Source organism: Amphiprion ocellaris, chromosome 15, assembly GCF_022539595.1.
Source record: "Amphiprion ocellaris isolate individual 3 ecotype Okinawa chromosome 15, ASM2253959v1, whole genome shotgun sequence".
NCBI lineage: Eukaryota > Metazoa > Chordata > Actinopteri > Pomacentridae > Amphiprion > Amphiprion ocellaris.
The window spans coordinates 29,256,046-29,397,476 of NC_072780.1; the positions used below are offsets into that span (position 1 = coordinate 29,256,046).

Here is a 141,431-nt window from a genome sequence, read left to right on the forward strand (position 1 = left end):
GATTTAAATGTGAATATGTGATCAAATTGTAACATCTTTCAGCTTTTTGGTTGCAAAATGTAGTCTGGAGTGTAGTGATTTCTGAGGAGACATACTGCTTTGTCTAAGCTCTGTTTTCCCACACAGTTCAGGAGAATGTGGACAGTTTGCATTAGTTTCTTCTGTATTTATATTGCATGCAAATTGTGCCAATGAGCCTTCTTCAAGTAACATTTCTTTGGTTTCAGGTTATATGGTTTTTTAAAATCAGAAAGTGGCGGGGACAAGTCACCAGCATCCCCAGTCTAAATCACACCTATCATTTTACACTTTAATGCATGGAATTTGAGTTCATTTACCTATATTTGCAGAATAAAATCATGTAGAAAAACAGATTCTTGAGTTTAAAGCTATTGTGTAGAAGCTGCAATTAAAAGATTTTTTTTTAAATTTCTTAGTATTATGTGTTGTTTTTTTTAATAATTTGAAGACTATTCTAAGTTGAAATCTCAGTTTTCTGCTATAGAGCAAACTGAGCAAACACAACCAGGATGAATTTTGTAAAGGGTGATTTTAATTATGTTTTAACATGATTCTTTGCTTCATCCTATTTATGAAGTGCATCCTACTTTTCATATCTTGATTAAAAAGGTAGGATACACCTGAGTTTCCTCGCTTTGAAGCCTCGTTGCTCCTCGAGGTGCATTTAAGAGTTTGGAAGATGCTTCATGATGGTGAAGGATGAGCATTTTCAGGAGGAGAGAAGGGATTCTAGGAAGCACAAGTTGGCTTAATGACAAGCATCCATAGATTTGTCTTAATCAAGAATATTTTAACTTCTGTTTAGTGAACTCACTGATCAGGCAGTAAGGAAGCTAAACTACAAGTCCTGATTTGCTTCTTCTTGTGTTTGCAGCAGACAGCTACACCCAAAAGATGGTGCCAACAAGCGGCCTCCTCCCATGTCTCCCTCCACGTCCTTGCACACCAATCTCGTCATCCCGGAGGTTCAAAGATGAAGGTGAGGAGGTGGGAGGAAGAGGAGGGGGAGGAGGAGGGGGAGGAGGGGATGCAGGATAAAAGCTGGGTGGAAATACGCCTGGCCGAGCACTTGTGTTCCCATTCCTCCCTCCACCCCTCCTCTCGTCCCCAAAAAGCATTCTTTTCCTTCTTGCAGCTCTCGTTCACCCTCTAATCCCTCCTCTACTCCACTGCATATGTTTCCTAATCCGGAGTGTGTGGGAGGCCCAACCCGAACCCCCTCGCGGCCCCTCCTGCAGCCACCTCCGCCCTCGCCTTTTCTCTTGGTGGCTGTAATGCTGTAACCTGCCTCCATTCCTCTTTCTTTTAGCCCTCGACTCGCGCTCTGTCTTCCTCTCTGCAGCTCTTATCGTCAGACAGCAGCGTGGGCCAGCCTGCCCTCCCAAACCAATCTTCTGATTCTGGAGCCTTTCCAACGTGTCTTGTCTTGTCTCGTGTTCATTTCTTGCATTTTCCTCTTCACTTTTTCTATGATTATGCAGTCTGTTCTGCAGTAAAACATGAAAACCTGCACAACATATGATTTTAACATGGACTTTAAACCAAAATACAATTATTCTAATTTGCTCTAATCTCAAAAGCCCAAAATGTTAAGGCAAGAAAATCATGCATACACAAATTTATAATAGAACTGTCACGTGTTTTCCCTTCACTTTTTGTAAGATTATGCATTTTGTATGGTTTAACAGGAAAAGTACCACAACATATGGACTCACTTAAGCCTTTCAGTTAAACAAAAATACAGTTAATCTAATTTGTACTAACCTCACCGCGCACCCAAAATGTTATGGTGAGAAAATCATAAATACACGATTTTATAGTGGAATTGTTTTGTCTTTTCCTGTCTCTTTTTATATGATTATGCAGTCTGTATGCTAAAAGATGAAAATTTGCACAATATATGGATTCATGTGGATTTAACATGGAAATCTAAAATCATTTAAATCTAATTTGCACTAATCTCAAAAGCCTAAAATGTTAAGGCAAGAAAATCATGAATACACACATTTATAGTAGAATTGTTATGCATTTTCCTTTCACTTTTTGCATGAAAATGCAGTCTGTTCACAGTGTGTATGACTGAACATGAAAAATTGCACAATACATGGATTTTCAGACTTAACTTGGAAATCTAAGCCTTTAAGTTGAACTAAACTCTGAATATAATCGGTCTAATTTGCACTATAAACTCAAAGCCCAAAATGTTAAGGCAAGAAAATCCCGAATACACAAGTTTATAATAGAATTGTTATCCATTTTCCCTTCACTTTTTGTATCATTATGCAGTCTGTTTCACATTCTGTATGGTTCAACATTAAAAAATTGCACAATACATGCATTTACATCCACTTAACTTGGAAGTCTAAGCCTTTAAATTGTATAATTATGCAGTCTGTATGGTTAAACAAGAAAAATTGCACAACATGTGGATTCATGTGGATTCCAAGCCTTTAAAATTGAACCAAAATCTGGATACAATTAATCTAATTTACACCAATCTCAAAAGCCCAAAATGTTAAGGCAATAAAATCATGAATGCACGAGTTTATAATAGAACTGTTATGCTCTTTTCATTCACGTTTTGTATGTTTATGCAGTCTGAATGGTTAAACATGAGAAATTGCACAACATATGGGTTCACATTTACATCTAAGCCTTTAAAGTGAACCAAAATCTGACTACAATTAGTCGAATTTGCGCTGTAAATGATATGGCAAGACAATCATTGATACACAAATTTGTACCAGAATTGTTTTGCATATAGCTTTCACTTAATGAATTAATTGATATTAAGCAAATTTTTTGCCTCACTAAACTAGTGTTCCGTCTCCTAAACACTTGACTATTTCCCACTAGTTTGTCTGCTACTCATTCATCCTTTTTCTTTCCTCCCACAAGCCGTCTTATTTTCTCTCAGGTGATTTCATTCTCTCTCTTCTCCCTCATTTCAGCTGCTGTTGTAACACACACACACACACACACACACACACACACACACACACACACACACACACACGCACACACACACACACACACGGACATGCACACACACGGACATGCACACACACACACACACGGACATACACACACACACACACACACACACACACACACACACACACACACACACACACACACACTGGCAGGCTTTTTGTCCTGATTCTTCTCTTGCTTTACCCCATTACTGAATAGTATTCCTGGAGCCTTTTGTGCAGCCTTGTATTGGCACATGCCAAGTCAAGTTATTTCAGAGCGGTTTCAATGGAATTACCCCCCAAAATAATCTCCTTTTGCTTCCCCCCCTTCCAAAAAAAAGGTAGTAAAGGACAGAAGAATAGAGGAGAAGAATGTAAAATGAACCAGCACCCTTGGCACAGAATAAGCCTGTAGTCCCACACTAGAGAAACAGGAGGATATGAAAAGAGTCTACATATTTTTTTTAAAAAGGAATCTGGATAGAAATTGTGGATAAAGGCAGGGATGTTGCACAGAGTAAGGCCACCTAAACACAGCTTATCCTGTCTTTTTATGTGCAGAATGGAGATTTCTCACCTTTTTCAAGCTGACAGACATGTTCAGGACTTGACTCTGGAGCTGGAGGTGTTAAATAGACAACACGAGGTGAAGTTTTCAGCTTTAAAAGATCATTTAATGAGCTGCTTGGTATGCAGGAAGTAAGGCTCAGGTACACAGGTGAGATGTACAATTCTTGTAACGGTGCCAAACACTGAAATTTCTGGTTCACCGACATTCATAGCCTTCAGTTGTGTGGAGGTCAGAGGTCACAGCAGCGGCGGCCACACAATACATGTAATAAAACTGAATGATGGCTGTTCGTTTCCAATTATCTTTAAATCAGCTGCGACTGCTGAATGAAACTCTTGTGCTCAAACGTGCTTGAGTCATGCCTTTATTCCAGTATTGTGTTTGAGAAACAAACAGATTTAAATAACCAGTTTTGTTTTTACCTTAGTTCAGCCACTTTTGTCTTTATTTACAATCCTCATGCTTCCAGTAAATTGGAATTGATTATGCATTCAACTACTGACACATATGAGGGCCTTCAGTTTTAGTAAACACTATTTAACTGAGGTAAAATATATTATCTGTGTTAGCACCACATACATACATTTGTGCTCTTAATCACTTTTAACATAAGCCAACTTTTGATTTGATTTATAGCTATTTTTTTCATTTGACCAATAAGTTTCTTCTGTCTGAAAATGTTGTGTTAGAGATGCTAGCAATAAATTTGATCTATTTTCATGTTTTTTAAAATGTTTACAATGAAAATATAATATGTCAAATTATTTATATCACTTCATATTGTTGCAGAGTTTTCAGAAATTGTAGTCTCTGTAATATTCCAAAGGATCCTGGTAACTTCTTCCATGTTCTAGAGCATTTTAACAGACTATAAATTGAGAACTAGCTGGTGCAGTAGCTCTCTAGTTAGTTGCAAATCATGACTAACACCAAAGAGCTTAGCGAGCTTGTTTATATGGCTTGGTGAACGGCTGTGATCTCCAAGTGTTCGAAGCGCAAAGCAGAATCAAAATATACAAGGATTTCCATGCTGTGAAGAATCTCAAAGAGCAGAGTTGGAAGCCGGAAGTGAAATCTACAATGGTAAGAATTGGCAGAAAAAAAGAAATTCAAGGATCAACACCAAGAGCATTCTGGTAGCAGCGTCTTATTCAGACACTGAACAAGGCTGGTCTTCATGGACGCAGACCAAAGAGGAATCCGCTTCTCCAAGACAGACACAAATAAAGCTTTGCTGGATGTAGAAGAAAGCTTTCGGTCATCAATTCTGTGGTCAGATGAGATGAAAATGGAGTTATTTGGACACAAAGAAAGTAGAAGCATTCAACCCCAAGAGCACCGTCCCCACGGTCAAACATGGTGGAGAGAGTGTGATGCTTTGTGAGTGTTTTTTAGGCGGCCTTTTGAAAGTAAACAGCATCATTTAAAAAACAAAGAGGACGACGTTAACGTTGAGGAGGAAAACATCAGGCAGTGTGCAGAAAAACCTGTCCTTGGGCTGCATTAGACCTTCCAACAAGACAATGATCTGCAACATACAAAGTGGTGGAGAAATTGTTAGAAGACAATATCAGCATCCCATCGAGTATCTATGGAGGAAACTGAAGACCAGAGCGATGGCAAGAAGGCCTTCAACCCTGGACGATGAAGAGGAGTGGAACTGAATCCCACTGGAGAAATACAAGAACTGGTTGACTGTGTGTGGAAAGCAAAGACCTTGCAGTGATTATTGAGAAAGCATTTTGATCATTTTGGACACAACAGTTTCAGTGAAGATGCCAGAAAGCATCGAAATAGTTCAAATGTGTCATCAACGGCTCCAACTCAACATCTTACCGTCTTTTGTCACTTGTTTATGGTATTTCCTGCCAGAAGATTACAAGAATTCCAATCACTATAAATCAACATGAATAGTTTTGGGTTTGGCTGCAGAAGTAATGCAGGTTTAAAAGGTCAATTTCGTGGTTTTTTGTGGGTGTTCTCTCATTTATAGACTGTTACGATGTCAGAAATATCAAGTTTATTTCATTTATGAAGCACTTTAAAGCAGGAAGCCTACAGTAGAAGTGCATATGAGTTGTTGTGGAAATAAAACATGATTAAAATAGAACACATCTTTAAGTACTGTAATAGCCTGGGAGTCAGCTACAAAATAAATGCAGGTTAAACACAATTAAAGGCTGCAGAATACAAGTAGGTCTTAAGGTGCTTCTTAAAAGCATCGACAGACTCGGCCTCTATAATGGCCTCTGGCTCTGTTCCAGAGACGAGAAGCTGCTACAGAAAAAAGCCATGTCATCTGCCTTTTTTTACCACAAAGAGGCCACAGCCTACAAGCCTTGCTGAGAGGATGTGAGGGGTCTGCTGGTGCTGTAAGGGGTGAGAAGTTCTGAGATATACGTGGGGTTAAAACCACAGAGAGATTTGTAGACAATTAGAAGGATTTAGGAGTTTATCCTAAGAGCCAGTGAATGAAAGCAGGAATAGGGGTGATGGGGTCTCGTTTCTTTGACATTGTAAATAAACCGGCAGCAGCGTTTTGACTTCGCTTTAAATGGGAGACGGTCGTCGGAGAGACGCCTAAGTAGAAGGAGTTCAACCTGGACGGTATTAGTGCCTGAATGATGCTTTCTGGATCAGGAGGTCAGAGGAAATACAACTTACAGCACAATTTACCTGCGTGTTAAAGACCTGCTCTGGTGAAAATCAAGTCTTTTGCCTTGCTAACCTGTTCATGCGTTCGGTGTGTTATTTATATGCTATTCAAAGCCGAGGATGAACATTTCCATCTTGAAACTGCAGTGAACCAACAAGTCTCAAAACCACAGTCTTAAAACTGAAGAACAAATCTAGTCAACTTGCAGGATAGGCTTTCTGAATACCTATTCTTCTTTAGAATTGGTCACATTGGTCATTAGGTTCAAACACATATGGCTAAATTACTCCAGAATTGGAACTTGTGTAGTAGATTTCTAGTGTTTGAGCAGAGTTGTACGTGAGCTGGTTAGCTCCAGCTGCAGTGAGTGGTGGAAAGGGGTTATGGATGAAGGCAAGGACTTCCTCGATTTGTACATTTTATGGAAAGCAATGGTGCAGAGATACATTTACACCATTTTAAGGCAGAAAACAATAATTTTAAGAAAAAAAACTTCTTAATATGTAACTTTTGATTCCCACAAATTACATTTTAGGGGTATTTTTGATTTTCATTGGTGCAGTCTTTACAAGTTTTTGATCACACGTCCCATGAGTTTATGTTATACATGGTCACAGTGGCAAAACTTAAGGCAAAGTAAAAATACTCCCTTTAGGTCAAAAGCTCTGAAGGCTTCATTTCCAGCTCTTTCCCCCATCAAAGTGATGTCAGATCTTAAGTGACAAACGCCGCTATAGTCTGTAGCATCTGTTGTAGTGTTTAATCAATGAGCTGTTGTCCATTCACATATTTCAGATGGGATTTGATCTCAATCATGTATTAAAAAGCAGAAAAATCTGATTACTATAGTTTGCTCCTTCATAGATTCTGGAGCCAGCGGAAGAAGGAAATTTCTGGAAGGTACCCAGTCAGAACAGAGACTCTTTTGAAATGTAAATCGTGCAAAGATATTGCAACAGAGCCTCAGAATAAAAATATGGACTGAGATATGTGCATCATATGTTCTCTGTAACAGTGTACAAATCAAAATATAAGAATAAATTGTGCTCACAGCATCTTGATGTTAAATATTTTTTATTTAAGCTAAAGTACAAATGACTGTTCGAAGTCTCATAAAATGTTTCTGGTAGCACTTGATTGGAACATTTCCAGGCAGCATATAAACACAAGGTGTTTACGGTATACTTGTCAGTGGTTGTAACTTCTCCCAGGAGGGCATATCTTATTATTTCAGGGGGATATTCATATTATTATATTATCTTTTATTTTCTAATTATACAGCAGTGTCCCTTTGAGTGCCCAGGTTAGTTACAGCAATGCATTAATAAGCTCTTACATTAGTCATTAGTCTATAAACTATGTGTCTGTTAAATGTTGATATACAACTTAGAAATGCTATATAAGAGAGTTAGAGATCATTTAAACTCATTTCAGATTGTTTTACCACTAGTGTGTGCATCTGTGTTAATATAATGTGTGTGTGAACATACTGGACATTTTCATGCTTTAATGGTGCACTAATGCATTTATGTGTGTGTTTGTGTGAGTATACATACTATCCAGATATCTAAAAGCCATACATCTGCATGCACAACTAAACATGTGCGCATCCCTCATTGCACATATGTGCAGGCGTGCAAACTCGTGCGAGCCGCCTTCAGGCATTCGCTTGTGAGTTTCTCTGTGTGTTCATCAATACATATATATATCTCCATGTGTGTGAGTGTGTGTCAGTGCCAAGTGTCATATCAATAGGTTAATAGCTGTGGTGTCAGATTCAGTAACTGTCTGATTAGTTGACAGTTCACTAATCCACATACCATCCTGAGTTATTGGGCCGGCCCATTGATTTCCAGCCTGCCAGCCAAGCCAGGAGGAACTCAGGGGTCGTAAGTGAGCCTGCTGTTATTGATTGGCCCCAGATCAACCCCACCACCACCACCACTACCACCTCCCCATAACGCACATACCAACCCCAGCTGCAGTACTGCAGCATGCAGCCTCGCCATGCCTTCAGTTAACTCCTCTCTGTTTCTATGGCTCATCTTTCCACCTACTCACCTTCTCTCAGGTTCTTAGTATGCCACCGGGTATATTTGTGTCATGTTGTCGTGTCATCTCCATCAATCCAGTTTTTTTAAGACTGATACATTTTTATTGACTGGCTTCACAAGTTGTAGGAGGCATCTGCTTTTTTCACGGCCCTCTGCCTCTTCTGCCCTGCCAATACTTTTATCTCCATCAGTACATTAAGGTGTATCAAAAACCTTCTTCCTCTGCAGGTTTGAAAGGTGGCTGTAAAGAATTTGTAAGTTTCTTTAAAGAGAAAGCGCCTGTGGTCTGTTGAGTTGAAATTCATGTTGATTCCTAATGTGGCATGTTTCGGAGCAACGTAAATGGTGTACGTTTACGTTGCTCCAAAACATGCCACATTAGGAATGTAAAACTGTATGTGCATTTGTTGTTGAAATAAAGTACTGGTTTAAATTAGTCCCACTTAATCTCACATATTTCTGCTTTGATGATGGCAGTTTAATGGATTTATGCCACTGCTGTTTCCTTAAAGTTGGATTACAGAGCTAATAATAGAACCGTAAGTCTGATGTAAGAAAATTACATTTTATGTTTGGGCAGAGCAAATATTTAAGCTTATTATTTAACTTAACTTTCCTTAAAATGAAGTTACAGCAGTGCAAACTGTTTTACTGCAAACTGTGGTCTAACAATTCAGTTTTTTCAGTGGGGAAAAAATTTAATCTTTCAGTTACTGGAAACCAGCATAGCTGATTATGTTTTGGGAGGTGCTGTTGCTGATTCGGAGTTAAAGACACTACAGACTTTCTACCGCAGTCTTGGAAGGCTTCACAGGGTGAATGTTTCATACCCAAAGATGTAATTTGGTCAGTCTGTGCATTTTGTCTAGGTAGCATATAAATGTCTCTTTGGTGTCTCCCAAAGGCTTAATGGTGTCAGAAGAGTGGTCGTACTAAAACCCTGTTCACACTGATGCTGTGATGGTGGTCAACCTCATGCCCAGGGTCTGTCTTAGTGGTTTGGTCTTTGTCTTGGCTCGTACATGACCCTCAGTTTACAGCTTTAATACTTGAATATATCTCTGTCAACTTTGCTCTGCCTTCGGGCAAGAATAAAATATGACAACAAAGAGCCTGCTCGGAGGCTTAGAGGTTTGGAGGTCTTGTGATCCTCAAGGTATCGGCTAAAGATCAGTAACTTGTGTTCTAATGACTTCAACTGCAGAAAAACTTTCCCTTTAGCTTATTTTACTCAACTTTACTCAACTTTAAGCTGTATTCAGCAGAAATTGCCACCACATACCTCATTCAGAACAGCAGAACTGGACCCATCCTGCTGTTAGGCCTTGATTGCAAACACGTATTGGTTGGTGTTGTGTTAATTGGGTCTTATCAGGCCTAGCAACATGACAAAACATGGCACTGCACCGTATGGGCCAACCATGAGCAAGGTTAGGTATAGGAGTGTAAAGTGTTATAAGAAAGGAAGTCTCATGACAAAATATTAAATCGGTACCTTGGTCTTTTCACAATAAAGGCTGTGAAATAGTTTTTTCCGCACATGGCTTGCAAGTGTCCCATCGTATGACCCACACAAGGTCAACAAACTCCACACAAGGACCAATGAGTCAAAGGACTTTGACCAAGGAGAATATGGTTCACGTCCTGTGGGATCTTGTTGCTTTATGGTGGTTTCACTCGCTGTTTAGTTTCCTTTTCAGTCACTCTTTGCTTTTGTTTGCACATAAAAAAATACTTGGTTACCTTTAGGTAGCAAATCTACTTGGGTAGGTTTACCAACAGGTCATGGTTGGGTTAAAATACACCTGTGCGAATATATTTTTGTTGGTGTTTACTTTCTTTTTCAGTCCATATTTCGGTATTTTTCTTTGCCTCTTGGGTTGTGTTTACAGTTCAAAAACACTTCATTGGGTTTAGTAAAAGATCATGGTTTGGGTTGAAATACACCACTGCAAACACTAAACACAAAGCTTCAGTTTCTACTCTGATACGTTGAGAAGTCTCATCCTTTGAGTAGCACCTAAAAATACTAAGATCTCACCATTTTACTCCCTTTATAGGGATAATAATACGCTTCACACAGTGAACAAACTTACAGTAGCTGCTTCCAGTCAGGTGGCGAGTGAAGACAGCTGCTTTGACAGATTGATACATAGTGATGAAAACTGGCTTTTTGGGGTGCAGAATGGGAGATGAAGCAGTACCAGCTAGCATGTCTGCTCTTTTGGATAGTGACTGGCCTTTTCTTTTTTTAGGTTATCCATTTTTAAAGGCATCAGGCTAGCGACGAATTGGGGGTAACCAGTTCGGGAAAACACCTACCAGGGACTTTCTCTAACAGATATTGTGATTTGCAGCATGTTTTTTTTAGAAAGTGAAGCTTCAATTCAGTATTTGCTACCATCAAAAACGTGACCATTACAGATAGAGGCAGACATTAAACCACTCGCACAATAATTTAAACTCTACGTCTGACACTCTGTCTAGCACATATTCTAAATTACGGTTTGCTAGCTGCATTGTTTTCGATTGCAAATTACAAATGATTAATTGTTCAGCCCCATCACCAGTCGGTCTTTTGGTTAGGTCCAAGCAGACAGACGTGTATAGGGAAGCACCAGAGTCAAAGGATTCATCAGATGGTATCGTCTTACTATGATGAGCTGCTTTTAGTCCATGATGCACATCACCTTCAGTATGAATTTTTGCAAAACGGTCGATCACTTTAGTCTTTTTGGATGTGAGTTCTTGTTCTGAATGTCTTAAAGTCTTATTTATGAGTGAGGGTAAAATCAAATTATGATGCATACTTTAATCATTATGGTATATGCACCAATCAGCCACAACATTATGACCACTGACAGGTGAAATGAATAACATCGATCATCTTGTTATAATGCAGTGCTCTGCTGGGAAACCTTAAGTCCTGACATTCATATGGATGTTTGACATAGACCACCCACCTAAACATTACAAGTCAAGCAAGCCCCCACGGCCCATGGCAACAGCAGTCCTTGATGCCAGTTGCCACCCTCAGCAGGACAATGCACCCCGACACACTGCAAAAACTGCTCAGGAGTGGCCCAGGGAACACGACAGAGCTAAGGCGTTCACCCGGAGTCCACACTCCCCAGATCCAAATCTTATTGAGCGCCTGTGGGATGTTCCAGGATAAACCTGATCTTGGAACGTCCCACCCTGCAACCCACAGACCCACAGAATTCACTGCCACCATCCTGGTGCCACAGGACATCCCCAGAGGTCCTGATTCCATGCCCCACTGGAACAGAGGAGTTTTAGCAGCATAAAGGAGACCAACACAATATTAGGCAGGAGGTCATAATGTTATGCCTGATTGGTGTATCTGGTCTTCAGATGCCACATGGTCCTCCTGGAAGACCTGTAAACAGCTGGGAGAAAAAACATCTAGGTTACTGTGTTTAGCTTACTGCCACCTTTGATTTTCTGTTGGAAACATATTTCTCATGTTTGTTTAATGGGTTTTTTCTTCCTCCTCGACAGATTATTAAAAGCTGGATGGCGTACTGGAAGATGAGGGTGATACAAGCCAACGGCCTGGTGTCACACCTGCAACTTTACAGGCAGTTTATGACGTAAGCACATTTAACTCTGTTTATCCGTACAAACATCACTGTTCAATATTCACAGTGTTATAGATGTGATGGAGCATTGCCTCATGAATACCATCCAAAGTGTGATTATCAGAAGACAGCATGAAACCATAGGTATGACACTTTAAACTCTGAGTCTGACGGTCTGCCTGGTGTGTCGCTCACATTACAACTCGCTCATTACATCAATTTAGATCATGATTTCAAATTGAAATTGATTAATGTTGGTTTGATTTGAGCAAACAGATATGAAAGTCAAAGGATCCACCAGATGATATTTTCTGAACACGAAGAACTGCTTTTTGTTCGTGATGTGCTTCTGCTGATTTTAAAAGATGTGACCTTTAGTATGAATTTCTGCAAAATGGAGATTCTTCCACATTGTTAGGAGTGAGTTCTTGTTTCAGATGTCTTACTCATGAATGCACATAAACTGAAGAAAGAGATGCAGACTCTTACCTGGTCTTTAGATGCCACACGATCCTCCTGGAAGACCTGTAAACAGCTGGAAGAGAAACATCTGTGTTTAACCTACTGCCACCATAGATTATCAGTCAGAAACAAACAGATGATTGTAATACATTTAAATCACTTATGTACACTCGGCTCACTCTGTTTGTCTTCTTTATTTCTCATGTTTGTTTAACAGGTTTTTTCTTCGTCTTCTACAGATTATTGGAAGCTGGAAGATGAGGCGATGCGAGCCAATGGACTGGTGTCAAACCTGCAACTTTACAGGCAGTTTACAAGGTAAACACGTTTAATTCTGTTGATCCGTCCAAACATCGCCGTTATCCTCCCGTCGACATTCTCAGCATCCCCTGCTTTACTCCAGCCCTTTTCTTTTTTCCTTCCTCCCTGCGCTCCCTCCATCCCTGCTCGGCCTCTGTGTAAGCATCGGGGCGGGGTGGGGCTGAGGGGTTGTTAAACATTTTTCTTCCTTCTTAATTGTTTTGACTTGTGCCATTGGCATCCCGATTAGGCCCCATTGATTTCCCACTGCTAAGTGCATTGATTTCTACATTTCTCATTGATCCCCACTTCTAAATCTACCCACACACACTCTCTCTGTGTCTGTCTCTCTTTCTCTCCACAAACATCACGCAGGCCGAGCATGAACACGCCTGAGTGTGTGTGTGTGTGTGTGTGTGAGAGAGAGAGGGAGGCTTGTAGAGAGTAACTATGGAGGAAAAAGACGTAGAGAAAAGAGATTTGAGAGTTTAGTCGATGGTGTTTATGTAGTACAAGAAAGGGGATTATAAGGGTTGTGTGAATAAAATGCACATCTCAGAGGAGACCCGTAGAGTGTGTGTGTTGGTGAGTCAATAGAGGTTAAAAAAATAATCTTTTATGAACATTCCTGTCAAATTTTTATATTAATTTTAACTGTGAAGCAGCATTTTATGAAAGAATTCAGTTGCAGATTTTGTGTTACATGCTATTTCAGCACCTGAATACTTTGTGCAGGACACCTTTCACTTCTTATTTTTTTTGCAGTTTTTTTTTTTTTTTTTTTTTAAAGCTACGTCTCGCTATCATTCTCGTACACGCGCAGACACACACTCTTCCCTCCTGATCGTATTCCATGGTGTCCAGGAGAGCTGGCTCTGATCCTCTCAGTGTTTAAGGCTCTCAGCTCCCCCTCCCCAACTTCTGCACATAGACACACACTGACACACACTCCAGGCTGCATGGGCTGGAAAGCTCCATCCATGTCATTGGCATTACCTCGAGTCTTGATGCTGCGTTTGTGCTAAGCTAAGCTGTTTGAGAGGAACCAGAGGCGTGTGTGTGTTTTGTGCATGTTAGGTTATGTTTGCATGTACGTGAATATCTTGCATGAGTATGATGGGCTCTGGTGTTTCTGTGCTTTGTTGGACGTTACAGTGTGTTTACATGCATGTGCTGCTAAGCGCTTCTATACATTTGTGTCCGTGTGAGCAGCAGCACACGAGTCGGTGTGTGTTTGTGTGTGGAATACAGGATTGTCTGTGAACCTGATAAAGAATGACAGCACAAAGTCGATATTGCAAACCCCCACGCCACCCCTCCCTCCGTCTCTTACTTCAGTGCTGTCCTGCATTTTACATCTTAAATCCATTACACCCAATCCAGGATGAAATGGGATGCAGAACATGTGTGAAATACGAGCACCGGCAAATTCACAGGAGGAAAAACATCTTCAAAGTCGGAATAAAATTATGCGTGAAATAAAAGAGAATATACTTGAAAAAAAATCCCCAGCCTATAGAGATAAGAACACAGAAACACATTCAGTGAGGAAAAAATGTGTATTCACAAACCGATTTTCACGCCGACTCTGATTTCCAGTGTGCTCCGGGTCGAGGCAGGCTCATGAGCTGTAAGCAAGAGCATTGATCTGCCTCAATGATCGTATCAAGGTGCTGTATTGACAGCATTGTGTTTTACTCTTTTCTGTTTGTCCTCTGCGGCCTAAGAGGAATAATGGATATGTAGGAGAGTTATTGGCAGGGCCCGAACTGGCCTATTGACAATCTGTCAGCATTGATTACTTAGTCAGTCCGCAAGAGGAAAGGGCGAGGGACATAGACAGAGAACTGGAGAGACAGAAAGAGAGCGAGATGCTGAAAATAGATAAAATGTCAGAAGCAAAAAATAACGTGTGCGCACCAAGAAGACGTGTGTGTTTATTAGGATCAGTGTCACATTAATGTGAGTGTGAATGTGTGTATGTGTACATTTGTAATAACACAAGTAACACAATCGTAATCATTCTCAGTGAATATTTTATAGTGTTTATTAAGCCCTGTGTAACAGCCTCGTAATCATTCGCTGCTTCCATTCGCTCTGTTGCCGCGCCGTGTGTCTGTGTGTGCGGTTGCAGCAGCAGCAGAGGGGTAGGTGGTGATATAATTGTAAGCTGGTATTGATTGGCCCCCCCTTGTTATTGATGAGGGAGAATTTAATTCAACCAACTCGTTTGTCAACATGACACTGCCATTTAACAATGAACTCTCTCTCTCTCACACACACACACACACACACACACACACACACACACACACACACACACACACACACACACACACACACACAGAGAGAGAGCAGACAGATAAAGAGCAACAAGATCTGTTCCTCCAATAGACTCCATGTAGTGCGGCGGACGCATTCGCTTACACAGATTTTTTTTTTTTTTTTTTTTTTTTTAACATTTCTTTGTTTATTTTGGCACAACTGATGCAGCATTTTTGGAAAACACTAAAATACTAATATGACATTAGAATCTGTACTGTATTTTTTGCTCATATTATCAGAAATATCAATTATTTGTAATAGTGTTCTGTAGTCGTACTGCACAGTAAATCATTTTAGTATGGACACTACAAGAAGTGCATTTTGAAAACTTGCATTTTTGTCATGTTCCCTGACTAATCTACTAGAGAAATCGGTCTAACTGAACAAAATTTACTAGATTGAAGGGTTTCTGGACACACTAGTTTCTATTTTTTAAATTTTACTAACAAGACACTGATTTTGTTGACCTGCAGACTCCAAATGTGTACGGATAAATGGACAAGGAACACGAGAGAAACGCTGAAAAGGAAGATTTGGTTGCAAAAAGAAACTTGCTTGAAAAAAAATTCTGATACACAAAGGATGGTGTTGAGCTAAAGATTTTCTGTGAGCAGGGTTTTGCAGATGTCTGACCGCAAAACCATGTATTAAGAGTGAAAAGTCTGGATGCCACCCAAAGCCAAAACACAGAGTTCAGATGCCCTTGTCTGTGTTACACCATATGAAAAAGGTTCTAAACAGCTTTTTAAAAACATATTTTTGTTGCACTCCTCAACAAAATCACCCCCATCTTTATGGAATGATTGATCCTTTCCAAATTGTCATATTTCAATGTTTATATCACAGACAAACCAAATATCACAATGTAATTTTTTCTTCCAGTATCTTACAGCCCTGTTCTGCACAAGCACACCGCTTCCCTGTCAGATGTGGATCTAGAAACAACAGGTTTTTGCTTTGAAAGGTAACAGGGAGAATCTATTTTAGGCTCCTTTTATACTGCTGTCTCTTTGTGAGTGTGTGTTTTCGTATGTGTGTAACTGATCAGAAGTCCACTATGGCCCATAAGCCTGCGATGTCAGACAAAGCAATCACCACAGCAGGTTGCAGAGTAGTTATAAAAGGATAGATATTACAGAAGGGAAAAAGAACATATTGCTATTGATGAGGCCCGCCGTGCGCCATATTCTTCACCTCTCCTTCAAATCCGCACACACACACCTCCCTCCCCTCCTGCGATGGACGCACAAAACACACTATATTCTACAAGAAATAATTGCTTTTGTCTGGAAGGAGTTTGGATCGGGGCTCCTCTGCGCTCGCCCTCATCTGGAGAGGGGGGCTCTTGAGGGACAACCGGTCGCTTCTTTATATGGCTGCTCCTCTCCCTCCTCCTCCTCCTCCTGCTGCCTTTCTTTCTGCTGCCTCTCTCACTCGATGGGCACGCGGATGTCATCTGTCAATGGGGAGTGGGCTTCTTCCTTTTTTTTTTTTTTTTTTTTTACTGGGGGCCCTCCTTTGTAATGTGACGTGTGTCTATGCATAGATTACATCAAAAAGCTGCAACGGAAATGCTCTGAATCAAAGGACACTTGCTTGAGATTAGGAACATCAGCATGACCTGTACAAATACACAAGTGGTTGCAGGACTACCAGAGAGGTTAAAGTAGGAGCCACAACCTCAGGAGTAGCATCAGTGTTAGTAAAGCAGCATTAGTAGCAGCTGATGGAGTAATAATACAAAATTATTTCAGGAAAGTGGCTGCAGTATGGGCTACTAGTTGTGGTCTTAGAGGCCACAGCAGCAACAGCAGCAGCAGCAGTCTTGGCAAAAAGCCCGAGGCCTCTCTAAATATGAGAGCCATAATTGATCGATAACTTATTAACAGCTGCAGTCTCACCTCGGAGTGTATACACAGAGAGAGAGGTGTGTGTGGTTTGGTCGATTTTCTTTTATTGACTGCGATATTTAGCGTATAGATTTTTCTATTTAAAAAATCCATGTTGGCGATAATCTGGAGTGTAAATGCGGAGCGCGGTGCGTCTGACAGCCGGCCGCTGGAAGACATGAGGAGGAAGAGGTGCTGACCGGGAGGCACCTCCAACATAGGCACACAACAAAACTGCAACTAAAACAAGGCCGCTTCATAGGAAAAGCACGTGATTTGGATTCAGCTCAACTGACATTTTACGCACATTTTACGCACACGAGCGCATAGCCTTCCCGAGCCCGACATAATTACTAATTTAACAGCCGTGGCTCTGCAGGCTTTGATTATCCACCTCTGTGGAAAAAAATACATTAGTTGAGTGCTGCAGGTGACCTTGCGTAGGCCAGACCCACGTAAATCTATATGAGAGGGAGGGAGAGAGAGGGGGAGAGATCCACCTGCTGAAATATACATCAAAGGTTCTCCCCTTTGAATTCATGTCCGCACATTGTGAAGAGGCGATCGATTTCTCGGAGGCCGGCGATGATGTGATTATTGGCTTCATTATAATGAAGTAATCAGAAGATCAATTGGCTGAATCTGCGCTCGTCTTGTACGGGATTAGAGTGGTCAAAGAAAAATGTGTGTATAAGGAAGGTGTGTGTGTGTGTGTGTGTGTGCGTGCGTGCGTGCGTGCGTGTGTGTGGTGAAATGTTAGTAAATCAACATGAAGAAAGCAAATGGATTTTTAAAAGAAAGATTGTAAACACATTTCTGTCCAACAATCTTTAATCTCAGCTCCACAGAATCAGATCCAGGAACAGCGAAGTATGCGCTGAGAGAGAAGCCCGAGAGGGGGGGTTGTGTGTTTGTGTATATGCATGTGTGTGCGTGTGTATTTGTGTGTTGGGGTTGAAGGGGGATCGAGGTAGAGAAGAGGGGAGGGAAGAGGGGGTAAGGACAGAAAGGGGGCTGGGTATCTCAGTCTGTCTCCCGGCCACAGCGCTCCGCCGTGCCAGAGTGCGTTCAGGCTGCGCGGTGTCGGACCGAAACCACCGGGGTTCCCAAAATAAACTGGAGGGACACTGATAGGCGCGCACACACACGTAGGATACCCACGGAGGCAGACCGGGAGAGAGAGAGACGGTACACCGGCGGATGGCGGAGCAGAGCCAAAGAATAGACTCCACAGCGTAAAAGAAAAAAGGGGGAACCGCTTCCCCTCCTCTCTTTCTCGCTTTGCGCTTCAGTTGAGGAAACCGGAGGACTGGTACTGATATGGATTCATTCATGTATTTTTCTATTGATTTTGCTTTAATTAGTGACCCCCGGTAGAGAAAGAGGGAGAGAGAGAAGCAGCGAGGGGAGGAGAGGGAGGAGCGAAAGTCAGACTGGGGTGCCTGCGTAGCCTTACTTTATTATTTCATTAATTCTATCTTTTACCAAATTATGCGTTTTATTATTGCGTCGCTTTGTGCGTTCTTCAGCAGACCAGCCAGCTACTAACCAAATCTTTAGGAGAACCAAAAAAAATACAACTCCAGTCTTACACACGGACAGTTTTCCCCTCGTTTTTCCTTCCCGAAGATTCACCGGTGGACAGTGTTTGTTTGAGACTTTTTTAATGACAGTGCAGGAGGAGAGATCCGTCTTTTATCAACCCAAACCAAAGCGAACCAGGCCGAAGAGGACACACGGAGCCAGAGGAGCCACTGTGATCTTTACGCACAGCCGTCTGGACACGATAAATTGAGTGCAATTGTGTCTGCGTTACGTCCAGAGCGGCGGAGAGAGAAGCACCGACTGCAACTACGTTCACATGGCCGCAGAGATCATAGATATCCTCGGATTGACAGTCACCCGCAGCCGGTATTAGCCTGAATGGAGAACCGCTGGTAGCTTTATTCATCCTCCAGAAGCTCAACAGTGTCCACTGCGCGCCCCGCACATCGCGGCGTGATCGTGTGTGTGTTCCGGACTCCGAGAAGTGAAGGGAATCGTAATGTCCGTCTGTCCACCGCAGCTTCACAAAATCCCAAAGTAGAGAGATGTGAATCAGTGCGGCTCGATTCACGCAAGAAATAAAAAGCCAAATACTTCGTCTCCCGTTTCTGTTTATTGCTCCAAACCATCCCGTCCTTCCACGCGGCTGCCCACAAACCTGGAAAGCAGACGAAGAAAGGCCAAAGAACGACGGCAGGACGACGGATAAGAGGAGAAGAAAGTGAGACTAAAATAAAAAACAACGACCCCCAGGTCGACAGAGGACCATGTTTGTCCCCCTGCCGGTCCCCTTCGTCTTTCAGAGAACAGCGTCCGACTTCAGCGCCTGGAGACTCAAGTCCTCGCTGGCTCCGCGGTCCAGCCCCGGTAAGACACCTCTCCACCGGTCCTCCTCTGCCACTGTGCACCTACACAAAGAATCACACAGATGCATTTGTTTTTATTTCTAACCCGAGAAATGTAGTTAAAAAAAAATCTTTTTTTTTTTTTAACTAAACTTGTGCATTCAAAGATAACAGAAATTAAATTGTTTCTTTTCAGTCTTTTTCATAATACATGTAACTCACAAGCGTTTTTCCCTCTATGAAAATTCCAACATATGCACCCATGTAGACTTAAAATATAAATTATTTTAAGTAATAATTTTGCCAATATGTCTAGATTCTTTTATTCCTATAAAATTCAACTTGTTTCCTGAATTAGCTGTGATTTTTATTACACATTTGCCACATTCTACTCTGTCTGAAATTCCACAAACGAATGTTTCTTGTGAAGGAAAATTCAAAATACAAATAGCCTAAAGGTATTTGTTTTTATTCTTCTGTCATTTTCACCTCTGCATCCCCTCCATAAAGAAAAAATAAATGTCTCCATATATTGCTCCAACTAGAACACTTACTTGCATATGAATCCAAAAATGCAAAACGCACCAAAATTGGATGCATGAACAGTCGGGTCATTAGCATCCATCACAGTCTCACAGAGGCACCACACTCGCTCCTCATCTTTTCCTCTTTCATTCATGACAATCCATCCATCTCATCCTCCATCCCATCTGTCTCCGCTCCGCTCCTCTCCTCTCCGTCAGCCTTCTCTCGGTCAGGTTTGAGGGGGAAATATTCATGGTCATCTATTGATCAGAACGTATTGATCCCTGACTGGGGCCACTGTGGGAAAACAGGCGTTCACTGTCAAGTTGGCTGAGGGAGAAAGTTTGGCGACAGTGGAGGGAAAAAGTGACATTTTTATTGAGATTCAAATTAAAATGCATGTAATAAAAAAAAAACAAATATATATTTTAGAGTTCTTTAGGAGACTCGATTGATCTGTTGATCAGTGGTTTTTCACTAAAATGAACTTATCACGCCTTTGTACTGTGCTTTAACGCATCACGATTTCTATAACATTGGTTTTGTGAAATGCAATGTGGTCTTAATGACATTTAATGGTAATTTTTTAATGTTTTGCTGCTACTACAATGTTCCTATTGTATTTCTGAAGGATATTTGCATATAATCTGCTTCATGCATGAAAAATTAAATGTGCTTTAAGCATTATACATAATGTTACAGTGCGCAAAAGTCAAGTTAAAGATTGCAGACGGTATTTTTTTGTCATAGCATTAGATTTTTTTTGTGTTTTGGAGAGTTTATAAACTTTGTTGTGCATTGTTTCAACAAAAACCAAAAGTGTGTGCGGTGTGCTGAAGTGTGTGTACACATGACAGTGTGTGAATCTCTGCCACCTCCATCCATCCAGGCGGAAATTTCAAAAGACAGATGAGGGTATACGTGTATGCTGATCCTCACCGAGCCATGCAGGGGTAATTCAGGCTATCACCTTAAGTAGGTGTCAGGAGGAGAAAAACGGTCGAGGTTTTAATGAGAGCTGCTTCTGGAGCCTTTGACAGGCGACATATAACCACCGGCCTCTGCTTTTTTTCCTTTTTTCTGAGGGGGTGGGGAGGTGGGGTCAATTTCTCTGTGGGTCCTTTAAGAAATTAAAGTAAAACATGATGGGGGAACGAGGAGAAGAGGTGGAAGCTGGGAGCACGGGAGCATTGAATGAGTGAATGAATAACAGAATGAGCGAGTGCATAAATGAATAACAAATGAATGTGAAGGTTAAAGTATCAGTTAGCGGATTAACATGTGAAAGAATCCAGCGGATGAAAGCAGGGAAGGAAACGGAGAGAATAAACAGTTGAGTGGTTGGAAAAAACTAATAAAACAGATTAACAGTGAAATACAGAAGCGGTCATTTAAAGTGACTACCTGAGCATGATTGACTGTGGGGTAAATTATGTAGGTGTAAATTTAACAGAGGAGTAAATTGGTTAAAAAAACAAAAGTGAATGAAAGTACGAGTGAGCCAGCAGTTTTGCAGTTTTCCAGCCTCTCTGGTGTATTTCCACATGTGAGGAGAATGAAAGGGTCAGAGTGCCTGAGCCGGCTGCGTTTTTATTTAAACATGTTGGTGTGATAAGCAGCCGATACACATGAGACACATAAACTGTGCAGGAGAGCAAAGGCCAACACTCCTTTCCCCTGTTACTTCTCCTCTTTTCTCCATCTTTTATCCTTAATCTCCGGAGAGAAAGAAACTCCGAATCCTCTGTTTCTCATTGTTTTTTTTTTCTCTTATTTCTCTGAAGTATTCACTTTACACGAAAGCCTTTTTCAGTAAAATGCAAACTCTTTCTCTCTGTGCCTCATTCCCTGTGGACCGGGAGGTTGTTGAATTGGATTTGCCTGGTGTGGTTCGGCCAGGCCCCATAAGCCACTTTAGCTAAGTCTGTTACCCACAATTCTGTGTGTCTCTGATCTGCGCTTTTGACCGAAGGTGTGCATGTGTGCATCTGTACGATTGCCTGCGCCTCCAAGAGCGTGTGTGTTTGTGTGCGCATATCTGGGTGTGTTAGTGCAACCAAAGATGGAGTGTCAAAAGTCTAAGATGAGGTGAGCGAGGTTCAGTGGAGATGGAGTCCTAAACAGCAGACGCTAGCAGACAGTGGCTCTACTGTGGATCTAAACCGAGGGCTTATGGGTTTTTTGTCAGCTCCACTCTTAAACACTACACTGTTGAGTCCACTGGCCTCGGCTCTGCTGGGCCTAACACACATCACAACGCTTTTTAAACACACTGGATTCAATTTCTTGTCACAGATTCAAGTTATTCTTTAACGTGCAGCGTGCCTCCAAACATTGACGTTCCTGCACAGCTCAACTGTAATCATGTTTGTGACATATCACAAACTACACTACCGTTCAAAATTTGGGGTCAGCCAGACAGCTTTCACGCTTTTATTCATGAGCTAGCATAATTGCACAAGGGCTTTCTAATCATCAATTAGCCTTTCAACACCATTAGCTAACACAATGTAGCATTAGAACACAGGAGTGATGGTTGCTGGAAATGTTCCTCTGTACCCCTATGGAGATATTCCATTAAAAATCAGTCATTTCCAGCTAGAAAAGTCATTTACCACATTAACAATATCTAGACTGGATTTATGATCAATATAATGTTATCATCATTGAAAAAAAACTGCTTTTCTTTCAAAAATATGGACATTTCTAAATGACCCCAAACTTTTGAACAGTGCATGTGTCCAACCAACGTATCTTCGCCATTTGTTCCCTTCAGCCAACCAATCACATATTAGATGGGGCAGGACTTGACACCTAGAAAATGGAGGAGAAGCTTCAAGCATGTTGCTGAAGGGTTGGATTTTACCCTAAACTGTGCATTTTCCCCCCTAAATCTAACCAAACATGGACAGAAAACATGACTGGAAATATTGAGTTACTGCATCCAGAAAACTGATCCAGCTGTTTATTTGTTTTAAATGATGGTTAGAATGGTTTGGTGAATTAAGACAGGGATGGATAGTCTTTGTCGACACACAAACGCTAACACGTCAGCACTCACAAGTTGTTTATTACTGGATTGGTGCACCATCTTGGCACTTTCATCTACTTTTAAAGGATCTTAAACAGAAGGAATCTAAAACAATACAATTAAAAAATCACGAGACAGTCATTGCTGCAAAACCAAATAAATAGCACCGGTTGGTTAGAAAGTCCATTTTATTAACCACTGGGTTTTCTGTCTTTGTTCTTGGTGCCGTGGATTGGAGGGAAAATGGCTTTGCAGGTCAAAGTTTGGGGTTAAACAGCTTCTGGGTGTGTTTAGTCGGATGCAGTGGTGATTTCAGGTGAAGTGAGGTGCTTAAAGTTGTGATTTTAACAAGCATAATAGCCCCATATAAGATGCAAACTCTGGTGTCCTGGATCTAACTTATTGTTCCTCCAACCTCCTAACATGACCTTTGTGGCTCCCGCAGACTGGAAGCCCTTTCACTCTCCATCACATTGCAGATCGGTGGTACAGGAGTGTAATTTTTGGCAGATGAGGTTGGCTAATTGTGTAAATACATTTTTCTTTGGATTCAGCTCCAGAATGTCACCTGGCAGCAAGTCAGTGAGCAGGGTCGCATTATTAACTGCTAGCAGTAAAAGGAAATCTATTAGTCTGAGTTTTACTGCTTTTATGTCCTCTGAGTAACGTCTAAAGGCTGTTTTAGAATCTCCCGCTATTAATGGATGTATTATTACTACCTATGGAAATAGAAAAAGGTCTGAATGTCGCCTTGATCCCAGCCGCTGTATGAATGCAAACATTACACCGAGTGGATCCTTCAACATGTGAAGTATGCAGTAAAACTCAAACGCTTTCACCCCTGTTTTTCTTCTTTGCTTGCTTTATTTGTGGTGTGCATTATAATCATAACTATCAATTCCAAAGCATTGATTTTGAGGACCTGGAATAATATGGCACATGTTTGTAAGAAATGTCTTTTGAATTTTTTATTTTTACTCTTCATTTATAGGATTTGTTAACAAGGTCTGACTGTGATTATATTTCTCACTCTTTTTGTCAGCTTTCTACCAGACTCACCCTGTTTTCAGGTGTTTTAAGCTCTATAGGAGTGTAGTTTTTAGCATAGAGGTCTGAGGGCAGGAACGAGGATAAACCCTGACATCGTTTTTATGTCATAAACCGGCAGAGGACAAACAAAGGAGAAGAGAAACCAAAAACACAACACCTCATTGACCTCGCTAACCATTTTTACACCCTGCAATCTGAACGTTCAGATTCACCGCTGAAGGCAGGAGACTGGCTCATTTCCAGCATCAGATCTTTGCCGTTCAGACTCAGAACGTTGTGTTTTGTGCAGCTCGGAGATCTGACCAGACAGCCTCTTCTTCTGTGGTTTTTCAGAGGGCAGGCAGGGCGGAGAGGGACCTGTAGCTGCTGCTACTCTGTCCCTGCTCTGCACCACAACAAAGGAAATCTAAATGCTCTTTTATTTTATGTACACTGCTGTAAAATCCTCCAGGGCCACTGTGGCCCATATAAAACTGAGAGCTGTCAAATTCACAGAGAGAAGGCACGTGTCTGGATTGAGAGGGATGGTTTATTTATGTTGGCTACTCTGAGAGGCCCCTTATTCCAGCTGTAGTTATTCAGCACAGTGTTCATTTCAGCCTCCGGTCCAGCCTGTTCAGCTGCTCCGTCTGCTTTTCTACATAGTTAGATGTAGTAAAACAAAGTGAGGAAAAATCCTAATGATCAAACAAGAGGAGCTGTCTGGAAAAAATATGCAATTAAAAATACAACAAAGAAAAACAAGCGAAACAAACAAAAAAGAAGAATCCTGTGATGGTTTTGAATTACTGCAGCAGACAAAACAGTACATCAGTACATGCAGAAACAATAAGGCAATGTGGCGGTAGTTTATTGTCTTGTTTAACAGCCGTGCAGAGAAAGTTTTATTTTGGAGTTCAAAGCACAGACCTCCTGCCCACACAAACGCATACACAATCACATATACACACACACAAAGTGCTCCATGCTGCTCAATAACTACCTCCTCTCACACCCAGGATCTTCACCTCGCGGAGCCCAGGAGGGGGTTGTGGTGTTTGGGCCACACCAACCTGAGCCTGAGCAAAGGCCTCCGTGCCTCCATTAATTGGCTTTCTGTGTGTGTCTGTGATTGTGTGGACAAGGAAGTACATGTGAGAGGAAGACCGAGATTTGGCTCGAGGTGGGAGCATCCTGTCTTGTGTGTCTGTGCATATGCAGGAGGTCCACAGGTGTGTGTTTTCAAATTTGACTCTGTGTGTGTGTGTGTGTGTGTGTGTGTGTGTGTGTGAGAAGGTATTTGGAGCTTCTGACACTGTGAGCGCAAATAGTTGTGTTTATTAAAATTAATGCAAGCTAGAAATTGTGTTATTTGTGCAAATACATGTGTGTGTGTGCGTGATGCCAGCAGCCCTGTGCGAGCGGCAGACAGGTAGACGATTCAATAATTGCACGTTGAGGTCAGTTATGGATCTTTCTGGTATGTGTGGTTTATCTGGAAACCACAAGAAGCTCATAGCTGCCCATTGTGTGAGTGGTTTTAACCTTCCACCACTATTGATTAGCCAGCATTGACTACTCTCCCGCCACCCCATTTGTGTGTGTAGACTGTTGATGTGTGTGCATGCGAATTTGTGGTTTGTGGGTGGATTGAGAGCGTGTGTGTGGTGACGTGAGTGTGCAGGAATGCCAGAGAGTGTGTGTGCGTGTGAGGACACCTGCTTCAGAGCGTGTGTGTGAGTATGGATCAGATTTTAAAAGGGGCAGCGTTGTTGGTGAGTCCCGGTGCTAACGTGATTGCGAATGACAAAGCGTCCAGGCGGGTTTGTTAGCTCCATAATGGGGAATCAATAGACACAACACAGATGTCAATACAACATGCTTTATTGCGTTAAGCCGCCTCACCCCCACCCTGGGCTCTGCACACACACACACACACACAATCACACACGCAAAATCCATCTGAGCTTGTATCTGCTGCATCGAAATACATGCAGATTTTGAAGTGTGTGCACATTTAATCACATCCAACAGGTTGTCAATTTATACTATTATCTGTTTGTGTGTAGTGTCTCATATGTTTGCTGTCTTTTCCTGAGTTCACTTCTCAGTAACATACCAGTCAGTGCTGCAATAAGCAACCCTTTCTCCTAAAGGTTATATTCTTACACGACTAAGCTTCATTCTGTTTGAAATATATGTATTTTCCTCCTGAAAGATGAAACTGTGGCAGCAAAAGCTTCCAGTTTAAAAGGAGGTACAGAGGGAGGATGGAGGCATAAGGAGACCAAGGTTCGAGTCCCGTGTGGGAACATTATTCTTAGACCGAAGTTTCATTTTTACTACATGTATACTTTCGGTTTGCACTTGCTGTTTGGTGAGATTCAGACACCAAAACTGTCTGGTTGGGTTTTTCAGTAAAAACCTGAGTTAAAATTTGAAGCTTCTCGTCCATTTTCTGGGTTATTACGGGGATGAGTCTCACCTCATCTAATGTGTGACTGGTTGGCTGAAAAGGAGCGACAATAAAGCAGTGAAATAAATCAATAGAAAAGATATGTTGATCAGAAACTTAACACAACAAAACATAATCCAACACCACCATCCCTCAAAACGTAATTAGGAATGCAGTTTAGTGGTTTAGAAGTATAGCTGAATATAATGATTAACATTTAGCTACTTATGTTAAGGAGATGTTTGTCATTTAGATCAGTTTGCTTGCTCTTATTTTTATAAACTTTTTGAGATAAAAGGAAGAATATTTGACAAGAAGAGTATATATGAGTGCAGCTGGAACATTTTATCAAATTCTAACCAATCTGTTTAACATTGGTCGTTAAATATTTGTTCATTTCTACAACAGAATGGACAAATACTAATCCACTTTATTGGAAATGATAATGGGCTGATGGAGAGTCCACAAATCACAAATCAGTAATGAGTCACTCATATTTGAGAGTTAATGAACTTGTCAGTACTGCTTCTGGAAAGTTCTACGACTCTTCCTGATGGGCTTGGTGAAGTTGGAGGACACTTTTTAGTTGGAACCATTTCTTAGATGACAAATGGTGGATGAGAGGAAATTACGATGCCTTGGTAGAACCCTAACTGATCTGCAGCATCCAGCTGTCAACAGCCTGTTCTCATCTTTCTCTTACCATCTGTGGCTTCATTATTATTTAAATAAATCTGCATTGTTTTACTGGTCAAGGGAGAGTCTGTGTACTGTTGACTATCTGTTCATTGTCCATTAAAACCACGTCTCTCTAGGTTGTTGGTGAACACAGTGATCAAGAATTTTTGACGAGTTGAGCAGCTCAAGTTAGAATTTTAAGTTTTTCTCTAAGTCAGAAGTCATTTATGGTTTTGTTCAGTGTATTTATTTCAAACCTAAAATGCATCACTTAACTAGGAGACACATCCTGAGGAAAAACTTCCTCTTGCTGAGCTGCTCTCTTATTGACAGCGCAGTCATTACTGTTTTCTTCACTGTGTTTCCCAGTTTTCACTTCACAGAGAATCTGTGTGATCAGTCCTTTGTCATCTTCTTTCTCCAATTTTCTCAAGTTTGTGCCCATTGGATTCTCCGTTTCTCTTTTTTCCCCTGCAACTTTATTGAAGTCCAAAAAAGATGATTGTGTTCCCTTTATTCCAAACAAACTCGAGGAATTGAACACAACACTTTTCATGTGCCAGCAGACAGTTCACATCACACATCATATCATGGTTAAAAGCAAATGTGGAGTTACCGTCTGTAAACAGGAGCAAAATTGTCACATATATATATATATATATATATATATATATATATATATATATATATATATATATATATATATATATATATATATATATATATATATCTGTATGGTCATATCATAAATGCATCATACAATGTGCATTACCTTCCCAACACACACAGACACACACACACACACAGCTTTTGTCTTTGTTACATATAGATGATAGAAGCCATTTCACACTGTGGACACTACCTGCTGTGCACATTGGAAATAAAAATCTCCCCACAACCAAATATGGTCGCCTGAACTCTGCTTCCCTTCTGCTGCTGTCCGTGTGTCTGTCCATCCAAGCAGCTCAAACTCATTGTTACCGTGGAAACATTCATAGGCCATTAGACACACATATAGGAAAGAAAGAATGCAGGTAAATGCCGTCCTCCTCCACACATAAACACACATGGATCCCGCGTTGGACAGTCATCTTAGTCTTGCGCTCTTGATGGTTGCCCTTAATGGTCCCAAAGACCATTAAGGGCTAAATTGGCTGTACTCAGGCTATATTTGACTGCCCTGTGTGTCCCACTCTCTTTGGGTATGTAATCGGCAATCATATGTAAGTGTGTGTGTGTCGGTGTGTGTGTTTGCAGCCATTTGCGGGTTCATATCTGTCATGTCTGTCCATGTAAACACGCGCACTTCTTAAGTACTTATGTCTTGTCTGTGTGTGAAATCGGTGCTTCCCTGATGGCTCGTCTCATGTGTGTGTTTATGTCGGCCAGTGTCCATTTTACACTCACAGCAAATAATGAATTGTGGGCACAGCAGGGGACGTTTTTGTGGTTTAACACCAATGTGCTCCCTTAATCGAATGTACTCAGTGTGTGCTGCCCCTTTGTCCGACAAGGTGTCTGTCGATGGGCTTTCTCCTCAGCGCGCATAAATGCCATAAAGAACCCCGTGCCTATTCATTCATCTCATAGCTCACATTCCTTCTCTCCACGCTCCTCTCCACCTCTGCTTTCACTCTCTCCATCACTCTAATTCCCTGCCTTGGCCCGCGGTGCAACCCGGCGTGTTCGGCCGGAAGAAGGGAAAGGCAGAGAGAAACGAGAACGCGAGGCCAAGAAAGGCATGAAGGCTGCTCAGCGCATTAGTGGCTGCTCTGAGGTCGGGTCTGCTGCTCACCTTCTAATTAAGCAGAATAATGAGGTTTCACGCTGTACAGGAATCAGAGGAGAGTGTGTGTTTGTGTTGGGTTGGGCGTTAGAGTGCTCCTTTTTGGTTTCTTTGCCCGTTTGATCAACTGAATAGTGCAGGGATTCCATACCGTGTATATCAATATATACACAATGCTGATCAAAAGTTTGGGGTCTCTTGGAAATGCCCTTATTTTTGAAAGAAAAGTAGTTTTTTTCAATGACGATAACATTACATTAATCAGAGCTGATTTTTAATGGAATATCTCCATAGGGGTACAGAGGAACATTTCCAGCAACCATCACTCCTGTGTTCTAATGCTACATTGTGTTAGCTAATGGTGTTGAAAGGCTAACTGATGATTAGAAAACTCTTGTGCAGTTATGTTAGCACATGAGTAAAAGTGTGAGTTTTCATGGAAAACACGAAATTGTCTGGATGACCCCAGACTACCGTAGTGTAGGTACATAAGAGAATACCCAACATTTAAAACACTTTAAGAATACTTTAAAAGGTTTAAAGTCAGATGTACATATAATTTAACTAAAGGATGAGTCAAGACATCAAAAAGTAAACAGTCCACACGACTATTGTTTGACAAAATATGTCACGAGACACACATAGGAATGCAAAAATCACAACAAAGCCAGTCTACACTGGCAATACATAAAATAATTCGACCCTCTGAACCTCAAAACTCGCCAGCAGGTTTGAAAGGCAAATTGCCCTTGAAAAATCACCAAATTTCCTTCTTTTTTATTGTCAAAAATTGATTTTCACCACTCTAGTAACCAAATTGAAGCTTAAAGTCAGGATATTTTCTCAAAATCACCTAATTCTACTTGTCTAATTTAAGTTGGCCAAAAAAAACAAATGGTTTTACTGGTGATATATTTCTAAAAAACTGAAAATGCAACGCTGCTTTGGCGCAGATTAAAAGTCACGACTGACTCAGATGCAGTTAATAGTCACGTGACAGTAACGTGACAGATTGGACACAAATTAAAAATGTAAGTAGCACAATATCTATATTGTGTTGAATCACATTTTTACTCGCCCATATTGGCAACACCTTTGGACAATTGGAAAAATGTTGTACACGATTTTTTTTTTTTTCCAATTTATGGCAATATAGTGGTGTCATCCTGCACAAAAGATATTTCTGAGGTCTCTCTCCTTCCAGCTCTTATTGTGCTGTTGCCATAGAGGTGCAGAACTTTATAATCCAGTGAAAAATGAGCCCAGAGTGACCAAAAAACAAACAGAGCTTTAGAGGGTTAAACAACAGATGCTGTGGGCACAGCAGAAGCTTTAGAATTTTGGTGAAATGGTGCAGCAATGACAAGTAAAGCTGTAAAATTGTAACTGCTAGCGGTGTTGAACATAAAGAAACTGGTGTATATATATATATATATATATATATATATATATATATATATATATATATATATATATATATATATATATATATATATATATATATATATATATATCATTGTTGTTGTTTCAGTCATACTTATTGCGTAAAGCAGCAGTGGACGAGTTGACATCCTCAATTCCCAAACTCCATTTACCCTTTCATATAGATGCACAAAAATCTTTGCTTTAAAAAAAAAATGTCATTGTCTGAGAGACCTGTATCACCATTTGCATGTGGTTGAGACGCCTAGATGTAGTATATGGATGAAGTGTATATTTTCTTTTATTTCCTGGTAAATTTTGTTTCTTGACCTCATATACCCCCAGGGTATAGGAAAGAACTCAGTCATTTTCAGTGATTGCTAAAAATATATATATGTTTTTTGTCTGCTGCTGGGAAGACAAACTTATGAATGGAAAATCTATTCTCGTAGACAGACGGACATAATCAGGGAATAAATCTGAGGCTTACATTGAAGCATATTGTCTTCAGTGCTAAATTTGTAATGTTTGGACCAGTATTAGTCCACTTTCATTCTTTGTAGGCAACCTGATGAAACCTGTCTGTATTTTAAATGTAGTAACAAGTTCAGTGAGTATTGATGAGTATATAGCAGCTCTACTGTAACGTGTGTGTGATCTGCTGCAGGTGTGTGTGCTCGTCTTGCAGCTAATGTCCATCACTGCCTGCTGCTGGAGTGTGTAATACAGAAGTGCTGGTCTTTTGTGCCAACCTGAAGGCAGTGATCTTGTTCCCCTGCTTGCATGAATAGAGAGAACAGGGCTTAGTGAAGGCTCCTGTCCTCCTTCACAGGTTTCTGACATAATGAAGCCAGTGTGTGATCTCACACAAAACCTTTCTGTGGAAGTGTGAGTAAGCTCGTCTTGATGCGCGCTTTCACCATCTCAAAGCTGCAGGGTTTCTTTTTTCTTTTTTTTCCCTCGCAGAGATTAAAATGACAGGGTCGTGGATAAGCAGAACAGTGTGTGCGTTTGCGAGTGTATTGCTGCTGTCTGTGTGTGCTCGAGTACACTTTCCTTGCTGAGTGTTTGCATGTTGATGCGTAATGTAATCTTTGCAGCGCCACGGGGACGGTTAATGCTCGCCAACATAGTTTGTATCAAGTAAACCGCGCACAAAGAGCCGACGCGTGTCCTTTGTGTGGCCCTTTTGCATGTCTGCAATTGTATGTGTGTGTGTTTCTCAGCAACATGAATCTTTGTGGCCAACAATCTTCCCGCCGCTGATACATTTAGCTAATAAAGCCGGATGACAAAAGTGGGGCTAGTTAGATTGGATTCCACCTCTTTTGTCTCCCCTCTCCCCCCGTCCGTCCTCTTGGCTGGTGGTCAGTGATGTTTTGGGGGAAAGAGGACAGATTTAGACCCCCCAATTTAATTTAGCAGACAGGAGTTATGGAAATGAACTTGAAGGGGGGAGAGAGAGAGAGAAGGGGGCGTGTGATGAGAGGGGAGGATGGATAGGAAGGAGGGGAAGGGGTCCCCACATTTACCTCAGGAACACCACGTCCTTCCTGTCCTTCCTCGCCCCCCACCCACTCCTCCTTCCCTTGAGCCTGTCTTATTGAGGGGCTAGCGGTTACTGTGAAGGGTTTTTAGTGAAAAACGTAATATCATGCAGGATGGGCTGGGTTGTGGGTGGGTGGGTGGGTGGGGTGGGGGGGGCTGTATGTATGCACAGAGACAGAAGTAAAGTGACAACAATAGAGGATGGAGAGTGAAAGGAATGGTTGGGGGTGGGAGGTGGACAGGCGCTGGGTCCGGCCCTTTTTAATAAATCTGAGTGCTCTGGTTAGTGCTTCAATCTCCTGTACTCAACTAACCCCCTGCCCACATTACACACAGACACACACACATGCACACACTGCCAAATACATACATGCACTTACTCTCTGTGACTCATTTTCACCCACATATGCTATCGCCAGACTACAAGCTCAAGGGCTTTTAGAAGGTGCTTTTTCCAGACTGTACAGCTGATGCTGCTCCTAATTGTACTATCAACCAGATGTGAGCACAGAAGTACGAAAAACAAAGGCGTTAGAGTTTTATATTTGGTGTTATAATATTAATTTCTTCTTTTTTCCATTTTCTGGAACTTTTGCTTTGTTGACAGTCTTTCTTCAATTGCCTCGCCTGTCAACATGGAAAGGTAAAAATTGGTGCCGTTGTGCAATTTCAGCCAGCATAAAAACAGGCTAAGAGCAACGCTGCTCCTCAAAAACACCTGGATGGGCTGTATATGCTGCATCTAACGCACGCAACGAATCCAGTTTTGATGCTTTTTGAGTGCCTGGTGAATTAAAGTTTTAAAAAAATCCACACTAAAAACGAGCTGTTGCCTATCTACCTTACATTTCTGGGTCCATTTTGCTGTTTGAAGGTGTAATTTTCTTATTCGTCATAGATAACTGGCCGAGTTCAGATGCTGCAATGTCACGTTAAGATGTCTCCAGCAGCTACAGTGCAGTGTAATAGCAGAAAATCTTTGCCCTGTCTGAAGCATCAACAGTAAACATCAGGTTTTGGTCTCAGCCACTCAGATGGAAGAGCCTCTTTATAGACCCTCCATTTTGTTCCAATGTTTAACATTTGTACAGAGCGAAACTGTAAAACCGCCGCATAGAGTCGCAATGATATGTAGTCAAAGACAAATTGAGTTTTTTAAAAAAAAAAAAAAAAAAAAAAATAGCCACAAGTCCTTGCTGTTGCCGTCTGTACTGACACACGTCTGGCAGCTCCAACCCAACAAGTTCAGGGCCATTCTCTGTTCAGTCTGCCGTCAAAAGGCACGCTGGAAAATGCACAAGAGAAATCACAAAGCTGAGCACCAGTCGGTTGAGGCAAAGTGGGAACATTACACCACTTCATCATCTAATAACTTCTGGAACCCTCAGCGCATTGATATCCAACAGTGTGAGATGATAAGATATTATTGTAAATCAAGTGCACTTAAAGGAGCTCACAATAGGCAAATCTAATTAGCTGAGGTAATCTATAAATGAAAACTTAACAAAGACAAATGGGCTGTTTGCTCAGGTGGGTTACCTAGCAACCAAAAGGTTTGTGGTTGACTGTGAGCTGCTGACATTATAATGATCCTTATAGCCTCTAAACTGCCTCTGAGAGAAAAACCGAAGTTACATTAGCAACCCTAAAAATTATGTTCCGATACAACAAAACTGTATACTCATTTACAGTTTGGAAGAAACATTTTTTGTCTCCAAAACTGGAGCAACAAAGTCAGCATCAAGAGGTACAAATTGAGGATGGTGGCATTATCCTTATCCTTGATTTTGTTTTCATTTGCTGTTTGTTTTTTTGTAGGTACCAAAACTAGGCGAGGTTTTGGAAAATATCACACTTTAGTTGACACTTTGTTTGACGTTTGGCACCAAAACCAATTGGTTAGGTTTAGGGATGCACAGTTTGGGTTAAAATACAACCCTTTTGCAACATGTTTGAATCTTCTCATCCTTTTTCAAGGTTACCACGGTGACCAAGATTTCCAATGCAGGTTTAGCTGCCCGGGAAGATTTTCAGGAACTGTTTAGTAGGGTTACATCCCTGTACAACTAAATTTACCTTTTGAAAGAAATGAAATTTCACACCAAAAGGTCAGACTGTGACATAGTTTGAAGGAGCCACAGAGTCCAGTTGGTCGGCACCTTTACGATGATAGCTACTTGTTAGACGCTTGGTTGGTTGAGGTAGATGTCTGATCTCCCTGAGCCTGGTTCTGCCAGAGGTTAATTCCTGTTTAAAGGGTTTTTTTTTTTTATTTCCACTGTTGCCAATGGTCTTACTCAAACAGAATCTTTGAATTTGTTGGATTACTCTCAATAGTAGATAGATTTAGGATTCATTTTCAATATGTGACCAACAGAAGTTTGCCTCTGAATATAATTGAGAATGCAGTTTATTTGAATGGGAAGATCATTTTTAAGAAACAGGGCGAACATGACACACTGTATTTCTAACAGTAAAATCTTTAGATGTGTGCAAAAGTTTGTAGTCAAAAACAACCTTTTGCTTTGATGGATAAAGGGCAGATTTTAAAGGCTAGGCTTTGTATTCAAAGCTGCAGTTTTTTTCCTTTTTTCTTTTTTTTTTACATTATTTAAAGCACCTCGACTGGACTGTGAAGTTGCAACATACTGTATCCCCCCTCAGACGCTCAGAGGCCAGACATACTCACTCGCAGTTTTGAACACATAATCGTCTTCACACTCTGTGGCTCCAATCTCTTCCACATACAGTACACACACATTTACTATATCAGATAAAAGATGAAAAACTCTTTTTTTCTTTCCCCTTTTTTTTCTCCTCCCCAGCTCACCTCCTTATCACCGGGGCCCCCTCCTCTCCTCTACTTTATCCTCTTTTATTATCCTCTCCTTTATTTCCTTCAGCAGAGGAGTGCTCAGTCCAGAAATGAAATTAATCTGTTGTACTACACCCCTCCCTCCTGCCTCCGTCCTCCCCTCCTTCTTCCTCCCTGCTTTCCCTCCTCCTTTCGCATCTCAATCTCATTCTCTCTTTGCTCTGTGGGGAGGATTGGACTCGTCACTTTAACCTCTTCATATTGGATATGAATCTGTTAGCCTGCCTGCCCCTCTCTCTAACACTTCCCACCTCAATCCACACAGTTCACACACACACACACACACAGCCAAGTGCATGTACACAAATACAAACACGCACACACAAAAAGGCGCTGTCACACTTATTTACGCACTTGCATGCACACACACTGTGTTGAACATAAGCATGCACAGACACTGTACTCACACACACTTCATTCCACACAGGTATCTAAACAAATCTTTCGACAAATCCCAATCCTGCCGCGCACACACGCACACACATGTTGACATCTCTGACAAACCGTCCTCCGGCGGGTTTCTCCCGGTGCTTCAATCAAAGCCATTGATATGAATCTGGGCTGTTTTCTCCATGCTGGCAGCCGCGGCAATATAGCAGCTGTACTTTTTAGCAGCTACACATCTTTCATCAGGGCCTGTGCCTGGAAAATAGCTGTTCACAGCCCCTCCCCTCCTTCACCGACGCACCCCTTTTATTCCAACCACTTCTACATAGAGACGTGCGATATTGCCGGATTTTAGCTTTGGCCTTGGCTGAACCATCCTGCCTTATTAGCGGGGATATGGAATGAATAAGAGAGGCTTCATACTTCATATGAAAAAGGAAGGCAGGGAGATGCGGGGAGGGGAGGGAGGCAGAAATGGGGGGTGAGGGAGCAAAATGTGGGGAGTGAGCAAGGTTCTCCTTAATGGTTCCCCCTAGGGGTTTTAGCAGCTACGAGAGCTGGTGCAGCCACATACAGTCATAGCAGTGAAATGGGACAGGTGAAGATCCTCTCCCTCCTCCTCCTCCTCTCTAAAGAGTGGTATGAATATGGTAAATCCGCTGTCCGCTTGGCGGCATGATTCTCTCCCAGAAAATGGCCCTGTGTCTGCGTCCCTCGGGGGTATAAGCTAAGGAGATTCTGCATTTAGGCCCAGCACTCACTCCCTTTCTGCTCTCTGGGGGTTTGAAAGGGCCCCGGCCTGCCCCAATCCTCCTATCTATCTCAGCGCCACGGCAACAGCAGCAGCAGCAGCAGCGATAGCAAACAACACAGCAGCTCGGCTTAAACATGGAGGCTGGAGCTGCACAGCCGTCGCTATCTGGATGCACGGCTTTTACACTCACACACATGCAGAGCCTCTATCCATGTCAGTGTCTCACTGACTGAGTGAGGTCCATTTAGCTAGTGTTCGCCTGAGGCAGTGAGGGATCACCGACGACCATCGTCATGTTCGGTTACACACACGGTAACACACACGGTAACACAAGGTTGTTTTGTGCTACCAGCTCTGCAGCTCCAGTCTTTTCGGGGTCAGAGAACATGGTTGGATGGCAGCTCACTCAGACAGTCTGTCAGTCATCCATTACTGGAAGAGACAAAGCATTCAGTTTATTTGCTCCTAGTTGGCCTTAGTAGTAGAGCTGAGAAATACTGACACAATCTAACACAAGAATATTTCTGACTCAGTATTTTATGGTCAAAAATGTGGCCAGCTTCCTTGCCTTTGACTGACATTTTAGTCTGTGATAAGATATAATAAGATAAGATAAAACTTTATTAAATCTGAAGGAAATTCTTGTGCCACATATTGCTCAGAAAAAACAAATGACATAACATAAGAAATGCAGGGCCTAAAGGCAGAAAGCAATAAGATATAAGCATGAGACATTACTGAAATAAGATAAGTGAACTAAAATTAGACTGGAATAGAACAGTAAAAAGTGATGCTGGCAATTATTATATCACATATCCTAATTTTGACTGTTCTACTTCTGTTGTTTCCTCATTGCATTCAATTATTTCTGATAGCAGTTCATCAATCCCCATTTGTGGAGGTTTCAGTAAAGCACAAATAAACTCTAATTGATTGAAAGCTTATCGGTCTGATTATCAGCTCTTTCACGTGATATTTAATCTAAGCTAGAATGTGAATAATGGGATCTGTGGGGGAAAAAAAGCATTACTAATGTGAGTTTTATGGCTAAACATTACATCAGTTCAGAAAATAATTGTAATGCAACCGTTAAGACCAGAGACAGACGACATTTGAGCCGTATAATAATTACAGTCCTAAAAGATGTAAGGTCATTACAGCATGTGTCTCCATTAAATTGATATACTGCCCCATTCTGCTCAGCAGGTGATTAAGTTTTTCATTCAGTATACAGCTTGTTTGGAAGTCTTAATCACCGCCTTGTAAAATTAAACATTTATTAGGGTCGGGGTGCTGAGTGATAGAAATTTGGTTTCTTGCCCAAGGACACATGACCTCTGGAGGGAATCAATCCTGTGACCTCTCAGTTTGAGGGACAGTTTCTCTAATCAGCCAACGCATTCTAGTAGGTGCTGCTGGGAAACGACAACAGAAACCTACTGAGACGAGTTTTTATTTGTTCATACACCACATCTGATGCTTGAATTTAGTCAATTAGATGCCTGATTTACAATATAGTCAACAAAATATAGAAACAAACAGAAGATGTAGGCATACAAATATGAAAATTAGATAAAAATAGGTGATAAAACATTAAAATTTAAGATTTGAAGACAAAGTGACGTAAGACACGATAAAATTAAGAACTTAAATTGGCCCGAGGATAGAAATTAGGCAGACCATGAGTGGTTTTGCGTGTTGTTCCTAGTTACAAGTGCACAGTAAGTAAAACAGGATTTCCCAAGTTCAGTGAAAACAGGCAGCACTTGGAAAGTAACCCAATGTTTGATAAAGGCCCACATTCAAAGACAGCAGAGAAGGAGGTTAAAAACCCAGTGAGGGCTTTATGAATCAATAAAACCCAGGCCTTACAGAGAGGGTCACCTAACTTTACAACATAAAGGTAATAAACCCTAGTTCAGAGCGACAGAGACTTATTAGTAAGGTCTAAACAAAGAAATGTTACAATCTGCAAGCAGAGCGTCAGTGTAGAGCAACATGTAAAAAAGCATTTACAGTACAAACATTTGAGTAACTTCTACATTTAAGCTCAGTATTATTGTCTGTATCAATCATTCTTTGAATTTGTCAACTGTTTAAACATTGTTTTTCATATTTTCCATAGAATAAAGCCTTAATTTAGGAGTACTTGACATTATTTTATGCTTATTCACTGTAAAATCCTAGCTTTGTGTTGCTATATTACTTCTGTTAAAGCTACTTATTGCGCTGATAAAACTGCACCACAAATTTAAACATTTGAAATGCATATTCAGGTCTTATAAACATGGGTAGTTTTGAAAACGCAGCTGCTTCTGTGTGTTTTGGTTTTTCGTCCAGTTTAAGGTCACTGAAAACACACCTTTTGGAAAACTTCTGCAAGGGTGAAGATTTTCAGAAACAATTTTTGCAGTGTTGACGTGCAAGCAAATGGAGACAAATGTATTTTCTCACCAAAAAGTAGGACTTGGTAGTGAAGACCTCGGGTTTGAAAGAGTCACAAAGTCCACGTTAGGAGTCAGGAGGGTGGCATAAATCAGCAACAGTGCAGGAACAATATTCTGAAGTTTTGTTTTCACTCACTCTCAGTCCTCACTGTCAGGTTAAGTACTAAAACTGCATGGTTAAGTTGAGGAAAATATCAATGTTTGGGTTAAAATACGACTTTTTCACAGCACGTTTGAAGCTTCTCCTTCGTTTTCTGCTTACCGAGGTGATGACATATGATCAGTTGGCTGGAAAAGACCCGTCAATAAAGCAATAAAATAAATGAGACATAAGGCATGTTGATTTGAAACATATCTGTGATACATCACAAACAGAATCCAGGAGGAAATCTTTTCTTCAGAACATACTAAGAATGCAGTTCAGTTGTATAGGAAAATAATTTGTATTTACTCTTAGTTGTATGCAGAAGTTTGTTGACATACAGTGTTGTCAAAATGATCCTTCTGAAGACTACTTTGGTGGTTTAGTTGCACAGGAACATGATTTTTTTTGGAGACAGCGTTGCCTTCTCTTGTTTCTCCCCATCAGTGACCCTGTGATTTGTGTTTTTAGACTTCAGTATTCAAACTGATTATTTCTGAAATGATTGTAAGACACACCGGATGCTTTTTGTTTTAAAACAGCAACATAATAGTGCGGATGTGGCCTTATTTATCTTGAGCTGTGCTTTATTTTGTGTAATTTATCCAGAAAGTGCCATTGTCTGTTTGAATGTCATCACAGAGTAAAAGGCCGTGGAGCTCGGTGCGCACAAATGTTGGATTTAGACATGATAAAATATTGATGCAAATGTCCTCGGTGTGTTCATTCATGTGAGTTGAGGCCCGAGTGTGTGTTTCCAGATGAAATTGGCTTAACAGCGTGTGTGTGTGTGTGAGTGTGTGTGTCCACCTGTGCGTCTGAATAAGTGCTTTTGTCCTTCAGCTGTGGCACATGTGAGGCTGACAGTGTTTGTATAGTGCATCTGCTTGTGTGTGTCCGTCCTGGTGTGTGTTCACCTCCCAGCCCCCCTGCTCTGCCTCCTGCACTCTGGCAGGGGTCTGAGCGCCCCGTGTCATCATCCCGAGCCCCCTCCTCATCTCCTTTGTCTGCTCGTCAGTTAGGGAGCGGTCCACGCGGGACCCCGGGATGCTGGGGGGTTGACCTTTACCCTTCACCCCGTAACCCCAACCCCTCCCGTCGCCGTTGCCCCCGACGATTCGTATGCAAGCGAACCCGTCACCCGCCTATTCTTCTCTTTCATCTGTCCACGCCTGGCCAGGCTGTTGTGTCAAGTCTCAAGTTCAAGTCCCGGGACTGACCGGGGCCGTCCAGGGCCAGGCCAGACCAGGACTGGGGAGGGGGGAACCAGTGTTTGGCTGCTCGTTTTTTATCGGGGGTCAGTGAGAGATGGTCTGCTGGTGTTCTGGGGATGGGCTGGGATCACAGGCTAGGGTCAGTCCTACTCTGACAAACACGTCTGCTGTTACTGAGGGTGTCATCTGTTATTATTCCTGTTAGTTTAAAAACTTACTTACTGGTTAGAGATTTTACTTTAAGGTGGTGTAGTTTCATTAAAAGTATTCCAGCATATCAGTGAGGCGAGTTGGTCTATCTTCATGCGCTTTACATAAAACATAAAAAGTATCAAGAGAGTGTAAAGATAAGATGAGATAAGCCTTTACTAATCCCAGTTTGCAGTGCAAAGGGAAAAGTGTAAACGTGTAGGGAAAATTAGTAGAACATAAACAGATGATATACGCAGATATGTGGATTTTTAGATATTTCACAAAGTATGAAAAATAACGTATTGGATGTATGAGTGGTTTTGCACAGAATCGTCCATGATTTTCAATACTCACATAAGAAATACTAATATTGCACAGATGCTTGTATATGTAGAATTTTTTTTTTTTTTTTAAGTGTGCAAAATATTAGTGATGCACAGTTGGAAAGTGTTATAGGAACATAAAGCAGTTTCAACACAAAACAGTTAAAAGAATAGATAATAAAAATAGATAACAGATAAAGATAGATAATAAAGATATTTTGATTCTTTTAATAGTTTAAATCCAAATCTTGGCACCTCAAGTCAAAGCTACAGCACACTAGCATAATGTAAATATGTATTTAACATATAGATTCATGGGCACACACAGGGCCTCATGCATAAACATAACACACACGCACACACGCACACACACACATATATGACTGCAACTCTTGCACAATACACACTGCTCTTTATCTCTTCACTCCTCACTATTTGTGCCTTTTCAACATTTAAGGAATGGTTTTTTTTGGGTGTTTTTGCACAGCTAAATGGAACCGTCACTTTGCATTTCACTAAAAAGGCTTCAATCTTGAGTTTTACAGTCACAGTACAAAATGATCCCTCCTTTACTTTACATCGCGCTCAGTTATTTGTGTGTTTTTACGTTAGGAGGAGGATGAGCTGTGGCACCAGTGCAACATTTCACCTTCATGGTCTCCACATGGTTGTGTTTTTGTCAGGAGGCTCCATTGTCCTCCGTGGAGGGGCCTGCTGTGGGGGTTTGTGCAGCGGGCTCGGGGTCAGGGTCAGAGTGGGTGTGGCCTGGGTCAGCTAGCCAGACGGACGCACAGACGGTGGACTTGACATTGAGTGGATGAGTGGATTAACCGGATTGGCTGTCTCCTTGTGTTTAAGTGTATTGTCGGTGAGGATGGCTGGAAAGTGATGCTTTTTACAGGCGAAGGTTTATGTCAGTTTATGTTGGGCAGACGATGTAGAATTTTTTGCAAGAATGCCTGATTTTTTTTTTCTTTCTGCACTAGATTCCTAAATGTTTTGTAAGTTTTAAGTTCCGACTAATTTGTTGTTTTTATTGGAAGGCAGACACATTTTCTAATAAATCCTCGAACAAATGAAGTGTGTGAGAGCACACAAAGATATACACACTGACACTGTCCTTCAATTTGTATGTGTAACGGTGAATGAATGCAATGATTGAACCATCTACTGAAAATAACTAAGCTTTCATTAAACAGAAAAATACATCCATTGTGCCCGTGCAGCTCTGTTAGCCTGCAGAGGACACTTGGAGATGAATAAACACCCACTCAGAGTAAGGTAATAAAAAAAAAAAAAGTTAGCTCTGTACATTGCACATTCCACACACATTATCCTCAGAAAACATACAAATATGTTGTTTTTTGGTTGTTTTTTGTTTGTTTCTTTTTTTTATTTTCATGGAAAAGCCTCAAGTGACATTCCTTGAGGAGATGCAGAGACTCACAACGTCCAAGGGTACGTTAAGTGGGAAAACAATTTTTTCAGGCATCTGACATTTAACCCGCTGCTTGTGTTTGTGGCATTCTTGCTGATAATGGGCTGGAGTTTGTTTTGAAAGCATCCCAATTGACAGTTGATTGAGCTGGCCTGAAGGTTATCCAGCAAATGGAGAATGACTTATGCCCTCTAAGAGCCAAAGCTAGCCAGCCGGTTGTTCTGAGATGTATGCAGCCAGCGCACAGAGTAGCCAATGGTTTTTATTTTCCAGATGAACCTGCACTGTATGCAGAGGATACCCAAGGACTGGAACTTTCCACAGACAAAAGAACGAGGCTAACTTGCCTCTGCCTGTGTTTCTCTGCATGATTTGTCTGTGTTTGCATAAAGCAGAACTGTTTAGCTGTTTTATTTGCATATTTAGCAGCAAAAGAAACTGTTAAAATAGTTGGTAGAAGCAGAAAACTTTGATAAAAAGCAGATTCACATTAAAGTCACCAATAGCTGACTTCTGTAACTTTAATTCCCAAAATGACAGCTAATTTGTACAGAAAAGGCTGTAAAATTGCACTAATGCCAACATAAGACTCTCCCCTGAGACAAGATGAAACTCAGATTCTATCACAACGTGTCTGAAACAGTTTGAATAGTTTAGACACTTTATTTGCTGGCAATTAACAGTTCTTGTGCTCCAATGACAATGTGTAAACATTTAGGCACATATGTGTGTTTTCTGACTGGCTATGACCCACTTGCAATCAGTGTGCTGTAATGATTTCAGTGAAAGAGAAATCTTGGGTATTTTTGCAGTTAACGTTCCTGTTTTACAAAGTGAAATAGTGCATTGTTTAATTTACATCTGTGTGTGCACATCTGAATGTAGCCCAGCACTAAAAATACATTTTCAGCAAGTGTAAAAAATTAACACATTCATCCAAAAGTTGTCATGATAGGTGAAACTGCCCAACTATTGACAAAAATAGAAAACCCTGATGGGTTTCAAAGAAAAATAAATTCATTCCATACATTTTTGTGTTGTTTAATTTTGAGTATGATCTGAGAATCCTTAGCTTAGCATCAAACTCTTATACATGTCTTAATTCTTACAAAATGACACCAGATCAAACAGATGCAGTTTGAATATATAAGAGATGTGGATGTCTTATTAGATGATATTATTTTGCATTTTTGGTAATAGTGTGCCTCTGTGGCGTTTATCTTTTTGTAACCTTCACTACATAGGTGTGCATGTATCTGATAGCTGGCATGATTACACTTTTGGATGGACATATGTAATCCATCTAGTCCGCAGGTGGTTTAAATTGATTTTGGACACGGGAGACACTGATAATTCACTCTCTGTATTTGGAAAAATTGCTCTGCTGTCGACAGAATTCCATGTAGCTGGTAATTTTAGCGTTTTTCCTTTTGCCTGCTCCAACCCAAAGCTGGTTATTTACGTACTAAGTGAGTTATCTGAACCATGAAAGTTATCACCTGGTATTACCATTTCAGACAAAAAAAAAAAACTCCCCACAGAATCTTTTCTCTGTTGCTGAAAATTGAGCTTTTTGCAAAAACAGAGTTTTTGCCTGCCATCGATGATACGCAGTCAGCGCTGACAGAAGCATGCAACCTGTCATTGATGGTAATTGCCGCTTTCTTCTTCTGCTGCCGAGTGTTGAAATCACTATGTTCCAACTTGTCACTTTTCTCCCTCCAGTACTGTGTTTTTATCTTCATATTGATAAAATTACATACGCTACATATATTATTTTTTGCGTAAATGAATAAAATACCTCCTAGTTGAAACACGATTCCATGATTCCAGGAGAAGGATGGGTTTTCTTTTCCTTCTATCTTCTTCACTTCACTCAGCATTAGCTAGCGTCAAATGTAGTGGTCACCAGTGGCCACTCTCCGGCTAAATAACCTTCTGAAAAACAGGAAAAATCCAATAGAGCTCTGCTGCAGCCGTAGTTGAGGCTAAGACGGTGTGAAAGGGTTTGGCGGTGTAGCAGTCGGAATTTGCGATCTAGAAACAAACACGCTTTTTCTTGGATGTGTTGACAAATCAAATTAACGATCACAAAATGTCTGTTAGGTGTTACTTTTAAAATGTTTTTGAAGGACATAAGACTGGTTTTATCCTCAAATATTGGCTTTTGCACACAGATTAGTTAACAAGGTTGGTGCTGTATAAGCTTGGATGCGGCAGATGACCCATAACACACACATATGCTCATATCACTGCATCCTCCACACCTGCCTTCCTGCTTTCTTCTCTCCCCTGTCCTTCCCCCAGGAAAAAGAAATGTAAAAAAAAAAATAAAAAATGAAGAGAGAATGGTGGTGGGTGGAAAGAGAGAGAGAATAGTGGTCAAGAGAAGAAAGAAAAAGTGAGAAAGAAAAGGAGGGGATGGACAGTCGGAGATGCATCAGAGAGAGGGAGAGATTTCTGTGAGAATAAAAGGAGAGGAGGTAAAGATGAGTACTAAGAGAGAGTGGGAGAGAAAAAAGGGGAGAGAGAGGGAGGCGGGTGACAGACAGACAGACAGTGAGGCATTAAAATTCATGGCCTTTTTTATTTTCCGTGCTGAAAATCAATACTGTCTACTATGGATGAGGTGAGATGTGGACAACAGTGGTTGCCGGCCAAAGCAGGCGGGAGGGAGGCAGGGAGTCGAGAGAGGAGGGGGGGAGTGTGTGTCGTCAATATTAGCAGTGACACAACCACTGCAGGCCAAGGTAGAGTCGGAGAGGAGAGAGGGGGACCGGGGGGGATGGGTGGTGGATATATATGTGTGTGTGTGTGTGGAGCGGGGGGGCAGGGTAAGGTTCATTAAGTCTGACCAGCAGAGCTTTCGGCCAACGTAGCAGCAGCAGCAGCAGCAGCAGGCCTTTTGTCCGAGGGTCTGGACACACACACACACACACACACAGATGGATGGACTGATGGATATTACCCTCTTTCCCATTGTAATTTACAACCCCCTCAGAAGCTCCATCATTTAGCCGATGCTGTGTTTGACTAATGTCTAGCAGATGTTCTAACGCTACACACCAACTATTGTCGCCGGGCCAGGGTCACTTCTCTTCTAATTCAGGAAATGGAGATACTTGCGCGCTGAGAAACTATAAATCTTCTGCCGTGAAAAGGCTCGTCCCTTCTAGGCTCAGCGGTTATTACATTAGTTTCATTTTTACGCTTTAACTGCATGCAGGGCCACCAAGCCTGCGCCGTGCACACCCACTCGGTGCACATTTGAACTTGGGCGCCGCACCGCACAGGCCATAGATTAATTATTTTGTCTAAATTATGTTTTCATCGTGTTTTGTTGCAGCTTCGATTATGTGTGCGGAGCTGCCGCTGTTGCAAAGATACCACAAACACGGTAAAGATGATCTTCAAGGGCAGTATGGTTTTTATACGCTGCTAACTCAAGTGTGCGTATCTTGTGTTTTTGTCTAGTTGGTATTCATGCTTTGGACTGGAAAATCAACAGAACCACAAACTCCCCTTCTTTCTCTTTAATATTGGTAAATTGATTGAGTATTTAAAGGAAAAATCAGGCGCTTTTTTAAATTTGTGTCTCATGGTCATGATTGTGACTGTTCTGATCATAGCACATGTAAAGGGCGACAAGCTAGTTTGTTTAGCCACAATGGAACAAGATTCTGGTATATTTAGTTAAAGTAGGGTATCCAAGGAGCTATTTTTTCTGTTTATTCTCAGTTGAACTCGGAGATAAGCAAAAGAATTTATGTAAAATGTAAGTTTATTTAAGGCAAACATTGTTTTTTACTGAGGTTATGTTTCCCAAATGTCGACAGAAAACCACAAACACCTTCATCTGTCTTCAATATTAGATGGCAATGACCACAGTAGGTGTCCGATAGCATATGTGAAGGCTAAGGACAACGACACATACTGTATTAGCAAAGCTAGTTGGGTTAGCAGCCGAACTGCACTTGTGTATTTAGTTGAAGTGGAGAATCCAGGGAAGTGCTGTAGTCTCAGCTGGACTCTGAGATAAGTGCAAGGATTTGTGTAAAATGTACGTTAATTTGGGGACATTGTCTACCGTGAGGTGGTGAGCGTGATGTTAGCATTAGCAACTGTCAAACTAAACAGTTTAAAAGAAATAATACCATATCCTTTTAATATATGATAATGCATTAGAGCTAAAGATACAGTGATGGAAAAAAGTTTTCAGACACCCCATACATTTGTGAAATATTGCATTAAGAATCATTCTGAGCTCTTCAAGTGCAATTTCTTTTAATACAGTCACAGCCATAATACTAAACAAATCCTTAAAAAAAAGCCATTAAAGACTTAAAATTGATTGGTTTAATAAAAATAAGAAATTTTCAGCATTGGGTCATTTTGGTAGAATTTAATTTTGTTAGTTTTTCCTGTAAACACTAAATAGGAAAAATATCATTTGTATTTGTTTGTGTCTGTCTAATGCAGCCACACCTTTTGAAACATAAAAAAAGATTTGCCCACAAATACTTAATGATAATATTTGAGATTGTGTAAAATTTTAAGGGTGTCCGAAAACTTTTTTCTACCACTGTAGTTAACTGTCGCCAGTTCACAAACCTGAGCCATCCATTCTCTTTTAGCTCCGTTTTTGGTCTCCACCACTTCCTGGTGGAAACGTGTGGATCTTTAGCTGCTAAATGCTTCACTGTGTTCCCCAGCTAGTTCGTAACTGTGTCTTTGATTGTTGGCACAGTGTGTTTTTACAGCTTTTTAGCCTAAAACAGTCGCTTTGGTCAGAAAACAACACTTTGAGAATGGCAAGAATCCATTCAAACAGTACAGTTTGGGGCCACAAACGTAAAGAATGTGCTTAAGCTGCCTTTAAAGAGCCCATATTATGCTCATTTACAACTTAATAATACTTTTACTTTCACTTTAAACGCTATATTTTAGCTCTTGTCTCTTTAAATCCTGAAAAGCCAAGTCTGCTCTGATTGGTCAGTGAACTTGAAGAAAGTGAGGTAACTGTGGTAACATGCTGCAACATCAGATCTATGAATATTTTTTTCTCTACAAAGTAAAGTATAAAATATCTTTATAATTGTCAGAAAAGTTGCTAACTAGATACAGTTACATGTTAAATATCAAACTAATGTAGAAAAATAAAACACCACAGATTCACAAAACTCGTAATGTCCAAACACAGAAAATGATAGAAATTAAAAAGCAGGAATTCACTGTTTGGCACAGTTTATGATGACAACATTAAACAGGAGGCCAAATAATTTACAGATACATGTTAATTACAAATGTAGCTCTAGAAGAAGAAGCCAACTAGCCGCTAGCTAGGCGTTATGCAAATGGTTGATATAGTAGAATAAAAGAAGAAAAGCCTGTAGCGGAACAAGGTGTTTCAGGCAGGTAAGGAGCCGAGTGTTCTCTGGGAGAGAATAACTCCCTTTGTAAGTTTGCAGACCTTTTACAAGCACAAAAAAGCTATAACACGTCAAAGAAAAGGGAAAAACTCCAAAAAAGCGCAAAATATGGGCTCTTTAAAGCTCTTCAAACATGGCAGATTCAGCTGAAAGCTCTCCTTAAGTTTGTCGCTCTCGTACTGCTTCATTTTAAAAATATCATTCAGTATCATTACAGCTACTTTAAGATTTCCCATATATTTCGCCACAATAATATAAAATCATGTATGAAAACTGAAATCAGCCCGAGTCTCTACTTAGCCTTATTTTAGTGCTGTTTTCAGCCCGGAAAATATGTGGTTATCCCGTCAGCACCCAGTCAGTGTTGGAAAGGTTTCAGGGAAATTCTGACACCGGCGCTGATCCCACAGTAGCTGTGCCTCTGTCAAGAATTTAGGTTTTTCTCATGAATAAGTTTCTGGATTTTTGAAACAGAATCCATCATCTGAAAAAGGGGCTGAGTGCAGAGAGTGAAGTGCCACTGTGAGTTGAAGTGATTTTAAAGGAACAGGTGTGTTCTTTTTGTTTATTGTCAGAGTCGATATTTTCATGTTGCAATAGCTTTTTTTTTCTCTCCTTCTGAGAAACACCAACACTTTCCCTTAGAGCAGAATTGATAGAACTAAAGTTAAAATCAATCCGTTAATGGGGGCGATTATAGTTAGTTTTCTTCTATTTGCTGCTTGTGTCATTTGCAGCCGTCAGCAAATTGTTGTCAGATAATCTTGATATTTAAAGTCAGTACACGAATATCTGATTTTCCTGCAGTGATTCGCTCATGTTCCAGTAATTTCTACCTGTCTGCGTATTTTAAACACAGAGCAAAAGTTTGTTTTCACTTCGGTGTTGATACGGCGAACAGTTTCTGACAGTGTAGCATCCAGGGTGTCAAGATAAAAAGTCTTCTTGCCTCCTATCAGGCAGAGTGACAGAAAGGCGCTCGCCAAAGAGTGAACATTTTGACATGGAATAGATGCTGATGGACAGGCCGTACCGGCAAAGAAACAAACTCGTAAATATCATCCCAAAATGAAAGTTGAGAAAAGTCATTTGTCACCGTTCCGTGCATCAATCTGCAAGATCAGAGAAGCAAAATCTGACTGTCAGTCTCCGGAGATGTTTTAACTGCGATGTTTTGCTGTCATTACAAGTTAGCTGTGAACCTGCTGCATGTTGTCACCCACCGAATGGCTGATGGTGCCATCCCACAGGCCGCTGTCTGATTCCCTGTATACTCACAGACAGTGTTTCTGGAGACCCAAGGCTAGTGGTTACTATGGGGATAAGGGGAGAGAGAGAGTGGTGAGGTAGACTGTGGTTTTGAGGTGTAAAGCGTCATAAATAATGGAGGCTGCACCTCACATTGAAATGCAAAGGCTGGAGCTCGGGCCTGAGCAGAGGTAATGCTGGCTTTTTGAAATTTATTTTTCATAAGCGTGATCCCCCAGCCCCCCAACACCCTTCCGCCCCCAAATCTCACACCCACTGCTCCATATAACCGTGCAGAAAACACACTTTAACATACGTTTGCATTCCAAATTTCATCGTGCGCCACAGTAGATTGTCTTTTATTGGATTCAGTCATTCATCAATCGCACGTCAGAAGCAATATCAAAGTGAAGCTAGTTACCGAGGCAGCCTCTTATCAGAAATATTTCATCCTTTTTCATCAGAGGAGTGAAAATGTGATGCAGTAATAACACATCTGCATATCGTTTGTGTGATGTTAAAAAGCTGCACTCCTTATTTACAGTTTAATTTTACTTTCTAATTTAGTTTTTTCGGAGTCGGAGTTAAGATCGCCGCACTTTTGGGGCGGTGTGAGAGCAAACAGACTGCTTGCACATTTATGTTTGCGTGTGTGCACACATGGAGGTGTGTACATGAGCGTGCATCCTGCTTTGTGGTGCATTATGTCCACAGTAACATGCCAACGTCAGCTGCAGAAAGAGAAGGTAGACGTTCAGCCAGAATGTGGATGAGACTCCTAACCATGTATGACTGACTGAGACCATTCATATGTAAGCTGTGTGTGTGTGTGTGTGTGTGTGTGTGTGTGTGTGTGTGTGTGTGTGTGTGTGTGTGTGTGTGTGTGTGTGTGTGTGTGTGTGTGTGTGTGTGTGTGTGTGTGTGTGTGTTTAGGTGTGTGTGTGTCTGAGGGGGGAGTGTGAAGCTAGAATGGGAGATATGGCCACCACAGTGGTTTTTCCGCACAATGACCAGAGTTTTTTCCACAGCAGCATGTTGTTATCAGTTCCAGTCGTGTTTTTAAAGGAGCACTGAGAGATGTAGACACGTGTTCATGTAAATGCAACATCTCAGATCAAACAGTACAGATTTTGTATCACTTAAAGCTTAATATTGTTTTCTAATCACCGTATATTGTGGATTTTTGTTGCATGTTTTGAGCCAGTAGTAACTACAGTATAGATAAGGTTGCTCCCCTGAAAGTCAACACTTTGAAGCCTCAGTCGAAGGCCTCTGATTCTACTCTTTGAATTGAAAATTCCATTATTTACATGACAACATGTGTCCCTATTCTTTTAAAACTCCTTCTGGTGGAAATCAAGTGTTGTTAACATGTCCTTATGCTGTTTTTACGTGGTAGAAGACATATCATGACAGAAGTAAGCAGTCATATTGTAGCACAGCAGAGCATTTCCACCTTAAAACTCAAAAAATCTCATCACAGATTCAGACTTCCAGCGTTTCATAAGTAACGATCCTAAAGAGCAGATCCTGTCAGCTTTCTGTGTCATTATTCTTCTTCAAAATCAGTTTCTGGTTCGAATATTTACGTGACTTACTCCAATATTAAAGCTTGCAGTGTAGATCAGTTTTATGGTGTTTGAGCAGAGTTGCAGGTGAGCTGGTGTGCTCGAGCTGTAGCAAGTTGGGTGGAGTGAGCAGGGACGGAGGCTCGGATTTAATATATTTTCACATTTTAGAGGAAGCAGCAATATAGTTACAGCTTAGCCATTTTAGGGCAGAAAATTATTATTTTCATGCAAACACTTGCACAGAGATGAGTTACTAGGGTTTAATCAGTGACCAGACAGGGTCTTTAATAGATTCTAAGTAAAAAATTGAAATAGGTTGACATATATGAGCTTCCATTTCCATTTCCATCAGTGGCGTTTAAGTTCAAGTTTTCATCCTGAATGTCTAAACACAATGTGCCGGAAAAATTGATGATTCCAACATTATTCCAACAAATCCATATGGTAATCCAACATTATGTGTCAACTCTTTACTACAGGCCAAAGGTAAGGAAGCATCTTCAAGTTTCAGGTTTAGACATTGATGTTACCAGGTAATTGCTGAATAAATGTTAACAAAAGGAATAAAAGTTGAGAACATTTGCAAGAGCCACACCTTCAGTGCAAAAGTAAAAAATAGAACAAATCACAGTTTTCTTATCTCTATAACTACCACAGAATCAGCTGAGTCAAGAAATAAGATGTAAATACCTGATAATTATAGTAGAAATGTATTATGATGAGTGACTCTTTATATAAAATCATGCTTTTTTGTTGCAAAGTACACCAATTAAACTATGATCTTTTTTTGTACAAACTTGATCTTGCTTCCAAACTTTAGGCCTGTGGTGTACATGTTGCCAAAAAGAATCAAAAATCCCATTATAGAGAACAGCTAAATCAGAATAACGTTCCTATACAACTAAACTGAAGTCTCATTTATATTTTAAAAGAAGCTTCCATTATTTTACACTCGTTTGTGACATTTCGTGAATATATTAAAAAAAAAGCATATCTCTGGTATTTATTTTGTTCCTTTGCAGTGGCTTCTTTTCAACCAATCGATCATATATTAGATGAGACGGCACTTGTCACCCTGGTAACACAGAAAATGGACAAGAGGCTTCAAACATGTTGTCAAAGGGTTGTTTTTTAACCCAATGTTCCTAAACCTAACAATGTAGTTTTGGTGCCTAAATCTGACCAAACAGTGTCTGAACTCTAAGAATGAAGTTCCTGCATGGGATGCAAACCCCAGTCTCCTGAGGGACGGTCACATTACTGACTTACGCCTCCATCCTCCACTCTTACCTCCTCAAGTGGACTTTGTGGCACTTTCAAACGGAAAGCCTTTCCTACAGTGTCACAAATGCAAAAATCAGAATGCGGTTTAGCCGTGTAGGAACGTAGGGGATGGATTCAGCTGACAAAATTCTGATTGAGGTGCAGCCTTAATTATAGGATTTTAAACTCACTTTGACATGCTGCATCCCTTTAGAAGTTGTCAAAATCAGTACAGGTGGCGTTTGCAGTATGAAGTGGGGGTTTTAAAAAAGCACCCCTGTCTGTCTAGTTGCTAGGATGCTGACCATGTACTTGCAGTGACCCTGGTTCTGGACTCCTTTGTTGTTTGTCCTCGTCTTTCCACTTCTCTGTCCTCACCTCACTACTCTACACCATTTATGAGGCAAAATGCCCAAAAAGTGTGCAATAATGCTCAAAGTAGCAATGTCTGAGATCTTAGATATTTCTTAGATTGATGGACGGATGCTGTCTATACGGAAAACAATGTAACGTATCAGTTTGGCATGAAAGAACTCTTTTTCTCTACACTCATAAACGCTCTTTTAACACCCTTCAACACCTGAAAGCCTGCAGGGCTTATCGAGTTAGAAAAATGACACTTTGTGGTTCGGGTCACTTAAAAGGCAGAAGGACGCAAATAGAAGAAGAGAAGTTCTTCAGTCCAATATTCTCACCAAGATCTGAGTGTCCCAGAGGACATAATGCTCCTTTAAACCCTAAAGAATTGATACAGCAACTGTGGGATTTTGAAATTAATCTAAATAAATGTGATGTTTTGTATCGCTGGAGTTTTTAGCTGCAACTTTCGCAACCTGAGAGCAAGAGGATTCTGATTCCCAGTTTAGATTATACATACATAATCAGACCAGACATAGAGTGAGTCAGTGCAACACTTGCAATGTGTTGCAACATGAGCCCATAAAAACTGTAATTTCAAATGTGCAAAACAAGATTTCTTGTTTTATGAAACCTCCTGTAGTGTTTTTCCACACATATTCCTTTAGAAAATAGCCGGCTCGGTGCATGAAAACTCAAACCAGGGTTGTGTTTTCCACCTGCCTCTGTCTTGTCTCTCCACACCATCTGTGTTAAGAAGCTTTCAGAGAGGTGTAGGACTGTTCTGTATAATCAACATAGCAATCAGCACCACTCTCGCCCTGACACACACACACACACACACGCACACACGCACACACGCACGCACGCACACACACACACACACACACACACACACACACACACACACACACACACACAGAGCTCGGAGGCTAGCTGGCGTCAGGCCAGAGCATCAATAAAGCCAGTGTGAGTTTGAGAGCCATTTAAGGGCCATTTCGCCCCAGACCTACAATCCTCCATACTACTCACTACAGCACCTTGGTGACCATCAAGCTGACCCTGTGGAAGGAGAGATAGAGGAAGACAGGGAATGAGTAGGGAGAGAGGCTGGACTGAAGAGAAAAGCAAATTGAGATGGAGGAATTGTGAATGAAAGTGAGAGAGTGAGAGAAAAGAGTGCAGAGAGGGAGAGTTGCTAAGAGAGAATTAGGAAATAATGGAGATGGAGTTAAGGACAGTGTTGGTGATGTAGGTGGAGAGACAAAAAAAGTTGGTTATGCTTTCAGACACCTGTCCAGGAAATTTTATGCAAATTTTCAAAAACTTCTTCCAGGGGAAATCAAGTTTTTTACCTCATATGGTGTTTTATATGTGTTAGAAGACACATTACGTGACCATTTCCATTACCAACACAAAATTAATTTCATATGTAGCAAACCTAAAAAACTAATCTTGTTAACTTCCAGGGTGGCGCTTTCTGCATCATTCTTCTTGTTCAGAATTGGTTTCTGGTTAATTTTTTGGGGTTGAATACTCCAGAATTGCAACTAGCATAGATCAGTTTTACAGTGTCTGAGCAGAGTTGTAGGTGAGCTGGTGTGCTCGAGCTGCAGCGAGTGAGGAGTTGTGGTTGGACAAAGACTTCATGGACCTGCATATTCTAGTGCAAGCAGCAGTGTAGGGTTACATCTAATGTACCACTTTAAGGCTGGAAGGGATTATTTTCTAACTTTGACACACAGAGATGACATTTTAGAAGACTGAGAGTCTGAAAAGTGAGTTAGGTCTACATATATGAGCTTCAATTTCTGTTGCCATTAGATATGTCTTAGCTTCCATTTCAATCCTGTGGAGAAAGAATACACTGAAATATTTTCAATTGATCTATAGTGTTAGGCCAGTTTCAGTTTTGCTCTTAGATTAATCAAAGTTATAAAGTTTTTACAAATATTAACTTGTTTTGCTGACACCTACTGACCCGTATCACAAAAAGACCAAAATAGAGCAAAGTGGCATGTCCCTTAACTTCCATCCGCTCAGCATCAACCATCTTTTGTATTTGCATCCTCAACACTTCCACATGACGCTGTGCTCATATTGGTGGCTAACTTCCACACTCCACTTTTGTTTTGTGTTAGTTTTAGTACATTTCATTTAAGTAAATCTCTTGCATGTACTCCCTTCACTTTTTTTGAGCCAGTTTGCGACAAATGGGGGCTCGTCCAGGATTGAGATGAGATTACAGTTGGCATATTTCTTAGACAACGTAACGGAGTAATATTTAGTGTCAACAATTAATGTGTAGCTTCTTGATAATGCGTTGTTAAAGATTTTACATCAAATTTCTACTCACTGGTCTCTATATGGACTGAGCAATCATCTGCTGCTGTATTTTGAATGTTTCAAAATACGTTGCTTAAATCGTGTAAACCAGTTTTAGACACCAACACTGCAGCGATAACAGTTTTTATCTTTTAAAAAAAGTGCATACACAGCAAAATAGTATCTTCTAAACTTTTCTGATGCTTGTAGGGGAACAGACTTGATGAACGATGTGTCTACACCATAAGAGTGCCTCCAAGATTTTAGTCTTTTTTAGTAAAAAGGGGATGAATGATAGATGGTTAATTGCTCTCTTTTTGTGTTAAAATGTCACTTTGATCCATGTGTTTTCCTCTTTTCCAAATTTAACAGCGTTAGTTTCCCCTGATGATGGTTTCCAGTCCCTGTCATCAAACCAAACACTTATATTTTTTCCCTCTTTGTCCTGCTCCTCTTCATCACTGCCCCCCCCCCCCCCGCCCCCATCCAAAGCTTGTCTTCTTCTACAGTTTGTCTTCCCTCCGTCTTAAATCCGACCATCTACAAGTACAGTTGTACTTATCGATCTCCTTACACTCTCTTCCTGGAGTAGATTACATGCTAAGTCATCAAATACCCACCCGTCATTTTCATTAACACTTTTACTATCTCTCTGTTAAATCCATCGATCTCGGCCCTCGCGCTTCGAGATTTCTTGCCAGTCATCTTTTCTCCGCCGCCTCTCCCTCTCACTCCTCCCTCATCTTGCTTTAATTCATTTTCTCTTTTTATCCGCTCATAACACTCTCTCTCCGCTCACTTTTTGATCCGTCGCGTCTCTCCTGAAGCCCTCGCCGTTTCGTCTGTCTTCAGCTATCCCTCTTTCCTCTGCCCTACATCCCTCTCTCCCTCCTTCCTTTTCCTCCCTCGCTATTGATCCAGCCATAGTTTTCTGTCTTCTCTGTGCTGGCTGGCTGGCTTTAATCAATATAGATAATTGTCTGCTTTCTCTTCATGCCAAACACGCTGTGTTTTTTCTCAATGAATCCAGGTCTTTCCCCTACGCTACCCGCCCGCCCCTCCTTCCTTCCCTCCACACGGGAATCCCTCCGTTAATGACAGGAGATAACCTGCTTTCCTTACCGATTTTTTTTCCCTCCCCCCCTCCTCCGATCCCTCTCTCCCCCCCTCCTCCGATCCCTCTCTCCCCCGTCGTCCCCCCTCTCGTTCCCTTGTTCATTGATTACCGTGAGATATCACCCCGTGTGCCCCTGTCAACAAATGTAAACACAGCGAGCCACGTGGCCGGCCTCTGTGTACAAACGCACGCCATTGTACAAATATTCAGATTTGCAAATGTACACTAAGTTGGACCAACACACGGAGCCACCAGAGGAATCCTGATACAACACTGCAGCCACACATGGCTCTGTAGTTTGTTCATATGTGGCTCATATGTGCAGGTCTGCAGAAAATTCACAAGTATTTACCAATTTTCTTTTATTTGAGCTGATAAAAACCTTCTTCCACTGCACTCTGTCTGTGGTTAGAACAATTTGCATTAATTTCTATAGCACACAGGAACATTATCTTTAAAAAAATAGAATAAAAAAAATCTTATGGTACTAAACCAGTGTTTACTGCAGCTCATTAGCAATGTCAAGACTTACCATTTTCCCTCACAACACTGGTCGGATCCTTCTAAAAATCTACAGCTCAGCGATACCTTTACAGCAACAGTTGGGTTTACACTTTGACATCCCACCCAGAAGTCGACAAATCAAATTACGTTAACAGTCACCGACTCTCGTAATTGTACATAATCCTATTAGATAGACTCTCAGCACCAGTGTTAATAAATACAGCTGATGAGTTACAAGTGTGAAAAGCGTTAGATGAAAGAAAATGCACATTATACTGCACCAAGCAAATATGACTGGGATACATCCATTTGAAGTTAATTCTGTATTTTAAATTTATTACAGAAAAAATGTATACAATTTACAAGAACGTTTGTTGACTTTTGGCTTGTTTTAAATCACTTAGATGTACAGGAACTAGACTTTACTACATTAAAAAATTTTAATATTGTTTGTATCCAATAGTGTCTGCAATTAGCTGCAATTAATTAAATACATTGCTTAACTGGATTCATTTCTATTAGTTAGGTTGATAGTAAATATTGTATAATGCTCAAATGCCAGTTTATTGGAAGCACCTAAAGCTGCTGCAGTGGTAATACAACAGACCTGCAATAACTGCTGGTTTATTAAGGTTATAGTGTTCAATTTTTCTTCAAGCATTGTCACACTTTTACTCACAGTGGGCTCATTTTTTTACTGCAATATAAACTCCTGCATTTCTACACAGACAGCAGAACTGAGGCGAGAAGAAAAGAAACCTAAAAAAAAATCTCGCGTACACTTTAACAGGGTTATAATGCTATAAATCATAAAAAAGTTTATTTATTTTACAAAAAAATGAACAAAACCGCAGTCAACATACACAACACTTTTCCACATGGCTCTACATAGCACACACAGATAGATACTTTACTATTTGCATTTTTAATTTGTTTTTAAATCTGCCTGCTTTGTGTAAACAGTGTGCAATTAAACCAAAAGTCCCTGATTTTTTGTCACAATTGTTGAGTGACTAATCTTTACTGTTGGAGGAATGCAAATTTTTTAGCTTTTAACAGAATCTGCATGGTACAAATGATTTTCTATTTTAAATTTTCTTAATGTGACATGTAGAATAAAGAGATTTTAGATGAAAAATCACAATTTAAAGTGTAGGTTTTGTTAATTTTCCCAATAGAACTGCACATCTAACAATTGTAGCTTTGAGGATTGGTGTAATTTGGACAATTTTTTATTCTTATTTTATTTTATTTTTTTAGATAGCATGCCTTTCAAACCCGCCAGCAGGTTTTGGGGTCAGCGGGTTAAAGAATAGGGTGGACGAAACTAATAGAAAATGCAATATCTTTGAGACAGAATCATAAACATAGCTAAGAATTAAATATGTCATACTTTAAATTCTGTAAAAATCTGAAAAAATATTCGAAAACTGGGGAAAAAAGAGACAATATGTCAATAAACGATACCAATTCAAACAGGATTAATAGCATCATACCTTGTTGACTCCATTTTGAACTGTAGAAAGATGAGCTTTAGATAGAATGCATAGAAGACAATACCCATGAATCTTTTTTCTTTCTTTCTATTTCCACTCAACTGTGCTTGCTTGGACATTAGTACACCAGACCTGCACAAGAAAGAAAACATCTGAAACGTACACAATGCAGCTGCTCCCTAACAGCATGCAGCCCTGGCATCCACACAATTAGACGCTATAGGGGGGTATGGCAAGGCCACGCTGTAATTACATAGCTCTATATGAAGCTGAGTGGGGTGGGTGGGGGGACGATGGAAGCAAAGGGTAGTGCGCTCTGTATACGGCGCTGCATTGTGACCTGAGCACTGAAAACCTTGCTCACAATCAATAGTGTTTCATCGGACTGAAAAGAGAGGTGAGAACATTTAGATGTATACTGTAAGAAATTGGTGGGTAGAGCTATGCAAGGTCACATTGTTAATAAAGTAGAAGTTATACACATGACACACACACAGTGGCACAAACACAAAGACGAGAGGATTTGCATCACATGTTCAGGCTTCAAAAAAGAAACAACAGTGCGGGATGTTGATAGAAAAATAGTGCACAGGACACAACCAAGGCTGTGACATGTGGTGGTGAGGTTCACGCAACAGTGTCGATGTCAAGGAGTGTTGAAAACTACACAACATGCTGGAAAATGATTTTAGTGAGTGTGTTGAATCCAAAGAATTAGGAAGTAATGGAGGTGGAGTTTAGGAAAGTGTTGCTGAGAGTGACTGAGAGACAAAATAAGGCAGTCAAGCAAATTTTATTCAAATTTTTAAAGATTTAAAATCAAGTTTTTACTATGTCCAAATAGTGTTTTTTATATGTTAGAAGTCACAGATTAAGTGAAATATGCACCTTAGCAGAGCATTACCACCTTGAAACACTAAATTAATTTCATATGTAACGCACCTAAAGAACCAAACTTGTTCATTTTTTTCAGAAAAGAAACCACAACAATGTGGGATGTTGATAGAAAATAATGCACAGGACACGACCAAAGCTGTGACATGTAGCAAGTGAGGTTGTCATCATTGTCAAGCGAAGGGTTGAAAACTACATGACATGCTGGAACATGATTTTAGCGAGTGTGTTAAATCAAGAAAATTGGGAAATAATGGAGGTAGAGTTTAGGAAAGTGTCGCTGATTGAGATGGAAAGACAAAAAGAACTAAGTCAAGCAAGTTTTATTCAAATTTTTAAAGATTTCTTCCAGTGGAAATCAAATGTTTTACCTTGTAAACATGTCCAAATGGTGTTTTTTATATGCTAGAAGACATAATGAATGAATTCAGCACCATGACTGAGCATTGCTACCTTGAACCTGCGGTGTACGGATGACAATAGAATTTCATATGAACCAAACTTCTCAACTGTTAAATTTTAAAAGTACTAGCAACAATAATATGGGATATTGAAAGAAAAATAATGCACATGACGCGACCAAGGCTGTGACATGTAGCAGGGAGGTTCACGCAACATCTGTGTCAAGGAGTGCTGAAAACTACACGATATGCTGGAAAATGATTTTAGCAAGTGTGTTAAATCAAGAAAACTGGGAAATAATTGAGGTGGAGTTTAGGAAAATGTTGCTGATTGAGATGGAAAGACAAAAAGAAGCAAGTCAAGCAAGTTTTATTCAAATTTCAAAATATTTTTTCTGGTGAAAATCAAGTTTTTACTTTGTTAACATGTCCAAATAGTGTTTTTATATGCTAGAAGGCACATATTTAGTGAAATAAGCAACATGACTGAGCATTATCACCTCAAAACACTAAATTAATGAACCAAACCTGTTCATTTTTTAAAAAACTAGCAACAACAATGTGGGATGTTGAAAGAAAATAATGCACAGGACACAACCAAAGCTGTGACATGTAGCAGTGAGGTTCATGCAACAATATTGATGTCAGGGAGTGTTGAAAACTAAACAACATGCTGGAAAAAGATTTTATCAAATGTGTTAAAATGAAGAAAATTGGGAAATAATTGAGGTGGAGTTAAGGAAAGTGTTGCTGATTGAGATGGAGAGACAAAAAGAAGCAAATCAAGCAAATATTTACAGATTTCTTCTAGTGGAAATCAAGTTTTTTTTACCCTGTAAACATATCCAAATAGTGTTTTTTATATGCTACAAGACACATATTAAGTGAATTAAGCACCACAGCTAAACATTACCACCTTGAAGCACTAAATTGATTAACCAAACCTGTTCATTTTTCAAAAAAGAAAGCACAACAATGCGGGATGTTGATAGAAAATAATGCACAAGACATGACCAAGGCTGTGACATGTAGCAGCGAGGTTGTCATCGGTGTCGAGGAGTGTTGGGAACTACACAACATGCCGGAACATGGTTTTAGCGAGTGTGTTAAATCAAAGTTTAGCATAGACGAGAGGAAGCGGAGGCCTCCTTATCGCATCTCGCCTTCCCGCTCTGCTCTGTAACTTTACTCACCACTGAGAGACCGACTCTAACTGCAGCATTTCGGCCATTTTCAGCTTGTTGTGTAGCGCCTGTTTGTGTGTGTGTGTGTGCTCGTACACGTGTGTGTCTGCGTGCCAAAGTGTGCTGGTGCAGAGAGAATGGACCCTTATCCAATTTGTACTGGTCAGTAGTGTGAAATGGTGGTAGGTCAGTCAGCCAGGCAGCATGTATGTATGTGTGTGTTTGTGTGTGTTTGCGTGTAGTAGTCGCACAAAACACCGTGGTGGTCCAGCATGTGCCAGCGTGCCTTCATCTGCAGTGTATAAAGACCAACACACAAGGCATGATTATGGTACAAATAATAAAATACATAGCGTAAGGCGTGATATTGTAGTGAAAAGTATAATGGCGTCATGCTGGTTTCCCTGTTGTGTGTTACAGTCTGAATGCACACACACATTCCACCCACGAAAAGACAGACTTTTCCATTAAATTGGTCGTTATTGTATAGTCGACCCCCTATGGATCTGATCCATACAATGACACACACACACACACACACACACACACACACACACACACACACACACACACACCTAGTCTCTCTATAGTTGTTACAATTATCTCTGCTCTGGAAGCCTCTAATTGTGTATATGTGTGTGTCCGAGCGTGTGTGTGTGTGTGTGTGTGTGTGTGTGTGTGTGTGTGTGTGTGTGTGTGTGTGTGTGCACGTGTAACTTCACTGATGTCATGCCTTTTTTTATTTATTTTTTTTATTTCTGTATTTTCATCGAAGCAGCTTTAAGGAATTTTAAACCGCATGCTTTATTAAGTTTTCATGCGGAGGGAAAAGAGAAAAAGAAAATACACATTTTTGCTAAAAATAAAATAGAAATGAAATACTTGTGGTGAAAAATTTACTTTATTTAAAAATCCCCCTGAATGAAGCAACCTTGATACGCCGCCAGGCTTGTGTCACTTTATTTATTTATTTTTTGTTTTTCTTTTTTTCTAAAGAAGTTTCGCTCAAATCAAATAAAAAAGTCACCTCACACGTGAAGTATCCTCAATAAGAAGAAGAGGGAAAAAAAGGCAAAGTGAAGCATTTCCAGAGAAACATCTTCAAAAAGCGGGCGTTAATGCCAAAGTAAATCAGCGCTGATCAAACGTCTGGTCAAACAGCGGGGCAGCAGGTGATTTGCAGTGTCTGTAAAAGGTTACGGAGTGCACGCACCAACTCATAGAGCAGCACATAAAAAACGCCTGATGACTCACAGTGGCTTAGCAGCGCCACGGCCATTGTCTACATCTGTAATTGTGTGTGTTTCTGTATTGGTGTGTGTCCGTGTGTCATTTGGTGAGTGAACATAAGTGGGTCTGGGGCGGTCTGTTGATGGAAGGAGTGTAAAAATAGAGAGATAACAGCCACTCTGCAGCCAAAGAGTTGAAGGAGGAGGAGGGGGTGAGAACATGGTGGCCTTGAGCACCCATTCTTCCCTCCAGCCGTCCATCCGTCCACCTTTCTGTCCCTCCACCTTCTTCTTCCTCCTCTCATGCCGATTCGTTCAGGCCACCTCGACAAAATGGAGTTTAAGTGGAAGGCAGCGATGGTGGCCGGGAGGTTACAGAATCAGGCGGCGAAATTAGGAAGCTCAATTTGTGAGAAAAAAGCCTCGACGAGAAACTCTCTGATTTGTTTTGTCTGATTTTTTTCACCGTAATCAATCTTGATCACCCTCGATCACTCTGAAGCCACCATTCGCTGTAAATTAAAAAGATTACAAACATCATTTTTACTTTTCGTGTAGCCTCGACACCGTCCTCCGACCTCCAGCCTCATCCGCCTCGTGTGTCATTTTAGCGCCATTAGATGACACATAGGGAAAAGTCTAAAATGTGTACGAAAGACACGTGAAATGTGCTTGAAGTACTGCATGGTTTTTTCAATTATTAGTTATTAAGAGGCTTATAGCTGACATCTGGAACTGACACACATTTGCTGTAAAACTGAAAATCTTGGTGTGAAAATTTAGTGACACAAACTCTAAGACAAAACTTAATTCGACTTGCCTTTGTTTATTTCATTTTACGTGTGTTTAGTTAAATAACTTTATATTTATCCTCCAGTGTTGATGTGTTTTTTATCTGTGAGGTGTAACCAATCAGGAGGGAGGATGAGCCAAAGTGGCACATTTTTTAATTAATTTATTTCATCAGGATTCTGCTAAAAACCATAATAATGCCAGAAAAATGCACAATATAAAATCCAGCAAGCCCTTGTTAATTCATCTAAATGTGCTCTTTATCCTCTTTCTATCTCTACGTTTTTATAAACCTATAATTCTCCAAAAAAAATTTTTTTTCCTAATGCACCTGGAAGTTGTGGCATTTCTAAACTTGCTTTTTGGTCAACTTTTATTCAAATTATATGTCATCACAAAACCAACTCCCATATAAGTAAATCTAAATAATCCTTTCAGTCAGGATTTTTTTTTTAATTCTGCAAAGTTGTTCTTTCATTATGTCCAAGTTGAGTTTATGGCATCTTACACCTGCGGCCAACATCACACACTTGAAAAATGTAGTTTCTCAAAATAATATCCGTTTGTTCGACCCTTGATGCTTAGAGGTGAAGACGCCGACCACGAGCTGCAGCGTCTGTGGTCTGAGTCGAGCTGGCAACCTTTGCTTTCCATCCGTCTCACTCATTCACTGTCATCTCTCTTTACCGGCTGTTAAAAGCATGAAACGTCCACAAAAAATATCTGGCCACATTTGGAGCAGATTTATGAATAAGGGCAGCTTTTATTCCAATTTTATTTAGTTATGAAGTGATTTTTTAAAATGGAACTGTACTCTGCGTCCTTTCATAAATACACAGAGGGAAAGTAAGCAATTTTTTAAATATTTGGAACAAAATAAACTCAGTATAATTAAAGTGATTCTCCTTTATATTTAACTGCAAGTTGCAAGTTGAGTGCAGCTATTAGAGCGTGAAAAACTAAAAAAAAAAAAAAAAAGGCGTAATCTGCCTTCTAGTCCATCCGCTGAAATACTAAGAAGTTGGGTGCAACAGTGAGAGGGCACAGGGGGGCAAATCACACTCCTCTTCTGCCCCTTTTCTTCCCTCCCTGGCTCCATCCCATCCCTCCGTCCCTAGGGGGTGAGTTTCAGAAACCTGCATCCCCATCCCATCTTATCCTTAAATTCGGAATCTGCCCGGAGCATCCTGATCCTCTGCCTGCTGGAACTGAGGACGGTCACGCTCCCAGATTAGGGATTTCTGATGCAACTCTGGTCAGGACAGCAGCTCAGCCCTGCAGCCTGGGATTGTGTGTGTGTTTTTTTTTTTTTTTTGCCTGTGTTGGTGTGTGTGTGTGTGTGTGTGTGTGTGTGTGTGTGTGTGTGTGTTGGTGTGTGTACTTTCTTCATGTGCTGCTACATGTGAGCGTGTTCATGCAGCTCCAGGCGAGTGTGTTTCACCGCTTGCTTGTGCATGTGTGTGGAAAGTCTTTTTGAGATCATGTTTTCACTCGCTCTCATTTACACTCTGCGAGGCTTTTTTTCTTCTTGTTCTGTTTTTTTTCTTTTTCTTTTTTTTTTTTTGGCTGTATTCGGGCGCGTTGATGCTGCGCAGGTAAATAAAAGCCACCGCGCCTCGTGTCTTGACCTCGCAAAACAAGAAAAGGGAGCCCCGCAATTTTAAAAGTGTAGAGGAAAAAGGAAGGAGAGGAGAGGGACGGGAGGAGTGTTTAGCTGGTGCGAGGTGAGGCGGGTGAGGCGAGGGGAGGCTTGGGGTGGGGGGTGCTGTGGGCAGGAATCGGAGGCCTCTGCGAAAGGGCCTCCAGTGTGTGCGGGTCTGGCTACCCCCTCTGCGGGGCCCCGATCGATACAAACTCAGAGCAATAAAGCTTTCCCCCTGTCATCTCCACAGAATACAAAGCAGAGCGGGGAAGGAGGGGAAGGAGGGGGGAGGAGGGGTGAGGAGGGATGGGGGAGGGAGGGAGGGGAGCTGTTCCGCTAGCCACACCAATTTCCTAACCCCCCACCACCATCACTACCACCACCACCACCGCCGCCGCTACCACCTCTCTTCTTCTTCTTCTTCTTCATTTCTCTCCCCAATTTTCAACCACAAACCACCTCACCCTCCACCTTCCCGAGCTTCTTCTTCTTCCTTTCTTCTTCCTCACCCTCTTCCATCCTCACCCACCGCCTGTATTTTATAATTAATGCTGTTTGAATAAATACGCTCAATAATTCATCGGTGTTATTTAAGGAGAGATTGATGGGTTGACTTGGAGAGAAAACAGTGCAAAAAGATCACATCTGGAGAGAAAAGAAAAAAATGTGAACAGAGACAGGAGGAAACGAATGCAGCAGTGTATGATGAGAGAGAGGGGTTTAAATAGAGGAGAGGGGGGTAGGTTGGTGCTGTTAACAGAGGATGGGGATGGGGTGATGGCCAGAGATGAATAAGGGGGGGAAGGGTAGCAGTGGAGGTATTACACTGAGCGAGAGATGGATGTGTCGATGGAGAGGAGCCGGTGGTGAAGGGGGGGGAGTGTAGGGAGGAGATGGAGGTAGGGGGGATATTTAACGGGACAGGAAAGGAGAGGACAGGAAGGGGGTAAAGAGGTCAAATAAGCGCTCTGTTTAATTGGGAGCCAATTTAAGTCGGGTCCAATCGATAAACCTGTAAACCCAGCCATCTAACGGCTCGCAGCACGCACCATAGATCAACCGGCTGCAGGAGGACGACGGCACGCTGCTTCCTACGCATTCATTCATTCATTCATTCATTTGGTTGCACTTGTGGAGTCTGATGTTGTGAAGAAAGAATTAAAGGTGTGTGTGAGAGAGAAACAGGGGTTTCTGTGGTTTTGTATATATGTTTATTGTTGGATTTTCAGCCTGAATCCAAACAGTGTGAACATAAATACCCCCGCGGTCACATGACAGCCTCATAACTCCAAATTGAAGGATAATATGATCTCGTATGGGCGGAGAAAAATTCTGCCATCCTCGGACTCTTATGAGATCCTTTCAGCCCCCCGTCGGATAAACGTGGTGGTCAAGCTGAAAAGGAGCCTGCAGGATTTTCACTCCAAATCAGCGCGGAAATATCTGTACAGCAAATAAGATTGAAACCCAGTTGATCCTTTTGGTCTTTGTGCGGATTTCTTTTCGTGTCTATTACAGTTTCTAATATTGTTTTATTCCTTTTTTTTCCAGAGTGCACATTTTGAGAGACAAATATGGTGCATTATGAAGAATTCTGAATTGTATTTATGTATTTTGAATCCAAACACTCGTCCAGCATAAGGCCACAACAAGCGATGTTACATCCGCGGTAGTTCAGACGTGAAGCCTTTCGTATTTCGGAGGTCTTTATCGAGGCCTTTATTCTTTCCTTTCTTTTTCTGTAGCCCCCCTTGTCTCATTTTTCGGTCATCTTTCCGTCCAGCCTGTCGGTTCATTTTGTCATTGACTCTGTTGCTCGCAATCTGCCCCCTCCCCGCTCATCCAATCACTCAGACACAAGCCATCAAGGCGAGGCTGTGTGTCTTTGTTAGTCCAATTGTCACTATCTTTTCCTTCCTGCTATTTCCTGTGAGGATGCTCTGTCACACTGCAGTTCACTCTGTTCCATACATGTCCCTTTTTATTTTATTTTTTCCCGAGTATCTTCTTTTTCTGCGCTTCAACTCCGTTCGTCCTGATTTTTCTTCCATCTAAAGTTTGTGCTCACTTGTTTTTGTCTTATTATTGCTCATTTATTTCCCCGCCAACATCCATTTTTGGTCTTTAATTCTCTTCAGCTATTTTTCTCACATTCCCACATTTTTTCCCCTGCCTGTTTTTCATGTTTCTTCTTTTATCATCTTCGTTTGTCTTCTCCTTTGTCATTCCTGCTGTCCCATCACCGTCGCTCGCTGTGTTCCCTGCATCATCCCAGCTGCCATTTTCTGTCCCTTGTTTCCTCCCTTTGAAACCATCTCTGTCATGTCTCTCAGCCTCCGCTATTATCCCCACAAATTCCCCCAAAATTTCCAGCGTCTGCTTGTTGTCTTCATCCCTCTCGCTCATTTGTTTCCACCCCCTCCTGCCACGTCTTCCTCCTTCATCCACTCACTTTTCTGCCTCCATCTTTACACCCCAACACAGGGATTCTTGAAAAGGAAGTAACACACAGTGGCCATATCCTCCTTCCCTTGTCCTCCCTTCCTTTATTTCTCTGTTTCCATCCCTCCATTCCTGCGTTGCGCTCCTTGGGGAGGGCAGTAATAATGGTGGAGAGAAGGAGAAAGGGAGGGCGGTGCGATTATTGTCTTGTCGGGAGTCAGAGGAATCGATCGGCGCAGAAATATGTGGTGCGAGAAAGAGGTACTGTATCGGATATAATAAACACTCTGGAGACGTATTCGGAAAGCGCTGGCCCTCGTGCGCGCTCACATGCATGCATACAGCTGCACACACACCCTTGTAATCACTCTGTCCAACACACACACACACACACACACACACACACACACACACACACACACATATATACAAGACACACATGTGTGCAGAACATCATACGGACGCGGTACGTTTCCAGTTGTGCATAAACTCGTAGAAACACCTACATGAATCACCAACAAACAGTCGTCTGTGCGAAACATTACTCATTTACTCTCTGGGAGCAGCTACAGCGCAGCTCCTCAGTATACTGTAGATGCATAACTGCATACTGAGGAGGTGTAAAGAGTCAATATTTATATTTAAAAAGGTCCTTAACTCCAGATGAGCGTCAGTAAAACCAGTGTGGGTGTCCTGAAATTGAATTTTCTGTGCTGCTTGTACAGATCTTGAACAAATTGGACCTTTTTAAAAAGGAAAAACACTATAACTAGTCAGTTTTGTTAGCATGAAACTCATTTTTAACCATCTTTGGAAACCGCAATATCCTCCTTCACTGTCTTTTAGCTTTGACAACTGTAAAACCGTATTGTACGTCATTTGGAATCAGTGCCAGATGTGATTTTATTCTGGTCTCACCCTTTTCTGGTCTGATATTAATGTGAGCATCACCTGAAAAAAGAAAAAAACAGAATAATGCTTTTATACATACAGTTAAAGTGTAAACAGCAGAGCAGACATTAGCATGCAGCACTTTGTTTGCCTCGGCTACAGGCAGGGAAACATGTTTATTCTTAATGATTAACACTCTCACAGGTACACACAAAACATGCGGACAGTGGACATGCTCGCACACACACCAGTGCATGCGTGTGGACACACACGCATGCACAGTGATCTTTCATTGCTGTTGCCTGGCAACGGGTCTGTGTGTCCTGTGCTAGCAGAGCGCTGTCCAGCGATGCCATGACCGCTGCTGCTGACCACTACTGAAGTAGAGGGGGAGGAAGGTAGAGGGGGGGAGACAGGGGGAGACAGGGGGAGGTGTGGAAGGGATGGAGAGATCACGCACCAAAAAAAAGGAAAAAATGAGGCAGAGATCACAACACAGAGACACATATTCGAGTTTTAATGATACAAACGTTACTCCAAGCGAGAAATAACCCGTTTTTTGCTGTACCTTAATGGGAAAAACACAGTTAATCTGTCAGAGCAACATGATAGTGAGGCAGCGATAAGGTCTGCTGAAAGACAGGGAGAGGCTCATATTAGGGAGCAGAAATGACCAAAAAACTGACACACCTGCAGAAATAGTGAAATTGAAATGGTGTGCAGAGAGGAGTGTGAAGATTATCAGTTTAATTCAGTCTGCAGCTTCTCCAGGACACAGTCTGGATGCATAATGATGGACATGTATGTAGCTTTTATATTTAAACAGTATTCCAGCTTTATCTTTGATTTGAGCCTTGGTGAAGATGACGACACACCTGAAATCACCCCAGTCTAAGAACTGTATTTCTTCTTTTTTCTTCTTTGCCAGATTATGTTGTAAAGATCTATTTTTTCACAAAACTCGTGACCAGTCAGAAGCTTATGTCTGTGTATGTTAAGCCCCTTTCAGACCGATTTCCATTCATCTGATGATAACTGAATTTGCCAGCTTCATGTCTGAATAAGCATCCTGATCACTGTTTTGTACAACTCTTACTAAATCTTACCTAAAGTAAGATTTGTATCACTTTCAATATGAATTCTTTGCCATATGCTGTCATATTTAATGGCTAGAGTGTAAAAGGGACGTACTTGGAGTTGTGTGAAGCGATTTGAGGAGGGATTATGTTTACCTTTCAGGACCAATATGGGTGTAAAAATGTCACAGGACTTTTCTCGTTCACTTTACAATTTCACATTTATTACAAACTAAAATCAAACTTTACTACCTTAAAGACAGAAACCGCAGATTAATGACACTGACCGGTACTGAATGTAATGGTTGTATTGAATACCTACAGCATAAAACTGCAGCAGGATTCATACACGCATCATGAAAATAGTTGTGTACATTTAGGCTTATGGAACAACAGCAGTGACTTTATTATTGCTTATAATTCTAAATTATCCCCGACATGGAAACATGATGGATCAGGACCTTACAGAAGGTCATATTGTGTACTTTTCCTCGCTTAAAGTGCCATTTAGGTTGTTTATCAGTGCATTATTATGCATGATATCACTTATATTAACATTAGAAATGACTTATTTCTGAAAGAATGAAGCAGTAACGTCACATATCTCATGTCTGAAAAGGGTTTAAGCTAGCTGACCGTTAAGATTTCCTCATTTTTTGGAATTGCAAGCAAGTTTGCCACGACCTAACTCACTCTCTGGCAAAAATAAGGTCCACTAAATGAGAATTAACTCTCCCGACATGTTCGATAAATGTTTGATGCTTAACAGAGGACAGAAGGTGACGTCAGTGGAGGGACGTGTTATAAGACAGAGGCAGAGACGGGAGATTAAATTTGACACGGTGAAGCAGGTGCGAATGAAGGAATTAAGAGAAGGAAAACAGGTAAAAGGGTTTAGATGGAAGGGGAAAGGTGAGAGAGAAGTTCAAGTGAGATGCTTCTCATAGAGCCGAGAGGGAAGAGGAGGAAGAGAGGGATCCGAATAAATCAGGATGGAGCGAGTGCAGGACAAAGAGAGGTGGGAGGTGAGGGACAAAGTGAAGGAGCAGGGATGCTAATAGGAAGTGTGAAGCTGGAGAGACGAGCACAGATCGCGGGATTTCAGGTCAGAATGTAGCATGCTAAAGCTAACCGCTTAGCTGTTTGCACCCCAACGTCATCAGCTCCTTTTGTGCTCCACGTTTTCACAGACAAATGTGCTCACCGGTGATCTAAAAATATAATTTGTATTGAGAGGTGACCAAGAAACCAGTGTGCACCCCAGTAATGTGCTTCTTTGCTGCATTAAACAAGGGCAGAGCTGGAATGAATCATTTTTCAGTGGAGGTGAAGGTGTTGGTAACCTGAAGCTGCTACTTCAGCACCTCAGCTGGATGAAAGATCTCCAGGACTCACCTTTGAAAGAAACCGAGAACAGCGGTCTTATTTTCAGATCGAGGATGTCCTGAATTCAAACTTTTATTATTAGAACAGGTTCAAGTATTCGAGGGTTAGATGGTGTTTTATTCTGAGCCAAATCCGCCAAGGAAAAATTGATTAGGGTTGTCTTTTCTGGAGTGTTTTGTGCACCGGTCCACCTCGTAAATATTCACGACCCTTGTTAATATCAACTACAGTTGTGCAAATAATAGAATATGCAGTGAAATATGCTCAGCAGAGTGACATTATTTGGAAGTATAATTCTGTTACAGTATTCAGCATGGCTAACACAGATCCCTAACTGTGCAGCTCCAGTTTACAATACATCTGCAGCACCTTCACTGCTGATAACAAAAGAGAATGTATTCTCATTAAATGCAAACAAGTGCATCCACATCCCTCCAGCTCTGTTTTCAGCTGTGTGATGGTCATTAAAATGACAAATGGTGCTTTTCTCAGATGTGTTGAATAAAGAGATACAGCAGGCTGAACTGCAACGACACTCACTTCCTGTGTTTGACAGGAGTTCAGTTTTAAAAGTTAATGTCAGCGCTTTTTGAATAAAAGACGGAATTATAAAAGCAGATGCATGACTTTTGAACCACTTTTCTAGCTCTGCAACCTTAAAAAATAATAAATGTGTCATTTTGAAGAAAATTAAGGATGATTGATTAAAGTGACTTTGCAAGCTGCTTGTTAAATTTAGATTTTTTTTAAATTTCAATTTTCAAAGCAATTTAAAGACATCGCCGAATAATGTAGGAAGCTGTTATTGTGTTATTTTGTATTGTTTTCTATCATTTTATGAGACAAATGTTGATTCAGTGAATACAGAAATCAGAGTTAGCAATAAATCAATGTTAGTTGTTAGTTATGGCTTTAAACTTCCTTTTCACAGCTATTTATTTTTTTATTCTCTTTAGTTGAACTTCCTTTTATTATATGTTGGCTATTAGTGAAAGCTGAGAGGGGCAGAGACAATAAAACATACCATAAATTCACCTTTTTAGCCTGCATTATATGTAGTTTGTTTGTATTCTTACTTGAAACTTTACTGTTATTTCTTACTCCTTAATTTACTGTTATTCCTATTGTTTTGTACTTTATTTTGACTTCAGTTTTACTCTTTTTCTCTCGTTATGTTCAGCACTTGGAGTTGCATTCAATGCGCAACCTAAGCTCCATAAATTAAGTTGGACTGACTGACTTTATTTCCCAAATATCATCTATTTATCTGATGTAGAGCTCATACCAAGAAAAGTTTTAAATCAGAGGAGAAAAAGCAGTATTTTACTTCTCTGGATATTGTATTTTTTTTACCAGCTTTTTATGAATCCTCCTGCATTTTTGAACAAATTAGTGTTGTGTACGTTTTATAGCAAATCAGAATTGTTTTCTCCAAAATAATGGCACATCTGAGAGCTTTTGTGCCTCATCAAAGACCTCAAAATAAACCAACTTTTGTCTGTGAGTCTCTTAGAAATTAAATAATTCTTCACTGTTTTCTGTTCCTGTAAAACCGTGTAAACATAATGTAGCACAAAAAAAATGATATGTGGAGCCTGGTAAAAGTTAAAAAAGAGCAGTGTGTAATGTTGACAAAGTGTGTGTGCGTGTGCAGAGATATGTCTTAAAAAGTTAAGTTAAATGCCAAGTTATTTCTGCAGCTTTTCCTTCACTGGTTCCTCCTTCTTGCGGCAGGCTTTTAGGTATTTCCTCATTAGCGCGGCTGCAGATTTGCCCGTCGTCGCCGTGTTTTTGTTTGCCGAGTGTGACGGAGAGGGACAGGTGGAGAAGGCAGCTTGTTTGTGTGCGGCTGCGAGGCGGCGAGGTGGCCGAGACCATGTGCCCGACCTTTGACATCCACACGCCAAACAGCGCCGGCGACCCCCTCCTCCCCTTCCCTCAAACGCACACACATAAACCCACGCGCCGTCTGTCACCGGCCCCTGACAGGCGTGACCGAGGCGGGGTGGGTGGGCAACAGGGAGGCCGAGGGGAGGGTGAGGGCGGTGAGTTTAGGACCCCTCCAGCCATCCTATCCCCCCTTTCTCCCCCACTCATTCCCCCCTTTTCTAATTCCCTGACAGTGACCCTGTTCCCCCCTCCAACGCTCGTGCAGGCAGCCTGGTCGTGTCAACCCCACAAGACAGATACATCATCTGCCCAGTGGCCTCTCCCTCGCTGCTATTAGCACTGATAGGATGAGTAAGAAGCCAAGGAGTGGATCCGCCTGCATGCAAGTGCAATTAGGTGGTGGTCACTGTGACTGTGTATACAAATTTCACCCTGAAATCAACTATTCTTGCAAGAAAAAGCGTATGTTTTCGGTGACATTCGGAACTCGGATTTGCTTGATTTGTTAGCATACGTGAGGCTGGATGGGATGGATGAGGGGTGGGGGTTAAAAGACTCCATGGCCAGAGGGGTTAGGGGCAGTTGAGGCGTTATGGGGATGGAGGAGGAGGAGGAGAGGGGAGGGGGATGATAAAATGATTTTATGGGGTCCCTCTCTTCATCTGCTGAGAGGATGAAGGAGGCTGGAATAATAACGGGTGTGTGTTTGAAGTGGAGTGGATTACATTAAACTGCATGTTTCACTGAGATGGATTCAGCATTTTAGTAAATTGTATTTTTAAATAGTGCATTTCCGGAGGGTTGTTTGTGCGAGTGGTTGCGTTTATAACACATGTAGTGACACTGGTGATAGTAGAAAGAATACTAAAGGGCAAAGTCGTTGCAGTTTTCAGAAAATTTGAACCTCAAACACTAAATTTCTTGCATAAATTTAGCTTTTTCTGCATCTGTTTATTGCAAAATGTTGCGTTTTTGTCTGCATTTCAAGGAAAACACACAAGTCAAGCACCAGGTAAAAATTTAAAATAAAATCAAATAGAATAGATCAACTTTTCTCATTTACCTGCTGCTGATTTAACACATAAATTCATCATTTACTGTTTTTTGTTTGCCTTTAAATGGACGAGTCTCACCTTTTCACATCATTTTATTGATTCGTAATCCCCTTTACTTTAGCAGCTCTGATGCATTTCAAAACTGTCTGCCCAATCAGAACAAATCACATATATCTGAGAAAAAAAGAGCCGCCTCTGTCTTACATCTACACCTATCGAACATGTAGTTGTAGTGATAACAGTAGCAGTAAAGGTGATGCTTTAATGGTATAAGTTGTAATATTAAAAAGCATTTAGTGTGGTAGACTACTTTGATATGGACCAAAGTTAATAATGGAATATTTTTCAATCATCAGCTTGAGTTTCTTTATGTTTTGTTGCAACAGCCTTTATTAAGACGACTGTTGTAAAGTTTCTGCATGATATATTTAAATTCCAGTCTTGGTTTTGAAGCTGTCCGCTGCTTAATTTACTAGTTTATCAGAGATAATATGAAGTGTACCTTTGAGAGCAGACTTATACACCTTTAAAACTATTTATTCTCACTTTTTAACTTACTCATATATAGAGAAGATGCTTTTTACATGCCTCATTACTGCTTCAGGTGCTTGATGCACTAGAACACATACATAGACGCAGTCCTGCAGAGGATGTCTAAGAGAGTGCTGCCACCATCTGGCTATAAAATGCAACTGCAGTATCTGCCGAGTGAACGTGCATTCAGATACAAACACTCCTGTAGTTTTCTATTTTTATATCAGATCAGGTAGATTTTCTTTCTTGCATTTGACTAAAAATGTTACCTTTAATGCATGACAAGCCTTTTGAAATGCAGCACCAATGAAATCCCAATGTGAGGCATAATCTCCTTAAACAGTATTGATTTTTGACAATTTGGTCAGTATTTATGCAATATTTCTGTCACTGAAATAGGAAATGTTGTATTAGGATGCATGTTTATAATGTTGAATATAATCTTTTATTTCTTATGGTTGTTGTCTTTCAATGATGGTACCAAATAAAGATGCCATTAGCTGCTTTACACTCCAAAAAAATCTACTTAAGTCCTGTTGAAATGTAATTTTCATGCAAAGCCACCATCTATATTGATATTAATGTGTGTTATTACAGAGATGAAAAAGGAATGAAGTCAAACCAATCTGAAAAAGAAGCATAAACACGTGTGTGATAAAACAGATGGCCCTCAAAATAATATTATAACATAATAATACAAGTGCTGTGTGTGTTTTTTGTCTTTCTTTGTTCCCTTTTCTATTTTTTATCTTCATTTTGGTTTTATTTTCCTCGGTGCAGCCTTACATCACTCCATCTCCATCGACCTCCTCTCGCTACACCTTGAACTTCTCAGTGACCCCGATGATGAGATTACTGCACATACAAACATGCAAACACTCACACTGGGCTTCCTCTTCTTTTGCTTTCCGAGAGTTCATTTGTTCGCTCCCCTACATGTTCCGCATTATATCGTGCACAACATGTGGACTTTGTGATTTACTGTGAGCGTGGCAGATGTGAGGGAGGCAGCAGGACGACGGCAGTATCTATAGCGTAGAGGAAGAACAGCAGGGCAGAGGGTGTTAGCTGTGGCTTTATGAGGTGTACTTTGATTATTTTCACAGTCGTGCTTCCTGTCAGACACATAAAACTTGTGCCAAAGACAAAATGTGTGCACTAAATCACACGGAGCTCAAATTTGAAGCTCCATCTGACTGCGTCATTATCGAGACTTGTCTTTCTGGTTGAGCTGGATGAGCCGATGGAAAGTGAGTTATAAAAGCAGGAGACGGGGATGGTGAAGGAGTGCTTCATCCAAGATGGTGGCAGGCGGCGGTGCTGAGTAATGTCTGGTGCTCAGGTAAGCAGTTCCTGTGGCGTCGTTCTTCCTGGACCAATTACTGCTGCAATCCCAGACGTGACCACAAACAGGAGGTGCAGCGAGGGTAGTTAGGATGATACCTGCCACCGAAAGTTGAGTCCTAATCCCACTTCCTCCTGCCGGGTCAATAAAGTTTACATTTAAAGAGCTAAATTAGGGTGTGATACCATCAGTTTTGCTGGTCGAGCATAAAGTTTTTTGCTTATCAGAGATTTAGTCTTGGTTTGTTTGCAGGTCGTGTTTACTGAAAAATGAAATTATTAGTGAGAGTAATTTTTTAAAGTCTCATATTATTTGTGCTGCATCTTCTAAAATTAGAAACTTTCAAACTGTTATATCCAAAATAGAACGTGGGGCTGCATCTCATCATCGTCCAGTAATCTCTCGATTGTTTTCTGGATGAAATATTTGGGCTTTAAAATATCAGAAAGTGGTTTAAAAAATGTCAGTCAGTGTTTCCAAAAGCCCAAGATAACAAATGTTTCATCCACAACCCCAGAGATACTCAGTTTACTGTCATAGAGGAGGAAAAGAAACCAGAAAAATGATTCCTCACCCCACTTGCTTCTCCTTTGTCAATACAGTTTACATTTAAAGAGCTAAATTAGGGTGTGATACCATCAAGCATAAAGTTTTTTGCTTATCAGAGATTTAGTCTTGGTTTGTTTGCAGATTGTGTTTACTGAAAAATGAAATTATTAGCAGGAGTTATTTTTTAAAATGTCATATTTGTGCTGCATCTTTTAAACGCTATCAAACTTTTAAAGTCTTTCATCACCAATATAAAAATGTTGCTGCAGCTAGTCATCGCCAAAGAATCTCTGTTATTTTCTCCATGATTAGGTATTTGGGCTAATAAATTGTGGAATGTTGTAAAAATAAAAAATGTCAATGTTTGTTAAAAAAAAAAAAAAAAAGTTTACAAATGTTTTTCCACAACCCACAGATATCCAGTTTACTGTCGTAAAGGAGAAAAGGAACCAGAAAAATTTATTCCTAACCACAGATGCTTCTCCTTTGTCTATAAAGTTTACATTTAAAGAGCTATAAAAGCATACAATTTTTTGCTTATCATAGATTTCATCTTGGCTGTTTGCAGGTGGTGTTTACTGAAAAATGAAATTATTAGCAAGAGTAATTTTTTAAAGTCCCATATTATTTCCACAAAAAACTGTGCTGCATTTCTTAAATGTTGCAAACTTTCAGACTGTTTCATCTCTCAAAAAACATGTGGCTGCAACTAATCATCGATTAATCAATATTTAAAATAGAATAGAATTTTATTGCCATGTGCACAGGTACATTACAGTGCATTGGAATTCTTTGTGCGTTTCTCAGTCAGCTTCATATATAAAGCAAAAAGTTAAAGAACAAAAGTAAAAGCAGCAGCAAAAAAACACTAATTATAAAAAGCACCTTGTCAAAAAAAAAAAAAATAAGAAAAATAAATACCCTGAATAGATATTGCACATATTATGTGATGTCTGCACTTTAAAATATCAGAAAATGTTAAAAAAAAAAATCAAAATGTCAGTGAGTGTTTCCAAAAGCCCAAGATTACAAATGCTTTATCTATGTGGGGCTGCAGCTAATCTCGATTTTCTCGATTAAATGTTTGGGTTTTAAAATATCAGAAATTGTAAAAAATAAAAATGTCAGTCTATGTTTGTAAATGCCCAAGGTTACAAATGTTTTGCCTGAACCTCAAAGATATTCAGTTTATTGTCATAGAGGAAGAAAAATTCACATTTAAAAAGCTGCAGTTAGAGAATTTAGACTTTTTTATGACTCAATTATTCGTTGCAGCTCTAATAGCAATATCATTTCATTTCCGCTTTTTCCTTTGCAAAAATACAGCAACTTCGTCATGTTCTGCAGATGTTTCTTGAAAACATGACCGCAGTTTGCTCCCCTTTCTTCTGACTTCAAATGCTTCCTCCCTGCATTGATTTAGGCTGAACTCTGACAATGACTTTGACCCGTAGAACAGAAAGACGCCCCAAAGTTCAGCCACTCTAACATGAAGGAGGGAGCCGACCTCTCGTTCAAGCTTTGATTGTTTTTTATCCTCATTTTGTGTGTCTGCATGCCGAAGGAAAACATGAAGTGCAGGAGGGAGGCCGGCTGGTGCTGAGTGAATGGATGGACGGGTGCAGACTTTAACACGAGTTCATACGCAACATCGCAGGTCTTATATGTGTGTTTACGGGTCTATCGATTTTCTTTTCACACAGAGTCTGACAAAATTTCAATTTCCAAATTGCGCTTCAAGTAGATTCTAGCTAGAAACATAAAATGCAGAACATATTTCAGTTGTAGTTTACTTTTTCCAACTGAATTCAATTTAGATTGTTAAGATAGTTGGATGTATTATAACAAAACTACAGTTAATGTCAACATTTCTAGTGCTTTCATTGTTTTGCAGTAAAATAACTGAGCATTTTAATTTTTGCAGAGAAATGGGATGTTAGTCTATTTGTCTCATCTCCATATAGTTTGTATGTGCACAGAGTCAAGTCATTGTTATTTATACAACACATTTAAACTGGAATGTTTTCTAACAGACAAACAAGATTACACATTCATTTTAAAGACTCTACTGTATTATTTATTATATAAATTACCTGACAGATTGAAGTATTATACTTAAGATGGTACAATATTATTTATTACGTGGAAAATCTACACCAATTTTGCATCAAACACTTAATTTTCTGCATTCTGGTGAATATTTATGCGCCAATTGGTGAATCTTCTGCATCAATTTAAGGTGGAAATGTCTTTTTTTATGTAAACAGAGTCGTATGCAGAGTTCAGGCACAATGAGCAAACATTATGCCTGTTTTTTTTTCAGTTACTTATTTTCTTCTTACATCTTTTTATTGAAAGAGAGGACAAACACACATTTTAAATATTGAGAAGGAGGTGTCTTCTACATCACCAAATCCCCTATTATTGTACCCGACTAATTAAAATATTAAGGTTGAGTCTGCACAATATTTCTTTTGAACATTTACACATTAATTGGGGAGATCTGAGTGTCCTCCCACTGGACATTTTGACCATCAAACTTTTCATTTTCCACATTTTGGTGGATCTTTATGCACCAATTTGTGACTCTGATGCATCAGTTTAAGGTGGAAATGCCTTTATGTAAAAGAGTACACAAAGTTCAGGCACAGTGAGTAAACACTATGCCTGCTTTTCCAAACAGAAATAATTTGCTTCTTTTATTTTCTTTTATTGGAGGTGATGACAAATGCAAGTGTTGTAAATGTTCAGCGAGATCATTCCCCTTCATTCATCTGGAATCTATGATTTATTCTACAAATTTACCTGATTAATCTGAATATTAAGGTTAAGACTATATGTTCTTCTTTACAACGTGCAAAATTAGACTAATTTTGCATCAAACTCTTATTTCCTTACAGTCTAGCAAATTTGTGAATCTTCCGATCAAATTAAGGTGGAAATATCTTTATTTATGGAAAGGAAAAGCATGCCGCTTTTTCAAAATTAAATTTGCATTAAATTACTGAATAATGAGCATCAAATGTTTGATTTTCCACATTTTGGTGGATTTTTACGCACCATTTTGTGAGTCTTCTGCATCAATTTAAGGTGGAAATGTCTTTATTTATGTAAAAGAATACACAAAGTTCAGGCATAATGTTTACGCATTGTGTCCGAACTTTGTGTATCCTTTTGCCAAATATAAATTTACCCGACTAATTGCCATATTAAGGTTAAGAGTGTATGATATTAATTATTACCGGTACATGCAAAACTAGACCAACTTTGCATCAAACACTTATTGTTTTACAGTCTGGCGAATCTGAGACTCTTCCAATCAAATTAAGGTGGAAATATCTTTATTTATGGAAAGGAAAAACATGCCACTATTTCAAAATAAAAGTAATTTTCCACATTTTCATGGATTTTAATGCACCAAGTTGTGACTCCTACATCAGTTTAAGGTGGAAATGTCTATTTATGTGAGAGAGTACACAAAGTTCAGTCACGCTGAGTAAACATTATGTCTGTTTTAATAATTGTCATTTTCCTATTTTGTTTTAATTTATTAGCGGTGAGGATAAATGCAACTGATATTGAGAATGTCTTCCAACCCCGTATACATTATCCTGACTAGCTTTTAATGTTAAGTTCAGGACCCGACATTATTATATAAAATGCAAACCCTCTGCACCTGGATAGTAGTTGCTGAGAAAGTTTTTCTTCTCCATGATTTACCTGTGTGTGTCTCACCTGTCTGATGTGTGTCTGTGTGTGTCTCCTGCAGAGATCAGGATGTCCAAAGCATCAGGGGAGGAGAAGCCTGGAGTTGACTATCCAGGGGACAGTTCAGGTACAAAACACACTGAAACGTTTCGTGAGACGAATCGCATTTTGTTCTAACATGTTTTTAGTTGTCATAAACGCGGTAAACAGTAGTTTGGCTTTCATCACACCTCTTTAATGTTTTCCAGGAAATCTTGCATCATTTGCAAACATTAAGTTATGCAACACACACACACACTCACGCACACACACTGTCTAATATCAGTCTTTATGTGTCTCTGTGTTTCAGACTCTGACAGAAACAGCCCCGATGACCAGGTTGGTAATTTTTTAAATTCATAATCCTGAGCATGTTTTGCAGTTAGTAGAATAAATAATCATTACTCTACACTTTATATATTCTGCTCGTCTCAGTTCATGATTACGCTGCGGTAAATATTTAAACTTTCATCACAGCATTTACATGTCTTTCAAATTATAACAATAGTTTTGAGTCTTACTGCATAATTAGAGTGTTTTAAATCTGAGCTTTCTAAAAAAGAAAAAATAACCCTGTACTCTTTTTTTTTTGCTTCTGTCACATTAGGGCTCATTTTTCACTACAATATAAAGTCCTGCATTTTAAAAGAAACAACACAACCGTGACTAGAAGTAGAGAGAACTAAACAGTGTCTTCTGTGCAGAATGACTACAGTTAAAATGTCTTCAGTCAATAAAAAGACCAAAACAAAAGTTGAATTTATATGATTATTTAAAAACACTGAAATCAATATGTGCAACATTTTTCCAACTGTTCATAAGTGTTTCCAGCACTGGAAAGAAAAATGGTGACTCCACACACTATAGACATTTAATACTTACATTATTTTCTAAATAATCTGTACATTAGCTATAGGAGGATGTTTCACCATGATGAATGTATCTTTCAACAACTTGCTGCTCTGTTTTACTGTTTATGAGCCGCGCTACATTTATTTTACTGATCAGCTGTGTTGTTTTTTCTTCCCAGTCTCTCTGCTCTGCTCTGTTGATTTTAATTTTGATTTGAAAGTTTATTTTGAACATTTCAACAAAAAAAGAAAACAACAGCAAAAGCCAATGAATAAGTTCCTCAAAAAGGAGTGGGAAGAAGTGGAAACTTGTCTAATCCCCCCCTCTTCTCCTTACGCAAATGATTGTAAATCTATTCTTCCTGCTTCTTCAAAATACTACCGTTTAGTTCAGCCCAATAGTCTCTGAATTGTTGTTGCATGACTGTTGCCAAGTCACTCATGGCTTCTCAGTTTTCCTGAGAATTTTAACTTTTTCTTTACAGGGTGTGGTTCGAACACTTTATTCATGGCGCTTGAACTAAAGAGACGTGTAGAATAACACGATTTGGGCGAAATATCACAATTTGAAGCCACTTTCTGTTGGATTTTCCAGACACAACCCAAATCCAGACATTAGTTTAACAACCTGTGAAAAGATGAAAATCCAGTCATTCACTGTTTTTACAGTTTCCTGGCTCTGATAAGTAAAACATGCATTTTGTAGCCACCGGCAGGTTTTGGATTTCAATGGAATAGCTGCAGATTCTTACGGATTTTACGTACATGTTTTATTTTTTATTTTGTTGTGCAAATCTGGAATTTTTTATTTTTTTTGATCATGTGTCAGATAGATAGATAGATAAATAAGCAAGATAGATAGATAGACAGATAGATAGATAGATAGACAGACAGACAGACAGACAGACAGACAGACAGACAGACAGACAGACAGACAGACAGACAGACAGACAGACAGACAGACAGACAGACAGACAGACAGACAGACAGACAGACAGACAGACAGATAGATGATTGCAGTATCGGTTCATCTCTCTATGAACCCACCCTCACTGTGATGCTGACTCACTGGAAACCTGTTGACACAGATTACGCCGTGGTGTCTCATCGGAATCTGTCATCGGATGATATTGATCTGTGTGTCTGTGCGTGTCTGTGCGTGTGCGTGCGTGTGTGCGCGTGTGTGCGTGTGTGTGCGTGTTTCGATGCAGGTCCAGACAATGAAAACCAGCCCCTTCAGCCTCTCCCCCACACAAGCTGGCAGCAAGGTGAGGCATGCTGTGTGTGTGTTTCTTATAAATATTAGCTTTTGGCGTGTTCATTGGTATAAATCCACAACAGTCAAACATTATATATGCAGATGTTAGAACAAGTTCAGTAATTACAGTCAATGTAAAATATTTGCTTTGAACAAATACATTTGTTAGTGTTTTTCCAATTGATAAGACAAACTTTATTGATCCCCCGCCGGGGAAATTTGCAAGTTACAGCAGCTAGATAGTGATGAGGCATGGAAGAAGCTTTAAAAAGTACATTAAGGCTAAAATATCGATATGTACAGGCAAGGCTAATTTATTTATAAAGCACAATTCAAAATGCTTTACAATGGCAAAGAAATTCATTACAAAGATGATTTTCAGGTAGACATTTAAAGTATGCATTAAAATCATAGAAATAAAGCATAATTTAAGCAATAAAATCAACACTGATAATAAAAACAAAGAAATTAAAATTGAAATAAAAATAGAGACAAAATAAAATCACTTTAAAAGTTACAGTGCAGTGCTGTTATTAAGATAGTCACTAATCAAAGGCAACAGTGAGTTTCAGCAGACCTGCAGTTTTCTGGAATTTTGTTCCAGATATGTGGCGCATAAAAACTGAAAACTTCTTCTTCATTTTTGGTTCTGACTCTGAGGACAGAGGAAATCTGTACCAGAGAACCTGAGCCATCTGGATGGTTCATATGGTAAAAGGAGGTCACTGATATACTTAGACCCTAAACCATTCAGAGATTTGTAAGCTAACAAAAGTAAAATACAGGTATAATGAAGACAAGATCAGTTTACATATAGATATGTACAGATGTCTGTATTCAGATTTTACAATAAAACTGATTGATTGATGTGATTATGTGGTTGTATATGAACATGAGTGCATCCATACTGAGTTTTTTGGCTCCTGCTGCCAAGGCAAGGCTCTCGTAGCAAGTGTCCCATATGCAAATCGTGCAGCCGAGTCCCCGCCCACCTATCTGGAAAGAAAAGAGTTGACAGAGGAGAGCAGAGAGGATAAAAAGGCATGTGAACGAGGTGACAGTGAGTGATAGACGTGAAGATGCAGCGCAGCCCTGATGGATGGGAAATGACAGGGCTGCGAGCAGGTAACGACAGCCGCAGGTCAGAGGTCGGCAGCTTTGGAATTTTTCTGACACCATGAAAACGAGGAAGATTGACTCGTCCTTTTAGACAGATGTCCAGCGAACGCTTCAATCTGTGCATCGGGGGTAAGAAGCAAGACAGAGAGAGAGTTCACAAAGTCAAACAAAGGAGTACGAAGAAAAGTGTTTCTGGGTTTTTTTTCTCCTTCCCACTTAAGTAATCTGGTTTTTCTCCTCTTTGTCATACATTCTGAGAAACCTGTTCCTTTGCTCTCTCTGTCACAGCAGATCACAAACTAGTTTTTAGCTTTGAAACGTTTCTTAAACATGCGTCAATGTGCTTTAAAACCTACAAATGACATGCAAAATAACAAAAGTAATGTTTCACACCCTGGTTGTGATCATAATTCTGCAGCCTTTATTGTAAATACCAGTGATTTTGGCACCTTATTTTGTCTTCAAGGGGATGAATAACATGTATGTCTGTCTGTCTACTCTGTAAATCTGTAAGAACAGAGCAAAAAGAGAAAAAGAATAGACATCAATCAAGCTATGACTAATACATATGAATGAGGTTCTTTTGAAAAACCAGAATATAAACAGGAATAAAAGTGAGAGGTTTGATGTACATATATGCTACTAAAGTGTATATGTCGGCCTCAAAATATGAGAAAAGCTTATTATGAGACCACCGCCTTTGAGGAGATGTTTTATAAATGGCAATCTAATGATGTTAATCAAGAAAATGCTGTAAAATAATCACCAAAATGGGTGCACTTTGCATTGTGGAGAAAGGTGTTCTGGGAATAATTCCTTTCTGTGTCAAAACATGTTTTTTTGCAGCGTCATGTTTTCAGCAGGTTTAGTATCTCGTTCATTCTCAGCTTGAGCATGAAGTTATATAAGGTTTGCCTGCGGTGGAGCACCTGTAAAGCATCAAAAAAAAGTTTGACTTTCAATAATTAGATGCTTGTGACTGAGTGTGCGTGTCGACTCAGAGATCTGAGAGCGTCTAACTGTGAGAGTCTGATGCAACATGTTCCTCTGAATGATTCCCGCTAAAAGACGGTTTTCCTTTGTGTTGTCCTGCAGGTAAAGAGCGAGGAGAGCTCTGAGATAACACACAGCGCTGTGCCGCCTCCTCTTCCAGCTCCTCCCTCTCAGCAACAGCAGCAGACTCAACACCACCACACACAGCTGATGCTGGCTGGCAGTCAGCTAGCAGGGGTAAGAAAACGCACCCAGACAATTTCATGTTTTCCATGAAATGATAACACTTTTATCCATGTGCTAACATAACTGCACAAGGGTTTTCTAATCATCAATGAGCCTTTCAACACCATTAGCTAACACAATGTAGCATTAGAACACAGGAGTGATGGTTGCTGGAAATGTTCCTCTGTACCTCTATGTAGATATTCTTCTTCTCCTTTCAAAAATAAGGACATTTCTAAGTGACCCCAAACTTTTGAATGGTAGTTTACACTATGAAAGTGGCGAGACAGCTTCTAATGGTAAAGATATTGTATTTGTTTTAGTAAAATCACTGTAACACCAGTAGTGGAGCTGATGTTGCACACAGAACATTTATAGAATATAAAACAGAAAAAGGACAGACAAGAGGCAGTTGTAACTTAACTTGTGCATTAAGGAAAATCTTGCATTTTTGGTCATTCAACAATTTAGCATCATTGTGCTGTTGAAATAAGCCAAATAAATTACATGAGCAGCTCCAAACATCCTTCAGGTCATAGTGTTGTGTTCAGAGTAATGTTGTGAAAACTGTCTGAAATCCTCAAGTGTGTAGAAACCCTGAAGAACCTTCAGCAGAAGCTAAATGTTCTTTATGTTAAGAGGGTTGCTTTTCTGGCTTGTCTTGCTCTGGAATGCTTTTACTGTCCGCTAACAGATTCACCTGCACTTCACTTCCTGGAATACTCAGCTGACACTTCTCTGTTCTCTCTCCTGACGTTTGCCGTTTCCACATCCGTCTTCATTCTGTTCGTCCTTTATGTTATCGCTGTCATCTTGCATCGTTCCTTTTCCCCTCCCTTGTGCATGTTTACATCTCGTTTCCCATCACTGTCCTCATTTCCACCTCCTTCCTCCTGGTCCTGCTCCCTCCCAGCTTGCCGCTCTCCTCCCAGCCCAACAACAGTTGCTCCTCCAGCAGGCTCAGGCTCAGCTCTTGGCGGCAGCCGTCCAGCAGTCGAACGCCGCCCATGCTGCTCACGCTGCCCACGCCGCCGCGCAGCAACAAGCCAACCAGCAGCAGCAGCATCAGCAACAGAGCCAAGCGCAATCCCAGCAGCAGCAGCAGCAGCAGCAGCAACAGTCGACCAAACAGGAGCAGACGGTCCAAGCTCCGCCTCCACAGCTGGCCCTGTCGCAGCCGATCCAGCTCACAGCACAGGTACCCTCAGCTTTAGTGAACCTCACATGTTATTTTAGGTTCTACTGAGATTCGGACATCAACAACTATTGCTGCCAACAGTAATTATTTTTTTTATTAATGAATCTTTCAACTACTTTAACAATTAACAGATTTATCCAAACCAGTAATTTTTCCTCCAAAAAAAAACAAAATGAGCGTTTAATTTAATTAATTTCACTTTCATACACTGTTTACAACTCTATAATGCAGCACAGTGTGAAATGCAAAGAAATATAACATATAAAAGTACGGAAGTGTAGGTTTAAACTTGAAACTCTGACATGATTTAAATAAATAAAAAGTGCGCTCCTTCAGATTAGTTATGAAACTAAAAGAAGTTTCTGTCAAACAGCTTAGCAAAGTGAAAAAGACACTAAAGCAACTCTTTTTCTCCTTAAAATGGCAGTCGCTCTGCAACTTTGGTCATAGGTTTGAATTGCATGAAAAAATGGCACAGCAGTTTGTTTTTAACTCCTATGTTTGGTGACTTTGTCAGACGACGGGGCGTTTATAAAATCAGTATTTTAGTGGTGGAAGTGACACATTTCAGTCCCTATTTCATACTCATTTTGTTGTCTGGCGACAAAAACAGAAAAATATATGAATGAGAACATCATTATTGGGAGTTCGGTGGTATGAAAATGCAGTTTTTATGAGCACAGAGAGCAGGAGAGAAGTAAACATGCCTGAGTGCTAATCAGGTCCTGTGTGGATGGAAATTAGCCTTGTGTGCTAAAGCCAGCATATTTACTGCAACCTTGTGTAAACTATTACGAGATTGTATGTTCATTAATATGCACTGTCCCGTCCAAATAAATAAATGTGTTTTCTCTTTCTCTTTTTGTGCTGCTCTGATATGCAAGCGAAACTCTGCAGTCCACAAATCATCATTTAGTTCTATGATATGTGAAAGTACTCTCAAAGTCTTGAGTATTTGGAAACTTAAACATTTTACAGAGTCAGACTTTACTGCCGCCACTATCGTCTAAAACTGTAGCACTGACTGCAGGAGACCAGTGACGAGCCGAAAGCGACTGACAATTACACGATGATGCTGTAGAAAGCCATTTCTTATGATGAATATTTTTTTTTTTTTTTTTTAAATCAACTAAAGATATTGATGTTGAGCATTTCGAACATTGCAGTCTTATACAACATCAGTAACTGGAGTTTTCTGTTTTATTTCCCCTCCTTTGTTTGTGTTGCAGGACATCCAGCAGCTGTTGCAGCTCCAGCAGCTGGTTTTGATGCCTGGTCATCCTCTCCAGTCTCCTGCCCAGTTCCTCCTGTCTCAGCCTGCCCAGGCACAGCAGCCGCAGCAGGGTGAGGAAATACTTCTGTTTTACAGTGATATTTACAATAACTACACTCACCGCTGTTAATCTGAAGATCAAAAATAACCACTCTTAGTGAGCACAGTGACCAAGATGGTTAAGAAATGTGTCTTTTTACAGATGAACTGATTCATTTCTGATTGTTGCAAAATATTTAGTGGATATTTGTGCCATTTTTCTTTGTTTTTTGTCAGTTAACTCAGTGGTCCTCAAATTTGGAGGCGGTTGTGGAGAAAAAATACCATATTTTAGACTAGGGGATGTTTTTAGGTTGCATCCCCTCTACCAGGTTCAAGTGCAATATTTCTAGTGCAATACATCTGTTTACTTTTACTTTCAGTTCACTTTCTGTTAATCTGTTTCTTGTTATTAGTTTACACTATTCTTTGGCATCCACTTAGATACTTCACACAAACACTTAGGCATTTTGTGCTTTGTATTCTTTTTGATTTCTATTTCACTACTGACCTCTGTGTAACTGTGTCTATTCCACTAACCTGTTGTTTATTGTATTGTACTCTGGCAAAATAATTTCCTCTGGGATGAAAAAAGTTGATCTAATCTTATCTTAGGTGCCTGCACATTTAAACAGATTTTGCTGAGTGTGTTTAAGTTCAAAGAGTGCGTGCACGTGAATTTCTCATTAAACATAAAAATCACATAAAAAACTTTCGTTATTCTGCTTTTGTGCCAGAGTATGATGCCTAACCAAGCAGTTAAAGTCGGTTTTGCTTGCAGAGAACTGACCCAAGCACCAACCTGATTATTATTCTGCAGGAGTCGTGACTAATTTACTCTTCTTGCTCAGTATTTGGCGTATTGATTGGTTGCTCTTCCATTCACAGGTTTGCTCTCGACACCAAATCTGATCCAGCTACCTCAGCAAAGCCCAGGAGGACTACTGACAACCCCACCTCGCCTGGGACTCCAAGCACAGGTGGGAAATCTTTCTTGTAGAGAAACTCAGAAATGTCTCCTGTGCAATATGACAAACTTAAATTCCACAAATCGTTTAAAAAAAAAAAAAAAAAAAAAAAACATGATTTGCTTTACAAAAATGTTAAAAACTTTCTTCCCACAGGTGTTACAAAGACTGGAAATATACTGGAGCTTCACATGCTATAAATCAGCTATTTCACTATATTTTTATAACGTCTACAAACTTGCTTTTTCACATTACTCTGCACATCAACTGTACAAAGACGTTTCACCATGCTGAATGTATCTCCAACAACTTGCTCCTCTGTATACTGTTTCTGAACCATGCTGCGTTTATTTTATTGATCGAGTACATTTTATTTTACTCTGTGTAAACACTGCCTGCAGTTCAGCCGAAAAACCTCTGAATTTTTCACAGCTGAGTCAGTAATGGCTTCTCAGTTGAATTTTGTTTTTGTGTTTTTTACAGGACCTTGTGCAACTGGTTTATTTTTTGGATATTTTTGAATGAAAGTGATTCTTATGTCACAATTTCATGGGTATTTTTGGCAGTTTTCCTTGATGAAACCATGACAGACTGTCAGAAAGTGAGAAATATGAAGATGCTTCCTGTTTTTACAAATTCTTACTCTGATAAATGGTTTAATATTGGACATTTTTACAAAGAAAAAATGTCTTTCAAACCTCTAGGCGGGTTTTGGGGTTGAGCTGCAGCTGATTGAAGAAAAAGGTTGACGTAAAACATGTATTTCCATAATACGCTCTTTATATAAAGGACCATTTGCATATGAAACTCAATGGAGCAGAAGCACCGCCTGGGATCTTGATGATATATTCACCAACTGCTCTTCTTGCATCCTTTATCTTCTCTAATATAATGCATCAATGCCTCCTCACACATCCAGGGGCTGTTATAGATTTTTGATTAAGCTGTGATGAAGTCGTGTCAAACACAACGACAGGTGTGCCCTCTTTGTTCATGCATGTTATGCACACAGACATGAATGTAAATGAGCCGTGTGGCAGCAGGTATCATGCATGATCTCTGCTCAATTAGCTGAAACCCCCGAAGCTCGCAGGGTCACAGCTTTGACATGCTACATATATGTGGCTTCTGCTGTCAGCTGACCTTGTGGGGAACCAAGGATGAATATGACATTTCGAAATATTAAATCATTGCATTTTTATCTCCTATTTAGAATAAAATGCGGGCTTACTTTTTTTTATGCATGTTTCCCAGCTGATTACCTCATATGTATTCACTAACAAGTTTATTTTAAGTGGAAGGTGAAAATGCACTTTTGTTAATATTTTCAGTGCTTTTGAAACACACTAATAAATTCCAGGGCTGATGATTTGTTTATTTCTCAGGCCTCACGAACTCAGCCTCAGCACACAAAATGCATCTGTATTGAGTATATATATTTACATAAAGCTGACCTGTCCTCTTTGTGACACTTCTTGATGTTACAGAGGGAGAAGAGCAGTGATGCTGGAAGCAGCAGCACTGTAAGCTCTTTAGTTGCCAGCGGAAGCAGCAGTGTTGGTGTGACATCTGTAGGAGCTACCTCTGCCTCCAGCAGTGCCATGGCGTCCTCTTTAACCTCCGGTTTGACTGCTGGAGGTCACGGAGGACACATGGGGGAGGAGCCCAGCGACCTGGAGGAGCTGGAGCAGTTCGCCCGAACCTTCAAACAACGACGCATAAAGCTGGGATTCACCCAGGTAAGAGGAGGACAGGAGTGTGTGCATGTTGAAATGTGTGTGTGTTAGCCTGGTTACACTGATTGTGTGTCTCTGTCAGGGCGATGTCGGCGTGGCGATGGGAAAACTGTACGGCAACGACTTCAGCCAGACCACCATCTCTCGCTTCGAAGCTCTCAACCTGAGCTTTAAGAACATGTGCAAGCTGAAACCACTGCTGGAGAAGTGGCTGAGCGACGCAGGTGAGTCTCCAAACGTTGTCCTGGATGAAACAGGACACTGATACTGCCAACATTTTATGGTCAAACCTTTGCAAAAATGTAACTTCGTGATACAAAGTATTTGTGTTCCTTGATATAAAAACTAATATAAAGTATCATCATATGAAATGATGGAAGCCTAGACTGCTCTGACAAAAACAAGTTAAAGAATGTATCACTAGAACCTAAAAGGACCAAGATTAGCTTCAAGTAAAGGTGGTGAAATTACTCTGAGAGTAGGCTGAGGCTCATAGGGTCAACTGAAGGCTTCCTGATCTTCTCTCTGTAACAAGTTACCGTTGCTTCCAGCAAAAATGGAACAAATGGACAAAATGCTCTTTTAACAACAGATTTACATTCAGTTTAGCCAGTGAGGTCACTGCAGATGGTCTTCTTCTAGCTTTTCTACCTTCTCTGTGTCTTCCTGTGCCTCCCTTCATATATCTTTCTCTTTGCTTGTCCCTCTTCCTCGCTGTCTGTCCACCTCTCCGACAGAAACCATGGCTATCGACAGCATGCTGCCCAGCCCCTCCTCCATCTCCTCCCCCATGTTGGGCATCGAGGGTCTACCAGGCCGACGCAGGAAGAAACGCACCAGCATCGAGACCAACGTGCGCGTGGTCCTAGAGCGCAACTTCAGCACGGTAGTAGGCTGGCTTTGATATCTACAGTATGGTAAAGTGTACATGTCGGGGAGACCGTCATTAAAGCACAAATATGATGAAGTAGCCTGCAGAAAATTTAGAGCAAATTACAGCTCAATGCAAAATGATTTCAGGCAATACAGGTAGATACTTTAGTCATTCGGCGGCAGATTAGTAACATTTTACGAGCGACATTATTTACATTTTTTCCTGACAGCAGACTTTTTCCACTCGAGTTTACATTTTTGCACATTTTCCACAAGTACACCTGTTAACCATTACTGTTACTGCAGATGTTTGTGGTGTCCACTCTCATATTCCAGATTGGATTTGGTTTGAATGTGTAAGGATGGATTTAACACTAACATAAAAATGAATAAGAAATGATGTTATGTACTAGATTTACAGTTGGTTTTTTAGACCTCTACATTGCCAAGAAGTTGAGGCGGTTTGTTTCAGACAGTACTATCCTGAGGGGTTGCATAAAGGGTTGCTGTGAATCATGCAAAGCTCCTCTAGTGTAGTCCCAGAATTAAAATCTAGAGCTGGAGGTGACAATAACAGGTCACCATGAAAGCATTTGCTGCATACATGCTTATTTGTTTTCATCCCCACAGCTTTATTCCCAGCATCTGCCTCTGTACCTCCAAGCCAGGGTCCTATTGTGGATCCCTTTACTTTTATCAAGCCACTCTCATCTAAATTTTTCTGACAGAATACTACTGCAGTTCCTGTATTTCCACATCTTTCTATTCCCTCATTGCCCCAGTGTTTTCCTCCCCAGAACCAGAAGCCTACCTCGGAGGAGATCCTGCTGATGGCGGAGCAGCTCAACATGGAGAAGGAGGTGATTCGTGTTTGGTTCTGCAACCGCCGGCAGAAAGAGAAACGCATCAACCCCTCCAGCAGTACCACCCCTCCCCTGCCCAGCCAGACCTCGCCTGTTGTGACGCACAAAGCCCCCTGCTACAGCCCGCACATGGTACAGTCCGCCGCCAACACACTAACCTTTTACTACTTTAACACCCCGACTTGTGATTTCAGACATGATATTTGTTTCAGCGTCGGATAGAAGTGTTTCCTGATTCCTGTCTCTCTCTCTCTCTGCAGATATCGAGTCAGGGTCTGTCCCAGGTCACCACCAGCCTCAGCACAACAGGTGAGCTGTAATTACTGTTTGTGCCGGTGTAGAGTCTCGTCAATAAATTATTAAAGGTTAGAGCTCGATGGTGCTTTGGAACCCAAAGGTCGGCCACAGGAAGATTAAACTGGTGCCGGCATTATTTGGAAGGAGTTGATATTTCTGTATTGTCGCTGATTTGATGAAACACTAAAGAATCATCACTTTTAAAAAATGATTTCTGTGAGAGAAAGACTGAAATAGAAAACAATGATGTTTTGTTGACAACACCACGGAAGCCCTGGTCCCATCTTGAGTTGTTTACCTCCATGAGTCATGACTCGTCCTCATGATTTATAGACCTCGGTTACAGCGTGAGCCGTCCCAGGCTTCACAGATATGACAGATGGCCTGACAGGTAACAAACACAGCTGGAAATTTATTGGCCCGTTGAGCCGAGGCTAATACTTTCCAGTCACAAACTTCCCTCCTGTCTGAAGTTGAATGGAGTTAAGGAAGCCACTCCGACTGCACAGGATCCTGACTGCTGATGGAGAAGAGTGTCGACGAAGTGTTCATCTAGCTGTAATTCTTCTGAATAGTGACAACAAACCTGCTACATGGCATCATCTTCATCCTTCTTGTCTTCCTCTCAGGCGCCAGTTCGTCGCCCTCAGCGTCCTGCCCCATGACTCCAGTCAGCTCGGCTGCCATTTCTTCTTCTGTGACTCCGCCTCCTCATAGCACAGCCAGCCCAGCTCCTCCCAGCCTCGGGACGCCTGGCCTCAGCACTGGGTGAGTGTCAGTAAGGGTGGGGATCGATTACTCAGGGTTTTTTTCAGGGCCAATACCAACTGTTGGTACTGAAGAAAGACCAGTAACAGATATTTTGACTTGAAACACATTAAAGGTGATGTATTATGCTGCAGGAGGGTATACTTTATTAATAAGCATTACTATAACTGAATATGTACGATAGCAATAGGATAACGTGATGATACGATGCTCTCCTCTGTTTACTGTGAGATCAATTGATCGAGATTGTCTCCTACAGTTCCTCTCCGTTTACTGTATTTACTTTAATTCCCCACTAAAACCTGTATCTTAAAGCAATATGTGTTATTGTTTTCCAGACACTGTTTCAGGTTAATTTGCAGCTTCCTCCTACCTTAGCCGCTACCTATTAGCATAGCCTTAGCCATTCTTCCGATTTGTGAGAATGGCTGTGCTGCTTGTACAGTTTTTTTGCAGGTTGTGTCACTGCCAGAGAGATGCTTCTGTCAGTTCGAGCAGTGTTAAAGGTAGTCTAAGTACGCCAGATAGCATTAGCTACATGCTAAAAGGCACAGCAAACCTATCATTGATACCCTTAGCCTATCTCCCGCAACCTCATCTTAGAAAACACAACTCCGCTAATTCACCACAGCTGCTCTGTTCTACAAATGTGCTCATCTGTCTCTCTGTGTAAACAATAGCTTTCAGGTGTTGATTGGCTGGTATTCGTTGCATGTACCGGCCAATCAGATAGTGCTGTGGGCGGGACATTGTGGAGATTACAGAGTCGCTATAGCCAGAGACAGTCAGCTCTAGCACAAATTTTATCGGTAATAGGTTAATGAAAATAGTAAAACTGCTAATCAGAATATAAATACTATATTAATATTTTACTAGTGGTGTTGCATTTGGTTGTTGAAGTCAAGGCTACTTTATGGACATTCAGGACCTTCAGGCGCTGCTAGCCGCCTCTGGAAAACCTTTAAACTAACTGATCTAAAATGTTTCTGTCCACTTGAACTGTTTTTGTAATATAAGTGAAAACTTCCAAATAATCCGTCAGTTTACCCTGAGCTGCAGCTTTGTTGTGCAGTCATCAGTCATCTATGGTGACACTGACTAATTGTACTCTTCAGCTTCAGAAAACATCCATTTAGGCTTGTACCTTTACTTATGCTTTAAAATTACTATTTTTTGGCCAAGTTGGATGAGTGTACCATTAAATCAGTGAGTCAGTCAACTTAAATTAACCACAAACTTAAATTTTGGAGTCCGATATATCGAGGTTTTTTTTTGTTTGTTTTATTAAAGCTTAACGTGACAAAACAAACAATTTCAAGTCATCACTTTGGGTTCTGGGAACTTTTATTTGGCATTTCTTATTTGTTTGGTATTTAAATGTAAAGATGCATATAACGCACAGTTGGATACACGATAAGCTAGCTGATACATACAAAGTACAAACCTACACTGAAACTGATTCATGGTTTTCTGTTATTGTGTAAGGCTGTGGCATTAAATATACTACATATATAGCTGGTAGTAAAGTTCAAACAGTATGTAGATGAGCAAATCAAGTATAGTGAGGGTGATGCAGAGCACACTGGTGGAAATGCACAGCTGGAAGCAGTGGGCTGGAGGAAAGTCAGCAGCAGCATCCCACTGTGGACATGATGGAGATTAGGCCAGTTGGTGGGAGAACAACCACAGATCTGAAGCGTCCAGCTCTGGGACCAGGGACACTCGGAGAAAGGACACAGGGGGAAACAGAGTGAATGCAATAACAGTATATATATAGTAAATACAACGGTAATTAGAGACGGGCTCAGTGCATTGAGAGAAGTCCAGCAGCAGCATAGGCCTATAGCAGCATAACTAAGGGCAATCGAAGAGGAAGTCAGTTGTACATGCAGACTCCAACTGACACCCTCAGTGTCACCCGAGTCAGCCCTAACTGTAAGATTTGTCAGAAAGGAAGGTTTTAAGCCTGGTCTTAAAACAAATTAAAAAACAAACAGCAACAAACTAAAAAAACAGAAGCCTCTAGATCTGAATTGCTGATTGATATGTTGTCATTTGACCTACTACATGTTTCTCTACATGCGCGAATGTTTGTGTGTGTGTCGGTGTGAATTTGTGGTCCATCCACATTTCAGGAACACAATGATGGGAGTAAGCACAGGGATGAACCAGGCCCTCATTGGCAGCAATCCCCTGGCAACCATGCAAGGTGTGTGTGCATGATTGCATGTGTGTGTTGCTGCATGCAGACGCTTCCCTCTGGCCCGACGAGGCCTCATGAGCCTCCGTTTCTAAAGACCACTTCCCCATTTCACCCTTCATCCATTCTGTCCAAAATGAATTTCCTTGCAAAGCCTCAGATGGCAGTCGCCAACAGCAAGCCCTGCACACACTCCTCCTCCTCAGCACAAACTTTTTGAATCGCTCAGTATGGTGAAAGATTCAATTTGATTCTCATACAATAGCCCACCATTATCACAGAGTGACAAGAGCCCCTTATGGCAAAGCTTAGGAGGCCAAGTCAGCTTACAGTAAACAGTTGAACAGGCACAATCCCCTGCTCCTCAATATATCAAGACCTGTTGGCTAAATAACTAGTTTTCACTCAAAATTCCCCTTTCTGAAAGAGACGATCTGCTGCCAAATCAATTAAGCATCACAAATAAGCTCAGCTTTGAATCCGTCACGTGCTGCATCTCCCTATAGCGCCGATTCAGACCTCCCCCTTTCTTCCTGCGCCTCTGTTCGGCATCATTCAGAGCCGGCGTCCTCCAGGCCATGTGCTGATGAGAAGGATACAGTCTGTTATGAAACTGCAGCTCTGGCACCGTCGGCTCTGATAGTCGCCGGCTGAAGGAGGGAAGAAAGGGGAGGCTCGTTTAAAGAGGGGCTGAAATGAAGTGTTGAAGTGAAAAGGATTTCAGGTCTGGTTCCCTCTGGGGCCACACATGCTATGAATGTTCACACTCACGGTGCTGTAATGGATAAAAGTGTTTACTGTTAGACTGGAGTGCAGAAGTTGGCAGGCGTCTCTGTCTGTTAGAGCAGAGTTTGGACTGATAGACGGCTCATTCGGCCAAGTTTAGTGCACTAATTCTGCTGAAACACCTTTTATTGTTGGAGTGTTGCCTCATTGCAGGGTAAGATATTGAATAATATCAAAAATAAACCTCTTTAGGGCACTAATTGTTTTTCTATTAAGAGTATGCAGCCTGCTGTTGGTTGTAAATGTGTTTTTTGTGCAGACAGTTCAGGGCTGAGATGGAAATATTTAGTTTCACACTTTCACACACATCCCTCTTCTTGCATGTTTAATCCATCTTCATTCTTTGCTGTCATATGTCTCTTTGAATTGCAGTGTTGAGTATTGATCCCCTCTGATTGTAAAAAGTTTTATTTCTATAGGGTCAGTTCACACAAATTACAAAAAATTTAAATTATTTTCTCTCTTGCTGTTAACATTATCTATCTGCAGGTTGTGAGAAATCGCTTTGCCTCCATTAGGGCTGAAAAATAAATTGATTTCAAATCATAGTCACAATTTGAAACCAGCAAATCGCAATTACAAGCTTTATGCAGTGTGTCTAATGCAAGTTTTTAACTGTTGTGTGTTTATAAATTCATGCCGATAGACTCGCTTATAATGTGGTAATGCTTCAACACAGTTGAAATCAGTGATACAGTGAATATTGAACTGCATTTTTACAGATTGGCCCTGTTTTCTTAAATTGCAGATAGTATCTAGTTAAATTCCAGATTAAAAAAAAGCATTCATTTGCATGTTGACTGTGGACAAAAACATCCAAAATCTCTACATTTCACCAGAAAATTGCACTTTTTGTCTGTATTTAAATCAGAAAAGAACTGTTTTACAGCTATTTGTCATTACCAGATGAAAAATATTATAAAAATGTTGGGCGTTATTTAAAAGATAAAGTTATGTATATTAAGACTTTTCAAAATGGTCTATATTTTTAACCGTTATTTTACGGATTGGCTGTCTCACAATTGCTGAAAATGATTATAATTTGTAGTGATTTGGATGAACTGATCCTTCAATCATTTAAAATTAGAAAATATATAAAAGCTGTTTCTCAGTTGGTATGTAGTTTTCTCTCCTCATCATCTTCACCTCCAACATCCAGGGTTGAAATGTTTCCTTGTTGCTGATGTTTCTGATCTGACTTCTTTTTTCTATCATTCATTCTGCTTTCATTTCAAAATTTCTCCATCCCTCTCTTTCTATACTTCGTCTTTTTTTGCCTTTTGCATCTTCTTCATTGCTACTACGTCTACATTTGTTCGGCTCTTCCCTTGTGATATTTCTGATCTGACTTTCTTCACTTTTTGCCTTTTTCTGTCATTCATTCTGCTTTTATTTCAACATTTCTCCATCTCTGTCTTTCTATCCTTCTTTAATTTCTACCTTCTGTATTTTCTTTACCACTACGTTTGTCCCGCTTTTCCCTTCACTCTTTCCTTCTTCACTTCTTCCTCCGTTTTCCATCGCTTTTCCATCCTCCATCTTTCTCCTCCATCCTTCACCTCCACCCTCCCAGCCTTGGCAGCCAGCAGTGGTCAGCTGCCGATCTCCGGCCTGGATGGGGGAGCAGGTCACATGCTTCTGGGCAGTCCTGGGGGTCCCGCCTCCCTCCGCCAGTCTCTCTTCTTAAACCGCCCCACCCTCCTCCCCATGGTGACCGGCTCCATGGCGACCGTCTCCACGCCCGCCATGGGAATGGTCAGCAGCGGCTGCGGCCCAAGACCCTCCTTTTCCCAATCTCCGCCCGCCGGCACCAGCAGCCTCATGAGCCCGACCTCGTGCCCAGAGGAGTCCGCGTCTCCTTGTTCAAGTCCCGCCTCCTTCTGTTCCTTCAGCGAAGCCTCGCCGCCGCCCCTGGGAGGGGCCATGGCCGAGTGATCCCCCACTGACAGCCAAAGCATCCCGTTAATCGGAGGACGAGGAGGAGGAAGAGGAGTGAGCAGAGCATTAAAAGGAGCTTTAAAAATCTAAATTAACAACCTCGCCTTTCAACCAAAGCCATCTCTCTGTCTGATCCATCTGTGATTTCACCTCCTCTCTGAGCATCTCCCCGCTGAAGTCTTCTGAAGCCAAAAATATACTCGGACGGATGAGGGGAGGAAGCGAAGAGGGAGGCATGATGGAGAGGATAGAGAGAACTGCAGAAGGAAGGGGGTAAATTTGAAACCAAATAATGATCTACAGCTGGAGAGGTGGCACTGAGGAGTGTTTTTCGCTTGGACACGAACACCGAGCTTTTTTTTTAAACAGCTGGAGAGAAAAGGAAAAAAAACTCAATGAGGGCAGGGATGAGAACTGAAACTGTGTGTGAGGAATGGGAGGCAAAGAAAAGACTTGTTTAACAAGCCCAGAAGGTCACGTGGTCGCAGCCCTATTTTAAAAAGATAAAAAGAAAATATGCTGAAAGAGAAACACACACTTACGAAGATGTAAAACCAAAATCTCCAAATACCAAAAACTGAAAACCAAAAAAAGACAAAAAAACAACAAACGGAGAGAAAAGCTTTAGTTCAAAAAGACATTCTGATCTGTCCAGGATCAGTTTAGTACTTCATTCTACATCACACCAAAACATTTTCCATGTCACTCAGACTTTCTTTTTTATCTATTTTTCTATTATTTTGTATTCATCGCTCTTTGTGGTACTACACTTTAATGATTTACAGCTGATCCCACATGCAGGATATCTACCTACCTCTCTCTCTGCAGCTTTACAGTGACTCAACCTGACATTGCAACAGACAGCGTTTGTTTTATTGACCCTGGAGCAGCAGACGGGTGGGGTTTACTACTATAATTACTGTAGAGTCAGTTAAAATCAGTTCATGCTACAAAAATAGCTTTAAAAAGCATCCTGTTGTGTAGCAAAGCCCACCCTTCTGCCACGCAAATAGACTGAAATTAATACAAATTTGGGGGAATTTAGTTGTCAGTTTGATAGAATTTACATCCTAATTTTCTCTTTTATTATTGTCATCATCATCATCATCATCATCATCATCAGTGTCATCATCATTACTTTTAACCAAAGTAAACACACTGAACAGTTTTCATACTGCCTACAAAGAGGATACCACAGGTAGATGTGGATAAACCATCATGGGATTATTTTTTTCCCATCATTATTTGCCTTCTTTTGATTTATTATCGCCCTCATATCATCGTGTCATCTTCCAGACTGCTCATCTACCACCAGACAGTCACTCTTGGATACCAAAGCATCGCCTCTGGCAGCGTTGTCTCTGGATTCGCCCGGGAGACGAGTGTCCAGACAAAAAAAAAACCTCAGCAGTGTCAAAGAGAAAGAAAACACACACACACACACACACACACAAGAAAGACCAAAACCAAAAAAAAAGAACAAAAGAAAGAGGTGAAGCACCGACGTTCCCCTTACTGCCCCCAAACCCCTGCCCTCCAACCCTCCCTCCCCATCTGCCCCTCTCCTTTGTCTCCAAAGATCAGATCAAAGGGCCAAAAGAAACGAGGAGGAGGAGGAGAAAAAGAAGAAGAAGAAGAAGAGGAGGCGGTCAGGAGCGGAGGAGCCAAAGCTGCAGGGGGAAACGAAGAAGAGGAGGAGGACAAGAAGAAGAAGGAAGAGGAGCAGGAGGAAGTGCGCTCAAAGCAGCGGACCAAAAAACCAAAAAGTAACCCAAAACCAAAAGCTACTACTACTGCTACTAGTTATGTATGAGTGACTGAACTGTAACTAAACCAAATACAAACAAAGAGGGGGAGGTCAGGGGGGAGAAAAGGGGTGAGTAAGGCCCTGTCTGTCTGTTCGTCTTTAACTGTGATTGCTGTTCTCGTATCAACAGACAGAAATCCCTCCCTCCGTCCCTCCCTCCCTCCCTCCGCCGGCAACCTCGGCTTTGTTCTCACTTTCTTTTTTCCTGGATGGATAAAAATATGGAATAACCTCAACAAAACTGACTTTGAGAATATATATATTTTTGTTTTTGCTTTCCATAGTGTGTCTGTTCCTGATGTATGGATTTGTCTCATTGCTTTCTACTTATTATTATGCGGTGGGATGGAGGGGAGGGAGGGTCCGGGCTGGGCGGCGGGGTGGGGGGAGTGATTGGTTCGGTGACGTGTTACCTATTTTCATATCTTCTTGTCTCTTCGGTTGTGCTCCAGGTTTTTGTTTATTTATTTATTTTATTTAAATGGTGGGAAATAACTGTGATAATGTAGCTTCCAAGATAAAATAAGTTGGTTTTTTTTAGTTGATCCAGAATGTTGTGAAAAAGCCAAAACTGAAAACCAAAAGCAAAACTTTTTAGATGTACAACCATACCAAATAGAACAACCAAACCAATGCACAAGCTGTATGAGTGTGTGCACGTGTGTGTGAGTGTGAGTGAGTGTATTTGTGTGTGTGTGCGCATGTGTGTAAAGATAATTCTCTTGCATACAGAACCAAACCATAAAAACACACAACACACTTGTCGGGCAAGATAATATCAGTCAGTGCTTATTATAGACGGTTTAAAGCAAAACTCTGGACATTTTTCAGCCTCAACCTGTTTTCATAATTTTCTAATCACAACGATCGACTTTCTTTTCGTTTTCTGCTTCTTGAAGTTACCAGATTTTTACAAAAAAGCTCCAAAAATGACATTTCTTATTTAGTAATAAGATGCGCAAATTTCGTTTGATTATGATCACAAACAGAAGGATGACAAATTATAGGAAAAGTGCTGCAGCTCTCTATAAAGTAATTCAAATTCACTTCATTAATGCATGGTTGTAAGATAAAGAAAAAAGTCTAATTTATTGATTAAGGTCATTTTGCATCAACTTAATATTTTGTATAATTTAACCTGCACATTGCAGTCACTCTGTATTAAGATAATTAAATTGGTTTGATGACTACATTGTTCTTGACTTCCTCCCCTACCAAATTAACATTGGAGCAAGTTCATTTCTTTTAATTTGCGAACGTAAAATCTTGTTTTCATAATTGTTTTAATACGACTTTGACCAGCTTAATTTTTTTTGTAATCGACTTAAAACCCTTTGATTGTAGAAGAAATGCCAGTTCCAATAGCTCACTGAAATTGTTTAGGTGAACATAATTTGATTAGAAGTTGTTGTAACTCAAAACGATTGGTGCAAATTGTATATGTAATAGGCATTATATTGTGGAGTGTAGAACAGTTTTGTTGGTTCTTTACGTTGGTTCTCGGAGTTTGGAACTTTACTGGAGCAATAGAACGCCATTCTTCGTTTTGATGATGGTGGTGCAAAGCGCTGTCCAAAACTTCAGTCCAAAATCTCCCGTGGACAAAATTCAATGATTCATATAATTGTCATCACATGTCTCAGTGGCCTCTCGCGCCCTCTGATAGCAGCATTGTCATCCTGGACTAGGCCACTCCCACCAGGACAGAAAGGTTCCATCACAGGGTAAAGGTGATCACTCAGAACAACTTTGTATTGATTTGCAGTGATTCTTCCCTCTAAGGGACAAAATGGCCGCTACAGAATAACAAAAACCACCGGATCTCCTCACTGTAGGGGTCAAACATTCAGGCCTTTACCTCTTTTGGTGTGTGAAACACCTGCACTCACCCACTGGCTGGAAATAAGGACTGACTTTAAAACTTCTTTCCACAACTTTGTGGTTTTTGCAACACCACACTCTCCGACGTGCTCCCAACTATTCGCATCCACCTTGTGTGTTATCACTCTTTGTTATTGTTGATGGACTCTACTTGCAGAGTTCCCTTTCTGTTTTCTCCTTACATATCCCATGAATGCACAAGCATCTTGATCATCAAACGTGCACCATCGACTTCAATTACCAACTGATGTCCTGGAGCCACTTTTTTCTATTGAATCCAGTTGGGCAGTCTTCAGTGACTGAAGCTCCTGCCATCTGTACCCCAACAATTAACCGTCTTCAACAGTCACGCCACGTTGATACAAAATCAAACTCAACTGGGACACTTTTATCCATACAAGAGCATTATTGGATGTTAATTGCTTAGCTGTACTGTGCAGTAAACCAATAACAAAGCGCTATTCCATCTTTTCCTTTAATATGTCACCCGTCTGTAACTGTACATATGACTTAAAGCCAAATTCTAAATCAACCATGAGGGAAAATTCTGTAAGTATGCTTTTGCACATTTTAGCAAATGCGTACAGAATATTCGAAAGGTCTTGAGTCAATTCTAAAAGTCTTCAAGACTTTTCTTGATTGTACCAGGAAAGAAAGGCTCTGGATTCTTGACAAATGACAAAAAAACTGAGCTTTGTTTGCCCTAAAAACCAGCGGTATTCTTTGATAAATGGTCACCAATAACATTTATTTGGATTTAAGCTAATCTTCTAAGAACATGCAGCTCTACAAGCTGATATTTCTTGTTGGAATTGATCGCTGTGATAGAAAAACATGAGAAAACTGGAGCAAGGCTGAAAACAGAGAGAAGCTTTAATGTAAATGGACACAGATACTGAAGGCAACCAATGATACAGATGATATGGGGGAGGGAAGTGGGGAGTACAGACGTCTGATTAAAGGCTGTTAACGTCCACTTTTAGAGGGAATGTATCCATTAGTTCTTCTAGGTTTTGTAGGAGGAAATGATATATGTTCAACTGCTCTTACTTGTTGCTCATGTATAAAAAGGCTGGGACTATTATCCTTTGATGATGACCGAAGACGATGACTTGATTTAAGAACCAAAAGCTTTAAAACTCTTTATCTCTCACGGGCTCTTTGTTGGAAAAAAAATATTTGTATTTATTGTATGAGGGAGGTGTGTGCTTTTCCGGGGATGGGGGAAAAATAGTCTGTTTGTATTTTATGAACTTCTTTGTCTCTCACCTTGTTTATTTATTGATCCTTTATTTATGTATTTATTGGATTCTATTTAAGTCTTTCTGGATCTTTGTAATAGTTTTTTCAGGGGTTGTTGTGAGGCTTGTATCTGCAGAAAGAGGGGTGTTCTTGAGATCAAGACAAGATGAGAAGATGCCAAACGAATGTTTCAAAGCAAAACCAAACCTAAAGACTGTTGTTTCCTGAGACAGAGAGAGAAAGTACCAGGGAAACTGTAGCGGAGGAACTTTTTACTATTAGCTTTGTGAAGAGAAAACTGGTTTTATCGAAGTTTGCTGTCCTGTATTTCAAACATCACAAAGAAGTTGGAGTGTGTGTCACTGCGGTAGAATGCAGCATTACTGATGAATGAAATATTGATAATAATGATAATATCGTAAATAATCCAGGTCCAGTAACATCAGAACAACATACAGTATAATTATGGGTACAGATTCTCTCCACTTCACTTAACTCGTATTTAAAGTGTAATTTATGTGCCAAAGTCAAGGTGAATTTCACTGTTGGCATCATTCTTAAAAATGTTTCTATAGCTGCTGCTAAAATATCAATATTGTGGATTTCAGTATCGAAAATCTTCAGTCAGTGGCTGTGTTTCCATACAATTGTCAAGCGATTTGCGTAGCTTAGAGAAAAGTTAAACCTTTGAAATGTTGCACATAATGTTGAAACATAAAAAGATGTCTTGTTTCCATTAAATGCATTGGCGCAAATAAACTAGTCTGCATAGTGTCATCACAAGGTGGCGCTGTGGGCTACATGGCTGTAATAAACAGAATAGAAGAAGCCAGGGGGAACAAAACTTCTGTAAATCAAATGAGTTAGAAATTATTTGAAAAATCCATTTCCAACTCAGATTTTGACCATTAACTCCTTTTTTAAAAAGTCAAAACCATCTTAAGTGATTTGTTTGAAAAAAAAAGGCAATTCTGTTAATGTTTTTTAGAAATATGTTATGGAAACACAGCTAATGACATTTACATCCCCTGTTGCCCTGATTTTAAAAATGATCATAACGTCATTTGCATTTCCAGGATGTGAAGCTTTATCATATTATTATCTTAAACTTGCGAAGTGGAGATTTACACATCACAAAATTAAGTATGGTTGCACCACATGAATCAGCTTTTATGTAGATATTAGCTATTATTAAATATTTATACCAAACATGCCAAAGTTCACATGTCACTAATGGCACCTACAACGCTAATATACAGTTTGACCGATGAATTAAAGAGCTAATAAACTATATCGTCGACATAGATGACCTGACAAGCACAATGCTGTTTTAAAAAAACTGTAAACTAGAATATTTGAAATCGCATTTCATAATCTTAGGACACTATAGCAACCTCTTTACAAAACACTATTCTAAGAGTAGCTAAGTAAAGTTAGCATAACAGAAGCTGGATGCTACAGACAAATGATATCCTCATTTATCCAGATATAACTGAAGCGTGTTATAACCAAACATATGAGCAGTTTTATGATTAGAGGCTGAATTTAATGTCCCCTGAGACTGGTATATTTGGCCCTTATGTTTAAACATGTGATGCTTGCAGTGAAATTTCTGATTAGAAGATGTTTTTTCACAACCAAACAAGTATAATGAAGGTCCTGTTTGGTCGACAAAAATGGTCCAGGTCACTGTTCTGGAGTTAAAAAAAAGTTTATCGAAACTCTAAAAAAAATGCTTGTTTTTGATCAAATAGAGCCGAGTTAAAACTGAGTCAGTTTGTGTCTGAAATCTTGAAATCTTCACTATTAGTGGTGCAGCCTGATTTAGTTTTGTCTGTAGTCCAAGTTTAGCCTCATAAAACAAGTCTGTTGTGCTGTCAGCGTTTGTAAAGGGAACTGATGTATGAAATGTCACCTGTTCAGCCCAGTTTCACACACTCCAAACCGGTTCAACTGGTCAGCATTTTGTCACATTTCTTTTGGTTCCATATCCAACATTTGGGCTGACTTTCCTCCGCTCACGTCTCCTCCTCTGCTCTCTTTAACAAAAGCTTTCTGATTCCCTCTTCAGGACGAGGGCTGTAACTCATACCTCTGATACTCTGATGAAAAATACCAAATAGACATTCAAGCTTTAATGACGAAAAAATAATAAGACTGAAAAAAAAATAAAAAGATGTCTGAACTCAGGAGCGAGGGATGTGAAACTGGCCCTAGCAAGTTAGTTTGATGAAGGAAAAGAGAAAAAAAAACAAAGATTTCCATGAACCAGTTGTTCTTATGGCTTTAACACAGCGGCGTGTTGGGAGGAAGCGGCTGTGTTTGGTGGAGATGGAGGTGTGTGAATATTCATCACTGCTGTCGGAGGAGAAAAACGCTCCGGCTTTCTGTGTTTTTACTTGAAATACACTTTCTGTTTCGAGTGTGTTTCTCGGTCCACTGTGGAGCTTGGAAGCTGCGTGGATGTCAAACTGAACTTTATATTTTTAACATTTGTGTTGTTTATTTTGCTCCAACAGCAGTGCAGCTCTGTCTGTATGTGTGCCTGTGTGGCGACACTCGGCTGCGGCAGACTGAGAATGATACCAAAGTTAAAAACTACCGCAGCGAGACGCTACGCTACCGACACAACACACACACTCACAGTCATTCCATGTGTATATAAGCATTCAGGATTCTTGTTAGGGACTGTAACTGATAAAATAAAGGATATCCAGCGCCTGACGTTAATATGAAAACACTGTCAGATAATAAGAGCACTTCAGGCCTTGGCAGTTTTCTACTGTAGTTCTTCTGTGGCTGTGAATGTTAATTTTACTACTCTGCTCAAGTCACCGTGAAAATATGAAATACTTTTGTTTGTTTTGGCCTTGAGAACACAAAAAGTACTAGCCTACTACCAGACAGAGTAAAATAAATGAGAGAATAACTTCAGTCAGTATTGTTTGCCCCGTATTATTGTCGATTTATTTAGGAGAAATTTTTTTAAAAAAGAAACATTTTCCTTTCTATTTTTTCTACAATGCAGCTTAAATCCAAAGGTTAAGAGGACAGCAAAGATAGATTTTACTGCTAAAGAAAAAAAACCTCAATAGTGAAAACCAAAGAGCTCCACTGTATCTTCTCACTTTGATTTTTCTTTTTCTCCGCATTGTACAACTCCCACGATTTTATGATGTAAACTCCAAAAGTGTTCTTTAATATAGCCTAATGATGATGATGATGGTGATGATGGTGGTGGCGGTGGTGAAGATAAAAGAGGAAACAAACACCACTCTGTGAGCTTTAGTATCCGTTTCTTTGGTTTCTGTTTTGAAGTATGCTTACAATATGCTGTTTTTTGACCTCGAGGCTCTCTCTGTCTGAGTTGATTCTATAACCTGATTCTGTTGGAAACGTTTGGGTTTGAAACTGTTCTCTACTGTCCCTTAACTCATCGCTATCTGTGTGCCTGTTGTTTTGGGGGCCAGGGAAACGGGGACAAAACAAACCTGTAAGTGTTAGAAATAAAGTACGAATTTAGACCAAAGTCATCTCCTGCGTTGTGGCTGTTACTTATTTACTCCTAAACATATGAAAAGAGGACAGAACTGATGTATTAGAAGCGGAAATGAAGTAAACTGAATGAACAAAAAGTGGCCTCTGAGGACAAAACATGCAACATTTGTAGTTTATGAATGTGAACAAAAAAAGACAAAAACAACCCAGACTGTCATGTTTTAAACATAGTGATTGAAGTGATGGTAAAAAACACGTAATGTAAAGGATTGTGAGCATGTTTTTAAGGAAACTTGGCATTTGGGGGGAAAAAAAAAATACACTTTTCTTGCATTAAAGGGCGATGTTTTGTTGGTCCATCCATCCACTCCAACCTCCTCCTTACATGAGCGTGACAGCTTTCAAAAGTTTGGGGTCACTTGGAAATGTCCTTATTTTGTAAAGATAAATATTTTTTTCAATGAAGATAATATCAAATGAATCAGAAATACAGTCGAGACATTGCTAATGTGGTAAATGACTATTCTAGCTGGAAACGGCTAATTTTTAATGGAATATCTCCATAGAGGTACAGAGGAACATTTCCAGCAACCATCACTCCTGTGTTCTAATGCTACATTGTGTTAGCTAATGGTGTTGAAAGGCTAACTGATGATTAGAAAACCCTTTTACAGTTATGTTAGCACATGAATGAAAGTGTGAGTTTTTTCATGGAAAACATGAAATTGAGTGACCCCAAACTTTTGAACGGTAAAATGTCCGTCTTTACGTCTGTCTTTGTTTTGACACTTGCAGCATAAAGATACGTTATATAGTTGCGGGATACCTGCTGTAGTGACTGATACTGACATTCTTTTAGGACAGTCTTGCCTCACATATGTTGGTTGACCAGAAATTAAACTGTATAAAAATTAAAAATTAAGACGATAAGTTGTTTGCACAAGCACCTTATTATGACCCATAGTTTACGTTCTAAAGCTACATGTTTATGTTCATCTGACTGTAACTGACGTAGACGTTGTCTCGCCGAGCAAATTTGAAGAAAATTTTAAAACTGTTCAAAAACGTAAAAAAAAAAATACATAAAAAATGCGAATTTGGCTTGTTTCTTGCTTCTTTAGAGCAAATAAACTAAGCCATGTAGTGTCATCAGAAGGTGGCAGGGCAGGTTTTGTTATACATTGCCAAAGTAAGCAGTAGAAGAAGCTGGAAGTTAGCATTTGCTAATCACTGAAAACTTCAAAGAAGAAGAAACAAACTAAACTTTGGCATCTACAAAAGCAAAATTGAGAGAACTATTTTCAGCGGAGAAAGTTGTAACGATTCTTTTGTGTTAGCCGGTGTTGGACATGCTTTGTTCTGTCTGGAGAAGAAGACAACAAAAGAGGTGAAAACAGCTGATCTGCAGTGAATTAAAACTTTGCTAAATCAGAACTTACTCACAAAAAGTGTCAAAAACCACATCAAGCCAGCACAAAAACTTTTTTTTTTCAAATTTTTGCTATTCATGTTAATTTTTTCAAACTTTTTCTAATGTGATACTTCAAAATGCTGAAAAAAATCTGTTATGGAAATATGGCTAATGTCTGCTTAGAGAGGAGGTCGGGGCGGATGGAGGACCGACAAAACATTGGATGCCAGGATGCAGTCAACACTTTCTTTTGACAATAACCACCCCATAACTGTAACCTTTTTCTTTCTTTAGTTTTTTGCATTGGGTACACTTACTTTTAATACTTTAAATACCTTGTACATAAGTAACATTTTAATCACCAGGTTTTCTACAGTGTTGTTTTAGTACTTTTACTTGAGTTTAGGATGTTACTACTTCCTCCACCAGCATAAGTAAATGACCTCCAAGACATTTGCCATTTCAGCATTATATAAGTCATCATATGTTTTGTCCTGTTACCTACTTTAAATATTGTTTGTATGAAACTGTCTACAACAAATTAACCTTCTCAGATACGGTGGATTCTTTGGAATTATTTAAACTCAAATACTCAATCAGTTGAGGAATGTTCTGGAGCTCTTGATAATTACAAAAATGACGTATTTTCCTCACACTTAAGGCAAAGCATAGACTAAAGATATGTGAAATCCTTTCTTTACTCTGTCCTTTTGATGGTTTAAAGTGTTGACCTTGATGCTTTTGAAATATTTCAGATTCTTAAAAAGTTTTTCATCTAGTTTTTCTCCTTAAGTGCCTGAAGACTTTATTTTCCTCATTCAGAGGCTGGTGTTGATAATTTAATTTCAATTCATTTTGTTGGTTCAAGTTTAGGTCAAACCGTTTCTGTACTTTTCCTCGAGTCGATATTTTTAGTCGTTTCTCATTTCAGATTAGCTGCTCTGACAGGAGGTTTGTCTCTCGGTGTCTATTGATTTACAGCAGCACTGCATCCTGTATGGCGGACTTACGGTGCAGATCCTTCCACTCTCTGATTCCCGACAGTCGCTTTTACAGAATAAATATCTCTGCATGTTTAACTGGCAGAGTGACAGCACAGAATAACTCTTAATCCACCCTCCATCCTTCTTTTCTCCGAGTGATCTCCCGTTTCTGATTCGCTGAGACTTGCTGACAGTGCAGGAGGATTTTTAGCGCACGTTTGCACTTTGCTTTGCATTCTTGCAGCTACACATGTTCAGGGGTGCCGTCGGGAAGGGAAGCCCCTAAATCATTCACGGGTCTCGGGGCGGGACAGGACAGGAGCCCCGCAACCCCACATGGATTATTGATGTTTGATGTGGTAGCAGCTTTTCTAGCAGCGCCCCTGCACTCGGCTCACTGGAGCAGCTGCTGTTGTTCTGGGAGCAAAGATCGAACCAGTTTTTCTGAAAAACTCCCATCTTCTCAGACAGTCCCTACATGCTTGTGCTCATCTGTTTTTTATAAGCTGGATCCAGGCTTGCAGGGAGTTTGTAATGTCACAAATCAGCCAAAACCAGAATCCACACGCCTCCTCCCGAACTGCTGCATCCAGCAAACAGCGCAGAGCAAAAATTAGAACTCCTCAGTTCCCTCTCCAGCTCTAACTTAGATTCTTGGGGTCAAAGCTCATGTTTCATGCAGTAAATAATGTTCATTTGCGCTGGCAGCATAGTAACCTGAAAAACACACAGTCTGCAGGGTTTTTTCTGGCTCAGAAAAAAGAAAAGCAAAGTTTTTGGAAGTGGCAGTAAGCACAATCTTAGAGTAAAGGAGAAACCTGCAAGTTCCTGTTATTTCTGTACATTTGATAAACAAAAATGCCTCTTATGCTAACCCCAATTAACACAATTAATTAAAAAGCTACTTTTTATTGAGGTCTTATTCAATCACTCTTCTCTAAACCACATTTATATTGAAACACTATTGTCCTTCTAGAGTGAAGGTGGTAAAGGAGTCTCAGAAATCTGCATGTTCTTGGAATTTCTGACCATTTGATAGTCAAAAATACCTATTATACTCAAATAAATGAACAAAACTAATGAAAAAACAGCTTTTTACTCAAGAGAGAAGAGTAGATCAGGTTTTTTTGTGAGTCGACACATTCAGGAGCAATAATAAATGACGAAAGCTGATTTACAAGAGTTTAATATGAGAAACTAATGCAGAAATCCTGTAAATCTTACTGCACTATATTTCATTCTATGTTGAAATGTCACTGAGTGCCAGAGTACAGTTTTTCCTTTACATAGATAGACATTTCCACCATAAAATGGTGCATAAAAATCCACTAAGATCCAGAAATTTAAGTGTTCAGTGCTCTCATACTCCAAAATCTGTGCCCAAACATCTAATGTCACTATTTGAAGAATATAGAAACCAAACAAATCTTCATGTGAAAGCTGAGAAATCTACAAAACAGCCAATTTCCCACCAAATCTCATTTACTAAACGACATTTATATTTAAACACAATCGTCCTTGTAGAGTAAATGAGTAAATGAGTCTCAGAAGTCTGCATTTTCTTGTCATTTCTGACCATTTGATGAACAAAAATGCCTATTATGCTCAAATAAATGACACCCTAATTAACAAAACTAATGTAAGAAGACTAAACCAGGCCTGTATGTGAGCTGGCAAATTCAGGGATAATATTAAATGGCTAAGGAGTTTAATATTCAAAAGTAACACAGAAATCCTTTATAGTCTTACTGCATTATATTTCAACATATTTTGAATTATCACCTAGTGCTAAATGTAGTTTTTCCTTTACATAAACACACATTTCCAGCATACATTGGGACAAAAAAAAATCACTAAAATCCACAGATTTCAGTGTTTGATGATCCAAATTTTCTCCCTCCCTCGACTTTCAAATGAAATCTGCGCAACATATATGCTTTAAAATGATACTACTGCAGTCAGAAACAAAAAAAAACTTCATCTGAAGGCTGAGAAATCTACAAAACAATTCTTTTTTCACAAAATCTCATTCTCTAAACTACATTTATATTTAAACATAATCGTCCTTATACAGTAAAGGTGGTAAAGGAGTCTCAAAAATCTGCACTTTCTTGTCATTTTTGACCATTTGACGAACAAAAACACCTATTATGCTCAAATAAATGACACCCTAGTTACCAAACGTAGTAAAAAACCCTTCTATTCTCACTTCCCATCACTTTGCCTCCTCTAAATCTGCCTGAAACTTCTTCGGGGCGTCGACTAAAGTTCCTCTCTGCAGGAAAAACCCTGGTTTTCTATCCGAGAACTCGTGTTTATTTTCTGGTCAAATCCAGATTCAGCGCTGTTATTTTCTTTTTAACGTGTCAGTGTGAGGAATATTTTTCATCTGTGCGCTGGTTTGTCTTCGTCCCGGTCTGCTGAAACGTTTTCTAGCAGCTGCTGCCAGCTGTGGTGAAATAAAAGGCCGATATGAGGCTTCTGTGTGCTGAGCTGCTGCTGTCGTTTTGACATCCAGCCGCTTCCCTCATGAACCGATGTCATGAAATAGTGCAGCCGCCGTTGGTGGTTGAGCTCTGGGTGGCCGCTCGCTCTCCGAGTGTTTCCAGTCAGTTCCAGTTCTCTCTTCTGGGAACTAACATGTTGAAACCCACACGAGTCCCACAGGAGCAGCTTCGCCTGCTCAAGAAACCGACTTGGGCTGTTTTACTGTCGCTGCCGAGCTCCGTAAACCATGAATGAACCTCTGTGTTTGCACCTTTACACTTTCTGTGAGCCAGATGTGGAGGAGCCAAATGTGTGGAAACCCAAATGAAATGCCAGGTGTGAAGCAGCCCTGAAAGCTGAGCCGAGGCCCAAACAGAACCAGAACCAGAACCAGGGATGTAGATTTAGTCTGAACATTGGAGAGGATGGGTCTGAGTGTTCTCATCCAGGAAATACTGAGCATCAAACACTGATTCACCTGCATTCTGGTGGATTTTTATGCATCAAATGGTTTTTCTGCATCAATTTAAGGTGCAAATGCCAGTTTTTCCAGAGATTTTTCTTTTTCTGCATTCTAAATAATCAGCCTCAGTTGATGTAGTTTCTTCTGTTTGTTAGCCGAGAACATTTTTAATCCTTTTTGTCCTCAAAAACACTAAATATTGCTTTATTTTTACTATTAATTCCTATTAAGCAAGTTTCAAAAACAACATAAATATTCCCAACATGTAAACCTAAACCATCAATGCTTTGGTGATATTGATAACTGTATATTCTCACCAATAAAGCAAATTGAATTGAATTGATCAACAGCAAACACTTAAAAATGAGCATATTTTTCTTAAGCTGCAAGGTTTTCTTGAGTGACAAATGTTTTTTATGAAACAAATCAAGAAACTTCACTGATGCAACCAACAGTTTAATATATTTACCCTCAATGTTAACCTGTTCCTTTAAATCTGGGGTGTCGAACTCATCTTAGTTCACACATTCAGCCCAGTTTGATCTCAGGTGACCAGTAAAATCACAGAAAAATAAGACACAACTGAGACGACATTAACTGCAAATTGTACATCTGTAAAGCTTCATTTAAAATAATTTCTAGACCATGACAAGTTGTTTTGATCATAAAGTAAAATATTAGATTGCTCATTGTTCTTTTGTCATTTTGTGCCTCATTTTTGTAATATTTTGTCTTGTTTTTGTTGGGGTTTTTTTGTCTCATTTTTTTGTCGGACTTGTCATTTGTCTCATGTTTTTGTCATTTTGTGCCTCATTTTTGCAATATTTTGTGTTGTTTTTGTCGTTTTCTGTCTAACTTGTCATTTGTCTCATGTTTTTGTTGTTTTGTGCCTCATTTTTGTCATTTTGTGCCTTGTTTTTTGTAATATTTTGTCTTGTTTTTTGTCTGACTTTTGCCATTTGTCCCATGTTTTTGTCATTTTTTGCCTCATTTTTGTCGTTCTGTGCCTCGTTTTTGTAATATTTTGTCTTGTTTTTGTTGCTTTTTGTCTGGCTTTTGCCATTTGTCTCATGTTTTTGTCATTTTGTTTCTCGTTTTTGTCATTTTGTGCCTCGTTTTTTGTAATATTTTGTCTTGTTTTTTTGTTTCTTGTTTTATTGTCTGACCTGTCATTTGTCTCACCTTTTTGTCATTTTGTTTCTCATTTTTGTCATTTAAATAACCACAACTCCAAATATTTCCTTTGTTTTTGTGCAGAAAAAGTGCCTTCTGGAAAAGTTCACATTTAATGAACTATCTTTTTACAAAACATCATGAACAACCTGAAATTTCTCAAGAAAACTAAATTCAATGTCGTCAACATCATACCTCAGTTTATCATTTATACATTACAACTTACAGATCACAGCGTGTCTACACAGGAACACAACATTTAGTCACAGGTATCTGGAACTGAACGATGTAGTATTTTTGCAAATTGTCAAGATCTAGAAATGATATTAAATTTACATTCATTTCTGTATCTGTGTAGTAATCCTGACACCACACCATACAAACTAAAGTGGGAACTATCGAGGAAGAAGGTGAAGTTGTCCCTCTACCTTGTAAATGTTGAAAATTTATACTGAAAATATACATAAAAGTTGTGGCAGTACAATGAACAAATTTAAAAGATTGCAGTTAATGTCTTCTCTGTAATTTTTACACTTTACAAAGCCGTCCTGCAGGCCGGATTGGACCCTCTGGTGGGCCGTTTTTGGCCTGCTAGCCGCATGTTTGACACCCCTGCTTTAGACTATAGATGAATTCCCTTCAAATTAAATCAGCCTTTGCTGATCTGCTTCTGAAGTTCATCAGATGGGAACTATTTTTTCAATCCTTCTTATCCTCAAAAACCCTTAATATCATCCTTTTACTATCTTCTTTTTACGTTGATTCAAATTAAACAAGTTTCATCTGGCATCCCGGTCACTATAATAAAGAAAAACTCAACATAAATACATCTGACATCTAACTAGTTTTTGATGCTTTCAAAGTACTAATAACCAGATAATTATGTCAGTATAGAATGTAGAATTAAATTAAACGTAACAAAAGCAATCACTGAAAGCTAGACTCTCTTAGCAAGTTTTTTTTTTAATATGGAACTCATGGAACTAACAGTTTAATGTGATTTCCAATCAATGTTTGTTCATTTGTTTCATTTTTAAACGTTTGCTGTTGATCAATTTAATTTTATTCTATTAACTTTACTGGTAAGAATAACCGCTTATCAATATAACCAAAGCACTGATGGTTAAGGTTTAGATGTTGGAAATATTTCTGTTGTTTTTGAAACTTGCTTAATTAGAATTTATATTAAAAATAAAGTAATATTTAGTGTTTTGGAGGACAAAAAGGATTAAAAACGTTCTCAGCAGACTAACAGAAGAAATTAGATCACCTAAGGCTGATCATTTAGAACACAAAAAAAGAAAAACCTCTGGTGCTCCTTTAGTTGAGTCAGTTGCCTTTTCTTGCAGACGCCACTAGATGGCGCCTTTCAACTACAAAAAGGTGATGAAGACTGACCCTCAAATAGTCAATAAAAGCAGGAACAGAACACTGATCGATGTTTCAGCTCTTAAAGAACCATTTTAATGTTTATGGTGTTCAGTTTCAGAGTTTTATCTTTTGTTGCAACTGTGTGGTTTTGATTTTTATATCATTTCCGTCTCCTGATCCTCAGTCAGGAAGCACAAAGAGATTAATTTTAGTCCAGCGCATCTGTATTCTGAATGGAGAAACAACTTCACTCATTTGTTGTCATATATCTTTTGTAATTTGTTATTTAGGAAGTAAGAAATATGTAAAAGAGCTTGGAAAGAACCGCAGTGAGGTGACCCAGCGATCTTTAGTGGCAAAATTTTATGGCAACATCAAAAAGACAAGACATCTAATCATAGATGTAGATCTCAATATTTAGAACACATGGATTTGTCCCAAACAATAAACACATGAAAGGAGCAGAGAACTATAATTTTATTTGTGAAAGCTGCTATTTTTACTCATAAACATCTCTTTTCTTCAGCACGCCAAACACAGATCTGTGTGGTGGGTTCCCAATGTGCAGAAAGGGAGCTTAAAATCTCCCTGAAACACATCCCAACTATGAAAATCCAGGGGTTTATGAACTCAGAAAAGTTCATTCATTTATTGTTGAACATGAAAAGGAGCCGATGTGAGTTCTGCAATAATAATAATAACAAAAGTTGATGTACATGAGTTTAATATTTGAAAATAATGTAGAAATCCTGAGTCTTGATGCATTATTCTCCATTCTATGTTGAATTTTGTGTTTCCTGCTACATAAAGAGACAATTCCACCTTAAATTGACATCTTAAAAGTTACAAGAATGCAGAGATTTAAGTGTTTGGATTATTCTAATGTCGCTGTATAAAAGAACACAAATGCTTTAATGCAGGGATGTCAAACATGTGGCCCGTGGGCCAAAAGCAGCCCACCAGAGGGTCCAATCCGGCCCGACTTTGTAAAGTGTAAAAATTACAGAGAAGAAATAAAATCATTTCTGGACCGTGACAAGTTGTTTTGATCATAAAGTAAAATATTAGATTGGTCATTGTTCTTTTGTCATTTTGTGCCTCATTTTTGTAATATTTTGTCTCTTTTTTTGTCTGATTTTTGTCATTTTTCTCATGGTTTTGTCATTTTGTGCCTCATTTTTGTAATATTTTGTCTTGTTTTTGTTGTTTTTGTCTTGTTTTTTTGTAGGATTTTTGTCACTTTTCTCATGGTTTTGTCATTTTGTTTTTTGTTTTTGACGTTTCATGTCGTTTTTTGCCTCGCTTGTGTTTTTTGGTCTTATTTCTGTAATTTTGTGTTTCACTTTAGTTTTTTGTCTCATTTTTGTTGTTTTGTTTCTCTTTTTGTCTCGTTTGTGTTTGTCTATTTTTTGTCGCTTTGTCTTGTTTTTTGCAATATTTTGTTGTTTTTTTCTCTTGTTTTTCATCTGATTTTTGTCATTTGTCTCAAGGTTTTGTCATTTTATTTCTCTTTTTTTGTTTTGTTTTGTGTTTCCTTTTTGTCTCGCTTGTGTTTTTTTGTCTTTTTTCTGTCATTTTGTGTTTTGCTTTATTTGGTGTTTTTTGTCTTGTTTTTGTCGTTTTGTTTCTTTGTTTTGTCTCGTTTGTGGTTTTGTTGGTCTGACTTTTGTGGTTTTGATCATAAACTAAAACACCATATTGTTTACTTCCAGATACCTGAGACTGAATGTTTTGTTCCTTTTTAGTCACTCTGTGATCTGGAAGTTATAGCGTGTAAATGATAAACTGAGGCATGATGTTGCTGAAATTGAACTTATTTTTCATAACACATTTCAGGTTGTTTGTGTTTTGTAAAAAGATAGTTCCTTGAATGTGAATATTTTCAGAATGTACTTTTATGCTCTGATTTTACTGGTCCTGCCCACTGATGATCAAATTGGGCTGAATGTGGCCCCTGAACTAGAATGAGTTTGACATCCCTGCTTTAACTTGATATCATTGCAGTCAGACAAAAGAGCTAATCTTCATCTGAAGACTGAGAAATCTCTAGGAACAAAACAGCTAATTTCCTACCAAATCACATCTTCAGTAGATAAAAACTGCTTTTTTTCAACATCATTCTTCGAGTAAATATTACAAAATCACATCAATACGAAGTCGCAGGAATCCTTGAGCTTCTATGAACTGACAGCAGTGTGAAACTTCTAAATAAACAAATCCTATTTCATAGCCTCACTTGCTGTAAATTTCTGATGAAGGTCGTTTCTGTGAAGCGTTTTTCTTCAGGTCTGAAGAGGTTTGGATCAGATGAACTCAAAGCACCCGAAAAAGAAAACCTCATTTAAAGATCATCTGAAGGAGTGAAACTAACAAACTGTCATCTATCTGCTCCCAGACTTTCAGTTCTAATAAATGTAGATGAGCTTTCCTTTGTTTTCACTCACCTTGTAGCGGTTAGCGTGTTTCACTACATTCACATGTAAATTCTGTCTCAACAGTTAAACTGAACTGGCAGAAACACGTCCCACTGGTTTGAGTTATTAGAAATAATATATGAAAATGACTGAGAAAACACCTCACACTATATGCCTTCATGACCCAGACTGTTGATTTAGTGTTTGTTTAGGCTGTGATGTTTATTCAAGGTAAAACTCAAATCATGTTTGTGTTGCTGCTCCAGGACCATGTTTTGGTCAGATATACAGTGAATATATGAAATAAGATTAGAAGATTTCTCCTTTAACACTTCCATCGTGGTCAATTTAATTTGTCTTTTTGGATGAAAATTTACCCAAAAAAAGACTCTTTCTTGTCAAAGTGAAAACAGGCTTCTGCAAGTAATGTCAATTAATTAAATAATTAATAATAAAATTATTATTATTATCAAATTAAATTTATTTATTATTTAATTAAATAAAATCATTAAACCTAAAATAAATGATTGCAAAAGTAATTACCACCTTCAAGTCAGTATTTAGTAGATTCACAATTACATCATTCAAACTGTGTGGATCAGTCTGAACATCTGGATGCTGCAATTTTACTTCTATCTTATTTGTAAAACTGATGCTGCCACCACCATGCTTCACATGATGATGCTGCTACCACCATGCTTCACATTATGATGCTGCCACCACCATGCTTCACATTATGATGCTGCCACCACCGTGCTTCACATCATGATGCTGCCACCACCGTGCTTCACATCATGATGCTGCCACCACCGTGCTTCACATCATGATGCTGCCACCACCATGCTTCACATCATGATGCTGCCACCACCATGCTTCACATCATGATGCTGCCACCACCATGCTTCACATCATGATGCCTCCACCACCATGCTTCACATCATGATGCTGCCACCACTCTGCTTCACGTCGTGACGCCTCTACCTCTGTGCTTGACATCATAATGTCTCTACCACCATGCTTCACATCATGATGTCACCACCACCGTGCTTGACATCATGATGCCTCCACCACCATGCTTCACATCATGATGCTGCCACCACTCTGCTTCACGTCGTGACGCCTCTACCTCTGTGCTTGACATCATAATGTCTCTACCATCATGCTTCACATCATGATGCTGCCACCACCATGCTTCACATCATGATGCTGCCACCACTCTGCTTCACGTCGTGATGCCTCTACCTCTGTGCTTGACATCATGTCTCTACCATCATGCTTCACATCATGATGCTGTCACCACCATGCTTCACAGTGATGATGGTGTGTTTGTGATGATGTGCAGTGTTTTGGTATCTGCCAAACACAGCATTTCATCTAATGTCTAAAAAGCTTTGTTTTGATCTCATCTGACCAACGAATCTTCTTCCAGTTGACTTCAAAGTCTCCCACATCTTCTGGTGAACTCTAGCTGAGATTTAACATGAGCTTTTTTCAACAGTGTCTTTCTCTTTGGGTGTTTTCCCTTCTGACTGTCGGCCTCCTGATTTGCCCCTCAGCCTCCTTGTCTCTACACGGGACCTCATGGCTTCACGCCTAAAATGTAAATGCATGAGAAAACCCCACAACTGGGTCTGACGTTCGACTGTCTCCCTGAGGTTCAGACTCGTCCAGACACAACGTCCTCTGGTAACCGCGGTGATGCAGACAGTCGCTCTGTAGCTATAGAAACCAAACCGTGGCCGTGTGGTAGGTGGCCGGCTGCTTGCGGTCGGCTGGATGGCTGATGTTGTTGGGCGGCTAATCACCGCAGCCCTGGTGTGATGTCTGTTGCCATCACGCTCCTGACTGCAGCTACAAAGAGCAGCACTGGTGCACACTGCAGGGCTTCTAGCGCCGCTTTCCGCCCAGCCAACCCCACCAACCAGCCAAACCTACACAAACACGGTGCCAGCCAATCTCAACCCAACTCAGACAAACTCAGCCTCAATCCAAAGCCATCCGAGCGTAACTGTGTGCAGCCAAGCCCACCGCTCTCCACCCTGCCCCAACCCCACATCTGATATTTTATATTCTCCACATCATTTAGCCAACATTCACCTCCACAGCGACTCTAGACTGCAAACAGTGGAAGAAATCAGCCTAATTGTGGGTGGCAGGATCACCGTGTGGGCGAATGGAGCGTCTTTTAACTGAAAGGTCGCAGACTTGATCAGATCGACGACGGATTTGTCAGTCAGTCCAACGTCAACGTGTTTTAAAAACCACAAACCACTCGGTCTTAGATGCTCTGGAGCAAAGAAACCATAAATCACAAATAAATCCAAGAATAAAAGACAAAAACCCAACCAAATGATGGAGAGAAGAGGGAAAAACTAACCATCCAGACCATCATTGTGACGCAACTTTTCGGTTTTTATCTCAGGATTTCAGGCTTTGTTGGACAGAAACTGTGGACAAAACCAAAAGATACACCAGAAGGCTATTTTTTTATTATTCAAATGCAAGAGAAGCTAAAAAAAACTAAACAAAACAGGAATCTGAGTCACCTTAATCTCTCACTTTACAGCAAGACATTTTACCATTTAATAGCTCGACTGGAATTATATTACAGTTATTCATAATTAAGGTCCTCCAAGTCAAAAACAACATTTCAGATCCACAGCATAACCCTTCCAGGACTCACATTCATGTGTTTCCCATTACAGATGTCTACAATTCAGCTGCTGATTTATAGTTTTAATTCCTGTTTCAGATTCATTCTGACGAGTCATAATTCTAGTTCAAGTATTTCTTCAAGTCCCCTTAATTCAAGATATCTACGTGGCCCATCTTCATCATCTTAAATTAAGTTTAAAGTAGTCAGAATGATGTTGTAGATGCCTCAAACTGACTCACAATGTGATTACAGATATCTGTAGTTGTGTCACAATGTAAGGAAGTGTTGGTGACTTGCTTTTCCAACAAACTATGACACCATAAAAGCATATGACAGCCGTTTCACCACAATGTCAGAGCAGCCTGAGGCCAAAGTTCAGGTAAATTTTAACCACAAATATCTAATAAACGAAGCCTTCGTTCTCCAGAAAGTCCTCACTTCCCATTTTACAGCATTTTCTGAGTATCTTATCCACCACTTTACTTCTGCTATCACCGTTCGAATTCTCTGGAGCACCAAAATCCCTTGTTAAGCCTCAAAATTTATAAAAATTCCAACTTGTCACAGCGTAATTATTCAAAATAAAGTTGTACATGGCTTTAGTTTTAATGCAAGGTTGTCAAACTCGTTTTTTCTTCGAGTCTTGCTGACATACAGCAGATTCTCATGTCTCTGCTGCAGGAGACAGTAGACTATACAGTCAGTCCAAACATATACATTAGATTCAAACAATAAGGACAGAAAGGATGAAGGAGGTGAAGAAGCTGCTGAAGCTCAGATCTGTTTTCCTGTCAGCAACACATGCAGGAAAGGAAACGAGGCTGAGTGACGAAGAGCAGAAGCAGAGGAGGAAGATGATGGACGGAGGGAAGTGAAGAGGAGATGAATGTGGCGTTGAAATCCAGCAAACGTTCCCTGAAGACAACGACTAAAAGCTCCTGTTAGAGATGAGAGTCGCAGCAGGAAAAACACTCCAGAAGCCCGGAGCTTTGCATCCAAACCACAGAAGTTTAAATCAACACTGCAGCTCGTTAGTGTTTTCATTGGCTGTCGGGGAGTTGACTGAACATATTCTTCTGTCTGCGCCGTCAACAGACAGAAATCACATGAATGAAGCTCTATGAGAGAGAAATATTAACATTAACTCCTTTATAGCAGGTTACATAAAAACACAACCTATGGCATTTTTCAAAGGTCGCCTGGTGCTACTGGGGCTAAAATAAAGGCAGCATTTGTTCTGCTTCATTTCTGTTGCATTACATCTGAGAGTTTTCAGCACAATAAATGTTTATCGACTCACTGTTATACGGCTATTTACTGACAAATTTACGGTTTTGGTTAGGTGCACTGAAAAAAATTATGGTTAAAAAAGTGGTAAAAATCTAGCAGAAAGGTTGCTAGAAAAGATACGGAAAAACAGTGCAACAGAGTCAAGTTTGAAAACTAAAATGATGAAAATAGCAGCAAATATATGTAATATAAATACAGTCAAACTGTAATTTTGAACAGTGAAACACTGTAAGAACAGCAAATTACTATTTATAAATATATTCACAGTTTTGGCCTGTTTTTTGTTACAATCAATGTGTAAATTATGATTTTTTTGCGATTTTATTTTATTATATATTAGAATAATATATAAATAAAAATATATATAAATAAATAACAATAATTAGATGTTATTTATATTTAAGCAAAGCAGGGAAAATCAGTAAAATAGCAGTTTAAAACATAAGTTTTATCTTTTAATATTTTTCAATCTTTAATATAAAAAATGCATATAATTTTTCTTATAATCTTTTTCTTTCTAATTTTTTTGCTTTTTTAAAATTCAGTAAAAAATATTGTGTCATTTTACAATCTTAAAAGAGCAAACACGCAAACACTATTCACAGTTTTTAATTATTCTCAGTAAATTAATCCTTTATGTGATTTTACTAGATATTATCTGTAATTTCACTAAACAGGAAAAATCTGTAAAGAATTTTTTTTTTATTTACATTTTTAAGTCCTTAATATACATATTTTTTTCTTTCAGATAATGGCAAATATCTGTAAATGCCTCTGTTTTGCTGATTTGCATGCAGTAAAAAATAGTGTCATTTTGTATCAATGTTCTAAAAACATTTCTAAAAATGCAGATTTTTGATGTCATTTTTTACAGTTGTAAACATAAATTAATATCTTATTTCTGCTATTTAACCGGTTGTTATCCATAATTTCACACAACAGAAAAATTCCATCAAAAACTTGCTGAATCTCTCGCAGGCCTTGTGATTAAAACCAAGTCCTTAAAAACAAAACAACACAATGCGTCCCTTGTAGCTTGGAATCGCTTCACGTTAGGCTTTTTTTTTTTTTTAGAAAAACATCTCCTATTTCAGTAAGCAATAAATACACGATGCAGCAATGAACAAGCCTGGGCTCTATGGATGAGAGAATTTAAAAATACACTAAGTTTCTTTGTACTAATCACCAGACCACAGTAACATTTTTTTTGTCAATTATTGCTCAGAGAAACAAAAGCATAACAAGACAAAAGCGGTGATTCATAGAACAGTGCTAGATGAAAGTAGAATATATTACTGAAAATGAAAAAAGACTAAAATAGAAAAAATGCAAAGCAACACTGGCATTAATAAGTAACATTAGTCAGTTTTTTTAATAGGTTTAAACTGTATTTTTTGTTATTTTGCAAATAACAACCGATAAAATTACGGGGAAGAAAAATAAAATTTATATATAAATCATAAACCATGAGTAACAAGAAAACCGCAGTACGCCGCCAGGGCTGCTCATTCCCCATTACGACATTGTCAGAAATGCAGCATTTGTTTATTAGTTAATGATCAGAAATGACAGCAACACAGAATGTGTCCATTTAATATAGATGTACCCACAAACAAAATGACCTTGTGCTGAGCACAGACGTGTTATACATGTGTACATTATGTACGGACACCAAATCACGTGACCTAAATATGTAGCGGGCGGCGGGAATTGATGGGACTCGGAAACACCCCCACAATTTAATCAGTTGTTCCTTGTATCATTTCTGACAGATAAGTCCTGATAAGTCCACAGCGGTAGATTTGAATCACAGTCACATGACTGTAGTGTTCACTTGTTGTCATGGCTACAGTGGCTGTGCTGTTATCTGGCAATGATACAGCAATTTTTAACAAATCCGTGGATCCAGACTGTAAGCCGCGTCACTGCCAAAATCTAATCACTTGATCCTTGTGTCATTTCTGACCTTTCCCGAAAATTTCATCCAAATCCGTTATTCCGTTTTTGAGTAATGTTGCCCCCTGCAGAATAACAGATGGAAGGACAAACGTAAGCTGATTGTCACTCCTTGGCAGAGTAAAAATCAATATTTTTACAGTTCTTCATTCTTTTCCAATGCAAAGCTGTAAAACTACGCTGTTTTGCTGTATTTAAATCAACTAGAAATATCTTTATTTTACAGATATTTTCCGTTATTTAATTTTTTTCCACTGTTTTCAGCTTTTTTTTCACCAGATTTTTTTTTTTTCCGGCGTTCAGGCTGTGTTTGTGTCCCGGCAGGTGAGGTGACGGTGGAGTCTGGGTATTTGCGGAGGGTATTCTGGGAGGAAGCGGCGCTCGGTGCCAACAGGAACAGGAAGAGGGAGTTTCCTGCGGAGATAGACGGCGAAGTCTGAGCTCCATATAGCCTCACGCCGTTCCTCGCATAGCGACCGAACGGCTGCCTGCTGGCTGCTCTCCTCCTCCTCTTTCATTAACATCTCCTTCTCCTGCCAACTCACACTTCTCCCCTTCGTCTGTCTGCTGGGCCTCTCGGGTTTCCCTTACTCATGTTCTTCTTCTCCATCGTCTCTCTCCGTTACAGACTTGGCACCGGACTGCAAATAGGTCAAATATAACCCTCACATTCCTCCCTGCTGTAACTCTTCCCCTCCGCTGTGGCCTCGCTGTGTCTTTGGAGGTTTATTGAAAGCGACTCCCTCTGCAGAAGAGCTCCTAATTAAACGCTAACTTTTATCAACTTCCCACCGCTCAGCCGCTCGGTGAGTGTTTGAGCTTCATTATGCAGCTTTAATGGAGGTTCATTAGCGACGAACGGGCCTCAGAAAGACTCAAGTGGTGATCAGTGATGATAGTTGGAGGAGAGATTCATAATTCATAAGTAACATCGGAGCATCTGTTCCTGATTTCAAGTGCTCTCTTCCTGAGGCTTTGTCCACCTTAAATCTAACTGTAGAAACAGAGGGTGTCCAAAATAATGTTTTCTGACATGAAAATGGTGAAACTGATCATTTTTATTTGTAGACTTCTTATTTCTCACAATAAAACAGATTTTTAAAACCAATAAAAGCACAGCTTGGGGTATAAAAACCACCACGGTGTTGAGAGAGTTCAGCGAAAATTAAACTCAAGTTAAATCAGAAAAGGATAATACGACATCATGCGTAACATCCTGCTAACACCACATGGCCTTGTTCGTCAACTGGAAGTCCGTTCATTACTATGAGAACCTCCATTATCTATTATGTTTTTATGTTTGGAATTTACCTAAAAAAAACGCAACAAAAAAGTGAACTTTTGCTGTGGATATTGATGATAAAACTCCATGTGCAACAAAAAAACAACTAATAGTAGTTACAGAATGTACCTTCAATTCTATGGAGGAGCAAAATTTAACCTATATGGTGAACTTTAGGTTTACTGTCCAACTTGGTGGTTAAAAAAAGTTTGAAACGGTTAAAATCTAGCAGAAATATAGCAAGAAAAGATATGTCAAAATCAGTGGAATACAGTAAAATTTTATGACTAAAATGATGAAAATAACCAAATATCTCAAATAATTACATATTTGGCTGATTTAAGTCCAGTAAAATATTGTAAAACAATAAACTCTAGTTCTATGTAGGAAACAGAACGGTGTCGGTTTATCAAGTTAGCATGTAGGGGGAATTTTGTGTTTACTGTCTAAGCTTATAGTTTCAGTTTGGTGCACTGTAAAACAAAATCTAAAATTCTTTCAAAAAGTGTTAAAAATCGAGCAAAAAGGTAGCATGAAAAGATACATTAAAAACAGTGGAATACAGTAAAAATGTTATGACTAAAATATGAGATATAATGAGAATAGCAGCATAAATATCTCAAATAATGATCTCTTTTGTTGATTTAAGTATCTTAAAACACTGTAAAAGAACAAACTCCAGTTCTATGTAGGAAACAGAACAGTGGAGGTTTGTTATGTTAGCATATATGGTGAATTATACTTTTAAAGTGGTGATTAAAGGGCAGAAAACTATCCACTTTGAGTTTAACCAACCATTTAACCAATCAGTGTTGGGACCGACCCAGCACTTGATTCTTATTTCTCTAATGCAAAATGTTCTGCAGAGGCTGTTCTTGTGGTCAAAATGTGCAGAAAAGTTCATTCTTCCTACAAGTTCCTGCAGCGGAGGACAGAAAAACAGAAGACGTGTGTTCAGTATTAACAGTTGAAGGATAACTTTGGGAGGAAGGCTGTGGAGGACCTGAAAAGTGACCGGTACTGGGAGTAAAGAGGCTGTCTTGGTTCTGGTTTAAAGTCTGGCAGTTTTACAGTCTGGACTCAGTAGAAATACTTTTGCAGTAATCCAGGAGTGATGACGGAAAAGCCAGTAAAATGGTCTCAGTGTCTTTAAAAGTTGTGAAAGATTGTGGTTTTGAAATATTTCTCCTCAAAATTTAGATTTCTGTCCAACCAGATGCCAAAATTCTTTGCAAACAGCCCTCAAATAACCTGTGTTTTTCATCATAGACAAGTTTTAATCAGGCCAGTCTGATTATTCAGCTGCTGAAACCTTAATTTAGAATCAAAATCTGCTTTGTTGGCCAATTATGTGAACAAAAACGCCTGCATTTAAACAGAGACAACATGTTAATAAAGGAAAATGAGTGTTTACATTCCATGTACAGCTGTAGATTACTGTTATGCACTAGAACACCAAGTCAAAGCCCTTGTATGTCTAAGATCTGTGTAAAAGATCATCTTTAAAGTGAACCAAAGTTAATGCAGGATACAGTTCTGTTCCATTTGCTGCAATGATACAGCTTAATGTCAACTCAGGCACATAGATGTAGGCGTTTCTTTGTGAGTCACATTTTCAGATTAATCTACTTTTATGACTGTTTTTAAAAAGTTCAAATATCAGACACACTATTTTTAGTTGGAGGAGGAACAAGAAGATAAAGTTCTAGTGCACACTTAAAGGTTAAAATCTCTAAAAATTACAAACAAATCCGTTAAATTCAGGGCCTGCTTGGGTAAATGTGCTGGCAGTTTGCATGATCCTGGAGTTTCATTTTAATTTGCAAACTGCCACAAATGACCACCTCATTGATCATTACCCAGTTTATTGATAAGTGCAGCTTAGTTTGACTGTATGTAAATAGTTTAAATGGGGGACGTCCTGCCTGAAATTCAAATGAGCCTGAAATGTCCCCTGTGACCTCCCGTAGCCTAATAACAAGCTAATGGAAAGAGCTCCGCCGCCCCTCTTTCTTTCCTCTATACACTTGTTTTCCTTTTCAGGAACTCGCTCTCTCTCCTCCCCCTCAACCTTCCCCTTTTTGGCCCCCTCTCTTCTCTCTCTTTCTTTCTCATTTCTGTCTTTCTCCTCCCCCATTTCTTCCATGGCCTCATCTTCCCCTCTTTCCTCCTCTTTTTTTCTCTCTTTTTCTTCTCGGCGGCGCAGCAGCAGCGTGCTAATCCCATTACACATGTGTGAATACCAGCTGGAGGGGAGAGAGGCCGAGAGACGGCAGAAAACACTGAGAGAGAGAGAGGGTGAGGGTGAGACGAGAGGGGGAGGCAGTGGGGGAGACGGGAACAGAGAGTGTTTGTGTCCCAGTGTGACTGACTGCATACAACTGCACTGAAATCCCCTCAAGTTTACCGTAATATGATGTTGTGCATTATAATGAAGTGTGATGTAGGAGGCTTTCAGTTAGCAGTGGAAGAAAACTTCATCATATATACATACATGCATATTTATGTGTGTGTGTGTGTGTGTGTGTGTGTGTGTGTGTGTGTGTGTGTGTGTGTGTGTGTGTGTGTGTGTGTGTGTGTGTGTGGTGCATATATGAATTATGCATCTCTGAAAAATTTCCCCCTTTTATTACTGTTCAACATGAAATTTCAGTGAATTTAACTCTTTTTTTTTTTTTTTTTTTTTTAACAAAAATTTACAAAAAATACACTCAGGTCAAAGAGAAAAGCATTTTTATGCAAAGTAATGTCAATTCATTAAAAATGTACTACGGTGGGTCAAGAATTTACAAAAATGTATAGAAAATAATGTCAACTAACTAAAAATGTACAATCAGTACTCCTGGAACTAGACTAGTGATTGAGGCCACCAAGACACCCATGATTCCTCTACAGGGATGCAAATCCTTTATAAAGATGAGAAAAAGCCAATAAATTTACAATAATTTAAGAGATGGGATGAAGTTTACTATAACATGATGTTGTGCATTATAATGAAGTGTGATGTAGGAGGTTTTTAGTATATAAAAAGTGCTTCATTTGGCTTTTTGGACAAGAATTTACCCAAAAAAAGACTCTTTCATGTCAAAGGGAAAACAGAATGTCAACTAGAAAAGCACTCAGAAAGCGCAGTACTCTGCCAAGGCTGTTCATTCCCACATTATGGCATTGTCAGAAATGCAGCATTTTTTTAAATATATATATATATATATATATATATATATATATATATATATATATATATATATATATATATATATATATATATATATATATATAGATAGATAAATAAACGCAGCAATTGTTTATTGCAAGAAAGAGATTAATGATTCTGTGAGTTTATAAGACTTATTTTTATTAATAAATTGTTATATAAACGTGCTTATCTTATTCACCCCAAGTCAAACCTACAGAACTTTATCTTCAGTCCTAGAGCACATATCAAAGTTATACAAATATATCAACCGGAATTCTGGGGAAAATTTTTTTTTTAAATGATGCAAACGGTATTAAATAACTGAAATATTTTAATTTACGCTGAAAGCAGCGGCAACTTAATAAAATTAGTCTTAACTTTATCACACAAATGTAACTCAAGGTTCACTTTTTTCCAAACCTTCAACTGAAATAGGCTGGAAAAAGCCAATAAATGAACATTGATTTAAGACTATTTGGTCCAAAAGTAATGAATAATTTTTCAGACCCTGGTGGAGTTTAAATATTTCACTCGGTGTAAACATCGCATAGCTTCAGACGTGACATAATACAGAACTTTAAAAACACAAGAGTCAACTGGAAGTAATTTCATTTCTGTTTTGGATAAAATAGATCAACTTTTTGGGAAATTCACATTTCATAGGAGCTGGACACAAAGCAATGTTAAAAAAACGAGAAGAAATACAAAAGTACGATGCGGACACAAAATAAAGGTACAATATATAGATAGTATTGCATGTATATGTAATAATTATGTCACATTTAGAGCCATTTTGAGTCAAAGCAACAATACAACAGTGTAAAAGCAAGTTAAAGTGTTGAACTAAAAGTCCCACATGAGTGAAAGTTGAGGTTTTCAGTAGAATTGTGCACAAACTGTAAAAAATATTGATGCATTAATGTGCAATTGAACAGACTTTTAGCACATTTATATACTGTTGTGTTTAAAAAATGTTGCTTTGCAATATATTTTATAAGCCAAAGAAGAAGTAAAATTAGGTTAATATGTCATATAAATGGTGCAAAATGGAAGTACAGGTACCTTAATTCATGTACTTTGTTATTCCACTGCTTGGATTTAACAAGACAAACTGAACTAATGTTGCACAAGTGGGCATCACACATAAGAAACACTTGTTCTGCCTCCATTTCAACAGGTTTTCTCCACATCTGGCACCTTTCAGCTGCTCAGGATGTTGAACTAAGTGTTGCTTTCAGTGATTCAGATGTTTCGGGCTCTTTTCTTTTTTTCCTTTTCCGAGCGTGATGTGCTTGTTTTGGTTCTGTCGCGGCTCCCGTCGGTTGCCTGGATGTCGGGAGGCGATGAGGACGCGGAGCTCGACGCTGCCGACAGGCCCAATGTGGCTCCTGAAGGGTTCAAGCGCCAAGAAAATAAACAAGCCTTTTGATCACAAAGGGCCCATTCAGTCGCCTCACCCGCTTTCTTTCTTCCTCCCCCCTCTCTCCCCTTCCCCCTCCACTTATCCTTGGTAGCTCTCTTCAGCTTCTCCTCTCCTGACCTCTACTTTTTTCATATCCTCTTTTCAAAAAGAAAAACTCTCCCCGTCTCCATTTTCAACCTTTATTTGTTTTCGTCTCATCTTTACCTCCAACACTGTTTGGAGCAGACAGACGGGCATCATCTGACCAGCCGGTGCACAGACAGACAGACAGACAGAAACACAGACAAGGGCCTCCTTATTCCACAAACATACTGTCATGGTGCAGAGAAACACGACATGGAAAATGTCCTCATCACTCCATCCCTAGCAGAAAGAAAAGAAAAAAACTTTCCCCTGCGGCCGTTTGAACACGTCCTGGTGTCACGAACAGACGAGCTGCTGCCTCGTTCTCTGCTGCGAGTCTGTCGGTGTTTTCTTATGCATGCAGATGGGCTGCTGTGAAAAGGCCTCTCCCTTTACTCCCATTACAGTTTTGTTGTGGAGAGCGACGGCCGGGTGTGGCTCTGCCACCATTTGCCCCCTCAGGCCTGTTTCCCATTTTCAAAACAAGCCAGATTTCCTCAGATAGAAAACACTTTGCTGTGAAAAAACACAGCGTGGCTCAATGTGGGGTCTGCAAAGAGGAGAAAATTCCAGTTTGGTTGAGTTTTTTTTTTTTAAATCTAAAATTGCTCAAAAATCTTAGTTTGGGTGAAAATCCGAACAACAATGAAAAGTCCGAACACAAAGACAGATTTCCTCAGGTAGAACATACTTAGAGCTGAAAAACTAACCCTAACCCTTGTTTTTTTCACACACTTGATGGTTACAGATAATAATATGTAAGTACATAGTTGTGTTTTCAAGGTACAACTTGAATTTGAATGTTTAAAACTAGTAAAAAAAAAAAACTTTCTGTAAATATCTGAACAATAATGGGATTAAAACAAACAAAAACTTTTTTTTTCATTTTTTTCATTTTCAAAACAAGCCAGGTGAAAAAACAGAAAAGGACGTGAACGGACCTCAATATGGGGATCTGCAAAGCGGATAAAATTCCAATTTAGTTGAGTTTTAGTATCTGAAATTGCTCAAAAATCTTAGTTTGGGTAAAAATCTGAACAATAATGTGAAAAAACACAATGACAGACAGATTTGTACCTGAGAAAAACATTTTAAAAAACTTTGTCAGAAAACAAACATGCAGCATGTTTTAACTGCTCTATTCATTACATAAACTTGTTTCCCCCCCCACAACTCTTAATGCGCACTGATAGTAACAATAATGTGAGCAGTAGTTGAGTTTTTGTATCTAAAATAGCTCAAAAATCTTAGTTTGGGTAAAAATCTGACCAACAATGTAAAAATAACATATGTTTTCCATTTTCAAAACAAAACAGATTTCCTCAGGTAGAACATACAGCTGAAAAACTAACCCTAACAGTTGTTTTTTTTTCCACACACTTGATGGTTACTGAAAATAATGATGACGTGTCGGCATATAGTTGTGTTTTCAAGGTAAAACTGGAATTTGGAAGTCTAAAATTCACCCAAAAATCTTAGTGTCTGTAAATATCTGAAAAATAATGTGAATAAACAAAACAAAAGCAAAAAAGATTTTCTTTTTTTTTTCATTGTCAAAACAAGCCAAGTGGAAAAACAGAAAAAGACGTGAACCAAGCTCAATATGGGGATTTGCAAAGGGGATGAAATTCCAATTTATTTCAGTTTTAGTCTCTAAAATTGCTCAAAAGTCTTAGTTTGGGTAAAAATCTGAACAACAATGTAAATAAACCAAAAAAAAACCTGAGGCTTAATTTTCATTTTCAAAACAAGTAAGATTTCCTCAGATAGAAAACACTTTGCTGTGAAAAAACAGCGTGGCTCAATGTGGAGATTTGCAAAGAGGCGAAAATTCCAATTTAGTTGAGTTTTTGAATCTAAAATTAGTCAAAAATCTTAGTTTGGGTAAAAATGTTAACAATAATGTGGAAAAAACATAATGACAGGCAGATTTCTACCTGAGGAAAACATTTACAGCTAAAAGTAAAAAAACAAGCATGTTTTAACTGCTCTATTCACTGTATAAACTTTTTTTCCAGCAACACTTGATGCATACTGATAATAATGATAATGTGTATATGGCATGTAAATGTGTTACTAATTTTAAAGTCAAACTTGAGTTTGGGGGTCTAAAATTATTTTAAAATCTTAGTTTCTTAAAATATTTGAACAATAATGGAAAAAAGACAAACAAAAGCACTCTTAATTTCCATTTTCGAAACAAGCCAGGTGAAAAAACAGAAAAAGATGTGTAAGTAGCTCAGAGTGGAGATCTGCAAAGAGGAGAAAATTCCAATTTAGTTGAATTTTTGTGTGTAAAATTTCTCAAAAATCTTAGTTTGGGTTAATACCTGAACAATAATGTAAAAAATAACATTCTAGTCTCGTTTCCATTGTCAAAACAAGACAGATTTCCTCGGATTGAAAATACTTACAACTAAAAAAAATAATAAAAAAACAAAACAAAAGGGGGCATGAACGTAGTTTTGCAACTGAGAAAAAACTTCAAAAAGTCCCTTATGTTCACATTATCAGTCAGAAAACAAACAGAAGGCAGGCTTTAAACAGCTGTTTCCACAATATAAACATGGGTTTCCACACTCTTGAGTTATTTTATATTATCATTGTTTAGTTATGTATCCAGGCTCTTCAAAAAGTATTCATCACATTTAGTTACTGGTAGTAATGATAATATTTGTCCTATTTTTAAGGTAAAACTTGAGCTTTTGTGTGTGAAAATGATCAAATATCTTAATTTGGTGAACACCTTAACAGTAATATAAAAATAACACTAACAGTGGGTGAAAACAACACATTGATATGAGGTAAAGTTAACCAAGTGCTGGATTTAACTCTGATTCAGCAGCAGTGACCTTAAATAAAAGGGTTTTCCTGGTTTACTCTCCTGTCTCCATCATTAACCCCTGGGTGCTGATTGAGGCCTTCTGTCAGCTGATTGGGGTCATTACCGCCTCAGTAATGAACTGATGGAGACTCTGCTGATCAATCAGCTCCAGATTCACACCTCGGAAGCAGCAGGTTTCCCGCTGGGCTTTTGTTCCTGCTGCTTTCACATGCAGTCGATGTTTTTATCCCCCGACCAGAACGACCGCAGACTCACTGTTTCACCAGCAAACTCTTGGAAGTGAAGAGAAATTACAGTTCTATAGAGATGTTTACTAAATCACGTACTGTACGCATTAAATGTTGGGTTTTCATGGGTATTTTTGTAATGAAAAAGTTAATACTGCTGTAAGGTCGCAGCCATAAGATTTGTATTTCAAACCCCAGCGCCAGTGAAGTTGGGACGTTGTGTAAAACGTACACTGTAAAAAATGTTTGTACATTTTACGGTGAAAACCTGTCAAACCATGACGGTAAAAATATGTAAATTCTAAAACAGTTTGATGCAGTTTATCTAAACACTGAATCACCGTGAACAGGCTCATCAGGAGAAAAGTGTGTTTTTTAGATTTTTTTTCTCTTGAGAAAATACATTTCCAACTCCTGCACAGTTTTTGATGGAAAAATGCCGTGAAATGTGTCACGATACTGTAATTTTTGCATTTAATTCTCGAAAAGAATACAGTTTTTCCCAGTTAAATATAAACATATTGTTGTACTGATAATGGAAACATGCTGCAATATTTATGACAAGTAACATGGTAATTTCTGTGTTTGTTACAGGTCAAAATGATGTATCTTTATTTTAATAACGGACATATGCCTTAATACACAGACAGCTTTAACCACAATTTTTGCTAAAAGTACAAATATTAAATGATACATACACTAAATGTTGTGTTATTAATGAAAAATGCTCTAAGATTTATGTGAATATTAAAATTTTTTAAAGGTTAAAACTTTTTTACAGTAAAATATGAAATGAAGCACATTTTTAACCCCAAAATCAACAATATAAATACATTTCTTTACTGTAAATGTGGAAAATGTTTGACCGTAAGTTTACGGCAGCATTCTGGCATCTACAGCTGCCAGAATTTTACCATAAGAACTACAATCTTTTTTGCAGTGTAAATAAAAACGGAACACAATGATTTGCAAATCTTTTTTAACCTATATTCAATCGAATACATGACAAAAACAAGATTTTTACTGTTCAAACTAATAAACTTTATTTTTTTTGTGCAAATATTCACTCATTTTGAATTTGATACCTTTAAATATCCTGTCTCTATCATGCATTCGATTGAATATAGGTTGAAAAAATTTTTCAAATCATTGTATTCTGTTTTTATTTACATTTTACACAACTTCTTTGGAACTGAGTTTGTAGGTTAAGTGGAGTCTGAGCTTTATTATTACATCACTTACACTGTAAAAAAAATCCCAAAAAGAAACGTATTAAAACCAATGGATTAGTGCAACGTGCAGAAACTGCAAAAATTGCTAAAATAATGTAAATTATTTGTAAATTATTGACATTTTTAGCTGATTTGAATATAAAAACTATCATTTTATGGCCACACATATGCAATATATTTTTTAAAAACAAGCAGATTTATTATGTGGACATTATTTACAGTTTGCCCTGTTTTTTTAAAAAAAACTCTTGTTTCAAAGTCAAAATGAATTTTTTTTCTATGTCTTCACTAGATATTATCTGCAATTTAACAAAACCGAGAAAGTCTATAAAATAAGTTATTTTTTTCTTTTTACCATTTTTCAGTCCTTAATAAACAGAATTTGTCTTCAAACCAATGACAAATATTTTTACAATATTATTTTTTTGACCTGTGATCAAAATAAATGTGAAGTGTAATTTCATGGTCAAAATTAATAAAACAACAGATATATATTTTGGGGCTGCACAGTGGCGTAGTGGTTAGCACTTTCGCCTTGCAGCGAGAAGATCCCTGGTTCACGTCCCGGCTTTCCCGGGATCTTTCTGCATGGAGTTTGCATGTTCTCCCTGTGCATGCGTGGGTTTTCTCCGGGTACTCCGGCTTCCTCCCACAGTCCAAAAATATGCTGAGGTTAATTGATCATTCTAAATTGCCCGTAGGTGTGAATGTGAGAGTGATTGTTTGTCTTTGTATGTGGCCCTGTGACAGACTGGCGACCTGTCTAGGGTGTCCCCTGCCTTCGCCCGAGTCAGCTGGGATAGACTCCAGCCCCCCCGCGACCCTAGTGAGGATTAAGCGGTGTATAGATAATGGATGGATGGATGGATATATTTTGGATTTTGACTTTATTTACAGTTTTGACCTCTGGGATTTTACAAGCTATTATCTGTCATTTAATCAGGAATTTAACAGGGAAAATCTGTAAAATAACAGTTCATTTTTTTCTTCTTTTTATTTTACCATATTCCAGTCCTTAATATACAGTATTTGTCTTCAAAATAATGGCATATGTCTTTAAAATAATGTTTTCGTCAATTTTTGACAGCTAAAAACTGCAATTTTATGGTCAAATGAGATAAAACAACATATTTAAATTTTTGCTGTCGACTTTATTTACAATTTTGGCCTCTGGGATTTTAGGAGTTGCTATCTGTAATTTAACAAACAAAGAATTTTTTTTTTTAAATAAAGTTTAGAATAAAATAGTAGAATTTTATTGTCATTTTCTCTATATTTAGAGGTCATACAGAGGAACTGAAAAAACGTTTCTCTCTCACCTTTGTATTAATGCCATACATTAAAAAAGCATCAAAATACAGTATAAATAAAATAAATAAAATATTTAAAAATCAACCTATGGACACTGGCGGCAGTGCAATACAAGTGCTCATTTTTATCATTTTTTTTACAGTGTAGATTGTTCCCTATAATTAGTAACACTGGATCCTTAATGTGTATTCTATATTCAGGTATTTTGTATCATATTTTAAATTGTTTTAACCCCTAAAATGTGAATTACTGAGTAAAATTGCAACATAAATAACACTATAGTCCAATATTTAAAGTTGTTGTGGTAATTTGTGGCACCAGTCATAATCTTTATCACTGTAAAACACTCTGTTGTTGCTGTAAACATGCTTTATTTTTTTAAAAACGGGTGACTTGACATGTTTTCTCAACTGTTTGTTTACTTCTTAAACCTCTTTTATGAACTTTGCAACACAAGTATTTCAATTTGCTCTGAGTGACTCAAATGACGCACAAACTTTTAAAAAGATGTATTTTCTCATATAACTCTACACTGTAATTATGTGTTTACAGCTTGTTAAAGGAGGTAAAATCTAATCATCCACAGAGATCAGTTCAAGGCTTTCAGTTTTCAGCGGTGCCTGAGGTGAATTGTTTCTCATTTACAGCAACAAAAGCTACAAGCAGCCAATTATAATGTTAATTCTGGTGAAGCCGATACAAAATAGTGACAGAAACACATCTCGCATCAGTTTATGTGATAAAAAGTCTGTGCCATGTTAAAGAATAAACTGTGTGCTTGACTTTAACAGCACTTTAAATGGAGGTTTGGTGGGAGGAAGCATCATTTTGATTCATATATCATGTTTCTTGCCGCGCTGTGGCATCTCCCCACCTACACAAATATATATTTTTGCGGTTGCTCGAGGCTAAAATCTCACTAGCAAAATGAGAAATAATGTTATTAGCATCATATTATAATTTACTTGTTTTCCAGTTAGCTGAGCGGTTTCCTGTAAATCAGCCTGAACTCTGCAGATACTTTATCTCAGGGCAAAATCTCACAGAATATTTGTTTCTTACTAAAATATTTGACAAGCCTAAATGGACACAAGAATGTTGGTCCAAACAGTGAGAGTGGAGCTGAAATATTTGACTTTTAGAGTTTACAAACAGAGCATCTAATGACGTATCATAATGTCTTCTCCAAAATCAGTCTAAAAATACCAAAAGTTCAGCTTTCCAGATGTGAATATTTGCTTGTTTTCTTAATCTGCAATTTTAAATTGAATGTTAGTTTTTAAAGACTTTTTGTGGTGGAAATCAAGTATTTTGTTGTGTTAACATGTCAATATTCAGTGTTTTATATGCTAGAAGACGCATCACAAGCTAAACAAACAGTTAACGCCACGACTGAGCAGATGTTATTGCAGTCGGAGCTCAAGATATCTGGAGATTTTAGGACTTCTCACTGTGCTTCAAATCAAAGCTGTCTTAAAGTCCAACAGCAACTAATTCAATTACAATTCTTTAATTAATGATGAATTCTAAAAGCATGGAGGATGATGAATTACCTTTTATAGTTTCTCTTCATAGCGCAAACGGACACAAGAATTTTGGTCCAAACAGTGAGAGTGGAGCTGCAATATTTAGAGTTTACAAACAGCTGGTAGTTTGTGAGGTCATCACATTGGAGCAGTTCACGCTTGGTTTTTTGTTGGTGTTCGTCCTGACGCGTCCTCAGGTTGAGCAAAAGTTCAGCAGACGTAATGAATAGTTCCGCCTTTTTCACAGCAAACATTTTCACTTGTAATTGTAGAAGAAGCACAGATGTTATAAATCATCTCATGACGTATCAAAATGTCTTCTATAAAAACAGTCTACAAATCAAAAATATCAAAAGTTCCGCTGCCCAGATGTGAATGTTTACTTGTTTTCTTAATTTGCGATGTTAATGAAATTAACACATTTGAATTTTGGTTTTTGAAGACTTTGTACAGCCATATTTTGTATTTTCTATGCTAGAAGACACATCATGAGCAAAATTAACAGTTAACATCATGACCAAGCAGATGTTACCACAGACCGACCACAAGATATCTGAAGGTTTTAGAACTTTCCACTGAAAAATTATCTTTTATAGTGTCTCTTCATATCAAACATTTTTCATTGATTTCTCATCATTCACACTTTTGCAATTCATCACTAAAAGAAATGTAATTGAATTAATCACTGCTCAACTTGAAGAGAGCTTTGATTTGAGGCACAGTGGGAAGTTCTAAAGTCTCCAGATATCTTGTGCTTCATCTGCGATAACGTCTACTTGATGATGGCATTATCTGTTTATTTAGCTTGTGATGCATCTTCTAGCATATAAAAAAATAAATACTGACGCATTAACAAAACAAAGCAGCTGGTAGTTTGTGAGGTCGTCACATCGGAGCAGTTCACGCTTGGTTCTCTGGTGGCGTTCTTCCCGACGCATTCTCAGGTTGAGCAAAAGTGCAGTAGACGTAATGAATAGTTCCACCTTTTTCACAGCAAACACTTCCACTCATATTTGTTGAAAAAGCACAGGTGTCACAAAGTATCTTGTGACGTATCAGAATGTACAAAAACAGTTTAAAAACACCTAAATTTCTGCATCCAAAATGTAAATATTTGCTTGTTTTCTTAATCTGCAATGTTACTGAAATTAAAACATTTGAATTTTGGTTTTTGAAGACTTTATGGTGGAAATTAAGTGTTTTGTTGTGGTAATGTGTCAATATTTAGTTTTTTATATGCTAGAATATGCATCATGAGCAAGATTAATAGTTAACGCCACGACCGAGCAGATGTTATCGCAGTTGGAGCACAAGATATCTGGAGATTTATGACTTACTACTGTGCTTCAAATCAAGCTCTCTTAAACTCTTTTAATGATGAATTCTAAAAGTGTGGATGATAAAAAACTACCTTGTCTAGTTTCTCTTCATGTCAATATTCAGTTTAAAGCACCACTTGTTAGTGCATTTGCTCCTTACTTTGCATCTAACGCTGCTTTCTTCCCCCACTAACTTATGTGTAACTGTTTTCAACCTGAAAATTTCAAGTCTTGACATGGATTTGGGTTATGCAGTCAGTTAACCCTGCTGTTTTTGTGTGTTTAAAAAAAAAAAAAAAAAAAGAATTGTCCATTTTAATCCCAGTTCTTCAAGCTGCACCCTTCGCTCAGCTCCTCCCACAACTCTGATTATTTTTAAAAAAAAAATACAAACCAGATATGTTTTTTCCTCCTACAGCAGAGTGATAATGAAGTGCAGTCAGACCATTCTGTTTTTAGAGTCTACTTTGAATTTATCTACTTTAGTCTACTTATTAAAGCTAAGAAGTTGCGCTCCACTGATACTGGATCAATATATCTACCAGATATTTTATATATATATATATATATATATATATATATATATATATATATATATATATATATATATATATATATATATATATATATATATATATGGTAGATATATTGAAGTGTGTATGTATATATATGTATATATACATATATATATACATATATATACACATATGCATATATACATATATATACACACACACACACACACATATATATATATATATATATATATATATATATATATATATATATATATATATATATATATATATATCCATCCATTATCTATACACCGCTTAATCCTCACTAGGGTCGCGGGGGGGGCTGGAGTCTATCCCAGCTGACTCGGGCGAAGTCAGGGGACACCCTAGACAGGTCGCCAGTCTGTCGCAGGGCTACATACAAAGACGAACAAGCACTCTCACATTCACACCTACGGGCATTTTAGAATAATCAATTAACCTCAGCATATTTTTGGACTGTGGGAGGAAGCCGGAGTACCCGGAGAAAACCCACGCATGCACAGGGAGAACATGCAAACTCCATGCAGAAAGATCCCGGGAAAGCCGGGACGCGAACCAGGGACCTTCTCGCTGCAAGGCAAAAGTGCTAACCACTACGCCACTGTGCAGCCCATATATCTATATATCTATATATCTATATCTATATCTATATATATATATATATATATATATATATATATATATATATATATATATATATATATATATATATATATATATATATATATATATATATATATATATATATATATATATATTAGTGTTACACTAAACATGTCGAATTATGAGGTAATTGCTTATTAACCTTCCAGCTTTATAAACTTAGCATGAAGGCACCACTTGACTCCGCACCACCGGGTCAGATGTAATAGCCACTCTGCTACATGTGCTGCAGTAAAGAATGGAGTCAGAGCTCTAAATGTCTATTTCTGCATTATGTTATGTAAAAGAAAGTTTTCATGTCATCGTTAATCGAAAAACAAATCTGATGACCCGATATGTCTTTGTTTTTTTCCTATTTAACAGAATTATAGTGAGGTGCAATCAGACCATTCTACACTACTGTATATTTTAAATGTTTTTTATCTTATTTGACTGATGGTGGTGAAAAGCATTCAATCGATCATAAAGATGTTGATAACTCTGGCTGCTTGTAGGGTGTTTTTTATGATAAAGTTGTTGCATAATAGAGTTTCACGTGGAGCAAACTCAGGTAAAGAGAGGAGTTAGAAGCTGAGGATGTGGAGAGACCTTGGTGGAGGAGGATGATGAAGGGTGTGTGGTGGTGGTGATGACGAGGAGGAGGAGGATGGAGGATGGAGAGCGGTGATGTTTCTGTTTGTATTGTTGACGTTATTGTGCCTCTTCATGTGTGTGGTAGTGACAGTGAAATGCTTCACCCACCGGCTGGCCTTCACTTCCCACACACTGCCACTCAAAGAGGAGCAGTGGAGGGATGGATGGATGGATGGATGGATGGATGGATGGATGGATGGATGGATGGATGGAAGAAGGAAGAAGGATGGACGAATAGATGTATGGATGAGGGGTGGACGGACGGACGGATGGACAGACAGACGGATGGATGGACAAATTGATAGAAGTGCAGATGGACGGACGGATGGATGGATGAAGGATAGATAAATTGATAGATGGACAGATGGATGGATAGATTCATGGATGGATGGATGGATGAAGAATGGATGGAGGTGACTGATCAGCTGGATCTTCCTTTAATCCACCCTCTTGCTGTGGCCTCTTCATCCCCTCCTCAGCTCTCTGCCCTCGGCTCAGCTCTTGAGTAATTACCGCTGCTCTCTTCCTCTGGAGGTCCTTCATCAGAGCCTGTGGGAGGAATCTCATGTTAACAAGCGGCAGGCGGCATCCTCTTCTCTTTGAGATCTATGTAAATGTGTCGGAGTGAGACATGGGGGGGGGGGGTGGGGGGACGGGGGGACGACACACACCTGAGGACCGGCCTCTCCTCACTTCCCTCCTCGGGAAGTGGTGTCGATCTCCGGTTGTCGCAGTTTGGAGGTAAACGCGGAGCCTCTCATCACCCCGCGGCGGTGACGAGTCTCCACAGCAACGTCGTTACGCGGCAACCGGGAGCGAGCGGGAAACGGGAGGCAGTGGCGGCGGCTCCGGGCAGCGACGGTCCGCCGCAGAGATCGTCTATTCGGAAGATGAGTCACTCTGGAGGGAAATTGAGAGGCGAAACTTCAATTTATAGATGAAACTTCTCCAGTTGATGAACTACAGCTAGACAAGATTTTTTCTGTATTGGAAGATTTCTTAATTATTTCTTTTAAAATATGAAAATGAAGATTTAAATATCAAGAACATGCCCTAATTTGCATTAATTAACCAATTCCGCCCTCCTATATGCTTATTATTATTCCATGTGTATACTGAGATTTTTAAAAGTCTTTTTTTATTGTAAATACCAGAAATTTTGAAACATTGTTGTACCTTATTTCTTCTTATTTCCACAATTTGCATGTTAATGGGATGTACTTTTGTGCTTTTTCTATCTATCTATCTATCCGTCCGTCCGTCCATCCGTCTAGCTATCCATCCATCAATACATGACAAAAAATGGTGGAAAAATTAATAAATAAATCAGGCTATGGCTGACATATGAACAAACATCTTTTTTACAACTTTTACAATATAGCTGGGAATAAAACTGTAAGTTTGGTGTGTGTACGTACTATTAAATACTACTAAAGTGGATATTTCTGCCTCACAATAATGAGAAAAGCATAATTTTGAGAAAACAGAATTATAGATATTTACTATAAATGAAATCTACAGATGCAAATAGTTGAAAATGCAGCAAAGTGTTCACCTAAATGTCCATTTTGGATGTTGATGAAGAAAAAAAAAGAAAGAAAAAACATGTTGTGGTTGCATAATATACCCGAATCTCTAAATTGATTTTGCCTGAAATGAGCCTAATTGTAGCTATTGTTAATTAAATTATTTATTAACCGATTGTTTCATTATTATTGAAAAATACTTAACGATTATACAACTTGAATGATTAATATTGGAATGATTAATAGTGTGATTCTAGTGTTAGAGTGACATTAATTAATATTTATGTTTGAAAAAAATGGCAAATTGTTTAAGTTAAGCTCCTAAAATGTGAATATTAGACATTTCTTCTTAGTTTGTGTGGTTTAAAACTGAACCTTTTGGGTTTTGGGTTGTTTGTTTAGCAAGAACAACAACAAAAAGCATTTTAACATGAATAATTACCTGGGCTTTTGGAAATCTGTATTTTCTTAATAGAGAAAAAATCTGGAAAACCCATCCAAATAAGAAAATGAACATTAGTGTCAACCCAATACTTGAAAATATGAAAAAAATATGCAGACTGAGAGATGCTGAGGCCATGAATCCAAATATTTCTGAATATTTACACTCAAAATATTCAGATTTGCCAAAATGAGCATCTGAAATCTGTCTCAGGGGCGTCTCTGCCCAGCCTGGAATAAACTCTGGTAGAGAAACACAGATTCCCTGAAGCATTTTATGAAATTAACCCATTTTTGGTGGCTAAGACATTGTCAAACGTGAACATGTCGAGTCTTAAATAACTGAAATTATCACATAAAACATAATAACCGTGATTCTTTTGTAGTGTAGGAAATAAACTCCACCCAAAAGCCACAAATTCCTGTAAAAAGACAGAGGATGTGAAGTTTGCGTCTGGTATCTGGGTGGAAAAAAATGTCTTCAAAAGCCTGAAAATGTGAGTATGATCATCAATAATATCATATTCATTAATTTTATTGATTTGTTTCTATTTAAATCTAAATAATACACCTGGGATACTGCAGCTTCTGTGAACTTTTGATGTTTTTACCCTGTTTATTTGTTGATTAGGTGTCATTATTTCATCTCATCTGTAATTTTTTATGGCAGAAATTGCAATAAATTTCAGTTTTTGCATCTTATTAATTATATTTAGGCCACTATAAGTTAATGACTGTGAAAATTAAACATTTGTACACACCATGGTGATGTTTTAGCGAGAACACACACACAAGTCTCTCTTTTGTAGAACCACTTCTCTACGTCCCATACAGATGGAGAACAAACCTCCATTCAACCAGACACAACACAGCAGTTCTGACTAAGCCGACTGTGTTAACAGTCATTTTGTAGGTCAAAAAATTCAAAGTTTTCCTGTTATTGTCATTGAAAGGTAAAAAGAAAGTGTGTATGATCGAGCTGGAGTTGTGTTAAAGGCTGTAAGGGAAGAAACTTTGAAGAGCTCTTTAAACACACTGCTGAACAATGTAAGACAGATGACAGATGACAGTGACAGATTCATTTCAAACTAAGGTGCGTAAATTCAAATTAAGCCTGTTTTCTGCTGGTCTTTATCAAAAACTAACTCAATAATCATCTAAATTGACTGATATATATCTAAAAAATAGAAACTTTATAGCTGTATCACCCATCCTTAGAGTCTTCCCAGAGTGGGAAATGAAGTGCATGCCAATATTTTCCTACCATCTTATTATATATTGTAGTATGTGAGAAAAAGATTATGTTTAGTGTTTTCTTTTTACTTTAAGTACACACTGATTCACGCAGTATAAGTACGACTGGGATCAATTTCTTAATCATAATATTGCATCTTAACTTCTGTAGTGCAAAATGATCTCAGTTTTTCAAGCTTGTTTATACTTTTGTAAGATATTGTGACATAAGAGCACAGACGATGGTGTGTCAGAAAGGCCTGAAAAGCTTGCAAACTGCAAAATGTGACCAGATGTAGCAGAAAATCGTGTTATTTTTGTATACTGGATTTGACAGATTATGTATTGGGACAAGCAAAATCGCAAAATCTTTTTGTGGAACACTGTATAATATGTTAATATAAACATAAAAACACACCTCGCAGTATGTCAAATGTAGTAAAGCAAATATACCAGGATGTCCAAACACATTTTGTCAAATTTCGACTCAAAATCCTGTGCACAGTTACATCCCAGCGTAAAAACAACGTTTGAGACACACTATAGTGAAAAGGTAGTATGTTCCGGTTGTGTGCATGCTGCATCAGACAGTACACACCGAAAGTAAAGATAATAATAGCTTGATTTATATATAACCATTTAAAAACAGTTTACAAAGTGCTTTACAGACAGGACAAAAAAGAAAAGACAGATACTGAACAACAGAAGGTAGACCAGAGAAGGTAAAGTACAGAAATTAAAGAGTCAAACATGCTAAAAGATTTTCAGAATGAATCAATACAACAACACCAGATAGAATAATAAAAGAACCAGAAATGCCATATCCAAGTAATAAAATAAAAACACCAGAAGGAAAATAGAGATTAATACCATAAATACAAGGCTGGAAGTCATAATAATAATTTTTTTTTTAAAAAAAGTAGATGAATGAATAAAGGACCAAAGAAAATAACATGAACAAATTAAAAACAATAAAAATAAATAACACTAAAAGTAAATAATAATAATAATAATAATAATAATAATAATAATAATAATAATAATAATAATAATAATAATAATAATAATAAAATGAAAATAGTTAAATATATTAATAAATAAATAATTAAATAAAATGTAAAAGAGAATATAAAAAATAAAATAAAATAAAAATAAAAATTTAGAGAGACAACTGAACAACAGAAGACCAGTCAGTCCAAACAGAAGGAGAAAATGGAAAAATCAAGTTAAAAAGGGTTAAAAAAAATTTTCAAAAAATTCAATACAACAGCAGATTACTTAACAATCAAAATGAACAATCAAAATGCCATATTCAAGTAAGAAGACAACAACAACTACAACAAAACAAATGAACAAAAGAAAATAGAAGATAAAACCATCAATACTGCAAGTAACAATAATAATGATAGTAGCATAGTAATAGTAGCTGTAGTAAATAAATAAAATGAATAGAAAAATAAAAGGCCAAAGAGAATAACACGAGCAAAAAATTTTTAAATTTATCTAAAAATAAAGATATACATTCTTGATCTGCTGGAGAAAGGCAAGAACATAAAACCAGGTGTTTTGGGTTTGGTAAAGTAATTTATTGCAACTGTGACATAATTAATGCTACTACTACTACTACTACTACTACTACTACTACTACTACTACTAGTAATAATAATAATAATAATAATAATAATAATAATAATAATAATAATAATAATAACAATAACAATAACAATAACAATAACAATAACAATAACAATAATAATAATAACAATAACAATAACAACAATAATAATAATAATAATAATAATAATAATAATAATAATTATTATTATTATTATTATTATTATTATTATTATTATTATTATTATTATTATTATTATTATAACAAAGGTGGTAAATTTGTTAAAAAAAAAAAAAAAGGGGGGGGGGGCTGCTAAACCAATGAACCAACTAAAACCAAACGAGCTGCAAAAACTAGCTGACAAAAAAAGAAAACAACTCAACTCCGTAACCAAACTTACA

At 39.2% G+C, this 141,431-nt stretch overlaps 1 protein-coding gene across 5 annotated transcripts; it reads left to right on the forward strand.

Annotated features, from left to right (window-relative positions):
- The first annotated feature begins 17,885 nt into the window (after positions 1-17,885).
- Positions 17,886-103,706, forward strand: LOC111563194 (POU domain, class 2, transcription factor 2). Of its 5 annotated transcripts, none has more exons than XM_035944391.2 (16): positions 17,886-19,267; positions 77,881-77,946; positions 78,169-78,197; positions 79,921-79,977; positions 82,182-82,316; positions 83,218-83,502; positions 84,732-84,846; positions 85,703-85,794; positions 87,270-87,521; positions 87,601-87,742; positions 88,256-88,407; positions 89,189-89,386; positions 89,515-89,563; positions 90,181-90,319; positions 92,455-92,528; positions 94,879-103,706. In XM_035944391.2, exons 1-16 carry the CDS (start codon positions 19,168-19,170, stop codon positions 95,238-95,240), a joined length of 2,247 nt encoding a protein of 748 aa, XP_035800284.2. In that variant the 5' UTR covers positions 17,886-19,167; the 3' UTR covers positions 95,241-103,706. The 5 variants fall into 5 exon arrangements, with proteins under 5 accessions (XP_035800284.2, XP_023117917.2, XP_035800285.2 ...); XM_023262149.3 differs by having other exon boundaries at positions 17,888-19,267; positions 88,256-88,404; XM_035944392.2 differs by lacking the exons at positions 17,886-19,267; positions 77,881-77,946; positions 78,169-78,197; positions 79,921-79,977 and adding an exon at positions 80,991-81,215.
- The last annotated feature ends 37,725 nt before the right edge of the window (positions 103,707-141,431 follow it).

What these genes read in the sequence shown, in the direction of transcription:
- LOC111563194 (XM_035944391.2), top strand. Translation starts at nt 19,168, where the DNA reads ATGTTTGTCCCCCTGCCGGTCCCCTTCGTCTTTCAGAGAACAGCGTCC. An exon ending in AGCGCAACTTCAGCACGGTA is followed by an intron (nt 88,408 to 89,188) that starts GTAGGCTGGCTT and finishes TTTCCTCCCCAG; the next exon opens with AACCAGAAGCCTACCTCGGA. An exon ending in CCTGCTACAGCCCGCACATG is followed by an intron (nt 89,387 to 89,514) that starts GTACAGTCCGCC and finishes CTCTCTCTGCAG; the next exon opens with ATATCGAGTCAGGGTCTGTC.